Raw genomic sequence first — 110555 nt, 5'->3', positions numbered from 1 at the left:
TCAATTACGAAATTTTTATATTGGAAAATCATTTTGTAATATCAAAAATGTGACCAATTTTGCAATATTGCCAAATGAATTTTTAATGTAACAATTCCATTAGTAATATTACAAAATGTATAATATTTTATGAATATCTAATATTAAAAATATTATCTAATATCAAGTAAAGTTTCTCGATTTCAAAAAAAGTTTACAACCAATTACGAGTTACATCGGAGAAAGATAATTGTTTTTTTTCTACAAAAACTGTGTCGCCTTAATGTTAGAATTTTAACAAAGAGAATATATCTACTGAGACTTTTTACGTATTTATTTAACAGAGAAATAGTACGTATTTATTCCAGATGTCATGAAAACTTTACGTTAATACTATTTGTGCGAAAATCTTTTATATCACAATTAATCGTCGAGAGCTACTCTGGCATTTAGTAATTGAAAACTTTGATTTGCAATTGTATTGTGAACTGTTCAAATACGATGATGAAACCGGTTACCAAATCCTACTCGGTCGTGTACAAAAGATGATTTTTGTTGACCATGAAGACTGTTTGCTATCATTAAACTATGTCAGATCCATGTTGTGAAATGTGTAGTAGAATATGGACGAGCGCTACATCGTCACTTGTGATATATCATCAATTACGGTAGCCATATTGTAAAACATTTTTTCAGCTTTGTACACAGATGTTCATATTCAGCCATTTTTTTTGTTTACTCAGATGCATAAGAGTAATGTATGTTTTTCTTTTCCCTAACATAACGTCTTACTTTGTATCATACTTATCAGTTGTTATAATTGTGAAATGAGGAAATACAGATATTAATGAATGAATGTTCTAATTTTAAGAGAATGATTTTGTAATATTAAAAATTATTTTTTGATATAAGATATTGATTTTTGTCCACTTTGGCTTGTCATACGCTTTTATATCTATGGTTATCAATGTACATTAATTTACAATTTTTGTATGCATGTAATTTGAGATAGATTAACATTGTTTCTGTAACATTACTGTTCCTTATAACTATATGCAGGTCATGAAAGATGACAAAGATGAAGTTATTCCGAATGTACAGTTAGTACAAATCAAAACTTTAGGTTCTGGCCAGTATCTACAAACAGGTCTTGGAAAAGGTCGAATCGAGAACGTTTTTTTTTGTTTGTTGTTGTTTTTGTTTGTTTTTTATTTTATATCTTATCATATCTTTTTCAGTACAGATTCAACGATTGGTGCGTATCCAAGAAGAGGTCGGGTTCGTTACGATTTTCTCCGAGTGTGTCAAATTGACACACTGGCATTCAATGTAAATGTTCAATTCTAAAGCGACCACATAATATACACCTATATCATATATCAATCAAAGTTAACAAATAGAGCTTTTTTCGAAAATGTCGGTCGTAAACAAAATTTTGCTAATTCTATGATAAGGTTTTAATAAGGGCCAAAGTTCAAACTTACTTAATGGAAATTATGTTAAATCTTTGAACTATTTTGGCTTTCATTTTAACAAGAGATCAAATAGCTTAAAATTTCGTTTATTTTTGAAACACAGTACGATCCTCGCGATTTGAGAAATAAAATTGTCATTGCATCGTCATTTTTTGAGAAAAGGTGAAAATAACATGATCGATCTACAAAAGCCTTGATCAACGCTTCGTATCGTTGATATATTGTCCCGTTATGTGTATGTAAACACAGTTTATAGGGAAAACTTTAGTACCATACAAGAAATGGAAATAAAGACCAGAGATGCAATTGCAAGCAAACAATAGTTTCCATCGAAAGTTATGATTCGCCTATTCTTAACACTATCTACCTCCATACCAAGTTTCAGTCCATTACCTCCAGTGATGCTCTGTAAAAACTTTGGACAAAAATCATTTGAAGAAAAATTATAATAATAGCAATAGCAAATGTCGCCCTCGGCAACAGTTTATGTTCCAAATTTTATTACTGTGCAATTATTCCCATTCAACTATATTGACAGACCACTTTTGAAAGTTTTTAGCCAAATAAGTTTCCGAGATATTGCAATATCTGAGATCATAACCTTTCGCAATTCCATGAAAACGGCAGCCATTTTTTTCCAAAGTTCCGATTCACCTCTTCCCAATACCATCTACCTCTATACCGAGTTTCAATTAATTGCCTCTAAAAACTCCGGACAAAAATTATTGGAAAAAAAAATATAATAGTTAAAATTTACGTTTCCACGAAATATTTACAAGTCGCCCTCCGTTACCGGATCTATTTTTTGAGAGAAATATCATCAACTGAAGTAACGTGAAGAACTTCTCAATCGGATCAACTACTTTTGAGGAAAAGGAGACACTTTCAAGATTTTTTTTGACAGAAGAATTGAAATAATAATAGAAAGAAAAAGAAAAACAAACACAGTAAAGTCAAAAAGGCACCGTTACCTCGTGGTCGATGAAGTGTAGAAGTCGCCTCCCGTTTCCAGATTTATTTTGTGGAAAAAATATAATCCATTGAACTGCATATTATTAATTTGGATAGCGTAAAGAATTTGGATATCAAATTTCTTCAAAATCGCCATAAACAATGACTGGACAATGCTTCCTTTTGCATGCGCTATGGCATTGTTCAATTATCATAAAATATCATAAATAGAAACATTCATTTACACCCTTTAAAACAATGCGTAAATTCATATAGTTGAGTAAAAACCTTAATCTACGGATTAGAATGCAACTTATGCGGTCTGGTATATGTTGGTAAAACACAAGATCGATTAGACAATCGAATGTGCGGGAATAAATATCACTAAATTCCTTAAAGTTTATCAACATTTTAATCAACAGGATCATTCAATCCCCTCTATAAAAGTTCGAATTGTTGAAAAAATTATCCCATCCAACGAACAGTCTTGTCCTAAGTGAAAGCTATCGTCGGGAAAGACAGGAATATCGGTTATGCAGACTAAGTACTGCAATACTTTACTGGTATATGAGGTCTCCATGGATGGTTTTGTTCCTTTCATACAACAACCTCTTAGACTTCATCACATTCGAACCGAACGAAACTCTATTCTACACCTCTCATCTACTACCAACCTTTACATAACAATTTTGACACTCCTGTTCCTGAACCTACCTTATGAATTTATAGACTTATGGCCATATTTTGGGTATTGGTTTCCACAGCTCTTTAAACCAGTTTGTGTTAAAGGTAAGGACGATGAAAAACGACCATTTCTTCCACTACTGTTTATAAATAAAGGTATAGATGCAATTAATTTGACATCCTCCATCACAAATCGTCACGAACAAAATGTCCTCGTATTTCAAAGACAAATCAATACCGGCTATTTCTTATGCATATACTTCACCTACTGCATCCAAAATTTTCAATTCAAAAAGTCTATTGCAGGACTTCGATATCGAGGATTTCAAGACTAAACCATCTGACTGGTCTTGTAAACATTCTCCATTCAAATATCGTCCTTCCGGTCACGTCATTACACGAGATTTAAACTTCACCGGAAACGAATCTCCCCGTAAGGTTCTTCCTTAAGGTCTAAGTACCGTGAACTACGCTCTATAATTTGGAATTATAACTTTAAAATTCTTATGGTACCAAGAAGGACTAGGCAAGAAAATGGATAAAACGAAGACATTGATTTTATGTCAGAATGAATAAAGGCTGTAACGTCTTTAATTTTGAGACGTATGAAAGTTTTAAGTAGGTCAATTAGTGTCAATGCTTTATCAGTTATCAAAGACCCCGATGTAGCAAAAACATCGTCTACTATACATAACAAATATGAAGTCGTACCAGCAGACAATGCTCAAAACAAGATTGTTTTGTCTGCATAACGTATTAAATCCAATGCTGATCTTTCAGCACCTGCGTATGGAGTTTGCATATTAAAATACGTTTTGCTAGAACTTGCCGTACTTATGCTGAATTTTTGTATCGCAATAGACTTCTTACAATTAGGCTTCTAGAATAGGATATTGTTGCTACATGATTGAAGTCATGACTGGAGAAGTTTAGTGGTCGTCATTATCAACTCGTGGATGGTTACGGTGCATCCATCTGCACCATGAAAACTGATTTGTTCAACGTGTCATAGTTTTCCTTTTCTTTTTCGTCTGCTCTTGACTTGACTTTTTATGAGCAACTCGGCGGGTGCACCTGGTCCATGCTTCCAGTTTTTAGTTTTTTAGTGTCCCAGTTGCTCAATTACTTTTGTTACTATAAACTATGAACGGAGCGTCAGCGACATCCTATAAATGTAGAATGTAAGACCAGAACTATGTATGGTTAAGAGACTATTCTGACCGAAGTGACAAAACTATGTTGACAAGGAAGTATAGACGATGCGCAAGTGCGGAGAATCTGCTTATATTATCTTTATATTCATTTAAGTTTGTTTTTATTTAATACGCTCGCGAAGGGGCGTTAATGGTTCTTTTATCATCTAGGTTCTGTTACATCTATAATTAAGGCCATGCAAAAAGACACAAATGTCCGGTTTCAAGGCGACTTATACCTTCAGTTATGGCAGTTATAGTTTGCTATAAATGCGACTGAGAACCAAACCAGTCTCGGAAAATATTCGTTAGCTTCGATGATTAAATACATTTACCAATTGAATCAAAGCTTTTTCCAAGATAACGATTGCCAAAACAGTCGTCAGTATGGCGACAAGATGTAAACGAAAATGACGTAACTACCTTCAGTTCTTTAGTACATAAATTTGCGAAATGATAACGAAAAAAAAAAAAAAAGAACCGACAAAAAGTGTAATGAAACGAAATTACTGGAAACAAAAGGAATAAAAACGAAATAGAATATAAATAAAAAGAACAAATGGAATCAATATGAATTGTAAATATACCATAGATTTATTATACATCCTTAAACTCTAATCTACTCTTAAAAAAACTATATGTTATGCATCAAATATTCTATCTGGCTTGAATAAGCTATATGAGATTGTCTGTTAGTCTCCAAATGATACCCTTAGTGCAAAGATATTGCTAGATCTGATCTGATTGAATAGGTGAATGATTCGCCTTGCTGATTCATCTGCAGCAGATGCAGGGAATACAAATCTAATCATGTAGCATCAGACAGTGAAAAATAAGAAAGAGGTCCGTCAAGCAGAATCTCGTGCTATGGAAACCATGAAAACAAAGAATCGCCTTGTTCCGTATAAAATGTCTACAGACACTACCCAACTGAGTCGGTCGGTAATCATACTTATGATCAAATGTAGCCCCGTCAGCCCTTTTGTGCAGCCGTTTTGCCTCTTATGGAAGGAGCCTAGCTAATGGAAAAAGAACTACCCCTTCAACAAAGCAGGAACCTACGATAGTACATCAAACATCAAGTTGAAGTAGTCAGTCTATTGGAGAATTAAATGATTGCTCAGGTATATTTTCTGTTGGACACTGGGCTTTAATGCCCAGAGTTATAAATGGTGATTCCATACTTGATGACCTGGCCTCATAATAACCTGAGATGATGTTGTCCTCAAAGGCGCCGAACACACAGAGGAAGTGAAAATATGCATTTAATTTCTGGTGAAAGTAGTGTAATTTACATTCGTTATCTTCGCTAACAGCTGGTCAATTGCATTTCGCACTATACTTAAAGGAGATTATGTTATTGTGCAAATCATAAATATCGAAACCACTGTTACATGTTCATGAAAATTAAATTGAAACAAAATAATTTCCTTTCCTTAACTAATTAATACCGATTTATAATTAGGATATTTGAATATTTCTCTTTTATCATTCGTGCGGTCATAAGCTTGACAAGACGACATGTTTTGGTGATTAGATAAACAGGTTTGTAGAAATATTTCCGGAATATTCTTTGTTTACATATCACTTGCAGTACTTGTATCAGTACCAAACCGACTTGGTGACGTCAAGAGCCAATCGGAAATTTGCAAATGATCTTCCTTCAGATAGAAGAGTTCTGCAAGATGGCTATCCACATTCATTTTAAAGATTTTGAACTTTGCATAGCATTGAGCATTTGATAAAAGAAAATTTTGCATTAAAGGTTATTTATTTTTGTTTACGTGGGTATGATTTATCATAAGAGCCTAACTAAATGCAAAGGTAGTCTTTCCCTTTAATACACTTGTCGAAGTTAAATAATTGGGATAAATTGATGAAGCGATTTACGCTACTCGTTGGGCTTATTTACTGACCGGTTTTTCGGATCCATGTAACTCATATATGATACATTCAGTATGTGAAGGTATATAGATAGATCATTGGGCACACAATTATCACGCCAATCATACGAAATATTATATCAAAATATGGTTCAAATACGAACAATTTAATGGATTTGTGTATAGCCACTATGTGCCTAATTAGCTATGCTGGTTTCTTACGTTTCTATGAATTTGTTAGTTTAAAAGGGTCAATTATTCATTTTAACAATTCTCATATAATATTGATAAAAAAGAAAGCCAGACCGATGTTTATCATGACGGTAGAGATGTTATTTCTGGGGCAGAGTTGGATACTTCATGTGTTGCTATGCTAGAGAGGTATTTGGAGATGGTAGATATCACATATACATCTCAGGAATTTATCTTTAGCTCTTTATGGTTCAAAAATCAAAAAAGGACGTAGTATGATTGCCAATGAGATAGTCATCTACCAAATGCTAAGCAACGAACAATTAATCTTCTACAGGACACGGTCTTCAATGATGGGCAACTCCCATACCATAAAGCAAGCTGTAAAAGGCTCCAAAATAAATTTCATAAATATTCATAAAAGACGAAAATCAACATAAACTATGGACAAAACTCTTACGGATAACATTTTACATAACAAAAACAACAACAACCACTGGACTACATGTTCCTGGCTTGGGACAGGCACATACCGTATGTTGCGGAGTTAAACATGCTTGTGAGCGCCCAACTCTCCCTTTACCTTGGACAGTAGTGGGAAATACAACAATAAAACGAACTCTAAAAACAGTCGAATTCGGATTTAATTCTTGAGATCGATACAGAATACAAACATCTTAACGAATAGGACGAAGCAGATTGATCAACGAAAGTAATAATGACAAATTGGAAGGAGACAATAGAAGAAGAGTTGTAGAATTGGAGATTTGGAAAAAGATTCGACGACAATTTCAATATTAAAGCATAATCTTAACTATGAACTAAAAAAGAAAGGTGACAAAATTTACAACCATAAGAATATTGTCGGTGACTTGTATCATTTACACGAAAAGTTTAAAGGTTCTTTATTTACCATTACCATCAATTACTTGACCAAAAAATTAACAATGCAATAACCCAAAATTCAAATAATCCAGAAGGTTTGAAAATAGCTGAAAATTCTTTTGATTTTGCCTCATTTGTTTGGTGATCATTTTGGATGTGATACATTGTGTAATTACCAGCGGAACCCAGGAAACTATACAACTGTACATACAAGGGCCTACCCTATGGTAAAGATCTAGGTGTTGAAGCATTATTCGAAGATCTATCGTGTCTATTTGAGCAGTACGCTGACAAGTTGTCAAACTTAGGAAGCTCTAAAAATGTTAACCAATAAACTAGAGAGTAGCGGCAGCGTTAACACAGCAAAATGAAGGGACAAAATTGCAATTTTACAATATTTAATATGAAGAAGACAAGAAGACAAGATATAGAGTATGCGTTAGGTGGACTGCACCAAAATGAAAAAAACCATACTGAAATAAATCCGATACATAATGTATACCCGTAACAACTGTTCACCCAACCAAAACACGTAATAATAATAAATAGGCAAATAGTATTTGGGGAAAAACATGTACATACGGGTAGTGTTCCACAGTTTTTACCAATGGAACAACAAATAAGATCATCCGGGTTCATATTTTGCACACTAAACATTTCTACAGTTTCCTTATCGCCTAAATTGTGCATTGAATTCGCTATATTCTCTAATAACTCGACATTTGCGATATTAACAGCATTTAGCAAGACTATCTCGTAATAAGCGAGTGGTGACGCGACAAAAGACGCACAAAGATGTCATCAAAATTCCGGATCAATTGCAGGAAAAATAATGGATACCTATATATGCATTAGACATCAGACATAAAATAAAATCATTTCAGCAAAAAACTACTGTTTGACCCCTTTGTTCTATCTTTAGTAACAGTAGCCATGTTTTTCAACGGATCAAAATCCCTATATCAGTTTTATGCAAGATACTCCAAGGAACATTCATACCAAATTTGGTTCAAATTGGTCAAGTAATGGCAGAGAAGATTTTTGAAAGAAATAACATTAAAAAAAGTCAAAAATATCGAAAAGGGCTTAACAGATTATAATGAAAAATTGACTACAGATAGATCTTATTATTTTGAACACTATAACCATGTGAAAATTTTGCTGAACCAAACGATTTTTGAGATATATGCGAAAAACATCTGACTGATCCCTATGTTATATTTTTATTAACAGCGGCCATGTTTTTTCAACGGATCATAAATACCGAAATCAGTTGTATGCAGGATACCCAAGGAAACATTCATACCATGTGTGGTTCTAATTGGTCAAGTAGTGTCAGAGAAGAGTTTTGAATAAATGTTAACGAAAACGGACGACGACGACAATGGACGCCAAGTGATGGCAAAAGCTCACATGGCCTTTGACCAGGCCTAGGAGAGTTAAAAAAGCAACGATCGTGTGTCCATGTTACTTTTATTTTGAAGAAGTTTTAATTCGATACAAATACGTGTTGTTAAATAAACGAATATACATAAAATGTATACGTAAAATATAGCAATCAGAAATAGAATGGTTAGACATTGCTACATGTACTAATAAATCGCATTCTTCGTGAAAAAACAATGTTTCGCTGCCTTTTCGGTATTTTAATTCCCTTTTCCAATTATTTTCAATTCATTTTAAATTGAAGAAAACAACTGTGTCCAACAAACAATGGATGCCGAGGTATTTTTTTTTTGTGCCATATAAAACTATAATTTTACTGGCAATTTCTGAGGTCCATTCAGATAAAACTTCTTATAAGGTATTCTCAAAAGTTCAAAAGTGTATTCAGAGTAGGAAGAATAGTTACATTATTGTGTCAAATTATTATTTACCGTTACCAAAGATTCTTTGTAGACTTCTTTGTATTATTAAGTATTTATACATTTTGTATGAATTGCAACTGCCCTTGATCTTTATAAAGTATAACTATTTTACTTTTATTTTTATTGAATGATCCGCTTTAAAATATTAATTTCTACTATCAAGTCTCCGATACTATGATAAAGACTAATTCGGTAGTTATCCTTTCACTGCCACATCTGATGCGTAATATCTACATCTTTGAAAAAGGTTTCTCTTCATTTAGTGGTTGGTCTCCAAATAATATTTTAGTGAAGGCAACTTTGCTTTTGTCACCACTTTTCTCAATAAGAAACATAAGTTCAGTAACATTATCCGTAGTTTGCCACAATGAGACTGTTATCTCGTTGCCAACGAAAGTTTCTCCAATATATTCAATGGTAAAGTGTTCAACCGGATAGCGGGCAATGTCCCCAGTGAAATGCACAAGATTTTGTGTTGTCGAAGCAACGCATGCACAATCAATACATGACCTGATATACACGGATTGACTTGTGTGATTATTAGCATCATAGTCGCTGTAACGAATAATAGTTTTATATTCAAATTTTTTTTCATCAAAATGAAAATGTGGAATGGGTTGCTTTTGAAGTATAGAAGAAAAGTCCGGACACTCCATGAAGACTTTGATATATTCTTCAGAATGACTTACAGTTTTTCTCGTTTTTCTATCCAAGCCAACAAACTTAGTGTAGCGTTCTGCTAAAAGTTCATTTTTCCTTCCATCGTAAACCCGAGTGACTCTACAGAACGTAGTTTTTCCTGGTTTTCCTGCACTTGTTTTCACCTTAAGTTTAACATTTGAAAAGTCCCTGTACCTATAAAGAATTTTCTGGATGGTCATTATTTGCTTCAGAATGACGAATAAGACATTCGGAGCATAATCGTGTGTTTCTTCTTTTAGTATTGTTATTTCAGCAATGTCAAATAATGCAGACAGGTTCCACGGCGTTAAAACACCTATAATAAACAAATTAATGAATTTAATTTTTTTCACTGAAAAAGCTTTTTTGTCGAAAGTAGATATAAGGTACTTGATGGTTTGCATTCGTATTACCTGTCCCACATCGTGTCGAAAGTCATATGAAGAAGGTTAATTAGAGCAGTCAGATCAGTACAACAGATATTATTTCAGAGTTGATCTGCTCGAATATTGATAAAGGGATAGGTTGGTATACTTATGTTTTTAGTTTTTACCTCATAACCTAACCTTTCGTTTTCAGCCCCCAATCCCCGTCATGATAGTATTTCCCAATCACTAAAGAAATTCTCCATTCTTCATAGAATCCTTTCACGTTTTCTATGATTTGCAAGAACCAAGTGTTTTATAAACACCGGCTAGAAATCAAGAACGATATGTTGAATGCATCAAATGCACCAACGTATAACCTAAATCCAAATAAAAAGTTTTAGTCTTTGACACCTAAGCGTAGGGACTTACAATTCATTATTGACACAACTAGTGGTTAGGACACTATAATGCACAAAATTTGAAATTTGAAAGATAAAAAATCAGGTATCTGAAATCTGATGAAAAATGCAGGAAGGGATTTTCTTACGGAATCTTAAAAAAAAAATTAAATCGCATCAAAAGTTAAAAGTCGATATTTTAGGGTGTGATCCTTAATAACTCGAAAACAATAAGTCATTTTAAAGATATCTAATTGAAAGTATGCTGGCAGGTATTTTTGTGAGGAATTCAATAAAAAAATCAAAATAAGACAATTAGTACCAAAGTTGACCCCATAACACGAAAATCATCAAATATACGGATGCATTTCCTTACCAGAATAAAATAAGGAACACAATAACAAAAATAATCAAAATCCGGAAAAAAAAACAGACATTCTACATGGGTTTCAATAAGACACCTAAAAAAACTGACAATACAAGTAATGAAATCCACGGAAAAGAGAATAATGACAAGTAAGTAATATAACGACACAAAGACATAAAATAACACTTTTCGTCCCTGCGAAGAGACGCATAAAATTTGAGTTAGGGTTGCAAAGTGCCAATTTCAAATCAATCTGTAAAGTGCAACAACCGAATGTATAAAAACATTCATGAGGCTCACCGTGATACAACTGCAGCATTTAAAGCTATGTGGACTTGGGTCAAATGTTGACACAATATTCGTTGTTGACACAATTATGCATATTGGCTACTGTTCATTATGGACACAATACAGCACATAATTTGATATGTAAAAAAAATCGTCTTTAAGGGTGGTGTTCAGAATCTTTGCCTTCGATCCCTATAACTAAAAAAAACAGTAAGAGATGTTATTCTGATAAAAAAAAACAAACGCAGGGTAGTATTTTCATGAGAAATCCAATAGAAATAACTCAAAAATCACTTCGGCCCTTTATAACTTGAAACCGAAAAAGATACATAGAATATAATTGGAAATTACAGGCAGAGATTTTCACAAGGAAGCCTATGAAAAAATATTAATCAGACCAAAATAAAAAGATTGGTTTTTAGGGGCATGGCCTCCTTTCGCTTCTTGTTATTCAATTCGATTTGTAATAAACTTTTTCATTTGTCGGTTCTCTTTGAGCAAACCAAATTATTTTGTATAACTTGCTTTAGTACAATGACGTCATTAACGTCGATCGGTCCATATTCCGCAATTCAAATACTGTAAAACAAAATATCGTTTCGAGAAACGCGTTTTTATTATCTCGAAAAATGTAACAGCTGTCTGAACTCTTATTGAAAAAACGCAAGCATAGTTTTTTTCATTAGGAATCCAATAAAAAAATCGACATTGGACCAAATGATATTAAAGTTGCTTTTTATGGACGTGGCCAATATCATGTCCCTTTAACTCCAAAAGCTATCCCTAAAACAAAGGGACAATTGAATTATAAAAGTCATGTTAAACGTTTCAGTGCAGTATAAAGCGAAAGTTATTGGACACTAACAACACAAGAAGTCAGGCCTAGGGTGATGTCATTATACAACATATATAGTCCGTTACTGTTTCTGAATGCGGAATAAAAGTGATTTTGGTGAGTTTTTGAAATACATTATTTTTAAAGACTGCTTCTGCAATTTATATGAATACGTAAATACAGATTTCCAAATCCTCCCTGTTCAAATACCTGAAGCCCATGAATTCCTGGTTCCCCATCTTCCCTAATAGAAAGTGATAGTAAGTTTATCCCGTACGAATACTTTTTTACCTTTTCTATCGTCAAATTTGATGTCCCAGCCGAGGCATGTCGCTTCAAAGTTGAACCCATCCCTTTTATTGATAATAAATCTTGTCATTTCTATCAAGTATGAAAACTGAAACTGAAAAAAATTAGTGACATTACAAATATGACCAAGAAATACAAGTAATATTTCAACTTAATTGAAGTATAAAAGTAAATGCAGTGACAGCTTCATGAGGGGGTCTGGGGTTTGAATCTCTCCCTATTTTGTATGTCCTTTTCTTTGTTTCGTGCAATTTATGGCAAATAATCAGCAAATAACAGCCTGTAACTCCGATTTTTTTCCTGAAATCCTCATTTTCCAAAGTCTTTGGATCACCTCTGAAGTACTAATATGTTGTTAACTTGTGGTGATGTCAAGGTATTGTGTGTAATTTTTGTAAGAATCTGGCAAAATGGGAAAATTCAGAAACATGCATGGTGAAACCCTGTTGATCTGACAATATAATAATTTCACTCAAGGATGGGCGTTCTCTATTTTAAAGTACATCTCTGCATCACAGGAAATACTAAAAATAATCAATAGAATTTTAGAAGATCAGGTTGGGAGTTATCTGCCCTTGAAATTATAGTGCATTCAGTGAAATTATTAGGGTATGCTATAAAGGTCTGGAGGTGCTATATAGGGTAAACGATGAAGTGTTTAAACAAACACTTATAATGTATATACAAAAAGTATACTTTAATCTTAATATATAATATAATGTATTACAAAAACAAGTTTCACATGATACAAAACAAGATAATGCTTTGAGAAAACTATGAAAACGGAATTATTGTATCATGGAATGGATCTCGTCATCGTATTTTTATACAGGCTTGTTGTTTTTCGTTCAATTTGCAACTTTGCAATTAATAACAAAAAAATTTAAAAAGTATACATATCAAATAATTTGGACAATCAGTAAGTGATAGAACGAAATAATGAAATAACAAATTACCTTTGATATTGTCGATTTTAACTAGACATTTTAAACGTAGGCTTCTGGACTTCTGGAACAGTAAATAATACGACAGGATTAATGTTATCACTACAAACGTTTATGGTCGTCATTAACTCGTGAACCGTTCATTGTGTCTATATAATTTTCCTTTTCTCATTCGTCTATCCCGGACGTGACAATTGTTCAGCAACTCGACGGGTGTTTCTAGAAAAGCTGAAGACGTTTATCTACCGGAGTACGTGGTCAATACTCCCAGGTTTTAGTGAAGTTCGGGTTACTCATTTCCTTTTTTTGTACGTGTTATTCTGGTTATTTTATGTCCTTTATTGTTTGTGTTTTTTTTCGCTGTTTAGTCTTTATCATTAGAGTAGATTCTTTTTATTTCTGCTTGAATCTTCGTCCCTTAATTACTCTTTTAATTGTACTACAAATATAAACATACTAGTAGTCTTCATAATGTGATGTTTCAATTAATCATGATTATAAAACTATCACATGACCCTGATATAAAGTTGTGTTTAGTACTAAACGCAATGCCAATTTACATTTATTCTTTATTCGCACAAAACAACTTTATACCAAGCTATGTCATATAATCAATTAGTTAGAATTAGTTCTTAAAATTTTAAAATTAAATGAAACGAGCTTAGGGGACAAAAAAATGTGCTTTTGGTTTAGGCAGTTAACTGGAATATTGACAAACGTTCAAACTTTCAATCTGAAAACATAGTCACCTGTCGATAGGTGTCCAAGGTGGTTGAATCCTTTTTCGGTTTACCTTTTTGATATCAGCATATTTCCATGATTTCAATCAAAATTTATTTTGTCTAAACAAAAAAGTAGAATTACTGACAAAAATATATATTTCAACGTTTAATTATTTTGAATATCGAATAAATTCCTTCAGATTTGTTTATTGAGAATTACATCAGATGACTCAATTAAGGATCATCAGCAGCCAGCTATGAAAATTGTATGAACATCTTTACTCGATCCTTACGTTATTGAAGAGCAAAAAGCAATGTACACAGAGTGGAGGTTTTATCATTTTTAATATTCTGACTGAGCAGTATTAGTCACTTATTTGCATTAACCAAAAAATGACATTTTATTCACAAAATATGTTAGGTACTGGTTCATAAACGAACATTTTCTTTTCATTGCAGTGTCAGTGATATTCTTTTCTTACAGTATCTCATTTTCAGTTCCAGTGATATTTTTCGTTCCATTTGTTATTTATCAAATCAAAAGTCTGTCGCTTTGACATTTTTTTCAAAAGAAAATTGAGATATATAGTTGTCAGTAGCTAAATATATAAAAACAATAAGTTGAAGTCATTGTCAAATTATAATTATATGATCATATTTAGAACGTTAACAAAAAAAAAGAAACATCCAGTTAGTTAATTGATAGACAAATGTATTGTCTGATTGACAGTTTACACTAGTTGAAATAGATTTGTTCCAATTTCAATACAAATCTAGCTAGGCTAAAGAGTAATTCAAATACTTCTCTAGGTAGAAATCCGCCCAACATTATACAATGTGTCCTACTTAACTACCACAAAGCACCTTTGTGATTCTATTAGACACCCGCTTTTAATTTTGAATAGCTGTCAATTATGATGGTGGATGGTAAATTCAAAGGTAGATGGACATCATAATTGACAGCTGTTCATAATATCGGGCTAATAACCAGTTATTGTGGCTGATATCAATTTCCAACTTTCCGTATTATACTCAGGCAATTAAATGTGCCACCAATGACAATCATATGGTTTGCATTATATAATTATCATATGAATCGACCACCAAATTATCATTTATTTCAATTTACATATGATTACCGCATGATTATCATATGTTTTCAAACCAAAATTAACGTATGACTATCACATGTTGAATATCTGATGATTAACATATGATTACAAATTATTATCATATGAATGGAGCTACATATGAGTATCATATGTGGCACATTTAGCTGTATAAATGGGATAAAAATGTCCATATCACTACCAAATATGCAATTATACGATTAATTTTCTTTTCCTCGATATATTTGAGATTTTTCACTATACAATATGCAATACACGTACATGCCAGAAAATATTAGATTCATTTGTACCCAATCTGGAAATCATCGCGATATGACCTGTTTCTGATACACATATATTTGACATTTTCCGGCAAGTTACATGTATACGTATTTTATATAAATTTGATATAAGAACATCGACAGAACTGTTTTCGCTCGATCAAAAACTTCAATTTCTGTCTTTCAATAATCGTGATTCATATTGATGGAATGCAAACCATTTTAGCAAGTTTTCAAAGTGACGTAACACACCAAAACACGAAAACCTGGTTTGCGGTCTCATTGGGGAAAGGAAGAACAGTAAAAATTTTACTTTGAAACTGCATCTTAGTATCTACCTTTCGGTAAGAATTTAAATGAGTTGAAATAAATCATTAAAAAGTATCTAAGTACCTATACCGCTATAATAAATCAAATATTTGAATTTGAAGTACACTGCTGTCCATTGATCCAATCTGACAGTAAACCAGTCTGTTGGGTTGACGAGTTACTTCCCTTTGCTCAAAATTATAGAAAAAACAAAGTCAGGAATATGGAAAAGGTCTATTACATACCGCTTTAACCTCGCCGTCACGGTACTCTACACAAGTCCTCTGAGGGCTGAGATTAACTTATGAATGCAATGGAAACGTGTACACCATATTTCATCTGTTCAGCAAAATAATCTTGCTTACAACTGCTTCATCCTTTAGGAAAGAGAATTAAACGAGATATGAATGCGTAATTATAAATCTCCTGATATATAAAAAGATCAACGCCTACATTACACGAGTTATGTGTATATATTTACCTGTTCATTGAACCAGTAGACTGCTGAGCTGCTTATTACTTCCCTAGACCTAGATATCTATTTATAACAAACTGTATCGACATAAGTATGAGCGGCCGGTCATGTCGTAATTACGCTACCATTCCCACGTGACACGAACGGCCGCTAAATTCTCAGCCACATATATTTAAACTAGATGCAACTAAACACTTTGTTATATGGCAAGTCAAACTGGACAAAAATAGGTGTTTTCTAATATTAAAAAATGGGATTTCTAATGTTAAAAAGTGTTTTTAATGGGATTTCTAATGTTAAAAAAGTGTTTTAATGGGATTTCTAATGTTAAAAAGTGTTTTTAATGGGATTTCTAATGTTAAAAAAGTGTTTTAATGGGATTTCTAATGTTAAAAAAGTGTTTTAATGGGATTTCTAATGTTAAAAGTGTTTTTAATGGGATTTCTAATGTTAAAAAGTGTTTTTAATGGGATTTCTAATGTTAAAAAAGTGTTTTTAATGGGATTTCTAATGTTAAAAAGTGTTTTTAATGGGATTTCTAATGTTAAAAAAGTGTTTTAATGGGATTTCTAATGTTAAAAAAGTGTTTTAATGGGATTTCTAATGTTAAAAGTGTTTTTAATGGGATTTCTAATGTTAAAAGTGTTTTTAATAGGATTTCTAATGTTAAAAGGATTTTTTAATATAAGTAATTGATTTGATTTTCTAATATTGAAAAATGGATTTGTTTTATTGAATTACGAAATTTTAATATTGGAAAATCATTTTGTAATATCAAAAATGTGACCAATTTTGTAATATCAAAAATGTGACCAATTTTGTAATATTGCCAAATGAATTTTTAATGTAACAATTCAATTAGTAATATTACAAAATGTATGATATTTTATGAATATCTAATATTAAAAATGTTATCTAATATCAAGTAAAGTTTCTCGATTTCAAATCCACTTCCAGGTCAGACATGTGTGAGAGTTTAGAAAGTTTACAACCAATTACGAGTTACATCGAAGAAAGATAATTGTTTTTTTTTTTCTATAAAAACTGTGTCGCCTTAATGTTAGAATTTTAACTAAGAGAATATATCTACTGAGACTTTTTACGTATTTATTTAACAGAGAAATAGTACGTATTTATTCCAGATGTCATGAAAACTTTACGTTAATACTATTTGTGGGAAAATCTTTTATATCACAATTAATCGTCGAGAGCTACTCTGGCATTTAGTAATTGAAAACTTTGATTTGCAATTGTATTGTGAACTGTTCAAATACGATGATGAAACCGGTTACCAAATCCTACTCGGTCGTGTACAAAAGATGATTTTTGTTGACCATGAAGACTGTTTGCTATCATTAAACTATGTCAGATCCATGTTGTGAAATGTGTAGTAGAATATGGACGAGCGCTACATCGTCACTTGTGATATATCATCAATTACGGTAGCCATATTGTAAAACATTTTTTCAGCTTTGTACACAGATGTTCATATTCAGCCATTTTTTTTGTTTACTCAGATGCATAAGAGTAATGTATGTTTTTCTTTTCCCTAACATAACGTCTTACTTTGTATCATACTTATCAGTTGTTATAATTGTGAAATGAGGAAATACAGATATTAATGAATGAATGTTCTAATTTTAAGAGAATGATTTTGTAATATTAAAAATTATTTTTTGATATAAGATATTGATTTTTGTCCACTTTGGCTTGTCATACGCTTTTATATCTATGGTTATCAATGTACATTAATTTACAATTTTTGTATGCATGCAATTTGAGATAGATTAACATTGTTTCTGTAACATTACTGTTCCTTATAACTATATGCAGGTCATGAAAGATGACAAAGATGAAGTTATTACGAATGTACAGTTAGTACAAATCAAAACTTTAGGTTTTGGCCAGTATCTACAAACAGGTCTTGGAAAAGGTCGAATCGAGAACGTTTTTTTTTGTTTGTTGTTGTTTTTTTTTTTGTTTTTTATTTTATATCTTATCATATTTTTTTCAGTACAGATTCAACGATCGGTGCGTATCCAAGAAGAGGTCGGGTTCGTTACGATTTTCTCCGAGTGTGTCAAATTGACACACTGGCCTTCAATGTAAATGTTCAATTCTAAAGCGACCACATAATATACACCTATATCATATATCAATGAAAGTTAACAAATAGAGCTTTTTTTCGAAAATGTCGGTCGTAAACAAAATTTTGCTAATTCTATGATAAGATTTTAATAAGGGCCAAAGTTCAAACTTACTTAATGGAAATTATGTTAAATCTTTGAACTATTTTGGCTTTCATTTTAACAAGAGATCAAATAGCTTAAAATTTCTTTTATTTTTGAAACACAGTACGATCCTCGCGATTTGAGAAATAAAATTGTCATTGCATCGTCATTTTTTGAGAAAAGGTGAAAATAACATGATCGATCTACAAAAGCCTTGATGAGCGCTTCGTATCGTTGATATATTGTCCCGTTATGTGTATGTAGTACACAGTTTATAGGGAAAACTTTAGTACCATACAACAAATGGAAATAAAGACCAGAAATACAATTGCAAGCAAACAATAGTTTCCACCAAAAGTTCTGATTTGCCTATTCTTAACACTATCTACCTCCATACCAAGTTTCAGTCCATTACCTCCAGTGATGCTCTGTAAAAACTTTGGACAAAAATCATTTGAAGAAAAATTATAATAATAGCAATAGCAAATGTCGCCCTCGGCAACAGTTTATGTTCCAAATTTTATTACTGTGCAATTATTCCCATTCAACTATATTGACAGACCACTTTTGAAAGTTTTTAGCCAACTAAGTTTCCGAGATATTGCAATATCTGAGATCATAACCTTTCGCAATTCCATGAAAACGGCAGCCATTTTTTTTCCAAAGTTCCGATTCACCTCTTCCCAATACCATCTACCTCTATACCGAGTTTCAATTAATTACCTCTAAAAACTCCGGACAAAAATTATTGGAAGAAAAAATATAATAGTTAAAATTTACGTTTCCACGAAATATTTACAAGTCGCCCTCCGTTACCGGATCTATTTTTTGAGAGAAATATCATCAACTGAAGTAACGTGAAGAACTTCTCAATCGGATCAACTACTTTTGAGGAAAAGGAGACACTTTCAAGATTTTTTTTGACAGAAGAATTGAAATAATAATAGAAAGAAAAAGAAAAACAAACACAGTAAAGTCAAAAAGGCACCGTTACCTCGTGGTCGATGAAGTGTAGAAGTCGCCTCCCGTTTCCAGATTTATTTTGTGGAAAAAATATAATCCATTGAACTGCATATTATTAATTTGGATAGCGTAAAGAATTTGGATATCAAATTTCTTCAAAATCGCCATAAACAATGACTGGACAATGCTTCCTTTTGCATGCGCTATGGCATTGTTCAATTATCATAAAATATCATAAATAGAAACATTCATTTACACCCTTTAAAACAATGCGTAAATTCATATAGTTGAGTAAAAACCTTAATCTACGGATTAGAATGCAACTTATGCGGTCTGGTATATGTTGGTAAAACACAAGATCGATTAGACAATCGAATGTGCGGGAATAAATATCACTAAATTCCTTAAAGTTTATCAACATTTTAATCAACAGGATCATTCAATCCCCTCTATAAAAGTTCGAATTGTTGAAAAAATTATCCCATCCAACGAACAGTCTTGTCCTAAGTGAAAGCTATCGTCGGGAAAGACAGGAATATCGGTTATGCAGACTAAGTACTGCAATACTTTACTGGTATATGAGGTCTCCATGGATGGTTTTGTTCCTTTCATACAACAACCTCTTAGACTTCATCACATTCGAACCGAACGAAACTCTATTCTACACCTCTCATCTACTACCAACCTTTACATAACAATTTTGACACTCCTGTTCCTGAACCTACCTTATGAATTTATAGACTTATGGCCATATTTTGGGTATTGGTTTCCACAGCTCTTTAAACCAGTTTGTGTTAAAGGTAAGGACGATGAAAAACGACCATTTCTTCCACTACTGTTTATAAATAAAGGTATAGATGCAATTAATTTGACATCCTCCATCACAAATCGTCACGAACAAAATGTCCTCGTATTTCAAAGACAAATCATTACCGGCTATTTCTTATGCATATACTTCACCTACTGCATCCAAAATTTTCAATTCAAAAAGTCTATTGCAGGACTTCGATATCGAGGATTTCAAGACTAAACCATCTGACTGGTCTTGTAAACACTCTCCATTCAAATATCGTCCTTCCGGTCACGTCATTACACGAGATTTAAACTTCACCGGAAACGAATCTCCCCGTAAGGTTCTTCCTAAAGGTCTAAGTGCCGTGAACTACGCTCTATAATTTGGAATTATAACTTTAAAATTCTTATGGTACCAAGAAGGACTAGGCAAGAAAATGGATAAAACGAAGACATTGATTTTATGTCAGAATGAATAAAGGCTGTAACGTCTTTAATTTTGAGACGTATGAAAGTTTTAAGTAGGTCAATTAGTGTCAATGCTTTATCAGTTATCAAAGACCCCGATGTAGCAAAAACATCGTCTACTATACATAACAAATATGAAGTCGTACCAGCAGACAATACTCAAAACAAGATTGTTTTGTCTGCATAACGTATTAAATCCAATGCTGATCTTTCAGCACCTGCGTATGGAGTTTGCATATTAAAATACTTTTTGCTAGAACTTGCCGTACTTATGCTGAATTTTTGTATCGCAATAGACTTCTTACAATTAGGCTTCTAGAATAGGATATTGTTGCTACATGATTGAAGTCATCACTGCAGAAGTTTTGTGGTCGTCATTATCAACTCGTGGATGGTTACGGTGCATCCATCTGCACCATGAAAACTGATTTGTTCAACGTGTCATAGTTTTCCTTTTCTTTTTCGTCTGCTCTTGACTTGACTTTTTATGAGCAACTCAGCGGGTGCACCTGGTCCATGTTCCCAGTTTTTAGTTTTTTAGTGTCCCAGTTGCTCAATTACTTTTGTTACTATGAACTATGAACGGAGCGTCAGCGACATCCTATAAATGTAGAATGTAAGACCAGAACTATGTATGGTTAAGAGACTATTCTGACCAAAGTGACAAAACTATGTTGACAAGGAAGTATAGACGATGCGCAAGTGCGGAGAATCTGCTTATATTATCTTTATATTCATTTAAGTTTGTTTTTATTTAATACGCTCGCGAAGGGGCGTTAATGGTTCTTTTATCATCTAGGTTCTGTTACATCTATAATTAAGGCCATGCAAAAAGACACAAATGTCCGGTTTCAAGGCGACTTATACCTTCAGTTATGGCAGTTATAGTTTGCTATAAATGCGACTGAGAACCAAACCAGTCTCGGAAAATATTCGTTAGCTTCGATGATTAAATACATTTACCAATTGAATCAAAGCTTTTTCCAAGAAAAGGATTGCCAAAACAGTCTTCAGTATGGCGACAAGATGTAAATGAAAATGACGTAACTACCTTCAGTTCTTTAGTACATAAATTTGCGAAATGATAACAAACAAAAAAAAAAAAGAACCGACAAAAATGATACCCTTAGTGCAAAGATATTGCTAGATCTGATCTGATTGAATAGGTGAATGATTCGCCTTGCTGATTCATCTGCAGCAGGATGCAGGGAATACAAATCTAATCATATAGCATCAGACAGTGAAAAATAAGAAAGAGGTCCGTCAAGCAGAATCTCGTGCTATGGAAACCATGAAAACAAAGAATCGCCTTATTCCGTATAAAATGTCTATAGACACTACCCAACTGAGTCGGTCGGTAATCATACTTATGATCAAATGTACCCCCGTCAGCCCTTTTGTGCAGCCGTTTTGCCTCTTATGCAAGCAGCCTAGCCACTGGAAAAAGAACTACCCCTTCAACAAAGCAGGAACCTACGATAGTACATCAAACATCAAGTTGAAGTAGTCAGTCTATTGGAGAAATAAATGATTGCTCAGGTATATTTTTTGTTGGACACTGGGCTTTAATGCCCAGAGTTATAAATGGTGATTCCATACTTGATGACTTGGCCTCATAATAACCTGAGATGATGTTGTTCTCAAAGGCGTCGAACACACAGAGGAAGTGAAAATATGCATTTAATTTCTGGTGAAAGTAGTGTTATTTACATTCGTTATCTTCGCTAACGGCTGGTCAATTGCATTTCGCACTATACTTAAAGGAGACTATGTTATTGTGCAAATCATAAATATCGAAACCACTGTTACATGTTCATGAAAATTAAATTGAAACAAAATAATTTCCTTTCCTTAACTAATTAATACCGATTTATAATTAGGGTATTTGAATATTTCTCTTTTATCATTCGTGCGGTCGTAAGCTTGACAAGACGACATGTTTTGGTGATTAGATAAACAGGATTGTAGAAATATTTACGGAATATTCTTTGTTTACATATCACTTGCAGTACTTGTATCAGTACCAAACCGACTTGGTGACGTCACGAGACAATAGGAAGTTTGTAAATGATCTTCCTTCAGATAGAAGAGTTCTGCAAGATGGCTATCCACATTCATTTTAAAGATTTCGAACTTTGCATAGCATTGAGCATTTTATAAAAGCAAATTTTGCATTAAAGTTATTTATTTTTGTTTACGTGGGTATGATTTATCATAAGAGCCTAACTAAATGCAAAGATAGTCTTTCCCTTTAATACACTTGTCGAAATTAAATAATTGGGATAAATTGATGAAGCGATTTACGCTACTCGTTGGGCTTATTTACTGACCGGTTTTCGGATCCATGTAACTCATATATGATACATTCAGTATGTGAAGGTATATAGATAGATCATTGGACACACAATTATCACGCCAATCATACGAAATATTATATCAAAATATGGTTCAAATACGAACAATTTAATTGATTTGTGTATAGCCACTATGTGCCTAATTAGCTATGCTGGTTTCTTACGTTTCTATGAATTTGTTAGTTTAAAAGGGTCAATTATTCATTTTAACAATTCTCATATAACATTAATAAAAAAGAAAGCCAGACCGATGTTTATCATGACGGTAGAGATGTTATTTCTAGGGCAAGAGATGGATACTTCATTTGTTGCTATGCTAGAGAGGTATTTGGAGATGGTAGACATCACATAACAAAAACAACAACAACCACTGGACTACATGTTCCTGGCTTGGGACAGGCACATACCGTATGTTGCGGAGTTAAACATGCTTGTGAGCGCCCAACTCTCCCTTTACCTTGGACAGTAATGGGAAATACAACAATAAAACGAACTCTAAAAACAGTCGAATTCGGATTTAATTCTTGAGATCGATACAGAATACAAACATCTTAACGAATAGGACGAAGCAGATTGATCAACGAAAGTAATAATGACAAATTGGAAGGAGACAATAGTAGAAGAGTTGTAGAATTGGAGATTAGGAAAAAGATTCGAGGACAATTTCAATATTAAAGCATAATCTTAACTATGAACTAAAAAAGAAATGAGACAAAAATTACAACCATAAGAATATTTTCGGTGACTTGTATCATTTACACGAAAAGTTTAAGGGTTCTTTATTTACCATTACCATCAATTACTTGACCAAAAAATTAACAATGCAGTAACCCAAAATCCAAATAATCCAGAAGGTTTGAAAATAGCAATTCTTTTGATTGTGCCTCATCTGTTTGGTGATCATTTTGGATGTGATACATTGTGTAATTACCAGCGGAACCCAGGAAACTATACAACTGTACACACAAGGGCCTACCCTATGGTAAAGTTCTAGGTGTTGAAGCATTATTCGAAGATCTATCTTGTCTATTTGAGGAGTACGCTGACAAATTGTCAAACTTAGGAAGCTGTAAAAAAGTTAACCATTAAACTAGAGAGTAGCGGCAGCGGTAATACAGCAAAATGAAGGTACAAAATTGTAATTTTACAATATTTAATACGAAGAAGACAAGATATAGAGAATGCGTTAGGTGGACTGCACCAAAATGAAATAAACCATACTGAAATAAATCCGGTACATAATGTATACCCGTAACAACTGTTCACCCAAGCAAAACACGTAATAATAATAAATAGGCAAATAGTATTTGGGGAAGGACATGTACATACGGGTAGTGTTCCACAGTTTTTACCAATGGAACAACAAATAGGAACATCCGGGTTCATAGTTTGCACACTAAACATTTCTACAGTTTCCTTATCACCTAAATTGTGCATAGAATTCGTTATATTCTCTCATAACTCGACATTTGCGATATTAACAGCATTTAGCATGACTATCTCGTAATCCGCGAGTGGTGACGCGACAAAAGACGTTTCGCACAAAGATGTCATCAAAATTCCGGATCAATTGTACGACAAATAATGGATACCCATATATGCATTAGACATCAGACATAAAATAAAATCCTTTCAGCAATTGAAGAAAACTAAAACTAACGGTTTTAGAGATATATGAGATAAACTTCTGACAGAATCCTTTGTTCTTCTTTTAGTAAGAGTGGCCATGTTTTTCCTCCAAAAAATCCCCACATTTAATTTATGCAGTGTACCTTAAGGAACATTCATACCGGTTAGTTTTTATTAATCTTATAGTAACAGAGGAGAAGATTTTTGATACAGGCTAAAAACCACTAATTCCACTTCCCATAGGCTTCTATGCTAATTTCACAATATTCAATGGCTTCTCTGGACTTTACCTTAACTTTAACCTGCAGAGGACTATATATCAGCATGATTCTACATATGTCAGCTCACAATCCTCAGAATGGCATGTGGGGTTAGCAGACTTGCAGTGCAGTACTGGTCACCGGAAGTGAAGGGTCTATAAATAGCATGGGAAATCCCAGTGTTTTCACAAGATAGGGGTATATTTAAAAATCATTATGGAGATTAGGCTTCACATCACAAGTAGCAAAATGCACCTATAAAATGTACAGAAATGTTTTTCCTTTCAGAAACTGCTTAAATTTTTTGAATAAGATGAGAACTATTTTCACAGCACTATGAGGAACAGGGGTAATTTCTGCGTAGGACTATTTTTGCGTACGTTCCAAATGCTCATTGGTTGAATTGGTGGTCTGTAACCTATAAATAACATTAAAAATAGGGATAAACTGTCAAAAAGGGTAATACCTCCAACATGGCTTAACAGATTAAAACGAAAATTTGACCAGATATAGATCTCATCAAGCTGAACATTTTTATCCCATCTCAGAATTTGGCTTAACCTAATGGTTTTGGAGATTTTGCAAAAAACTACTGTTTGACCCCTTTGTTCTATCTTTAGTAACAGTGGTCATGTTTTTATTTAACGGATCAAAATCCCTATATCAGTTTTATGCAAGATACTCCAAGGAACATTCATACTAAATTTGGTTCAAATTGGTCAAGTAATGTCAGAGAAGATTTTTGAAAGAAACAACATTAAAAAAGCAAAAAATTTCGAAAAGGGGCTTAACAGATTAAAATGAAAAATTGACTACAGATAGATCTTATCATTTTGAACACTATAACCATGTCAGAATTTTGCTAAACCAAACGATTTCTGAGATATATGCGAAAAACATCTGACTGATCCCTATGTTATATTTTTAGTAACAGCGGCCATGTTTTTTCAACGGATCATAAATACCGAAATCAGTTGTATGCAGGATACCCAAGGAAACATTCATACCATGTGTGGTTCTAATTGGTCAAGTAGTGTCAGAGAAGAGTTTTGAATAAATGTTAACGAAAACGGACGACGACGACAATGGACGCCAAGTGATGGCAAAAGCTCACATGGCCTTTGACCAGGCCTAGGAGAGTTAAAAAAAGCAACGATCGTGTGTCCATGTTACTTTTATTTTGAAGAAGTTTTAATTTGATACAAATACGTGTTATTAAATAAACGAATATACAGAAAATATATACGTAAAATATAGCAATCAGAAATAGAATGGTTAGACATTGCTACATGTACTTATAAATCGCCTTCTTCGTGAAAAGAAAACATTGTTTCTCTGCCTTTTCGGTATTTTAATTCCTTTTTCCAACTATTTTCAATTCATTTGAAATTGAAGAAAACAACTGTGTCCAACAAACAATGGATGTTGAGTTTCTTTTTGTGCCATATAAAACTATAACTTTACTGGCAATTTCTGAGGTCCATTCAGATGAAACTTCTTATAAGGTATTCTCAAAAGTTCAAAAGTGTATTCAGAGTAGGAAGAATAGTTGCATTATTGTGTAAAATTATTATTTACCGTTACCAAAGATTCTCTGCCTTTTCGGTATTTTAATTCCCTTTTCCGACTATTTTCAATTCATTTGAAATTGAAGAAAACAGCTGTGTCCAACAAACAATGGATGCCATGACTATTATTAAGGATTTATACATTTTGTATTAATTGCAACTGCCCTTGATCTTTATAAAGTATTTTACTTTTTGGTACAGCATTTTTATTGAATGATCCGCTTAAAAATATTAATTTCTACTATCAAGTCTCCGATACTATGATAAAAACTAATTCGGTAGTTATCCTTTCACTGCCACATATGATGCGTAAGATCTACATCTTTGAAAAAGGTTTCTCTTCATTTAGTGGTTGGTCTCCAAATAATATTTTAGTGAAGGCAACTTTGCTTTTGTCACCACTTTTCTCAATAAGAAACATAAGTTCAGTAACATTATCCGTAGTTTGCCACAAGGAGACTGTTATCTCGTTGCCAACGAAAGTTTCTCCGATATATTCAATGGTAAAGTGTTCAACTGGATAGCGGGCAATATCCCCAGTGAAAAACACAAGGTTTTGTGTTGTCGAAGCAACGCATGCACAATCAATACATGACCTGATATACACGGATTGATTTGTGTGATTATTAGCATCACAGTCGCTGTAACGAATAATAGTTTTATATTCAAATTTTTTTTCATCAAAATGAAAATGTGGAATGGGTTGCTTTTGAAGTATAGAAGAAAAGTCCGGACACTCCATGCGGACTTTGATATATTCTTCAGAATGACTTACAGTTTGTCCCGTTATTCTATCCAAGCCAGCAAACTTAGTGTAGCGTTCTGCTAAAAGTTCATTTTTCCTTCCATCGTAAACTCGGGTGACTCTACAGAACGTAGTTTTTCCTGGTTTTCCTATACTAGTTTTCACCTTAAATTTTACATTTGAAAAGTCCCTGTACCTATAAAGAATTTTCTGGATGGTCATTATTTGCTTCAGAATGACGAGTAAGACATTCGGAGCATAATCGTGTGATTCTTCTTTTAGTATTGTTATTTCAGCAATGTCAAATAATGCAGACAGGTTCCACGGCGTTAAAACACCTATAATAAACAAATTAATGAATTTAACTTTTTTCACTGAAAAAGCTTTTTTGTCGAAAGTAGATATAAGGTACTTGATGGTTTGCATTCGTATTACCTGTCCCACATCGTGTCAAAAGTCATATGAAAAAGGTTCATTAGAGCAGTCAGATCAGTACAACAGATATTATTTCAGAGTTGATCTGCTCGAATATTGATAAAGGGATAGGTTGGTATACTTATGTTTTTAGTTTTTACCTCATAACCTAACCTTTCGTTTTCAGCCCCCAATCCCCGTCATGATAGTATTTCCCAATCACTAAAGAAATTCTCCATTCATCATAGATTCCTTTCACGTTTTCTATGATTTGCAAGAACCAAGTGTTTTATAAACACCGGCTGGAAATCAAGAACGATATGTTGAATCCATCAAATGCACCAACGTATAAACTAAATCAAAATAAAAAGTTTTGCGAAGCGCAGCACAAAACGACCGGCAGTGGTCTAACCCTGAACAGCTGAGGGCAAGTGGTGACACAATATTAGTCTTTGACACCTAAGCGTAGGGACTTACAATTCATTATTGGCACAACCAATGGTTTGGACACTATAATGCACAAAATTTGAAATTTGAAAGATAAAAAATCAGGTATCTGAAATCTGATGAAAAATTCAGGAAGGGATTTTCTTACGGAATCTTAAAAAAAATAAATCGCACCAAAAGTTGAAAATCGATATTTTAGGGTATGGCCCCTTTGATCCTTAATAACTCGAAAACAATAAGTCATTTTAAAGATATCTAATTGAAAGTATGCTGGCAGGTATTTTTGTGAGGAATTCAATAAAAAAATCAAAATAAGACAAATAGTACAAAAGTTGAATTTTCGGGCGTTGACAAAGTTGACCCCCATAACACGAAAATCATCAAATGTATGGATATATTCCCTTACCAGAATAAAATAAGGAACACAATAACAAAAATAATCAAAATCCGGAGAAAAACAAACATTCTAAATGGGTTTTAATAAGACTCCATAAAAAACTGACCATACAAGTAATGAAATCTACGGAAAAGAGAATAATGACAAGCAAGTAATATAACGACACAAAGACATAAAATAACACTTTTCTTCCCTGCGAACAGACGCATAAAATTTGAGTTAGGGTTGCAAAGTGCCAATTTCAAATCAATCTGCAAAGTGCAGCAACCGAATGAATAAAAACATTCACGAGGCTCACCGTGATACAACTGCAGCATTTAAAACTATGTGGACTTGGGTCAAATGTTGACACAATATTCGTTGTTGACACATGTAAGCATATTGGCTACTATTCATTATGAACACAATATAATGATATGTTAAAAATCTTCTCTACGGGTGGTGTTCAGAATCTTTGCCTTCGATCCCTATAACTAAAAAACAGTAAAAACTAACGCAGGTTGGTATTTTTATGAGAAATCCAAAAGAAATAACTCAAAAATCACTTTGGCCCTTTATAACTTGAAACCGAAAAAGATATATGGAATATAATTGAAAATTACAGGCAGAGATTTTCACAAGGAATCCTATGAAAAAGTATAAATCAGACCAAAATAAAAAGGTTGGTTTTTAGGGGCATGGCCTCCTTTCGCCTCTTGTTATTCAATTCGATTTGTAACAAACTTTTTCATTTGTCGGTTCTCTTTGAGCAAACCAAATTATTTTGTATAACTTGCTTTAGTACGATGACGTCATTAACGTCGATCGGTCCATATTCCGCACTTCAAATACTGTAAAACAAAATATCGTTTCGAGAAACGCGTTTTCATTATCTCGACAAATGTAACAGCTGTCTGAACTCTTATTGAAAAAACGCAAGCATAGTTTTTTTTCATTAGGAATCCAATAAAAAAAATCGACATTGGACCAAATGATATTAAAGTTGCTTTTTATGGACGTGGCCAATATCATGTCCCTTTAACTCCAAAAGCTATCCCTAAAACAAAGTGACAATTGAATTATAAAAGTCAGGTTAAAACAATAAACTTTCTCTTTAAACTCTAATTATAACACCAGGTTCCCTTTTCAGCCCCTAATTTTTAAAGGGAATGGGGCAGTAAGCTTTAAAAATGATAGATTCTTCTGCCATGTCCCTAGAAATAAAGTGTTTTCTTTTAAATCTTCAAAACGTTTCAGTGCAGTATAAAGCTGCTGGAAAGTTACTGGACACTAACAACGCAGAAGTCAGGCCTAGGGTGATGTCATTATACAACATATATAGTCCGTTACTGTTTCTGAATGTGGAATAAAAGTGATTTTGGTGAGTTTTTGAAATACATTATTTTTAAAGACTGCTTCTGCAATTTGTATGAATACGTGAATACAAATTTCCAAATCCTCTCTGTTCAAATACCTGAAGCCCATGAATTCCTGATTCCCCATCTCCCCTAATAGAAAGTGATAGTAAACTTATCCCGTACGAATACTTTTTACCTTTTCTATCGTCAAATTTGATGTCCCAGCCGAGGCATGTCGCTTCCAAGTTGAACCCATCCCTTTTATTGATATTAAATCTTGTCATGTCTATCTAGGATAAAAACTGAAACTGAACAAAATTAGTGAAATTACAAATATGATAAAGAAATACAAGTTATATTTCAACTTAATTGAAGTATAAAAGTAAATGCAGTGACAGCTTCATGAGGGGGTCTGGGGTTTGAATCTCTCCCTATTTTGTATGTCTTTTTCTTTGTTTCGTGCAATTTTTGGCAAATAATCAGCAAATAACAGCCTGTAACTTCGATTCTTTTTTCTGAAATCCTCATTTTTCACAATCCTTGGATCACCTCTGAAGTACTAATATATTGTTAACTTGTGGTGATGTCAATGTATTGTGTGTAATTTTTGTAAGAATCTGGCAAAATGGGAAAATTCAGAAACATGCATGGTGAAACCCAGTTGATCTGACAATATAATAATTTCACTCAAGGATGGGCGTTCTCTATTTTAAAATACATCTCTGCATCACAGGAAGTACTAAAAATAATCAATAGAATTTTAGAAGATCAGGTTGGGAGTTATCTGCCCTTGAAGTTTTAGTGCATTCAGTGAAATTATTAGGGTATGCTATAAAGGTCTGGAGGTGCTATATAGGGTAAACGATGAAGTGTTTAAACAAACACTTATAATTTATATACAAAAAGTATACTTTAATCTTAATATATGATATAATGTATTACAAAAACAAGTTTCACAGGATACAAAACAAGATAATGCTTTGAGAAAACTATAAAAACGGAATTATTGTATCATGGAATGGCCCTCGTCATCGTATTTTTATACAGGCTTGTTGTTTTAGTTCAATTTGCAACTTTGCAATTAATAAGAAAAAAAATTAAAAAGTATACATATCAAATAATTTGGAAAATCAGTAAGTGATAGAACGAAATAATGAAATAACAAATTACCTTTGATATTGTCGATTTTAACTAGACATCTTAAACGTAGGCTTCTGGACTTCTGGAACAGTATAAAATACAACAGGATTAATGTTATCACTACAAACGTTTTATGGTCGTCATGAACTCGAGAACCGATCATTGTGTCTATATAATTTTCCTTTTCTCATTCGTCTATCCCGGACGTGACAATTGTTCAGCAACTCGACCGGTGTTTCTAGAAAAGCTGAAGACGTTTATTTACCGGAGTACGTGGTCAATACTCCCAGTTTTTAGTGAAGTTCGGGTTACTCATTGTACGTGTTATTCTGGTTATTTTATGTCCTTTATTGTTTGTGTCTATTTTCGCTGTTTAGTCTTTATCATTAGAGTACATTCTTTTAATTTCCGCTTGAATCTGCGTCCCTTAATTACTCTTTTAATTGTACTACAAATATAAACATACTAGTAGTCTTCATAATGTGATGTTTCAATTAATCATGATTATAAAACTATCACATCACCCTGATATAAAGTTGTGTTTAGTACCAAACGCAATGCCAATTACATTTATTCTTTATTCGCACAAAATAACTTTATACCAAGCTATGTCATATAATCAATTAGTTAGAATTAGTTCTTAAAACTTTAAAATTAAATGAAACGAGGTTAGGGAACAAAAAAAATTGTGCTTTTGGTTTAGGCAGTTAACTGGAATATTGACAAATGTTCAAACTTTCAATCTGACATCATAGTCACCTGTCGGTAGGTTTCCAAGGTGGTTGAATCCTTTTTCGGTTTACCTTTTTGATATCAGCATATTTCCATGATTTCAATCAAAATGTTTTTTTGTTTATACAAAAAAGTAGAATTACTGACAAATATATATTTCAACGTTTAATTATTTTGAATATCGAATATATTCCTTCAGATCTGTTTATTGAGAATTACATCAGATGACTCAATTAAGGATCATCAGCAGCCAGCTATGAAATTTGTATGAACATCTTTACTCGATCCTTACGTTATTGAAGAGCAAAAAGTAATGTACACAGAGTGGAGGTTTTATCATTTTAAATATTATAACTGAGCAGTATTAGTCACTTATTTGCATTAACCAAAAAATGACATTTTATTCACAAAATATGTTAGGTACTGGTTCATAAACGAACATTTTTTTTCTTCAGTTCTAGAGATATTTTTCCTTCCATTTGTTATTTATCAAATCAAAAGTCTGTCCCTTTGACATTTTTTTCTTAAAAAATTGAGATATATAGTTGTCAGTAGCTAAAAATATAAACACAATAAGTTGAAGTCATTGTCAAATTAAAATTATACGATCATATTTAGAACGTTAATAAAAATTAAAAAAAAAAGAAACATCCGGTGAGTTATTTGATAGACAAATGTTTTGTCTGATTGACAGTTTACAGCTAGTTGAAATAGATCTGTTCCAATTTCAATACAGATCTAGCTAGGCTAAAAAGTAATTCAAATAGCTCTCTAGGTAGAAATCCGCCCTACATTATGCAATGTGTCCTACTTAACTACCACAAAGCACCTTTGTGATTCTGTTAGACACCCGCTTTTTAATTTTGAATAGCTGTCAATTATGATGGTGGATGGTAAATTCAAAGGTTATGGACATCATAATTGACAGCTGTTCATAATATCGATGATGTTGCCGATGACGACGGGCTAATAACCAGTTATTGTGGCTGATATCAATTTCCAACTTTCGGTATAATACTCAGGCAATTAAATGTGCCACCAATGACAATCATATGGTTTGCATTATATAATTATCATATGAATCGACCACCAAATTATCATTTATTTCAATTTACATATGATTACCGCATGATTATCATATGTTTTCAAACCAAAATTAACATATGACTATCACATGTTGAATATCTGATGATTAACATATGATTACAAATTATTATCATATGAGTGGAGCTACATATGAGTATCATATATGGCACATTTAGCTGTATAAATGGGACAAAAATGTCCATATCACTACCAAATATGCAATTATACGATTTATTTTCTTTTTCTTGATATATTTGAGATTTTTCACTATACAAAATACAATACACGTACATGCCAGAAAATATTAAATTCATTTGTACTCGATCTGGAAATCATGGCGATATGACCTGTTTTTGATACACATATATTTGACATTTTCCGGCAAGTTATATGTATACGTATTTTAAATAAATTTGATATAAGAACATCGATAGAACTGTTTTCGCTCGATCAAAAACTTCAATTTCTGTCTTTCAATAATCGTGATTCATATTGATGGAATGCAAACCATTTTAGCAAGTTTTCAAAGTGATGTAACACACCAACACACGAAAACCTGGTTTGCGGTCTCATTGGGGAAAGGAAGAACAGTAAAAATTTTACTTTCAAACTTCATCTTAGTATCTACCTTTCGGTAAGAATTTAAATGATTTCAAATAAATCATTAAAAAGTATTTAAGTACTTACACCGCTATAATAAATCAAATATTTGAATTTGAAGTCTACTGCTGGCCATTGATCCAATCTGACAGTAAACCAGTCTGTCGGGTTGACGAGTTACTTCCCTTTGCTCAAAATGAAATAAAAAACAAAGTCAGGAATACGGAAAAGGTCTATTACATACCGCTTTAACCTCGCCGGCACGGTACTCTACACAAGTCCTCTGAGGGCTGAGATTAACTTATGAATGCAATGGAAACGTGTACACCAAATTTTCATCTGTTCAGCAAAATAATCTTGCTTACAACTGCTTCATCCTTTAGGAAAGAGAATTAAACGAGATATGAATGCGTAATTATAAATCTCGTGATATATGCAAAGATCAACGCTTACATTACACGAGTTATGTGTATATATTTACCTGTTCATTGAACCAGTAGACTACTGAGCTGCTTATTACTTCCCTAGACCTAGACATCTATTTATAACAAACTGTATCGACATAAGTATTAGCGGCCGGTCATGTCGTAATTAAACACTAAACACTTTGTTATATGGCAACTCAAACTGGACAAAAATAGGTGTTTTCTAATATTAAAAAAGTGTTTTTAATGGAATTTCTAATGTTCAAAGGATTTTTTGATATTAGTAATTGATTTTCTAATATTGAAAAATGGAATTGTTTTATTAAATTACGAATTTTTAATATTGAAAAATCATTTTGTAATATCAAAAATGTGACCAATTTTGCGATATTGCAAAATGAATTTTTAATGTAACAATTCAATTAGTAATATTACAAAATGTATGATATTTTATGAATATGTAATATTAAAAATATTATCTAATATCAAGTAAAGTTTCTCGATTTCAAATCCACTTCCAGGTCAGACATGTGTGAGAGTTTAGAAAGTTTACAACCAATTACGAGTTACATCGAAGAAAGATAATTGTTTTTTTTTCTACAAAAACTGTGTATCCTTAATGTTAGAATTTTAACAAAGAGAATATTTCTACTATAACTTTTTACGTATTTATTTAACAGAGAAATAGTACGTATTTATTCTAGATGTCATGAAAATTTTACGTTCATACTATTTGTGCGAATTTCTTACAAAAAATCTTAAGTCTGTTTTTTTTTTATTTAAGTGTAAATGGAAAACCATCGTGAAAATGCTGTTGATAATCAGCAGTCGGACAACTGGAGAAAATGGAGCACTGCTGACGATAACTTTGTACGATTTAGAAACATTCGTAAAATAATTTCAGTGCCAACCTTTTGTAAACACGCAAACATTCGTCCTGAAATTGAACATTCTTTCCTTATCACTAACGTACTGACCATTATACCTAACACTACTAGGAACTATTGCAATTTGTGGAATGAAACTTTTTATGATATACTTGTGCATGCATGTTGCTGTTATTCTTACACAATTAATCCTCGAGAGCTACTGTGGGATTTAGTAATTGAAAACTTTGATTTGCAATTGTATTGTGAACTGTCCAAATACGATGATGAAACCGGTTACCAAATCCTACTCGGTCGTGTAGAGAAGATGACAATGAAGACTATTTGCTATCATTAAACTATGTCAGATCCATGTTGTGAAATGTGTAGTAGAATATAGACGAGCGCTACATCGTCACTTGTGATATATCTTCAATTACGGTAGCCATATTGTAAAACTTTTTTTCAGCTTTGTACACAGATGTTCATATTCAGCCAATTTTTTTTTGTTTACTCAGATGCACATGAGTAATGGATGTTTTTCTTTTCCCTAACATAACGTCTTATTCAGTTGTTATAATTGTGAAATGAGGAAATACAGATATGAATGAATGAATTTTCTAATTTTAAGAGAATGTTTTTGTAATATTAAAATTTATTTTCTGATATAAGATATTGATTTTTGTCCACTTTGGCTTGTCATACGCTTTTATATCTATGGTTATCAATGTACATTAATTTACAATTTTTGTATGCATGCAATTTGAGATAGATTTACATTGTTTCTGTAACATTGCTGTTCCTTATAACTATATGCAGGTCATGAAAGATGACAAAGATGAAGTTATTACGAATGTACAGTTAGTACAAATCAAAACCTTAGGTTGCTGTTGCATGCGCTAGGGCATTGTTCAATGTATCATAAAATATTATAAAAAGAAACATTCATTTACACCGTTAAAACAATGTGAAAATTCATATAATTGAGTAAGAACCTTAATCTACGGATTAGAATGGAATTTATGCGGTCTAGTATATGTCGGTAAAACACAAGATCGATTAGACAATCGAACGTGCGGGAATTGATATCACTAAATTCCTTAGTTTATCAACATTTTAATGAACAGGATCATCCAATCCCCTCTATAAAAGTTCGAATTGTTGAAAAAAACAATCCCATCCAACGAACAGTCTTGTCCTAAGTGAAAGCTATCGTGGGGAAAGACAGGAATATCGGTTACGCACACTAAGTACTGCAATACTTTACTGGTATATGAGGTCTCCATGGATGGTTTTGTTCCTTTCATACAACAACCTCTTAGACTTCATCACATTCGAACCGAACGAAACTCTATTCTACACCTCTCATCTACTACCAACCTTTACATAACAGATTTGACACTCCTGTTCCTGAACCTACCTCATGAATTTATAGACTTATGGCCATAGTTTGGGTATTGGTTTCCACAGCTCTTTAAACCAGTTTGTGTTAAAGGTAAGGACGATGAAAAACGACCATTTCTTCCATTACTGTTTATAAATAAAGGTATAGATGCAATTAATTTGACATCCTCCATCACAAATCGTCACAAAATTTCCTCGTATTTCAAAGACAAATCAATATCGGTTATTTCTTATGCATATACTTCACCTACTGCAACCAAAATTTCAATTCAAAAGGTCTATTGCAGGACTTCGATATCGAGGATTTCAAGACTAAACCATCTGACTGGTCTTGTAAACACTCTCCATTCAAATATCGTCCTTCCGGTCACGTCATTACGCGAGATTTAAACTTCACCGGAAACGAATCTCCCCGTAAGGTTCTTTCTTAAGGTCTAAGTACCATGAACTACGCTCTATAAATTGGAATTATAACTTTAAAATTCTTATGGCTACCAAGAAGGACTAGGCAATAAAATGGATAAAACAAGAACAAGAAGACATTAATTTTATGTCAGAATGAGTAAAGGCTGTAACGTCTTTAATTTTGAGGCGTATGAAAGTAGGTCGATTGGTGTCAATGCTTTATCATTTATCAAAGACCCCGATATAGCAAAAACATTTTCTACTATACATAACAAATATGAAGTCGTACCAGCAGACAATGCTCAAAACAAGATTGTTTTGTCTGCATAACGTATTATATCCAATGCTGATCATCAGAGGTAGAAAGTAGAAAATAATATCAGTAATAAAACGTATACTGCTACCACACTCCCCAAAGAGGAGATTGTGGGAAACCTAAAATCTGTGCTATCCTCTTAAGAGTAATCAAGAGAACCAAGGTTATAACGGTAATCAAAAGAATGTAATCCAGGGACAAAGACCAGACATGGAAAACAGACATACACAAAAAGAACATGTAGTAACTAAAATCATACATACAAAGTGACAAAAGCAAATGAGCAACTCGGACTCCACTAAAAACTGGGAGCATGGACCAGGTGCACAGGTAGGGTAAGAGTCCTATGCTTTTCTAGAAACATCCGCCGAGTTGCTCATAAAAAGTCAAGTCCGGGGTAGACGAAAGAGGAAAGGAAAACTATGACACGTTGAACAAATCAGTTTTCATGAAAGTCTCTCGTCCAAAGACAATGATTGTGATCTGCCGTTATGTACTGAATTCCTGAACTCCACAGGAATCCATATAAGCAATGCTACATAGCTAAATCTGCTAAAGGTACCACTCAACTTCTTTCAAACCTTTTAACTTCTATACTCACAGCTGTCAAAGAGGGTCTCCAGTCCTACTACGACAGTTGTTGCTATGGTAGTGGTATATTAATTCAATGTGGATCCTGAAAAGTTCTAAAGATCTTCTGGAAACCCTAAATGTAAAATAATTATTATAATACAATAGCATTAAAACCTATGATTTTTTTTCAACTCTTTATACTTCTATTCCCAATCTTCAGTTAAAATCCCGATTTAAAAACATTATACATCGATGTTACGAAAAAAAAAGACGGAACACCTATATACAAATATGTAGTTCTTGGTAAAGATTCTTCATAATAAAAAAACCGATTCCATGTGATCTTCCAAATATACCGAAGAAGTTGTCAAAATAATATCCACATATTTGTCCAGTGTGTTGGACGCGTTTTGCAACATACGGTCGTCATTCCATTGGGAAGAAATTGTGCTCCTCTACTTGCTGACCTACTCTTTCACTCTTATGAGGCTGACTTGATAGCTGATCTGATCCAAAAGAAGGAACGTCATTTAGCTAGATCTTTTAATCTCAGTTTCCGCTATAAAGATGATGTATCATCGTAAGAAAAATCTTAGTTTCTGGGATTTGATACATCTACCTAAAATAACTTGAGATAGAGGATACTACAGATACTATGAAGTCAGTCTCATATCTTGACCTACACTTTGCGGTCGAAGGTAAAAGAAAACTATTGACAACTTAACGACAAACGCGATGACTATTCATTCCGTTGTCAACTTTCCTTTAATCTCTGGCAAGATTCTTTCAGCACCCGCATATGGAGTTTGCATATTAAAACTCATACGTTCTGCTAGAACTTGCCGTACTTATGCTGAATTTTTGTATCGCGATAGACTTCTTACAATTAGGCTTATAGAATAGGATATTGTTGCTACATGATCGAAGTCATCACTGCAGAAGTTTTGTGGTCGTCATTATCAACTCGTGGATGGTTACGGTGCATCCATCTGCACCATGAAAACTGATTTGTTCAACGTGTCATAGTTTTCCTTTCCTTTTTCGTCTGCTTTTGACTTGACTTTTTATGAGCAACTCAGCGGGTGCACCTGGTCCATGCTCCCAGTTTTTAGTTGTGTCCTAGTTGCTAAATTACTTTTGTTACTATGAAATATGAACGGAGCGTCAGCGACATCCTGTAAATGTAGAATGTAAGACCGGAACTAGGTATGGTTAAGAGAATATTAAGACCAGAACTATGTATGGTTAAGAGAATATTCTGGCCGAAGTGACAAACTATGTTGACAAGGAAGATAGACGATAGCGCAAGTGCGGAGAATCTGCTTATATTATTTTTATATTCATTTAAGTTTGTATTTATTTAATACGCTCGCGAAGGGGCGTTAATGGTTCTTTTATCATGTAGGTTCTGTTACATGTATACTTAAGGCCATGCACAAAAGACACAAATGTCCGGTTTCAAGGCGACTTATACCTTCAGTTATGGCAGTTATAGTTTGCTGTAAATGCGACTGAGAACCAAACCAGGCTTGGAAAATATTCGTTACTTCGATGATTAAATACATGTACAAATTGAATCAAAGCTTTTTTTCCAAGATAATGATTGCCAAAAAAGTCTAAAGTATGGCGACAAGATGTAAACGAAAATGACGTAACCACCTTCAATTCTTTAGTACCTAAAGTTGCGAAATGATAACGAAAAAAAAAAAGAAACCGACAAAAAGTGAATTGAAACAAAATAACTGGAAACAAAAGGAATAAAAACGAAATAGAATATAAATAAAAAAAAAGAACAAATCGAAACAATATGAAATGAAAGGAAATTAAAATAAAAGATTTTTTAAAAAAATTATCGGGGGTTTAATGTGATAGAGGTGTCAATTCTCCCTTCCGTTACGCAGAGAACTTCCCATATCTTAATTTTGCTTCTCCTACACCACTAAGAGTAATTTAATTAAACTTTCATACAATCTTTCAGTTGGGAAAGTTGGATATTTTGCATTGCATGCACAAAACAAGATTATTTCATGTCCGAGATTAATGACCTATTCTTATTGCTTTAACATATGGTAATGTAGTATTCACTAATGCATATGTTAAAATGTCAAAAGTAACTCTTCAATGAAATAAACACTATAGATGCTGATGTATAGGACATTATCAATAAACTGACTGCTGTTGACAAGTGATCATTTTGTTTTCAACATTAATATTGTATATAAATGTAGCATCATTTGCTATTATATAACAGCATGACGTTTTCTAGACAAAACAAATGAGTGTTCAAATTTATTCTTTGGGCAATACCAATCTGTGTCCCCACTTGTACAATTAAACATTTTTTAATATAATAAACTGAATATGAACACATTGTGTTACGTCTTTATTGAATCTCCGCCATGTTATGTTGATTTCATCTCTCCACTATCATATCCTTGACATTTGTTTCACCATCGGGATAATTTCATTTTAAAGATGGCAATCATTTTTTCTTTAATTGTAAACTAGAAATCACCAATCAACCACCTTCTGTGAAGTTATACCTACATCTATGACAAACGTGTCTCTCCATGTAGTTGCAGGACTCCAAATTTTATTTTAACAAAGGCAACTTTGTTCTTCTGATCACATTTTTCAATAAGAAATATAAGTTCAGTAACATTATCCGTAGTTTGCCACAAGGAGACTGTTATCTCGTTGCCAACGAAAGTTTCTCCAATATATTCAATGGTAAAGTGTTCAACTGGATAGCGGGCAATATCCCCAGTGAAATACACAAGGTTTTGTGTTGTCGAAGCAACGCATGCACAATCAATACATGACCTGATATACACGGATTGATTTGTGTGATTAATAGCATCACAGTCGCTGTAACGAATAATAGTTTTATATTCAAATTTTTTTTTCATCAAAATGAAAATGTGGAATGGGTTGCTTTTGAAGTATAGAAGAAAAGTCCGGACACTCCATGCGGACTTTGATATATTCTTCAGAATGTCTTACAGTTTTCCTCGTTATTCTATCCATGACAGCAAACTTAGTGTAGCGTACTGCTAAAAGTTCATTTTTCCTTCCATCGTAAACTCGGGAGACTCTACAAAACGTAGTTTTCCCTGGCTTTCCTATACTAGTTTCCAACATAAATTTAACATTTGAAAAGTCCCTGTACTTATAAAGACTTTTCTGAGTATTAATTACTTGCTTCAGAGTGACGATAATGACATTTGGACCATAATCGAGCACATGCCCGTCTGTTTTCATTATTGTTACCTCAACCAAATAAAAAAAATAAAGACAGGTTCCACGGCGTTATTATACCTATAAAAACAAACAAATGACTGTAAATTCATTATTCTTTCTATGAAAAAAAAAAGGTTTTTGTCTAAAAGAAGATATAAGGTACTTAATGGTTTGTACGGCAGTCTCAACAACACCTGTCCTATATTCCCTTGACAGACATAAAATGAAGGTTATATGGCAGTCAGATCAGTAATATAGATCAACTTTCAGATTTGATCTGTTCGAATATTGATAAAAGGATAGGTTGGTAAACTTTGGTTTATATTTTTTTACGACATACCCCATCCTTTCATTACCAGCTCTCAATCCCCTTCCCCGATAGTTTTCCCAATCACTAAATAAATTCATACATTGCCTGTGATCGAGGTGATTTACTGTGCAGCAAAACCAACCGAACAATGAATTCTACATATAATTTTTATACAATGATAGCCTTTCATGTGTATCAACCACAAAGTAAAGAGCGGTATTTATTCCTGTTAAGCTAAATCCTTGAACCTCCGCTATATAGGTGACGTATTATTATTAAATAACACGTTTATGGGATTTGATACAACGCATCTAGGCTAAAAACCACTAATTCCACTTTCCATAGGCTTCTATGCTAATTTCACCATATTCAATGGCTTCTCTGGACTTTACCTTAACTTTAACCTACAGAGGACTATATATCAGCATGATTCTACATATGTCAGCTCACAATCCTCAGAATGGCATGTGGGGTTAGCAGACTTGCAGTGCAGTACTGGTCACCGGAAGTGAAGGGTCTATAAATAGCATGGGAAATCCCAGTGTTTTCACAAGATAGGGGTATATTTAAAAATCATTATGGAGATTAGGCTTCACATCACAAGAAGCAAAATGCACCTATAAAATGTACAGAAATGTTTTTCCTTTCAGAAACTGTTTAAATTTTTAAAATAAGATGAGAACTTTTTTCACAGCACTATGAGGAACAGGGGTAATTTCTGCGTAGGACTATTTTTGCGTACGTTCCAAATGCTCATTGGTTGAATTGGTGGTCTGTAACCTCTACACGAAATAACATGATATAAAGGATACTATAGACACTGTGAAGTCAGCCTTATATCTTGACCTACACTTAGAAATCGATGGTAAAGGATAACTCTGAACAACGTATTCGACAAACGCGATAACTTTTCATTCCGTATTGTCAACTTTCAAATAAATGTAATTTGGGTGGGCTTTTGACATACATGAATCATCTCCTGACTGCTTCTTAAATAAACAGATACTTGTATACAGATTTCCAAATCCTCTCCGTTCAAATGCTTGGAATCTTTTTCATAAAAAAGGAAAGTGTATAATTAGTCGTAAATTATGATGTCATGATATAGAATATTATAAATAAAATACATACATAAAATGAGGGATCCTCCCATTTTTGTTACAAAATTTAGAGATCTATCTCAAAATATTATGGAGTCACTGTATCATGTCTTCAATTGTTTTGCTGATTAGGCTACAAGTAGTGGACAGAGGAATGTTTAACTTCTATCCATGTAAAATTCAGACTCTATCAATGTTAGAAGTGACTCATAGTGTAGAAACCGAACTCTGCTGGAGTATTGATAAGGATCTAGGGTTAATGCAAGGGATGATATGGAACATGCAATGTCATAATTATTACAAAAAAATTGAACTCATACAAAATAGTCTATATTAAAGTTTATGTTTCCCAAAACGTGGGGCAAGTGACATCCCGTACAAATTATTACCTCGAAACCTAAAAATTTAGATGAGGCGCATTATTCCCGCTCGACCTAAAAACTAAATTTTACCGAAATCACAACATTTTGAAGTTTTGGCGGAAAAAGCAGTTACCATCGCAACAGCGACTTTCCCATGGTCTTAAAATCGGAAAATTTAGTTCAGCATGTCATTTTTACCCAAGAAACCAAAATTTCATGCAGATCGGACCACTTTTAAATTTTGGCAGGAAAATTCGTTGCCATGTCAAAATTTAAACTTAGCATGTCGTTTTCGCCCTAAATACAAAATTTTATCCAAATCGGAGCATTTTGACGTGGAAATTAGTTGCCATGGTAACAGTGACTTTTCGAATCTTCTTGAAATGTCAAAATTTAAACTGTCAAATTTGCGGAGCTGGACTTAGTGCAGGCGGTGTTGCCATAGATGGCACAGCGGTACGAGTTGGAGTACCGCGGCAATAATAAAAACTTTGCTAACAAACTTGATACGCGCAATCTTACGAAGATACGTACGTCTAAAACCAATAAAGCGAACTATAATTTTACCAAATATTAACGGTTCAATCTAAATCGCAAATGCATTACCTTTTCGTCGTAACATATGCACAGATCAACACCTACATTACACAAATTATTTCAGATAATACATATACTTGCCTTTTTTCATTTTAACCAGTTGACTTTTGTTTTGTTGATTTCAACTGTTTATAACTTACTTCAAGGACTTTTGATAACATTTGTATGTTTAATCTGCAATCTGATATTGACCGGCTTTCATTATTGTGAAAGCAAAATTAAACAAGAATTGGCTTTTTTGAAAATTTGGATGGCCCGCCACATCATATGGAAAATATATTTTTTTTCTTTTTTAATACCTATGTCACTACCTGCAAACCTGGACAATGGGCAGTGGTTGTAGGAGTCAAATGTGCAGATGATAATGAAAAAATGCTGAATGCTTTTGAGATAAATAAGTACCTTTGTGAACTGATTTTTAGGTGTTTTTAATTGTTTAATATATGTTTTACAGTGGCCGGATTTTAAAACGAGTGGCTTAAGATCACATCATAGTACTTAAACCCCGCCGCATTTTTTGTGCCTGCCCCAAGTCAGGAATTTCTGGCCTCTGTATTTCACCTTTATTTTTTTTTCATGTAACTTGATTATATAGGAGCAACAATTTCGCTGTATCTATGTACAATGATATTTTGGGGGCAGCTGCAGTCTGCCCTATGGTATGAGGATTTCCTCGTCGATCATTGAAGACCAACAGGTGGCTTTGGGCTGACATTATCATCCCGATGGGGTGTTGTCTCTTTGACATATACACCATACATATTCTAGTTATATAATAATTGTTTAGAAAATAGTTGTTGGCATAAAGATAAATGTGTTTGGTTGGACTTAACAAAAATGTATTTGGTTTGATAAATAGCAAAATACTTGAATGATGCAATATAGCCATCTTAAAGTTGAATTTTATGTTATTACTTGTGTAATATTTTAAGTTGTTGCTGTTGTTTGTCACCTGCTCCTAAAGAGATGTAAACCTCATTGATTTAGATTAAACAACTATTGTTGGTCATCTTAAAAAATGAAATCGAACGAAGTAAATGAACATTTATTCTAACACATTGAATTCTGACATACATGCATATTATAGTTTTATTTCCCTGAAATGTATACTATTTCCTAAGGGAAGCAAGACTAATGAAATAAAGTACTAGCGTGTGTAGACTCCTATAATTCTACATTGACTTCTTCATTAACAGTTGACTACATTACGTAATTTGATGTAATAAATGTGAACATGTACATTTTGAACATTACGTATGAAAAACCAGTTCTTTATATAAACACATTAAAAATGTTATAGTTTAGGGATCATTCTCTTGCTTCCTTTATTAAAACATTTCTCTAGCCCAAACTTGCATTCAACAAATGACACTTCCTGTTTTTCTCCACTTTTATAAAGGAGAAATTTAAAATTTCTAAAATCGTTTGTGTCTTGCCACATAGAAACGACTAATTCATCCCCAGCAAAGGTTTCTCCAAGGTACTCAACAATAAATTCGTATACTGGGTAGCAAGCCATATCTCCTTTGAAATGGAACAATTTGTTGCTGAAGGAAGCAATGGTTGCACAATCTATGCATGATTTCACATAAATTGAATTGTTGGTGTGTTGGTTTTGATCTAAATCACTATATCGTATTGTAGTCTTATACAGGAAAGTAGACACAGGCTGATCTGGGGTAGGCCTCTTTTGAAGCTCTTTTGACATATCAGCACAGTTTGAATACCTTTCTAAGTATAAACTATCTAGCTTCAAAGGTCGCCTATCTGCTAGGTCAATTTGAGAACACTTACTGTATCGTTCAAACAAACATTTTCCAGTTTGGGTTTCAAATACTTGCGAAACTCTGGGCATAGTACTTTTTCCGGGCTTTCCTGCCAGCATTTTTACAGAAATGCCAGGATTTGAACGAAAGTCAAATTTGTAAACATCGTCATTTATTTTCATATGAACCTTTACGAATACGAAAATCGAGTCCGAACTACGTAGTGTTTTAAAGTTCATAAAATCGGCTTTTTCTTCCATTGTACTTTCAATTGTGTCAAGAAACAGGCTCATGTTCCATACACTCCATGTATCTACAATAATAAAGTACAATAAGTCCACCAGCTGAGATTATGTGCATCAATAAGAGAGCATACATTTGATTTCAGTGGGGGGGGGGACTTGGATGAAAGTTTCCATCCAAAAATATAAGTCCTGCATTTTTAAAATTTTTTGCTCCCCTGGTTAAATTTTTACCTTTCGAGGGAAATAACTCTAACAAGGAGTTGTCCGACAGTTTTGACTAAAAGAAGACTTTGGTAGGATCTTTTATAGTTTTCAAGATATTGGCTCAAAACTGCCAAGAACATATTTTTGCCCTTCAAGGGCAATAGCTCTAACGAGGAGTCACTCGACAATTTTGATCCCCGCAAATTTTTGTCGGCCTGATCATGAAAATCATTTCATCAATTGACAGTATCATTCTCTCTATCATAGTTTTCAAGATATTGGTTGAAACTTTTTAAAAAAAGTCATTTTTCACCTTTTAAGGCCAATAACTCTTACAAGGAGTCTTCTGACAACTTTGATTCCTGGATACTTTTGTAGCCTTATAAGGATCATTTCATCAATTGAAAGAATTCTGCTAAAACTAACGGTTTTGGAGATACATGAGGACAAAATTAAGACTGACTTCCTTATTCTATTTTTAATAACAATCGCCATGTTTTTCCATGGATCAGAAATCCCTACATCAGCTCTATGAAAGAGTAATCAAGGGAACCAAGGTTATAGCGGTAATCAAAAGAATGCAATCCTGGGACAAAGACCAGACATGGAAAACAGACATATACAATAAAGTAACTAAAATCATACATACAAAGTAACAAAAGCAAATTAGCAAACTGGGGTTCACTAAAAACAGGGAGCATGGACAAGGTGCACCGGTAGGGTAAGCATCCTCTGCTTTTCTAGAAACACCCGCCGAGTTGCTCATAAAAAGTCAATTCCGGGGTAGACAAACGAGGAAAAAACTATGACCAGTTGAATACATCAGTTTTCATGGTGCAGATGGATACACCATAACGATCCACGAGTTCATGATGACGACCATACAACTTCTGTAGTGTTGACTTCAATCTTGTAGCAACATAATCCTGTTCCTGAAAAATATCCTAAGAAACATTTATTCTAAATTTAACTCCAACATGGCTTAGGTCTCACTGACCACTTCTAACGTTTCCATTACTTTACATGTAAAACAAGTAATTTTCAATGTTTCACTGTGAATTCCCAGGAGATACGATACCATAAAGTTGCATACCATTACAAAGCTTGGAAAATAAGGCTTTCAAAATCATTCCTTTAATGGTACGATATCCGTAGAAATTTTTCACAAAATTTACTTGAATAAAAAATACTGAAAATCAACATTTTTACCTTTTCTGCTAACTGACAGCATGGAGGCAAATTACTCACATATGTAAACAATATTCATACACTTTTGTAGTAAGTTACATATGATTTTAAAGTACACATTCTAAGCTTTATTTTGACTACTTTTAATCAGAACACACGTAAATAATGCACATACAATGTCTACGTTCAGTGTGTTTTTGGTACTACATAGGAGTGGCCATTTAACCCGGAAGTGGTTAGTGAGACCTTGACAGATCAAAAAGAAAACATGTTACAGCAGATAGACCTTATTCCGTTGAACACTTTAACCCCATATCAGAATTTGGCTAAACCTAACGGTTTTCGAGATATATGCATAAAACAACTGTCTGATCCCTATGTTTTTTATTTTTAGTAATTGTGGCCATGTTTTTGACGGATCGAAAACCCCCACATAAGTTCTATGCAGGATACCCAAAGGCACATTCATACCAGGTTTGGTTGCAATTGGTCAAGAAGTGTCAGAGAAGGATTTTGAAAGAAATAACATTAAAAATAGCAAAATCGTCAAAAAAGGGCAATAACATGTCTAATCAGATTAATACGAAAATTTTACCGAAAATAGATCTCACCATGTTGAACACTTTCACAAGTGTCAGAATTTGGCTAAAACTAACGGTTTTCGAGATATATGCGAAAACCCCTTTGTTCCATTTAGTAACGGCGGTCATTTTTTGACGGATTGAAAATCCCCACATCAGTTCTATGCAGAATACCCCAAGGAACATTCAAACCATGTTTGGTTCCAATTGGTCAAATAGTGTCAGAGGAGAAGAGTTTTGAAAAAAAATTGCTTTACGACGAACAACAAGATATCGTATTTATTTTATGTTATTTTCAATATGGCGTATGTTGCCTGTTTATTTCAGGAATTGTGCTTTTTTCAGATTTCATCCTAGCTCTTCCCACAAAAATCAAATAGTATCCTTAATATGACGTGAACTCTATTACCTAGTTAATATGACGAAGGTGAAACCTTTTAACGCTCCCGAAGAAACATTAATAAAAACAACTTAGTTTGATAATTTTTGTCCGCTCTGATTTGATGAGTTAAACATTTTATTCAATAAATTGAATAGGATTGGCAAGGCCTATATATATCCTCTCCATACAAGGCAACAAATACAACTTGCAGATAGAAGATATTCACATGACATGAAAACACATAAAAGAGTACATTGATTGATAATGATTATACTCGAGCACTTTTGTATTTAAATTAACATTTTACTCTAAAAAAATTGTAATAGTAATTCTCTGTGCAATTTAGATTATAATGCATAATGTTTCCATTATCTTCAAATTAAACTCTTTTTTTTATTTTTTTTTATTTTAGAATATTATCAATATACATTTTTTGTGGAGAAAGTTCAAAGATTGAAAATTATTAACTCGCTCTTGACAAAAGAGGTATTTTCTGCATATTTCATGTTTTCTAGACAGCATGCACCGATCTCTTCATTAAGGAAGATGGAATTGATTTGAAATGATTTTTAATATCTAGCAATAATTAAATTAAAGTGCATGATAAAAATATCATTTATAATGCTGATGAATAGATCAATTAGTTTTTTTTTTTTTATAAAAAAAAAATCAATATTTTATGAAAAATTAAATGTCTGTCAGCAATATAATGTTAAGGTCTAAGCAGACAGGCTGCATTGACCTCCTGTGGTGAGCATAGTAATTGCAAGATATCAAGAAATGATGATTATTTTCAATGTGGTCCCTACAGTGCGGACAGTTTTGGTTATCAGTCAAGAGATGAAGAAACAAATGTTGAATAAGACTGCTTGCTTCATTCCTCAATCTCTGATTTGATATATTATACTCATAACCTTCAAGTATGGTAAATTTTGTAATGATATATACTTGTCCTAAAGCATTATGCTAATTGTCATGGTCTGATATGTCTATTGGCCGAAATGTCTGGCATTCATAAGGAATTAATGGTTGTCATGGTCCAAAATGTCTTTTGGTCGAATCGTCCGGCGCTGATTAACATTATAGTTCTTAAATTTACGAAACGTCTTAAAAGATTTCTTTTATTGCATTTAGTTTCGCTTCATTCTGTCCCATTTTGTACAGTCAAATTATGTTTTTATAACGATTTGATTCATTTTATTTAATTGATTCGTTTCGATTTTTTCTTTCATCGATTATTTTCATGTCGTTTTGGTTCATTTTCGTTTCGCAATTTTTATGACCCGAGAATAATGGGTAATATTGATTACGTAATTTTCGTAAACATCTGGGCGCCATACTGCAGACTATAAGGCCAACCATATCTTGGAAAACTAATGATTCGATTTGTATTTAATTATCGAAACTAGCAAATATTTTCCGAGACTGGTTTAGTTCTTAATCGCACACATACAAGTATACGGAAATGAAGCTGTCATTATGCTGTTTTTCAGGTACTGAAAATGTCTCAGAATGTGACGATTCTATTCGCTACACTGCTCCATCGGATCAAATTGATACAGAGAAGATATGTAAACGTATAGAAGGGTCTGAAAAATTCCCGACGATGTTAGAACTGTCAAATTTGCGATGCAACTTTTTGGCCGTTCCCTCCGCGGGACTCGAACTCCTGTGACATATATGGCAACACCGCCTGCACTAAGTCCAGTGCCCTAGACCACTGGGCCAGCTAGGCTATATAAAAATTTAGCTTTCACTGGCCGGGTCATTCCTCCTCGTACGATTAATCTAAGGCTGTAACTTAGTACACGATGTATGGTAGTACGGGACAGTTCATTTAGATATTATTATGTAGGATAGAAGATCAAATTAATAATGCATGTCATAACAAATCAATATTATACAAACGTCTCAGAATGTGACGACTATTCGCTACACTGCTCCATCGGATCAAATTGATACAGGGAAGATATGTAAACGGATAGAAAGGTCTGAAAAATTCCCAACGATGTTAGAATTGTCAAATTTGCGATGCAAATTTTTGGTCGTTCCCTCGGCGGGACTCGAACTCGTACCGCTGTGACATCTATGGCAACACCAACTGCACAAAGTCCAGCGCCCTAGACCATGGGCCAGCTAGGCTATATAAAAATATAGCTTTCACTGCCGCCCTAGACCACCCGTCCAGCTAGGCTATATATATATTTGTTATTGCGCTAGTCACGGTAATTGGTTCGATTGTCGTGGTCCGAAATGTCTTTGGGTTTTTGGCAATCGCATGGAACTATGGGTAATGGTACTTTCGTGAACATTGGAGCGCCTTCTGTTGACTGTTTTGACAATCCATATCTTGGAAAAAATATTATGTTTTGAACTTAATCAAAAACGCTACTGAGACTGGTTCTGTTCTCAGTCACATTTTTTCGAAGTGTACGAAAATAAAGCTGCCATTATACTGTTTTTAAGTTCCTGAATTTACATGCACAAACCGGATATTGATGCCTTTTCTGCCCATAAGTATACATGACCCAGTTGATAATACAGCCATTTACGCTCCCTTCGGCAGCGTATTAATAAAGAAACAATAATTCTGAGAATTTTGCAAAACAATACATAGTCCCCTATGACAAACTGAGGAAATGACCTTGATTTTGAACAGACGAAGGGATATGGACAAAGACAAAAAAGATGTTCAAATTTATTTAACAGATGCAGATTTGCAAAATTTTATGCACGGACAATAGTCCAGATTAGGTTTCAAATTCCATACCGATCTAAATGAACAATTAAACATTTTTATTTTATTTTATTTTTTGTTATATTAACATACTGTCACATTCAGATAATGTTAATCGGTTTTCTTTGGAAAATACGCGTGAAAACTGAAATTTTGGTATAGCGCGTAAAACTGAAAGTTGGTAACTTCAGAAAAAAAATCAACAAAAAGGAAGGAAACGTAAACTTGATCTGTAACTCATGAAGGTAGACTCACATTCCAAAAAAAAGCTCAATATCTGCAAGCGTTTAGAAAAAAAAACGGAAAACTTAAAATTTCAGTATTTTTTTCAAAGTTCAAGGGCCATGACTCGGACAAAAATCAGCGGAGCGCAACAAAACTTATACTTGATCTGTAACTTATCAAGGTTGACTTACATACCAAAAGTCAGCTCAATATCTGTCAGCATTTAGAAAAAAAGTGCGGAAAACATAAATTATGGTAAATTCATAAAAATTCAAGGGCCATAACTCGGACAAAAATCTGCGGAGCGGAACAAAACATGCACTTGATATGCAACTCATAAAGGTAGACTAACATTACAAAAATCACCTCAATATCTGCAAGTATTTAAAAAAAAAAGAGCGGAAAACTTAAATTTCGGTTTATTTTTTTTTCAAAGTTCAAGGGCAATAACTCGGACAAAAATCAGCGAAACGGAACGGATCGTAAACTTGATCCGTAACTCATAAATGGTAGACTTACATACCAAAAAATCAGCTCAATATCTACAAGCGTTTAGTAAAAAAAAGTGAGGAAAACTTCATTTTTTTTTACTGACAGACAGACGGATGGACGGACGGAGTGCATATCTAAAGTACCCTTCGGTTAAAGGTTACAGACCACCAATTCAACCAATGAGCATTTGGAACGTACGCAAAAATAGTCCTACGCAGAAATTACCCCTGTTCCTCATAGTGCTGTGAAAAAAGTTCTCATCTTATTTAAAAAATTTAAACAGTTTCTGAAAGGAAAAACATTTCTGTACATTTTATAGGTGCATTTTGCTTCTTGTGATGTGAAGCCTAATCTCCATAATGATTTTTAAATATACCCCTGTCTTGTGAAAACACTGGGATTTCCCATGCTATTTATAGACCCTTCACTTCCGGTAACCAGTACTGCACTGCAAGTCTGCTAACCCCACATGCCATTCTGAGGATTGTGAGCTGACATATGTAGAATCATGCTGATATATAGTCCTCTGCAGGTTGAAGTTAAGGTAAAGTCCAGAGAAGCCATTGAATATTGTGAAATTAGCATAGAAGCCTATGGAAAGTGGAGTTAGTGGTTTTTAGCCTAAAGCCGGTAAGGGACTAAAAAGTAATGAAATCGTATAAGTTAATCCAATTTCATAGTATTTACACATGTTGGCTACATGTTTCATTAAGCTATCCACTTTGACAGATTCAAATCATTTTAATGGCTGAATTCCAAATAAACCCAATATACCTCTTTGGCAGAAAAATATGAAAATTTTACTCCATTAAAAAAACCCATAATACTATAGTTCCTACGTTACTTGACATCAAAATGTAAATTTTAAATAGAAGCACCTGTTTTTTTTTTCTATGGTGACTATATACAAATAAATCTCCTCTGTGGATCTATTTTAGGCTTCATTTTCTATATGATTGTGGCAGTTCAGTGCATGCGAAATCATGTTTTATGAAACACTTAAAAGAGATATGGACGGAGGCCCATGGCCAAGGTCGATGTCTCTTTTAAGTGTTCCATAAAACATGATATTACATGCATCAAGCTGACATAATTGTTTTACTACATATCTCTGTAAAAAATGTATATTTTGGTATACTTTTAATTTGGTCGAGTCAAGTAAAACCACTTTTTGTATGTATTTGTTATTGGAAATTTATAAGCAAATTTAAGCAAAATCCTAATATATATTTGACCAATTGTGAATGTTAAAAGCTGACGTCACCCGTGCAGCATGACTTACAATCAAAACGTTAAGCTAAAAATATCACAAGACATGGGTATACCAGAAATACATTGTTTAAATGGAAACTACAAAATACGACATGTAATAATATGCATAAGTTCGCTATCTAGTATGTGAAAAAAAATTGCAAGACATGGGTACAACTCATTAAGTATCCGCGAAGACCTAATCGGTAAATTGTCCTAATTTGTTTAAAGGGGCGGATTTAGTTCTGAGTATGGAGATATTTTAAAGTTTAAAAATATCGAATGGACCTTTGCGCATGTAATTGAAATCCAACGAAATATCACGTTTTTTTAAATGGTGTTTTTTTTCACAGAAAGATGCTCCATTCAAAATGAATGAATAGAAAGAAGTGTCTCTTTGGTATATCAACAAATAAATCGTTAAAAGTTTTATTAGATTTAAGAAGAAAGAGACTGGACATCTTTAACTATGCTCTTACCTCCTCTGTCATCAAAACTAGTATATAAACCACTGAGAGTGACATCTGCAGAAAAATTGTCAGCACTGTGTATAGTCAACGCGTTCATGCCTGGAAAGCAATAAAAAAAAAAAACGCCAACCTGAAACTTTGTCCACATATATATATAAATAGTATAATGATTCTACATAACTTTCAGAGTAAGGCTAAATGTTATACCCATCATCGGCTCATTCTTTGATGAAGTAAAAGAGCCGTTTGCATCGACTCGTTTACGGAGAAGTCATAGTTTGTATAATGAATGACTTTAAACAAGTTTCAGTCTTTCTTTATATATCATAATGATTCGCGAAATTATCTTTTGCCTGGTGGATCATGCACGTAGCATTTTCATATGATGAGAAAGCAGATTTGAACAACAAATGGTTCTGTAAACTTTTCAACTTTTGGCCGTCTCCTATAGAATTTCAAGCAGAAAACCATTGGGTACCATCGTCTTTTCCAGTGTATTTCTGATGAGAAAATTGGTGCGCCTTACAAACGGTGTGTCGTATATGTATTTTATTCATAAAACTTTGTTTGTTTTCTAGAACAGTCTGATATAAACAGCCGTTACTGTCATGCACCTATTGAGGAATGGTGAATTGCAAGTGTTTTCGCAGTGAAGAAAAACAATTAATTGTATTCGTTTCTTCTTCTATAATAGTAAGTAATAATGAATGATTATAGAATTGTATAATAATGTGGTAAAGATTCTGATTTAGGCAAAAAATGTTTGTTGTTTGATATCCAATAGAGATATGCCAGTTATTTAACACATGGAAATATAGAAATATTAATTGTTCCGAAAAGAAGTAAATAAGGTGTGCTATAATTGGTAACCAATCAATCATATCATACACTCAAAATACACACAGACTGGGAAGAAATTCTTGTTACAATAAAAAAGTATGAAAGTATCTTTTTCACTTTGCATCATGGTTTTAAAGTGAAAAAAATTACATTGTAAAAAATATTTTATAGTTGAAAGACAAAAAAGAAAAGGAAAAGCACATGTCTATGTACCAGCTTTCTCAACGACAACGGTTCTTGGGTTGGCCGGCAAGCTCTAATTTTTTTTTATTTGAATTTATTGGTTCGATACAGAATATTCCATAAAAAACACACACAGCTACACAAATCAAAAAGTTGTCCGTAATTTCGAAAAAAAAACTGTATCATTATCGGTCATCACTTATTTTATTAAGTACAAGTCTTCATACACATTAGACAGGAGGTGATTCATGCATATCAAAAACCCACCAATTTCCTGTTCAAAAACAGTTACTGACCACATAACAAATCTTAGTTTTTCATTTGGTTGTTGCGCTTCTGAGATAAACATTATATAGATTGTACATGAAATTGGCACTTTGCAAGAGTTGTCGTTCCTGATTTTGTTTGATTTGGTTGGTTTTAGTGGGCGATAAATGAATGATTTTCTTGAAAGTGCAGACCTGGATACAGAAATATTTATCATTATGTGAAAATATAGCATATGTGGACTGCACAGTTGGGTTTTTCTACACCATGAATCACTTTACCATGATTGGTAATGTCTGGATTTTATGTGGACTGGTACTTAAGTGGTCATTACTGTTTTGGGCATATTTGGTTTCTTTATGGCTTTACAAGGTCTGCATGTGACATACCTGTCAACCATGAAAAAAAAATAGGATTCAATGTTTAAAAACTTCCTGAAGTATACATGTATATTATTTAGTCTCAGTCAAACTCATAGCAATTTCAAACATATAATTAATCTAATATTTTCACCAATCTTGTAATATCAAAACTTAATTTTAAGCTAACCATAGTTCAAATTAAAGCTAGGCATACATGTAGTTCAGGCTGGGCATATATAATTCATTTTTGATGCATATACCGCCCCATGTACATTTACAGTTTCGTGAAATGAAAATAGTGAAATGCCTCTAAGATCGATTTCGACGTTGCAGGGAGGGGATCTAGAAAATCATAAAACGGGAGAAAGCTCGATCCAGAAATTTGAAAAAGGGGGATCTATAGTCTTTGGCCAAACCTAGCAAATAAACATAGAATCTCCTTATTGATCCACTACTGCATGTTACATAGACAAGACTATACAAGTGAGGGATACAGTCCAAGGCTCGGATAAGATATGTTAATAAAATCAACTACTGTCTGGGAGTTAAACTCAACATATGTCAATGCCCTAAAAAATATCCCGTGCCACGACCTGATACTAATTTATACAATATCTCAAGTTATAACATATTTACACAGATTCTTCTTTTACAATATTCACAAGGTCTACCTAAAGCTTTTAACTCAAGTCCTATCTGTATAAGTAAACCTATAGAGTACTTCTTTTGTATAAGTACAATGGCCTGTTTCTATCAAATATCTGTGCCAAATCTAACAAATCAACATAAATGTCCAACAAATGAAGTCAATCCAATCCTCGTTGAACCTCCTTTTTGATCCACCCACAGGGGCTTGCTTCTACTATCAAATTATAGTGTATAAATACTGGAGGAGCTGCATATTTGATACTGGAAGCAATCCCCTGTTACTGCCACTGCATGTCACTTAGACAAGACTTTAAAGTTTACAGTCCAAGGCTCGGTTAAGATATGTTGATAAAATTAACTTTTGCCTGGGAATTAAACTTAACCTCACTTAAATAACATAAGTCAGTATTGATGCCCTTTAAAATATCCCGTTCCATGATCCGATACTAATTCATACAGTATCACAATAAACACAGATTCTTACAACACAATTATACACACCTACCTTCCAGCTGAAGTACTATCTATAACCCTAGTAAGTACGGTGGCCTGTATCTAACAAAAATCTTTGTTATTCCGACGCAGTCGATAATGAGTTCGCTTTGACATCTCGTGACACCCATGACGCTGGATGCAAGTCTTTCCGGCCCCAAACCTGTCCGGCCCAAAGTCGTTCCGGCCCAAAGTCGTTCCGACCCAAGTCGTTCCGTCCCCAGTTTTTTATTGTATATTTATGTATCATTTGGAAACAGGACGATGTTGAATGATCATGACCACCAATACTGAAAGAACTGAATACAACAACAAAAAAGTTTCAATATATTTTACCAGCATTGGAAACTCCATGATTAATAAACAAGGCAAGATTTTTCATATTTATTATAATAGTTTAACAATACAGATAACAATTTAGCATCACAAAATGTCACAATTGTCATTAAATGACTATAACACACGTTCACATTTTCATTAAATAACTATCACACACTTTCACATTGTCATTAAATAACTATCACACATGTCACTCGTCGTCGCTGTCGGAATCAAATGGTTCTTCATCAGCTTCTGGTATTGGTATCTGTTTACAGCTCTTTCTACATAGCTTGGTTTGGCTAAGTTGAAGTCATCGTCTGCAATAACTTCCTGCATGGTGTCTTGCACAATGTCTGCTGCCGATCTGTAGGGGTGTTGTCTGGAATCCTGTATAGCCTGAAAAATATAATCTCTTCATTGCAAATCAAACAGGTTAAGCAAATACAACAAACACATACAACAATCATCAAAACATAACATGAACATCAGTATGAAAAACAGTATTTATAAAATAAAAGGTCTTTATGTGCTTTAAAATACCTGAGCTCTGACTTTAGTCTTCTTAACCAAACCAGGGTCACTGGGATGAAGATGAGGATTGGGTCCTGGAATAAACTGGTTACCACGTTGTACTACTGTAGCCTTGCACCAAAGACTAGTACTGCGTACACTACACCTCCAGTTGGTAGTACGGACACCTGCTTTCTGAAAAAATCAAAAAAATCATTTCATTTCAAACATTTTATTATAATAATCAAATAAATAAAATAACGATGGCATATTTATTATATGAATATTTGAATATTAATCTTAAAAAATACAAGGATATTATATGCATTACATATTTCAACTATAAATACATTCATTCTAATAAATATTAATTCTTGTGCAACTTAGTACATGTACTATTATTTCTAGTACATTTGATTTACTCGTTCATTGATATTTTGTTATAAAACATAAAAGCATACCTTCACAGTATAAGCGAACCCGTCGCTGCTTACTAGCTTCTTGGCCTGGCGTTTGGTACCCGTCTCTATCATCTCGTACATAACTTGCTGTTCTGGTACATCCTGGTCTGAAGGAACTGCATCTTCGATGGGATTTTTTTTTTGTCTTGAATATTTTCAATCAAAGCAGACAGTATTGTCATATTGTAGATATTGTTTTTTTTTAATAATCTACTCCTTGAACCAATTATTTACTTTATTGAATATGAAGCAAAGTTCAGTGGTCACACAATCTACCAAATAAAAGGTGAAAAAATGTGTTGCGGGTATCTTTTTTACAGATAGTATACTTTTTTTTTATATAGTTGATAAGTTTTCAGATAAGTACTCTTTTCACAAAATGTGCGAGAAATAAGGCAAATTTTATCTATAAAATCTATATGTAAACCGTGTGAAAATCACCAACATTTCTTGAAATCAAGTTTAGTGACAGGCTATTTCAGTTATACTAAAAATAACACAAGATTTCAATAAAAGTATTAGGTATCATCTACCTTAATGAAATCCTTCAATGCTATTGCAGGAATTTACACCCCTGTCCCAATTGCATGATTCTTTATCGTTTTAATCCATAAAGACAAGATTCAAAACATGACAATGCATACTCATTTTAAAACATACTAATGCATCATGCGAACAATCCTATATGACTATAACATCTACATTACATTTAAACTTGTACAAGTTGCACCGAGTAGCTCTTGATTTTACTAATTGGAAAGAGATGTTGCATATATTACGCAGCCTAAGCATAAAATTACACTGTCCACTCATGAAATCTTGATGTTTCACAAATTCTACTTCCAAAAGTTTGTTTTGCCTTGCTTCGCTCGACATTTCATTCTATTAAGGCCCCTTAACCTGTAATTCTCCCCCCCCCACAAACCACCTATCTAACATGTTGTTTCTCATGTGCCTGAAAATCTACAAATCCATTTGTCTGGAGCATAATCTAAGCACTTTATAATCTTTTACATTTCAAATACCCGATGTAATCTAAAAAAATGAACATGTTAGTCCAATTTTAAAAAAAAAGCTTCTTTGGATGGCGATAACTTTTCGATACAAGTACATTTTATAGAATCACCCATGTTCTTAATAGAATTTGCCAACAAGAATTATTCCATCAGAAGACAACATGCTTCCAGTTTTAATAATAAACCAACAATCAACAAAAACACGAGGAGAGAGATGGTTTGATAGAGCGGTCATCGTTTCATGAATGATATGGAACATTAAATAGGCGAATGCCTTCAAGAAAAAAAAAAACATTTAAATTTATATATTCAGACAAGCTCTCCATTTTGTTAAAATAGCAAACGCTAATTTTAAGTTCGCTGTATATATTCATATATATAAATATATCAAGTTTAATCTACACCCCAACTCTAGAATCGACACACGGTTGCAAATTTGTCATGCATATTTGGTCGTTCCCTCAGCGGGATCAGAACCCCTTCTCTTTTCTGACGTCTTTGGCAGCATCGCCTGCAATCAGTCCACTCGGCCAACTAGCCTATATAAAAGTAAGCGTTAGTTAACCTAGTGACGATGTCTCCTTAATTTTCAAATTTAAAAATTATTTTCATGAACTTCTAATTTGTATGCTTCATTTGTATGACTATTTCATAGTAGAGTATTTTTTAACGGTTTCTATTTTATTATTCATACATACTCATCGACACATATATTTTTTGTCTATTTATATGTACTTGCATTTTCCTAGTGATTTTACATATGCAAAATAATTGTAAAGCACTTAGAGCAATGCTTTCAGATAAGCACTATGAAAGCCCTGTAAATAATAAGATGCCATTTTTTAGGTGATGCACATGCCTTTAAAGTTATGTTAAACAAAAAAGCCAAACTTTACGTATTATAAATATTTTTAAAACCCAGAGAAGAACCATCGAGAAGTCTTTCTGTAAAGAGTTGCTTATGCTGGATTTTTGTTTAGTAGTAACATGGTTGTTTCTTATAAAGCCCTTTTAGAGTTCTTTTTAGGACTATTATCATTACTCTAATACATACAACATGTAAAATAGAGCTTCAAACATGTGGCAAAAACAAAATAAAATCAACTCCTTTATACATCTTATTATTCATTGAAAATCCCTCAAACTCGTATCATTCATTATATTATTCTGTATCCTACCAGACAAAGCTAGTGGGTATGAGAATATTCTTTGGCAACAAATTGTTTCATAATTCGGAAAGCTACTTAAAAATACTATAGGGTCAAGTCACTACCTTCAAAATCAGTCCAAGCCTTTCTTAGTGGTATAGCACCTCTTGGTATAAGTCTTAAAGAGAATTATGTATGTTTGTCTGACTTGTTTAACTCGTTTCCAAAACTGTTTGTCACAACATTCAACTTCAATCCAAGCCTACCATTTAATGTAGGTGTCCTCTGTTACAATTTAAGGAAATCTGTATGTCTAGACAAACTGGATAAAAATGTTTGTATATGACCCTTAATTCCTAAGAAGTCAAGTCACAACACCCAACACCAATCAAAGCCATCTTTTTTCTTGTATCATTTTCAAAGCAATTCACACATCTATTTTTTTTTAAATCATGTAGAAATAAAGAAACCATTTGTCCACAATAAGAGACATACACATATTATCATAAACATTGTGCACTTAAACATGTAATAAACACTAATTTGAAATATAGTGGTTACATATACTTTTTAGTTACAAATTTTAAAATATACTTTTTTTCACATTTGTGCATATTTCTTTCTAAAAATATCCAATATGAATACCTGTTGTATTTTTTATTGTAAATCATGAAAAATGGTTACATTAAATAAATTAAATGTTATCTTTAATGACCGTATAGATCTGAATTCAGAACATTAACATATTGAAAATACATTGCAGTATTTGTACACTAGATGTGCTCAAACATCCGCACACTAAATATTCATGTATAACATTACTAACAGAAATAAGAATTAACATTTCAGAAAGGCTCCTAAAAGTGTTTCCAATGCAGAAGATACTCCCAAAAAATCCAAATTTATGTGGAAAAATTGTACATATTCCACTTAATTGATTAAACGGATGAAATTATAATAGCAAGGGTACAAATGAAATGAGGAAAAATAAATATTAGAAATAAACACTAATTAGTGCAATCTGAACTTTTTAAAGAAATCAAAATTTGAAACTTTTTTTGGCTTAGCATTGTTAAATAATATCAGATTTACTTTTGCAATGACTAAACTACAATATTCAAAATAAGTTAAAAAAAAGAAAAAAATGAAAAATAACACAGTACATGTAATTCACAAATTTAGACTATGCCAAATACGTAAAAATACCCCAGAAATTTTGGAATTTAGACAAAAAACAGAATAAAATCAAGGCATTAAAGACTATATATAGAATATAGATAACAATAAAAGAATATAACATATTTAAAATCTTCACCAAAGAACAGAAGAAACACAACATAAGAATCACTGACTTTGTTCTTTATTAATGACTGGAAATTGTTTCTGTGTGAAATAAAGGGAAAAAGAGACATAACTTTACGTTATAGGACATATCTACTTCATTATGAATAAATTATTCATTATTTTTTTTCCAATGCTTCAGTAGTCATTAAGAATTAATACTAAAAACATGTACATGAATGTATATTTACTTCTGTAAAAATCTTGTAAAGAGACTTGTAAACAGATGTTTACTAATGATAACTAGTAGAAGAAAAACTTGTTAGTTCTACGTTTGGAGAATTGGAGAAGAACCAAGTTTTTTTCCCTAAGTTTCCATTTTTTTTCTGTCAATACAAGCTTCTATACACTAGTCCTGCTTCTTAAACAAAGATATAAATATAACAATGATGAAATATTCCATGTCCTGGTTATTTTGCAGCTTGTGGGATCTGTGGTAATCCATACTCATCAACTGGGACATTATCCTAAAGTAAAAATTCATGTTCAAATTAAATTCTTTAAAGTTTATACATGAAGGAATTGATTGTAAATCAGCATGCAGTAAAAAGTTAATGATTCATCATAGTTGGTTTATCATGGATAAACATGTACATTTCTTTTTGTACATGTGTCTAATGAGGTTGGAATAAATTGTTACAGGTCCTAATACCATGAATACAGAAAATTGAATGTCAATGATAAATATATAGGAGGGCTGGTCTTGTTCACCCTAAATGTAATTAAGCAGCAGTCTTTATAGCAATTAGATCAGAGTAAAAAACCTGCAGAATTCATTTTTGTTTCTTTTTTTCAGAAATAGTTAATGACTACAAAACAAGACTTAGTTTGTCATTTGATTTCAATACAAAAATTACACAGGCGTGGATTCAGGCAGGGACGCAACTGGCACTTAACACCCAGAAAATTGGCAACATATTTTTTTGTATGAAATCATGTTTTTCAATATTTTTATCTCAATAAATATTCTAGCCTTGCTTCTCTTGGCATTTAATTTTATTTGTATTCCCTAACCTAAAATCTTAATTCCTCCACTGTTATACAGATTGTATATAAAATTATCACTTTCCCAAGAGTTATTGTAGATAGGTTGATAGTAATAGATGAATGTATGTACATGTATGTTTTTTTTGGCAAAAACTCGGATCTGAATACAGAATGGCTATTGTTCCATACAAATATAGCATATATGTAGACTGAAAAAGCATTCTTAATTCAGTGGGTTTCATTACACCATGAATCACCTTTACCATTTGCAGTACCTGAATTTTATACGAGCTAGTACTTAAAATTAGATTGCTCACTGCTGAATATATGTGTTGCCATATCAATAAGTGGACCCCCTTTTACTAATCATTTACAGTTCCACTATATATACGTTGTAATAAAGCTGTTTTATAAGTGTCTCTTTTCCTATTGTGATCACCATACATGTACATATTTCAAAAACTGTCCTTTAATGGTCAAAGCAAGTGTATGCAGATATAGTACAAATAAAACGTGTGATTTCAATCTATAATTTCTACAATCAACTAATTTTAAAACTTTATTGTTGAAATTATAGATTGAAAAAAGTTTAAATATGCTTGTTTTATCATTTGCTTGCTTCCACCAAGACAAGAAATCACATTGAACTCTGAACAGAACACATAATAATCCAAAAACTTGTCTAAACTAGACAAGTTTAAGTCCCTGTATATCAATTTAAATGTATTTTGAACCTTGGTAAACCAAACACCTGCTTAAACAAAACCAATTTTAATTTGCAAAAGTGGTTCACCTTAGAGAGGTTTCACTTTAGATTATTTTACATAACAACCTAGAGATAAGTTATTATAAAGCCTCTAATTAGCATAACTTTGTTTTTCTATAAAACATACCCTAACACTTTCACTGCCTGGATCAGATGTGGGCACTGATGGCGTAGCCACTGCATCATCTAAATAGGATGAATCTTCAAGATCTAACTCATCTCCTAAAGCATCAAGTTCTGCAGCTAAATCATCTTCATCTAATTCTGGCATTCCGTAACTTCTACCCATTACCTCCTGTATCTCATTTGCTTGTTCTGATAAATCTTCCAATTCATCTTGTAAATTCTATAGGTACAGAACGAAATACAAAATCTTTAAATTGATGTTTTAGATTCTGTAGCATAAAGGTGTGGTACAAATACATCTTTAAAATTATAAACATAATTACCACTTAAAAAAGTTGCTTTTCAAATTGATGTGTTCTACATTCGATATCTTAACAACTTTTTTCCCTTTTTTCATAAAAATGATACAATTAATGATTAATAAAAGTACATGTATATAAATGACATGATGATTTAAATAATTATCCAATAAATTCAATAAATTAAATTCTGTGTTGGTTGACATCGTCCATTATCTGGAGAAAGAAACTTTTTTCACCAACTTTAAATAAACTGGCAATTCTAGCATTTGCCAAAATTTCGGTTTTTTCCGCTCAGCACAATTCCCTTCAAAAGTTCTATATGCCATGTGATTTGATATCAATCCTGTCCAAATAAAAATTAGAGCAACTTCCAAGAGCCTCTATTTTTTGTTTGATTGCACAATTAGAGAACTGAAGAGGCAGACATAAATCAACCATAAAAAGTTTATAAACTACTTAATTCTAACATGACAAAAAATGTAGACTTTATATACAATAAAGAGTTTGTTGCAAATATATTTGGAAGTATCATGCTTGCCGCTTCATAAAATGTATATTGCAATCCCAAGGTCACACAATACTGTATAGTTTAACTATTTTTTGTTAAAACTAATTATCATGCTGGCAATGGGTATTTACAATAAATCAAGGTTGAGAGGAAAACAAAGGCAAAAAATATTTTTAAAAAATGCATTAAAAAATTACAATAAAATTTTTAAACAACCAATGTCAGGTGCGTAGCTGATGCCAAATTGAAGTGTAGGCAAAATTACGGCAGGGGGTCTGGGGGCCGCTTAAGGCTCCCAGCAGGTCCAGGGGGGCAAAGACCCACCGCCTCCCCCCAAAGCTCCGCAGAGATAGCATTTTAGAGCATCATTTATGCCTCTCCTGGATGTATTTTATCTTAAAAAAAAAAAAAATGGCAAAATTAAGTGCAGGCAAAAGCTTTTTTGCCTAACGTCAGCTACGCGCCTGAATGTGTTGCCCCCATTGAAAAGTCACATTTTCAACAGTGCAATGTAAGGATTTAAAAAGCATTCACTTTTGGTTATTTGGGAACTAAAATACTGTGAGCAAGTTCAAAAAGAGGATATTATCCCCCTGTTCAATTTGGACTCCAAACATGATAAATTCTTGTTCTTCATTATTTCTGTTTGAAGCATAAAACAATGCTCAACTATCTTCAAGCAAAACTTCATACTGATATGATATCCAATCAGCCTATAAATCTCATCAAAATTTACTGCGTGTTTTGTTAGGGAGGATTCAGCTCAGTCAGTACACACAAACAGGTCGATTCTTTTGATTGATTGATTGTTGATGATTAACGCCCGAGCAGCAATATTCCAGCTATATCCAGGCAATGTTTATTCTTTTTATGGTGGACATTATGCTACTACATGTATGTGGTAAATGTACCTACTGGATAAGCCATCCAATATAAGCCATGTTTCTGAAGACCTAAAAGTATATGAATGAATACCTACCTCCACTTGATCTATATCTACATGCTTGTAAGCTTTTTTAAATTCTTTAACACCTGTTTTCATTGCATCTACCTAAAAAGCATAAAAAACTTATTCATGTTATTTACAAATATAAAATGTATCTTCATGCTATCAATTTGATACATGTGCAGTACTTATATGGTAATTGTAAAATGTGAATAACCAAAATATGATCTTGAGTGTCGAGATTTAACCGGAGGCTCCCAGGATATTCAACTGAAGGTTTCTTTCTATTTATTATAGTTTTCAAAATATTAGCTGAAAACTGCTAAAAACATTATGTTCCACCTTTCAAGGGCAATTACTCTAACAAGGAGTCGTTCTGCATCTTTCATCCAATGCAGACTTTTGTAGGCCTTATAAAGATCATTTCATCAATTAAAAACTATTAAAAAAATATCCTTTTCACCTTTCAAGGGCAATAACTCTAACAAAGAGTTGTTTGACCTTTGAAAGAATTTGGCAAAACCTACATGTAACAGTTCTGGAGATAAAAGAGAAACACTTCTTCCTATCCCTATGTTGTATTTTATATTCGTTAGTTCTATGCAGAATACCCAAAGAACATTCATACCAAATTTGGTTCTAATTGGTAAAGTAGTGTTAGAGGAGAAGATTTTTGAAAGAAATACATGTAACATTAAAAATAGCAAAAAAATGTCGAAAAAAGGACAATAGCTACAACATAAAAGATTAAGTAGCTGTCTTTGTAAGAATTGTGTAAAATCTGAAAAATGTGATACACCCCAAAAAGGCTACATATTTTTACTTTTGTAATTAAGTTGTTTTATGGGTCTATATTATGAAATGTGTCATCATTCATTCAAATCTGCCTGTTCTTAGGAGATAATCAACATTGAAAATCAAATAGATTCTATTGTATTTGAGTGTCATTTACAGAGTTATCTCACTTACTTTTGAATTCTACAGTGCATTCTATACAATTTTTATCTCCTATGAGCATGGGTTATATGAAAAACCAAATGTTAATTTCTGTTTACTAAAGCATTTTAAACAAAATATTAAAAATAAAAATATGTAGGCTTTCCAACCATGTATCACATTTTGCATAATTCTTAGCTGGAGTGCTACTTAAAAATAAAATTAACCAGATAGATCACATTATACTTAACACCTTTGCCAATGTCAGAATTAGGCTAAACCTAATGGTTTTAGAGATATATGTGAAAAACTTCTGTGTGACCCCTATATTCTACTTTAAGTAATGGTGGCCTGTTTTTTGATGAATCAAAAATCCCTACAAAAGTTCTATGCATAATACCCCAAGGAACATTTATACCAATATTGGTTCTTATTGATCCAGTAGTTTCAGTGGAGAAGAATAAAGAAAAATTGATAACAACATAGACGACAGAGGATGACGGACGCCAAGTGATGGCAATAGATCTAATGGCCTAATGCCAGGTGAGCTAAAAAGTGTGTAAGTTTTGCAAGAGTTAAATTTACAAGCCTTCTCAGCATAAGTAATGACTCCTTGGTTATTCACAATTACTAATTGACAACTGTGAACAGGGAAATTTTCACCCAGTCTTTTTTTTTCAGTTTTTTGCGATCAATCTGCTTTTGCAATTGTTCTTCAAATCATACTATTATGTTCTTCAAAGAAATTATTCACGACAGTATAATGTTCACATTACAGGTCTTTCTGTGAAAATAGTGACAATAAAACTGTAACAAAAATTTCATCATTTACAGTAAATTATTCATTCTATAGATTTCTCAATAATTTTTTATTTTTTCAAACGAAACTTAACTTTTGTGATTGGGGGATCCAAATTATCAGTGACATCATATAAAGTTAATGTAACAAGGAAAAGGTTACGTTTGGCAGAGTAAAGTCTGAGAGTGAAGTTTCAGAATTGTATTCACATGTACATGTATGTAAATTTTTATAGGTCTAGTGGTTTAAGTTACTCACTTCTGTAATTTACTTACAGTTGTTTTTGTGTCTTTGATATTCTGTATGTTATAATTCTGTTGCTCTAAGTTAAATGATTGTTGACTTAAATTCTCCCTCTGATTTTCATACCTTAAATTATTATTAAGAATTCATAATAAAAAACTTACTGTGATTTACATATACTACAATATCACAGTCCTCGAATTGAAACATAAAATGATATCAATTCTTCTGTTAAAAATCAACCTTATTCCTGCTAACTGCTAACCAGCCAATTCATTGCTTCATGCAGCAACTAGTCAATTAAATGTTGAATCATGGCTATTACATTTTGTTATATTTAAAAAAAAACAAAGCATTCTGATTTATTTTCTTCTCCAAAATTGTTTCTGAAAAATCATCAGGAATTGATCATTAGGTGTGCACTTTTCTGACATTAAATTCAGCTTTTATGTTCTTATGACATGCATTAGATTTTATGCTGTCTTTACATTTAGGTGTAATATTTTAAGTATAAATAGTATGTTGTACTCACATTTTTCTTTGTTTCAACACACGTAAAGCTTTCTGTTTAACTGTATTCTAAAAAGTAAATTACATATACTTTATGAAAAATACATGTTCTTTGAAATCACTTTCAAAGTTTCAATTCTCTTTCTGCACAAAATTTACTGAATATTCTCTTACTGACATTTTGTACAAATGTACATCTAAAATACACTGTATTCATATGCATACATTATTTCAAATTCATAAAGCAAGAAACACATTTGTCTGTAGATTCTTTCCATGTAGTGCAAAACACAAAACAACACATAGAAAAAAAAATAATGCAAAGACTTAAAAAAAATATTAGTTTATCAAAAAATTGCCTTACCTTTGCCGGTCCATCTCTCATTTTTTTCATTTGATCTTTATACTTTTTTAATTCTGCATCAAGTCTTGCAATCTTTTTGTCAATTGAATCACCTCGACTGTCAATCTAAATACACAAAAACATACAATCTTGCATCAATCAAAAAGATTAAAATTATACAAAAAAATTAAATGATGATTGTTGTTCAATTGAAAATTTCTTTCCATCTACATGTATAATGGTTTTCAAAAAATTTCTAAAAACTGCAAACTTATTTTTGTTTCAGTTCAATTGCAATAAATCTAATAAGGAATTATTTACAAGTTTGAACAATGGGAGACTGTAAGAATCAAGTTTGAACAAAGGGACTGGGAGACTGTAAGGATTGAGTTTGAACAAAGGGACTAGGAGACTGTAAGGATCGAGTTTGAACAAAGGGAGACTGTAAGGATCGAGTTTGAACAAAGGGACTAGGAGACTGTAAGGATAGAGTTTGAACAAAGGGAGACTGTAAGGATCAAGTTTGAACAAAGGGAGGCTGTAATGATCAAGTTTCAACAAAGGGAGGCTGTAAGGATCGATTTGAATGAAGAGAGGCTCTTAAGATCAAGTTTGAACAAAGGGAGACTGTAAGGATCAAGTTTGAACAAAATGAGGCTGTAAGGATAAGTTTGAACAAAGGAAGGCTCTAAGGATCAAGTTTGAACAAAGGGAGACTCTAAGGATCAAGTTTGAACAAAATGAGGCTCTAAGGATCAAGTTTGAACAAATGGGCACTGTAAGGATCACGTTTGAATAAAGGGACGTTGTAAGAATGGAGTCTGAACAAAGGGAAACTGTGAGGATCGAGTTTGAACAAAGGGATGCTGTAAGGATGGAGTCTTAACAAAGGGAGGCTGTAAGGATTGAGTATGAACAAAGGGAGACTGTAAGGATCAAGTCTGAATAAAGGGAGGCTGTAAGGATCGGGTTTGAACAAAGGGAGACTGTGAGGATTGAGATTGAACAAAGGGAGGCTGTAAGGATCAAGTTTGAGCAAAGGGAGCCTGTAAGGATTAAGTTTGAACAAAGGGAGACTGTAAGGATCAAGTTTGAACAAAAGGAGAATGTAAAGGTCATAAATTTAAAGTTTCTTTCTACCTACTGTATTCTGTGGCCATTTGTATTGACTCGTCAGCATAATCAACACTTTTATTTAAGTAGACAAAAAGTACATGTAACCAGTCTTCTGGCCACACAGTGTGTCACAGTACAGCCATAGCAAGAAATAGCTTTGGACACTAAATCCCAAAAGCATGAAACGAATAAATTAGAATTCAGGACTGTTTGCACTGAATTTGTTTCCCCTGAGTTTGATTTGCCCTATATTTTATGATTTCCAGGTACATTGTACATGTACATTTGCACATATGGTTTGGTAAAGTATCTTATCCACTTATTGACACTGTTAACAACCAAGGCAACAAGAAAGAGAAATAATTTTCATATTATTTATATTTTTTTAAAACTTTTTTTGTGGTTGCAAAATCTACAAATAAGTTGAAAGCATATTTATGGTAACCATAAATATCTATATATTGCCGAATACTGTAAGCAAGCTCTTACATTTACAAGTGTATTTTTTTTTATATGCATATTTAACTTTATTAATTTATAGCTTATACTCCATTCATATACAATGTACATTTGTATAACATTATGATGAAATTTTTATATAAAAATTTAAAGTCTACAAATGTACATTATACATGTATTTTTACTTAACTTTTGTCAACGTAGTAATTTTACTTAGTTAAAAACATATTTTAAGGATTCGAAGTAGACGAAAAATTTAAACATGTTTTTTTACTTATTATAATACTCCCTGCTATAATTCTTTATGCAGCATGCAATTGTGATGATCCTTTGATCTGTGTAAGCATTTTCAATCTATTTATTGTCTCCCAAGAATGAATGGACCCAAGGTGAACAGACTCAGGCAACAAGTTACTAGGGCAAACCGATGCAATACCATACAATCAGAGCAGGAGAGCTTGTGTCAATGGAAACCATTAAGCTTCTCTTCTGATGTTCGAAAAAGAACCAATTCGCAAAAGTTTAAAATATACTAATGGAGTAGTAGATCTTGCCAGCAAGCAATTTTCGCCAACCAATTTTTTTGTCCTTTCCTATGAAACAAGTTCATGTCCAAAATGGATTGTTGATATATTGCTCTAAATAATAAGCTATCAAACAACAATTTTCATTGAAGAATAAAATTTTGGTGAGCAGATTGGCAAGAAAAGACAACTTTCACATTCACATTTATTTCGAATCCGGCAGAAACTAGTTTACTGTTTTATATTGCTAGACAAGGAAAGGATATTGGGTTCAAAGTTATAAGAACAATAATAGTTATATGCAAATATGACTCCTAACATGAAAATATGGGAAACACTTCTATAATACATGTACATGTATAGCCTGACTGGATGCAATAATCACTGGACACTGTTTCAAATGATTTAAATTGTTTCTTCTCCTCTTTGGCTATTATGTTGCATAATTTGATAATGTTGCTAAATATAAAACCCTTGCTTGATTACTAATGTTTTCCTGTAAAAAAGGAGCTCATGCACATTTCATGAATGATGTAGAAGACAACTATTTTATTATGAAAAATGGCACCAACGAGTGTTTCTCTCGGGGAAAATCATAATGGTACAATGTAAGTACAATGCACAAATGTACATTCTGTTCTCTTTTGTTAAAGATGAAAGACATACAAGTATACCTCCTTATTCTTTTGATATACAAAAAGCTATTCTTGTCTACTAAATAAGCTCAAAATGACATGTTTTACAGCTCTGCATGGTTATCTCCATTCTAATCACTGGAAAAATAATGATTTTATTGGAAAATCCCCAAACCCTTGAAAATTTATCTAATTACATGTATATCATATTTATTAAAAAAAAATTGTTGCTCAAACACAAAAGATTACTCTTCGGTGATGTGGTGCTCTTTTTTATGGGAGGAATTTATAGCCCAATACAAGAAAAACAAAATACAAAATGTAGTTTCTTCCTCAATGATATCAGATTCTTACTGTTATGGCTGACTGACTTGTTTACATGGGGAAAATGTTATTTTTAAAGCATTTTAATGCTTGGCTGATACAAAATGTACCTGTAAACTGAGTAAGTTGTCAAGGGAGAATCAAATTATCTACTCTAATAGTCAAATAAGTAATTGTGATCATACTGACAGTTTTATGGTCCATGCAAAATTGCCGAAGGCGCACCAGGTCACCACAAGTGGGTTATGCCAATCATAAAAAAAAAAAAGAGATATACAGGACCTGAACAAAGTCTGCAGTTATAGGTATTTTTTATTGTATTGATCTATCTTGAATTTCACCCCAAATTTGAAGCTGATGAACTTCAATGATTTTAATATTTCAATGCAAAACTTGTTGATAATTGCATCTGGTAAGGCTATGTATCATTAGAATTCCTGGCAGTACTCGAACCAAGTTTCTGTTCCCTAGGCTCCCATTGAAATGTCGCCTGACCTATCAATGAAAATCTTTTCTGGAATGAAAGTGAATGCGAAAGTCAGGAAAGATCTACTCTCTGACCAGTATTCTTATTCACAAAGTAAACACTACAAATTTTTAGATTTCCGTAAATTTTGGACAAGTGTTAATACACTCCTAAGGAGCATAAATGGCTGTTTTGTCAACTGGGTCATGCATACTTATGGGCAGAAAAAGCATCAAGATCCGATTTGTGCATGTAAAATCAGGAGCTTATAATAAACTGTATAATGGCAGCTCCATTTTGGTATACTTGGTAAATACGTAAATGTGATTGAGGACCATACCAGTCTAGGAAACATAAACTAGCTTTGATGATTAAATACAAATTGATTCTGAGCTTTTTCAAAGATAGGGATGGTCAAATCATGGTACCCGAATGTTTATGAAAATGCCGTTATGAATCTGATAATCAATACCGGACTATTCGACTCAAAGACATTTCGGAGTCCTGGAGCATGACAACCCACAGTTCCTCACCAAAGCTGGACATTTCGGCCCATACATATTTCAGACCATGACAATAAGAAAATGAATAAAGACTATAAAAACCATATATATCATTTCACAGTTCACCACATTGCAATAATAACAGGGCTGACAGAAATTATGTAAGGACTTAGTGTTTGAATTCATGTTTTTTCAGGAGCATTTAAGGTCTCACCTTCCTCATATTAAAACGTACTCTACTATCTACCTGTCTTCTGCTGAGAGACTTCTTAGACTTAGGTCGGTACTACGAATCACCGGAATGCCCCGTAATCACCGAAATGCCCCTACAAATCACCGGAATGCCACCGAAATGCCCCTTATTTGGTTGTAAAACTATTAAAATTTTATAAATATTGATTCTATGAGATGTTATGAGGTATATCTACATAATAAAATTTTGATATTTTTACACGAAGATTTTTTATTGAAAGAAATAAATATTAGCATCAAAGAAAGATAACTCTCGCTTATTGAAACATGAATGTACTCTGCATAATAACCGATTACATACAGATAACGATGCAAGTTTTTATCTGTTTAATAAATTATTTGCAAATCAATTGTATAACAAATAATAATTTATTTATTTTTTGTAAAAAAGGACAATTGAAAAATTGCCCTTTTTTTAATCTTGCCGATCATAAGTTCTACCGCTCGTCGTTCAAGGGTCATTTACATAATTATACAAGCTAATTATAAATCAGATCTGAGAATTTAATAATTATCACCAAAATGCAATCTTAATTAGTTAATTTCTAATGAAGAGACAATAATTTTTGACACTAGTTTTTTTATGATCTTAAACTTGTATTTGATCTTCCGCTTCTCATCATTAAAAAATAAAAATGTATATAAGGTTAAATATATTTATGTTCTACAATCATACCACATTCTGATATTCAGTATGGCTGGGTTATACCCCTGCACTGAATGCAAAAATGAATGCGGTGAAGGCACCATACAATGTAATTTGTGCACCCGATGGTTGCATGTTCAATGTGTACCCATGTCCGATGTGCAGCTCAAGTCATGGTCGCAACCCATGCTGACCTTCCTCTGCCGCAAATGCTGCTTTGTGAATGGCGAGTTTGACCTGCAGAAATCCTTGCAAAGGTAAAATTTCATTTATATATTTTTTTTAAATCCGGGTTCATATATTTATTTATCAAGTCTATCATAATTAGTACCATACTGAATTTTTCCCCACGGAGAATTACACTGTACATAGCTTTAAAGCATAAAGTCTATTCAGTTTGTAAATTTAAAATGCTGAAGACATAAATGTAAAAAACGATTTATTTTCTTCTTTTGTGAATTGAATCGTTCAATCGTTAACTCCACCGAATACTTGAATTTTCCTCTAGGTAGTATTTCAGAAACGTAAATAAATTGAACAGCGTTTTCTTTCAGCTCGTCTACAAGGTTTTTGATGTTCTTTACTATGTCATTTGGTGAGGAATTATCACAAATGTCATTGCCACCAACTAAAATAATCACTATGTCAGGTTTGAAACACCGAATTAGTGATTCCTGAAAGATAATAGATGTCAACATTCTGTTTGCAATGGGGTGTTAATACCTACCGTAAGGAGAACATTACGCAACATTATGCAACAAATATATCTAGCAAAAGATGGCTTCATATAATTGAGCCATACGGTTAATATAATCATGTATACACAATGGCATAACATGTATATACATTGGTATTTAATTAATGTTACAATTTAGCAATTCTACATTTCCTGACATTATAATGGAAATAGAAACCTGAAAACGTTCTTTACTTTTTAAATATTTAATATTCATATGTTGAACTTAGAATAAGTATAATGGATTGTACCAGGCCTTCCTTTTAGAAATGATTTCAATTTTTCTTTTTCCATTCTTATGTGAGAACTTGTAGTACCGCGTTAAATACACGTATATGAACACATCGCTTCGATGATATTAATCTTTTTGTTTCTTTCAATTACAAATTCGTTCAAAGTGATTTTTGAGATTATCTGTTTAATACATTTCAATCGTTTTATTTTAGGCTCTTGGCGGTTTTAGACAGCAAACCCAGTGTAGTGAAAGCGGCTGCGACATCTGAATCCTTGTTACTTGAGACTTACGGTGTGAAACTTCCTGAACCGACCGAAATAAATAAAGCTCATTTAACAATCGACTCTGTGTCTGTTGACATTTTAAGGATGTATCATCCTGTTCTGCTTTCTAGTGTGTTCCCAGCAAAGACTGTAGGTGATGGTAACTGTATGTACAGATCTGTGTCAAAAGCTCTAACTGGGACTGAGTCCTTCCATGTACTGTTAAGGTTACTTTCGTCCATTGAGATCCTGACCCATCCACAGTTCTACGATACCGCTATAAATTGGAAATCGAAACCCCTCTTAGACCTTGTCAACATCCTGACAACTCTCATAGAGGCCCAATTTAAAGACATTAGGAAGGCAATCGTTGGCACAGGACAGTTTAGGCTTGCAAAGACCTACGAACACTTTGGGGTGACAAGGACTGTTTGGGTATCAAAAACGACAGAGGAGCGTGACAGACACTACAAGCGTTTAAGACAATTTATTCCCAAAGACAAAATGACTGTTACTTCTACGGACGGTAAAATGACTGTAGTTCAGCCCAGGTCACTAGGCAAAAAGATTGGTCAGCACAAACGAAAAATTAACGAGAGGACAAAGACATTCAAAAAAACGAAAACAAAGTAAATGTTCAGCTAAGTGAATGTTCAGCTGTTTGATATTAACAGTGCGTACGCCGTATCTTGTTGTTGAGATGCCCAGAAATGGGTAGGACTCCACTGTTACTATTAAACCTCTTCGCATGGACATCTAAATTATTTTTTTCAGTTTATTGGGAATAGGTTTTTTTCTGCCACACATCTTGTCATCGTGATTGTTTTTTCTTTTTGTTTGTTTGTATTATATTATATATTATATTATCGTCTTTATTATCAATCAGATGAATTTTAATCATGTTATGTGATTTAAAATAGTAGCTATATGTCATATGCCTGAGACGCTTCTTAAATAGTTGCTGAATGATTTTACATGCTTATTATCATTTATATTTTTATGATGTGTTAATCCTTACATTTTTTTAATAGTAGCTTCATATATTCTGTGTTTTGTAAGAATTTGCTATCTGCTTTGCTGACATATTATTGACTGTGTACCAATAAAAAAATATTATGAACTAATTTCAGCATTTAGTTATCAATTAAAGTCTATGAAGTATAAATCATATTGAGTTTCCACCTGATTACTGGTAATTACTAGAGATTGCGCAACATAGTCTTTATCTCCAATGCGAGTTATCGCTCTTTGAACTAATTGACGCTTCGAGAAACAACACTTTAAAATATTTAATTATGGTAGGAATTATGCATTTATGAAAATTTTAAGCATTAATCTTTATGAAATTCATCATGTAAAGTCATTTGAAGGGGCATTTCGGTGATTTCAATGGGCATTCCGGTGATTTGTAGGGGCATTTCGGTGATTACGGGGCATTCCGGTGATTCGTGTTACCCGACTTAGGTCACCTCAATGTAAAAACTTTTTTTACATTAACTAATTTAAGCTGTGCGCACAGGCGCTAGTTTCTGTCTATGTGGGGGAAATACTATCAAACTGGGGTCGACCATCGATAATCGACCCCTGTTTGATAGTATTTTCCCACATAGACAGAAACAACCGCCTGTGCCGGCTGTGGCTGTGCGCTATGAGTATGAACAGATGAAGGGATGAATTTTCTTTCAACGTGATTCCATTCTACACTTACATTTGAAATACAATCCGTGAGATTCGGTGGAGGTTGTTTATCTTTGCCTTTTCCAAACAATCTGTTCATTTTACCGGAAAGTGAAATAGAGATGTCTATAAAAGAAAAACGTATAAACTTTTTTAATATAATGGTTGTTTGTTTTCACCGGAAGTGTGACTGATTTTATAACTTCCGGATAGGATAATTTATTGCGTCTTTTTTCATAAACGAAAGTATATGATGCATACTATATCTTCTCTTTCAAATATGAATTAATTATATATAACATTGAATAATTACGATAACTATTATATTATGCAGATAAAAAAACAAATCTTCATGTAGCTAAAAGATTTTCACAATCTGTACAAGAAAGTATCCCCGATCATGTGATGGAGACAAAATGGAGATTGTCATGATTCACATCTTGCTGATTATGATAATTTAACTTTACCTTTATAATGTCCAATGATGCACAAATCTCGATGTTATTTCCCTCATACTATTTATAGTCTATAAATATAGCTGACTGCTTCTATATGGAATTTTTTGCGGAAATTAGACTAAAAAGTTCACCTGTTCCTCTGGGAATGTCAACAAACAACTTTAACACGACCACGAATGCATCGATACACGTTTTGCATTCAGTATTGTACACATATCAAACAAGATATTTCTTAAGTGAACTATTTTATGCACTTTCTCAGAATTAACATTAAAATGGAATCTAACAATACCACAGGAGGCAGTTTACCCTCTTTTCAGACTTTTTTGTTTGGACAAAACCGTGTTGTAGATACTGCAAATTTTAATGGCTTTGCACCATCAGGATTTGCAAACTCTGGAACTGAAAACCCTTATGACTATAAACCACAGGTTGCTGAATCCTATCAAACTGGAAATTCTGACAAGCAATCCTTGTATTACAAGGAATGTCTACCAAGTTTTTCAAATTTTGTTAATTATCCACCATTGACAAATGAAGAACCTTCACATCACTCTAAATCAGATTCTAATAATTATGAAACCTATCAAGGATCTACAAATTTCTACCAAGATAATTATTACAGTTCAAAACTAAATGAGATATCTCAAAAGGGTCATGATGGTTTTGGAAGTCATGTAAAATCAGAACCAGAAACTAATACATATTCCAGAGGCACTTGTCTTTTGGAAAATGCTAAAGAACACCATCAATATCCTGGGTATAATTCTCAGTATATGAACTGTATGCCTGCATCAAACATGTCTTCTATACCGAATTTACAGCATTACAATCAAACTAGTTCAATGCAACAGTATGACATGTTCACCAAGATAAAGTCTGAAAATATGTATGGCTCAAACAATGGTTTATACCAGGATCATAATCAGTCACATGGTTATATCGGACAGGATGACAGCAATTTTGCTGAAGTAGATTCTATTCTTTTGAAAAGAAAAAAAACCACAGACTCAAAGCGAGCCAAAAAGTTGAAAGGTGGAATTGATTGTAATTATGAACTTTGCAATATGTGGCATGAACTTGCTAATCCAATAGATGCTCCAAGTTCTGGTACTTATAACTCAGAAAAGTCTTTGTCATCCTTCAGTAGTGACTCAGAAAGTCAAACAGAACTTGTGAGCAAGCCAGAAGGTGACACTGAACATTTATCCAACGATACTCCCTTCAGTGCAGTTTCAGAGCAGAAATCCACATTGACAAAACCAGTGACGATTTTTAACTTTGTACTAGATGATTCTATACAGACAACATGTCGGCAATTTTTAGAGGCAGAGAGAAAGTTATGTCAACATTTAAAAATGATCAGTTTTGGAGAGCCAGTTTCACACATCTACAATCCTTTGGTGTATGCATTTGAAACACATCTGAAATTCCTAAAGACTTTTTGTACTTCCAACAAATCAGTTCTCTTCCTGGCCATGAATCCAGGGCCTTTTGGAATGTCTCAGAATGGGGTAATTATGAGCATATAGTAAAAATGAAAACCTCTCTTGGACAATGCTCATATTCATACTTGTACATATGAACATGTAGCTACACTAACACTACTGTCAACATGAATTTTATTTTTTTGTGCTTAAGATTATTTGAGTGGAGTACGTCCCAGCATCTCCACCCAACCAATGGGGTCACCGTTTCAAAATGTCAGTTTTACTTAAGTTTAGTTAAACATATCAGTAAAATACATTTATGTATTTATAGAATGAAAAAAATTTACCAAAGTTTTTACTATAATGGAGACAGTTAATAGAGTCACAGAGGGAAGAAAAAGTGACTTCAATGTGGAGAAGGGAGAAATTAAAATTCAGGTTGAAAGTAACATACATTATACAATATCACCTAGCCATGGCAAAACATGTAGGGCTAGAACTGTCCTACAAAAAATTGGAAAGAAGATAATTGTGCATGCACTTACCATCAAAGAATTTTAGACAATCATACAACTGTATAGCAAACAACTGTATTATGTAGTACTTAAACAAAGTAATCAACACCCTGATTTTCATTTATAGCCTTGTCCGTAAATATAAAGTATACATTGTACATATTTATTTGAAAACAGGAGTTTTTAACATGTACATGTATATATGTGTACTTATAACAAAGTCAAAAGAGACAACAAATTTTTGTCTGAATATTTTTAAAATAATTTTAGAAATTGACTTCTTTGTAGTAATATTTTTATGAGACGACGAAACAAAATTTTAATTTTAGTAAAATCAAACTATTTTTACAGATTTAAGTTCATTCAGTTTTGCTTTTTATTTTGTTTTCTGCTGCACATTTTTGGTTTTAACTGTCCCCACACCCTTTGGTGCTTGTGTCTACAGGTTAATTTGTACTGTGGTATTCCATTCTTGACATTACTTGTATGTACATGTAGCAGTTTATTACATTAATCTTAATACTATACATTTTTCTGTTCTTCTCCATTGTCAGGTACCTTTTGGTGAAGTGTCAGCTGTAAGAGACTGGTTCCAAATAAGAGGAGCAGTTCAGAAACCAGCAAGGGAACATCCTAAAAGATGTATAACTGGGTTGGATTGTCAAAGATCTGAGGTAGCCAATACAATATAGCTTATCAAAATTTTCAAAAATACATTGCCTGTGTCTGACAACTTGTGCAGCAACAAAAAAAAAGAATCATGTTGATAAAGGAAGTAGACCTAGGGTAAGGGACATGACTCATACAAATCATTGGAAAATTTGTATTCAACATTTTACATCAATCTCATGTAAGCATCAAAGTAACTTGGACTGATTTCATTCTGTTTCAAATGAAAGCTGGAAAGGCTTTGGTGAAATTGAATATGACACAAACATATCCCTGATTTCAAGAGTTATGCACCTTACCCTAGGTCTACCTCCTTAATTTTAGCTTCACTGCACTTAGGTAGGAAGTACATGTACAAGTATATAGGGTAAGCTTGTAAACACAACAGATTTTGAAATTCCTCTTGCAAAACTTCAAATGCATGTACATGTAGGAACATGTATTATTTTATACCAGGTTATTGGAAGCATATGACACCACAGGCAAACTTTAAGCCAAAGTGCAGACATGGCAGACTGTCTGTTAAAAAGAAAAAAATCAAGATGAAAGAAAACTAAAGACAGTAAAACAAACTTTGATGAACAATTTAGGTTCCACAGAGCCCATGACAAGTTTGTGTTAAAAAAAACTAAGTTATAAAGTAAAATGACTGTAGTAACTGAAGGAAGAATACATGTATAGCAGTGGGAAAATACATGTACAATGTAGATGAATTATGACTGAATTTGATTGAATATGATTTTTGCTACTAAACACTATGGAAATGACTATTCCTTATTAAAGTTTCAACAACACTTACAAGTATTTTAATGTAAAATGTGCATTTATTTTTTTAAGGTAAGTGGAAGCAGATTTTGGGGATTTTTTAGAAAGATATGTGGAACACCTGAAGTGTTTTTCCAGCATTGTTTTGTACATAACTTTTGTCCACTAGCTTTTATGTCACCTACTGGAAGGAATATAACTCCTCCAGAACTGAAAGCAGATCAGAGAAATGCATTAAACCATGCATGTGAAATGGCACTTACAGAGACATTACAAATTCTTCATGTCAAAATTATAGTCTGTGTTGGAAAATTTGTAGAATCGAGAGTTCAATCTCTGCTCAAAAGTCAGGGAAATAATGAAATCCGTGTGGAACGAATCACACATCCAAGTCCCATTAATCCGGCAGCTAATAAAGGCTGGGATGACATGGTCCATCAACAGCTGAAAGACATTGGGATAATGCCCTACTTCAACCGTAGTGAGTAGGAGCTTAAATCTCTAGACAGTTTGTAGGTCTGTTGTCATTGTAGCTTTAATTTATTGCTAATTGTTGTATTTTTAGACTTTTTATACAGGAAGTAATTCGTTTAATGTGGTAAATATAAAACTTGTTATTCTTTTTGGTAGATTGAATAGTTGGTAGGAATTAGTTGTGAATGAATAAGTACATGTGTAACTACAATATTGCTCAGGTTTTGGAACAATGATAAGAAAAGGTACATGTAATTTGTTTGATAATACATTTGTTTATGTATTTTAAACATGGTTTTTAAATCATTTGCACATTCAGAAATTGGTTCATTTCATTCTAGATAATGAATCTTAATCAGGGTAAAAAACTCACTCAAATTCTAGCCAGTCCTGAGTACAATTTTTCAATTAATTCTATATGGCTATATAAATTTTTGCTAAAATTGGCCAGTCCCGCCCAGAAATAGCCAGTCTCAGGCTGGCGGGCAGGCTACTATTTCTAACTCTGACTTAAAGATTAAATGTACATGTAGTCTTACTCTTTTGGAAGAGTTGACTATGGCTGTATATCTAAGGTTGAGAGATTCTGCTGTAGCTCCTGGTTTTGGCTAGCATTTAAAAAAGTACGCCAAAGTAACGAAGAGAAAATGTTTCAAGTAATTTAGATGGCTGAAGAATTGATATAAAGGTAGGGCAACATTGCATTCACTTTTTTAAAAGTTTTTCATCCCTATAAGGCTTTTCATTCACCAATATTAATATATTTAACCATGCTGGAATAAAGTAGTGAAAATAAAGGGATTTGTTTAAGGTATTCATTTGTACTTACAGGTACATGTAATTAAGAATTTTGTGTTCAACATACAAAACATGTGCAACACATATACCAGAATAAGAATTTGTTCTTGATTTTAAATATTTGGTTGCTTATAAAATTAAGTACATGTACAGTATAACAGTTCTGACAGGACATCACCTTGTCTAAACCTTCAATGGTTTATAACTAATAGGCTTTTAGTACCTATGTAGCTATCTTCACATACATCATAACTTCCCTTTCTTATTTACAAATGTATATAGCATACATTTTAAGTACATGTACACAATTTATGTACATGTATTAAATTTTAAAACTTTAGTGCTGTTTATAGTGCCAAATTATTTTTACTTACTTGAAAAATTCTAATTTTGCTTGGTTTTATCACCACTCAGTTTATTTTCTTTACTTGTAAGACCTTTGATTGGTTTATTTTTTTTTAATATTAGATATTAGTTACAATGTAATAGTGCTTACCTCCCTATGTCACTCTTTTTATTTGTGTAAAATAATACTAGAAGTATTGAAGATGTTTCAGGAAATATTTAAACTTGTATTGGAAGGAAAAGTACTCAACTTTTTAGCAGATGAAATGATGTAATGTTTATCTATCCATCATTCTTTGTTTAAGACACTTATGTGCATGCAAATTAGTGCTGTGTAAGATTATTCTTGACCACCTCAAGTTTTATTCCATTTTGGTGTTCGTCATCGTCCATCGTTGTTAACAATTTTTCAAAACTCTTCTCCTCTGAAACTACTTGACCAATTGGAACCAAACTTGATATGAATGTTCCTTGGGGTATCCTGCATAGAACTGATGTGGGGATATATAATCCGTTGAAAAACATGGCCGCCCTTACTAAAAATAGAACATAGGGGTCAGACAGTAGTTGTTTTCATATATATCCAAAACGGTTAGGTTTAGCCAAATTCTGATGTAGTTAAAGTGTTGAGCATGACGAGATCTATCTGTGGTCAAATTTTCATTTAATCTATTAAGCCATGTTGGAGTGATTGCCCATTTTCAATGTTTTTTTGCTATTTTTTATGTTATTTCTTTCAAAAATCTTCTCCTCTGACACTATTTTACCAATTGAAACAAAACTCAGTATAAGTGTTCCTTTGGGTATCCTGCACAGATCTGTGGTGGGTTTTTTTTGATCCGTCGAAAAACATGTCCACTGTTACTAAAAATAGAACATAGGGGTCAGACAGTAGTTTTTCGCATATATATCTCCAAAACTGTTAGGTTTTGCCAAATTCTTCCAATTGCTGAAATGATCCTTATTTTTAGGACTACAAAAGTCTTCAGGCATAAAATTTGTCAGACGCCTTCTTATAAGAGTTATTGCCCTTGACAGGGGAAAATGACAGGGGTTTTTTTGGTTTTTTTTAGTTTTCAGCCATTGTATTGAAAACTATGATAGATTTAGACTTTCATTTATTGAAATGATCCTTATTGATAAGTCCTATCAAAGTTTTCTTGAGTCAAAATTGTTAAACAACTTCTTGTTTAATTCATTGCCCTTGAAAGGCAAAATTCAACCAGTTGAGCAATTCAGGCTCCTGGGAGCCTCTTGTTTATACTTTTACTTTTTGTAAGTTAACTTAATAGTTAACATATGATTTGCAATTGATTTTATACTAGCTTCATATTGTATCTGTTAAATAGTTTGTTGTTTGTTATCATTCTCAAGATAAGGATATTACTTCTATCTTGATTTGATTCAGTGCTGTGGTGATGTCAGAAATATAGGTTTGTTTCTTAACCTAATGACCCACATTTTAATTTTTCATTTGTGATTACATTAAAACAGGTATGATGGTTTTTTTTTTCAATTGATACATTTTGCAGGGATTATGAGTTCAAATAATTTGCTAGATTCAAAAGAAAAATGATATATATGTAATGTGAATATATGTAAATTGAAATCAGCATATTGTTTTAAAAGAATAGAAAAATAATTAGAAAGGACAAATTTATTTTAATAATGTAATTGAAACAGTACCAAGTAAAAAATGATATAATAATTCAGTGCATGAGGAGAGTAGTAATCTGGGCACAACGACTTACATAGTGAACAAGATTCAGAGCAAACCGACTCACGCATTGAGTAAGGTTCTGGGCAAAATGACTTGGATTCCAGAGTTGCATATACAAAATGTGAAAGAATACCTCAGTTAAGTAAATAAAATCTTACCTTGCCTGGAAAATAGATAAAAGATCAAAGACTATTTTTTAATAATATTAATATTACTCATTTCTGGACAATGACTTCCTAATGAAGTTGGTATAGATACTCTATAGGTCTAGGGTAATGCATAAGTAAAGCTTACTACAACAGCTGATTCGCTTAAATTGGACTGTTTTTACCAAAACATGGAGACCTACCTACAAATTTTGAAAAGGTACATTCCAGAAACAAGGGCATTTTATAATTTTTGCCAAAATTTTTACAATAGTAACAAACTTTAAAAGAAGTTGCAACTCCTGGAAACCTCCAGGGTCCATCACTGCTACCTACATGTACTTGAAGTATTCGGGGATTAGAAACATGAAACAAATATATTTTGTTTGGTCTATGTTGCGAAGAGTCTGTTTTTGAGATAGTCATGTTTTATATAAATGTTTGATAGAGTTATGCTTAAAGATGAAATGTTTGTTTGTGGTTGATGTTACTTTTTTATCATAAATATATATTTATATTGATTTAAGCTGTCAATTAACATACATTGGTTACATCAGTTAATTGTTACTAATGTTATTTGTATAATTTTGTTGATAATTTGAAATATATTTATTTTTTGGATTATTTTTGACTTTTGCACTGGACTGTTTAATATATTACAAATGAACTTTTTCTTGGATTCAGGATATCTCTCATCTTATGTCTATGCACATGTCCATCCTATCATCGGGGGCAACCATTTGATTTAAAGGAGGGGGCTTTGAAGAATTTTAAAATTAAATATTCTGACTCAGACCTTTTTGAAAATATATAATTAGATCTCATAGATGTGAGAAAAATTATTTTGACCCTTTCAAATTACTCTGATGCAAACATTATGCTTTTATGGATTTATGAAATGAGTGATTTCCATCAGTGTTAATGAAAAATAAATTTTATATTTTAACCATTAACATTGTAAGAATGAATATTTTGATCTGAAGAAATATTTCAAACCCCTGACCTCAAAATCTAATGTTGTCCTTATGGGCACCTAGTTGATTATTATTATAATTGATATGTTTCTGGTATTGTGGACCATCAAGCCAATGGCATTTTGTCAAATTCTATCAAAATGGTTCATTCATTTGTACCATAATTGCAATTATCATTCCTTGAAGTAGATCTAGCAATGTTTTTTTTATGAATCAGTTAAATAAGAAGTTACCTCTATTATTGATGTGAGGCGAGAGAGATATCCTTGAAACTTGCTGTTTTTTTTGTTTGGAATTGTTTTTAGCTTTTATAGGGCATGGCAATTGTTTTTTATTTCTTTTTCGTATTCGGTACATGTATATGTTTGTGTTGGTAATTAAAAAAAAGTATGATGGTTTTATAGTGGTTTAAAATGTAATAAGTAATTTTGAACTATATCTTTTATTTATTAATTACTAATTATGACAGTGTAAACTAGCATTTTTTTTATACAAAAAGTGCTTCTCATTCATTATTGATAGTACAGAGAATTCATCTGCTGTACCCACTCCTCCTGAATATATACAGTTCAAATTTTACCAAAATCCAATGTTGTCTTATTCTGTCTTTTCTAAATATAATTATAAAAGGAAAAACTAATTAAATTACACAGAATGGAACAAATTAAAAGTGCCTCCCTCCTCCCAGTATGAGAAATATCAGATATTTGGTTTTGTACACCTGTCCTTTGATAGAAGTTTTATGGTTTATGGCTGTCCTTGCATTTGTCCACAGTTATACCTTCTCCTACAATGTAATTACTTGGAATTCTTTTCCTCTACACTGGAAGATCAGACCTGTAGCATTATTACTATACCATAATTCAAAATTATATTTTGATGGCATTTTAATTATTTTTGTTACTATGTTTGTTATCTTGAAAAAGCTCTCAATCATGTTTGAATATGTTTGGAGATTTTATTTTCAATCCATGGGACTTTTCAACATTAATTTAGGGTGATGCAGATGTGTGACTTGTCACAGGAATTTCCAGCTTAAGTGGGACATACTCGCTTTTGCATTTTGATAGAGATTATGTTGATTTTGTTGAAACTAAGAATATATGCTTTCGCAAAGCTGTATTATATTGGAAAGAAGTGCAGCTGTCTAATAGAAATAGGGAGAGTACATCAAATGCACATTTATTACTATCAATGGTATGCTGAAAATACTCTATAAATTGATGTAGAATTCCATCATTGACATTCTCAATCATTTAATCAAGGTTGGCATGTTGAAGAATAAAGTTCATTTTTTTTAATTTTTATATAGAAAATGTAGATTAAATTGGGATGGTTAGTCCAGATATGTACTTTAGATCTGATTTCTGTTTTTCATTGGTTAGAGTAGTTGTATAGTTTCTTAATTCTATTCTAGTCATATATTTTTAGTTTGCATTTGATAAAGCTAACATTTATTTTTTAATGCCAGTTGCATTTTAGAAATCCTAATAAGATGTGTTTTGTATACCATAGTTTTAGTACTGCCACAATGTCCAGATCTCAATTTATTTTCTCTTTTGATTAATTAATTAAAAAGGTATGTAGTTCGTTTGTTTCAGTTACAGTTAAACCTGTCTTTGTCAACACCTGTATTTTGCAATAACTTGTTTTAACAGATTGTGATTAAAACATCCTTCTGTACTACTGTTTATGTAAAATTAGCCTGTATGTAAAGACAGCCATATTTGACTATGATAATGCTCTCTCTTAAAATATTTCATTATATTCATGCATTTCTTAAGGTAGATCAACCCAATTTCACAGAACATTCTTTTCTGTCATCTTGCAAAATCCTACAGAAGCTTGTATTTTAAATGAGCAAATAGTGTTTGGAAAGATGCAAAAAATTGTCTTCAAATAATATAAGAAGTTTTTTTTGCATATACCTATATATAGAAATGTAATGAGAAATTTATTTTCTTTTAATATTACAAGAAAAGAAGTTCTTTGACCCCCAATTTTCTTTTCAAAATATGAAATAATGTCAAATAAGTGTTCATTAAACAAGTTTTTAAGAAATTTTATCTACTAGTTTTTAGCTCTCCTGGTTGTAGATGAGCTAAAATAAATCTATCTACTTAAATTATTAGGTATGATCTGTTTTAGGGACAAACTCAAGGTTATTGGTAATACACTTTGCAAATCAAACTGCCACCAATGTGAAAAACCCCTGCTAAACTTTGAATTGGTTTTATTAGGTTCATGTAAATTTATTAATTTTAAGCCTAATTGAAAAAATGTTGTAATATAATAATAATGTATGTCCTCGATTTTAATCCATGCAAATATACCTTCCTTGTAAAAAAAGACACAGACACATATTACTATAGATGTAAAAGATGAGATTTATATCTCTTGTAATACTCTATGTTTTTGTATAAGAGCTGTTCCATTCAAAGATATGAGGTACAGGGGAAGGCACTTTTTCTCCTGGGGAGCCCCCATAGAAGTTCTATTGATGTTTTGTATTAACTATATTTTCTCTGAAAAATAGACCCCCTTCCCTCAAATGTTTTATTGGAAAAGCCCCATGAAGAGTTACTGACATCTTCATTTATTTTTTGGTTTTTCTGTGATTTTTAAATTATTATGCAGATAATAAATACAGTTTTGAGTACTCAAAATTCAGTTTATTTTTATTCAGACTTGCGTAATACAAGTTTGAGTACTCACTTGGCTCTGATAAAAGGTTGAAATCCAATTTGCAGTTGTTAAAATCCAGTACAAATAATAATTTTACTGTGGCATTTTAAGACATTGATTTTTACTGAAGAAGATAGTCTCACTTTAATATTTGAGCTTGTAAAAGATACCTGTTACTGGTAAAGAACCAAAGTTTAAAAATAATCTTTCATCTTATTCTCTTTTTGCAGATATATTCTCATTACATACATCAGAAGTGTATAATGATTATGTTTTCTTAAATTTAATTTACACAAAATTCACATATCAAAAAGAATTCTAATGTTTTATATTAAAGCAAGTAGTTTTGAATGTGAAATTATTCCATTGAAAAGTCTCATAAATTTGATGCAGGTATCCAGGCTATTATTTGCTAATTTTGCCAAAATTTTACGCTAAATCTTAAAAAAATTTCAATAAAGATAGGGGTCAAACCAGTATTTTTCTCCCCCGATCTGCAACTGTAGTATTCACAAATGTGCATCTTGTGTTACTAATTATACTTGATATGCACAATATAACATTTTGTACAGCTTAGGATAATACAACATCCTGTATGACTTGGGTTGTATCAAACTGCAAAATATTTGTACATGTATTTTACAGATTTAAAAAAAATAAAGGCTAAATTCTTCCAGTAGATAAAAAGATATTCCAGGAAGCTTACACATGTATTATTTACTGCTGACAAAATAGGTTGCTGAATTTTAATTTGAGTTATCTGCTCTTGATTATAATTGTAGTTTATTTAAGGTTTTTGTTGTACCCATAACCAGATTCAGTTTTATTGTAATACTAATTTTTTATGTGCTCTTTTTCAAAGAAATACCTTTTAGAAAATAAACAGACTGAAAAATTGCATTCAGTGTCAATTCTTTAAGCCATTTTCAAATTCCGTTTTTAGCTCACCTGGCCAAAGACCATGTGAGTTATTTCCATCACATGTCGTCTTTTGTTGTCATCGTCCGTTAACAATTTTTCAAAAATCTTCTCCTCTGAAACTACAGAGCTGAATTATACGAAACTTCACACAGATGTTCCTTAGGGTATCTTTCCCAAAAGTTTTATTTACATTTTTTAGGTTTAGCCAAATTCAGACATGGGGAAAGTGTTCAGCATGATTAGATCTATCTGCGGTCAAATTTACGTTTCAATCTTTTAAGCCATGTTGGAGTTATTGCCCTTTTTTCGGGATTTTTTTGCTATTTTTAATGTCATTTCTTTCAAAAATCTTCTCTTGTGACACTACTTGACCAGTTAGAACCACTCAGTATGAATGTTCCTTGGAGTATCCTGATTAGAATTGATGTGGGGATTTTTGATCCGTCGAAAAACATTGCCACTGAAAATAAATCTAATGGGTCAGACAGTAGTCTTTCACATATATCCCCTAAACCATTTCTTTTAGCCAAAATTATGACACAAAGTTGAAGTGTTCAGCATGTTGTGATCTGTCGGTGGTCAAATTTTTGTTTTAATCTGTTTGGCCATGTTGGAGTTATTGCCCTTTTTTTGCTCTGTTTAATGTTATATCATCAAAAAAAATCTACTCCTCTGACACTACTTCAACAATTGGAACCAAACCTGTTATGAATGTTCCTTGAGTTATCCTGCATAGAACTGTAGTGGGTATTTTTGATCTGTCAAAAAACATGGCCGCCATTACTTAAAATAGAACATAGGAGTCAGACAATAGTTTTTTTCCCATATATCTCGAAAATTGTTAAGTTTAGCCAAATTTGGACATGGTAAAAGTGTTAAGCATGGTTCTATAGTCAAATTTATGTTTTAATCTGTTTAGACATGTTGGAGTTATTGCCTTTTTTCAACGTATTTGGATACTTGTAATGTTATTTCTTTCAAAAACCTTCTCCTCTGACACTACTTCACCAACTGAAGCCAAACTTTGTATGAATGTTCCTTGTGGTATCCTGCGTAAAACTGAAGTGGGGATTTTTGATCTGTCAAAGAATAATCAAGGGAACCAAGGTTATAGTGGTAATCAAAAGAATGTAATCCAGGGACAAAGACCAGACATGGAATACAGACATACAGAACAAAGAAAATAAAGTAACTAAAATCATACATACAAAGTAACAAAACATGAAAACATTGCAACTGTTACAAAAAAAAAATAGAACATAGGGGTCAGACAGTAGTTTTTTGCATATATCTCCAAAATCGTTAGGCTTAGCCAAATTCTTTCAATTGCTGAAATGATCCTTATTATAAGGCCTAGAAAAGTCTCCAGGGATTAAAGTTGTCAGATGACTCCTGGTAAGAAATATTGCCCTTGAAAGGTGAAAATTGACGGCTTTTTTATCTTGAAAACTATGATTGATAGAAAGAAACTTTCAATTGAAGAAATGATCCTTATAATAAATCCTACCAAAGTCTTATTGAGTCAAAATTGTTGGATAACTCCTTGTTGAATTAATTGCCCTGAAAAGGCAAAATTTAACCAGGTGAGCCATTCAGGCTCCTGGGAGCCTCTTGTTACCACCTACAAACATGTATAGGGAATCTTTATACAATCATAAATAGTTCTTTATTCATCCTAATAAGCCTTAGTCTTAAGTAATCTTGTGGATGCATACCAATCAACATTGATGATGTCGCAGTACAAAAACAATTTATGCAAATTAATCTAAATACATGTAACAGGAATGGATACGGTTAATATGTCAGAAACATTCTAATATGATGTGCTTCAAAGCTCTTTGGACCAGAGCCATGGAAAAAAAAATGATAAAAACATAACCAACATTTCGTGCAATGCATAGGCTTCATTTATTCAAAAACATGAAGAAACTAGTGCTTTTAAAATCAAAATCAATCATGGAAACTCAATTTTATCATTGTTTACCACCGGCTGGCCAGATATATCGGACTTTGTGCAGGCGGTCTTACAAAAAAAAAACTTTTTAAGTTTCTCAAACTTTCCATGTTAATGCTCTACATGATTTCTTTTAATGATGGAGACCAATTTTTAAGAAGAGGATTTGATAAAAACGTAGGTTAGCCTGATTTCAAGGAGACAAAGAGATGTATTTAAATATAATATTTTGTTATGTTTTATTATCACACACCATGACATCAACAATTTTATCAACCACAGCTGGATGAAGTAAACTTCTAGCAAATGTCTGAAAATCAAAGTTTCTACATACACTTCTATTATCCACCTTGCCCTTTTGCTCAGCATTACTAACAATTCTTTCCTCTCCCTGGATAGATTGTAATGTACTAGAAAGAATAGAATCACTATATTCTGTCATGCTGTGACAGAAATATTTCAAATAACTTTCAAGTGTCACCTGTTCTACAATACTGATCATCTGTTGAACATTGGAGGATTTTAATACTTTCAAAGCTTCATCAATGTCTGCCTCTGATTTAAGTTTGTCACTATTATATAGTGAAGTTGTATTCACTTTCTTCACACTTTCTAATGTTGAACTGTCTTCAAGGACTACATCACTGTTGCTACTTAATTTTCTATTGTTATCAGTTTTAATTCTTTTAAATGGTGTATGTTGGAAATTAGCATCTTTGAAAACATTTTCAGTGCTTTCATTTTGACTTAAGATGATATTGACATCCTTTCTGATGTGAGAAGCAAATTTTTCCAGCTTATTGATAGAGTCCTTCTGAAGTCCACATTGAATAACAGCTTGTTGAAGATATTCAACATTTGTCTCATGATCTTGAATTTCCTGAAAACATAATTAAACAGTAATAACAATCTTAATGAGAGGTAAACCAACAAAAAGTTGTTGTAAACAATACATGTATTTTATTTAAACAACATCATTTTAATGAGCAGTCTGTTCATTTTAAAGACAGTAACTGTTTCTTGAAACAGTCATTCAAAATACTTTCTAATACATTTGTACATTAAATGGCTATAACTCAAAAGATGAAGGAATAGTAATGGAAAGCACAACTTGTTTTCCACAATTTTTATATTGCTTAGTATTATCAAGTAAATACAAGTTTATCCAGGAATTTCCCAGTTATTTCATCATCCTAGGAAGAAGAGGAGTATTTGCCACTTTTTGTCAAATAAGCTGTGAACAAATTTAACTCTTTTGTGGTTCACATATATTTAATTAGTTAATGTGATTTTAACATTGTGAATTTTTTTACTTTATCATTGTTCTCAATATAAAGTAAACATTTCCTAATATCAGTACATGTATTTAGGAAGTGTATTCCGTGGTTAAAACAAACGCATACAAAAATGGCAAGGAACGAGACAAAAATTACCAGGGATGCCAAGCTTTCAAGGGACAACAGTGTGAGATTTGGCATTAGTTTTATATTTAACATCAAAATCTAAAAACAACAGATCAACTGAAAACACAATCTAGCCAGCTTCAAAATGTGCGAGTTTCACGTGGCATGTGAGAGAGTTGGCACTGTTGAATAATATCTGCAGTATACAAAAAACTTCTTTCAGTCATTGATTACCTAACACTATTGAACTATATAAATGCAATAAAAATTCTTTCAAAATCATTAGTTACCTCTCCAGGATTTACCCAGTTGCCAACAGCATCACTATCTACAGACATCAAACAACCAAATAACAGTCTGGTTACTGCTTCTGTTACCTGACTACTCTTATCCTCCTCCTATAATACATGTTAAAACTAGATTAAGCCTTCTGCTAATAATGATAATTCAGACATCTTGACATCAACATTATTAAGAACCTTAAAATATTGCCTGTGTCAACCTTTTTTTTATACACCTCCAATTCGCTATATAGGCAATAACAGTGCACTGACTTGACATAAAATCTATATACGGATAAGGCTTAGAACAGTGGGAAAATCTGAGACTGTGCTGAGCATTTTCATTAGTTCAAGCAGAATTCATTAATGTCATGTCAGTGCACTGTTATTGTTTTTTACTGCAAAATATTTTTGGAAGAAAACCTTTTCAAGCAAGAAAAGCAATGTTTTTTCATTCAAAGAAAACAATATCCTGGCAACTTCTAAATGTTTGTGACATCGTAACTGAAAGTTATATCCAGATCACGTGTAAATATACGGTCAATGCATTTTGACTGTTCAAATAGAATGGTTGCAGAAAATAGGATTGACAACCATATTAATAAATGTACCACGGCTATTTTCATGCGTTACAGTGATTATCCACCAATATCAATTGTAATTTATATCTTAGAACTAAGATTGAATCTCTGAAAGACAAAGTCAATTACCTTACTGATATCTACATTTCTAATTTACTTTCAGTTCTCTATATATTTCATTTCAGTTTTTGTTCTTTGATGTTTTTTTCTCTTGGTCTCTCTAATGTACTGTACGTGTAGTCTGCCTTTTTTCTCCTTCACAAGGCTTCACATCACTTATACATTTACCTTCAAATATTCGACGTAATGTACAAGTGGTTATATGACTGATCTACCTACCATCTGAACCCATGTATTAATACTTATAGCTGTATCCAGACATTCTACATGGTGCCACCAGTGTCTAGGAACAAAGAGAACATCTCCCGGCTCCAAGTCAATAACATATGGGTGACAACTCTGCAAAAAAAAAATCTTCTTAATTTAGTTATAGGACTCAACAAAATAATGATTGCAATGTCAGCTGAAAGTCTTTATAAATGTAAACAAAATGTACCTGAGTAAATGGAAAGGTCAAAAGGCTTGGAATTATAAAATGTTTCAGGTAAAATTCATCACTAATTTTCTTCTAGTGGTAGATAAAGGGAGGACTTTGGTTCTAAGAAGTAGCAAAGTAGCACAGATATATATATCAGTAATAATGTGTTTTGTGCAAAAAATTTACTATAGTAAACAGTGTAAGTGTTTAATCCTTCCTTTCTCTGTTGAAATAACATTTTTACCAATAGAGTCACATTTACTAAATTCAGTGGAAGATCAAAAAGGGGGGCTGGATTTTTATTGTTACTTTTGTGCAAAATTTGTGCTTTGAGTAATCAAGGGAACCAAGGTTATAGCGGTAATCAAAAGAATGTAATCCAGGGACAAAGACCAGACATGGAAACAGACATACACAACAAAGAACATAAAGTAACTAAAATCATATATACAAAGTAACAAAAGCAAATGAGCAACTCAGACTCCACTAAAATCTGGGAGCATGGACCAGGAGCACTGGTAGGGTAAGCGTCCTCTGCTTTTCTAGAAACACCCACCGAGTTGCTCATAAAAAGTCAAGACCAAGCAAGGTAAACAAATGAGGAAAGGAAAATTATGACCCGTTGAATAAATCAGTTTTCAAGGTGCAGATGGATACATCATAACGATCCACAAGTTCACGATGACGACCATAAAACTTCTGTAGTGATGACTTTAATCTTGTAGCAACATAATCCTGTTCCAGAAGCCTATTTGTTAAAGTTCTAGCGTGATACAAAAAGTCTGCATAGTTTCAGCAAACTCTGGCATAACGTATGAGTTGTGATAATCAGCAAATAATAGCCTAAAAGCCTTTTTTCTTTATCATGTTTATGGAGTCATACATTCCAACTCTCTGGATAGGAGCCTGCTTTGAAATGTGGTCAATTACAATTTTTCACATAGGGCCATAAGTAAATTGCTGTTCAGTGTTGGTTTTGTTGATCTCTTGCTTTTTTTCTTCTTGGAGTCAATTTATATGATAAGCTAATAAACAAGTACATAATTTATTCTAGCATAACCTATCAATCTGGTATAAACTGCTGGTCATGGTAACACACATCTTAAAAAATTACTTAAGTCTGAGAACATTTTTAAGTGTCAGTTTCTGTAAGAATCAGGCAGTGGGTGAAACATATTATGACAAAATCCACCATTTTGAAAGTTTAATTTGACTATTTGCACCATCAGAATCAAGGAAAAACGACAAGTTTTTCCATATGATGTTGGTACATTGAGTTATAATTTCATTAAAATGCACTGAAAATGAACATTTCAATGGCAGGTAACTCTGACAAAACTTTTTTCTGACATTCTATTGAAAAAATTCTGAGCAATTCCAGCAATGCAGAGATTAAATAATAGTTTTTCAAAACAGAGAAAGCATCCTTGAGTGAAATTATATTGTCAGATCAGTGGGGTTTTGGCACGCATGTTTCTGATTTTTTGCATTTTGCCTGATTCTTACAAATACCAACACTTAACTATTTGTTATCCTATAAAATCCAAAAACTTTAACTAGTTACATGTACTATGGAAGTTAAGAATATATTTAGATTAACATTTATGTATTTTTCAGGTTATATGGCCTCCAGGCCAAGTCTCCATTAAACTCGGGGCATTGATTTAGTTAAAGTTCTCCAAAGCATTTCAATAATAAAGATTGCAATCACTGAACAAATTTTGAGCTAATGAAGCTACCTGTCACCTCTCTTTCACCATAAAGCTGTGAGCAGCCCATGTTTGTTTCAGTCAACCTGTAGCTTATCTATCACTTCACTCATTAAATTGAGTCATATTCTAGTTGGATAATAGGGAATGACTCAATCGTATAGCTAAAAGAACACATATGCTACGGATAAACTGAATCACCCATGGGCAACTCTCAGTAAAATACATTACATGCATATACCTGAAACAAAGGGAAGTTGTGAAGATCTGGTCTTTTCACATCAACTCGACTAAAAACACTTGATTCTTCATATGGTATTCTGGTAGGGTATAAATAGCTGTTATCTGATGGAGGGAATAAAATCCATCTCTTCCTAAAATACATTATTCAAATCATTTGTATATGTCGTAATACATATATTGTATATATTATATGGTGTTAAAAATCAATTTCTTGTGTACTTTTCTTCGCGGTTTTCTGTCCACTGCGAAAATAAGTACACCGCCAAATTTGTACGTTTCCAGTATCTGTTTCATGAAATCAACAAAGAAAGATTGGAGTATATTGTTACAGAACTTTTAACCAAATTTCAAATGAAACATGACATCAGCATAATTGGAAGAAATTTATTAATCTATTGCACTGAAGTTTTCAGTTTTGATGGCGAAATAACTTTCACTTTTCTAATATTTCACTGGAATTTAGCTGTCATATTAACAAATCTATGCCCATAAAAAAATTTATTTTCAAACGCCACCATTTTTGTTTGAATAGTTATTGGAAGACAGATATCTAAAGACAAAATACTGCTAAGATAGGGAGTACAATCCCAATTTTCAGTAAGATGTCTGGAAATAAGAGGGTCAATTCACTTTGCTTCTGGTGTTGGTCTGAGGGCAAAGTGAGCAACACTAGGACCACTCTTTCTCCCAAATCACCCAGCAGCATGAGCCCTGTAATCAGCCTATTCTTGATTCACCACTCTCTATAGTAATATTAAGATTTTACATGTTTGTCAAAGCTTACATGTTGAAAATCGAAATTTTATTATCACTAGTGGGGGATGGGGGTGAACACATAAATAATTTGTAGTTCAAATATTTAAAAAGGGCCTTTCCCAAACCATTAATTGTTATTAAAGAACAATCCCAACTCACCTTCCATAAATCTGAGCAACCAAATTGAAGCCATATGTATCACAATGACAGTTTGTATAACATCCTGTACTTCCTATCCATATTGTACTGTCTCTTCCATCTCTGTCCTCTAAACCAAAAACACTCCAGTCTACTGCCTAAAATTTGTATGAAAAACAATAAAACTTATGATCATGGGAAGTGATGCCCCAGCCATCCTCTGATAATAAAAAAAGTTGAAACCTGGCTGTAGAATAAAAAGCTTCGTGGATTGCAGCATGATACAACTGCAGTGGTCCAACCCTGAACAGTTGGGGCAAGTGTAGACACAAAATTAGTTTTTGACAAACTTAAACATAGGGACTTGCAATTCATTATGGACACAACAACTGGTTTGAACACAATATAGCATAAAACTTGAAATTCAATTAAAAATGTTCAAAATCAGACCAAAAATAAAAAAGTCGATTTTTTGGGGTTTGTGTCTTTGACCCCTTATAACACAAAAGCTATTAGATATATCAGAAACCTCATTGAAAAACTCAGGCATGGACTTTCATAAGGAATCCAACAAAAAAAATTTGAAATCGAACTTAAAAAAAATGGAGCAAAAATAAATTGTCTGGACAATGGGAAAATACATGCTTCATACTCCCCTTTTTGGCCCCTTATTTGTGAAAAGTTCAAGTCTTTATCCCCCAAATCAATCCATGTTTGACCATTGTCGTATAGAATATTGTGGAACAATGTCATAGACATTCCTAAGCTTTTAATGAAGTTATAATGTTGAATTCCATGAAATGCTTGTATTAGGCCCTTTTTGGTCCCCAATTCTAAAAGGGTTGGGAATATCACCCCAAAAATCAATAGCAACCTTCCTTTTGTAATTTGTAACCCTGTTATATAACTTTACTCAAATCAACCGACTAATACTCAAGTTACACGACAAAAACCAAGTGACGACAACGATGACAGCACAATACCAATGAACAACCACAAATTGTTTGCGGTCATATTAAAATTCATACACAACTGTACATTCCATCATTCCAAAGTTACATGTACTTACCAATTTTTAAATCATTACAGTTATGGGTATTTATAATTTACAATAAAATTCAAAATATTAAAAAGACTTTTTTCATCAAAATAAGAAATCAAAGTATTTGGTCTGTATTCTATTATCTCTTAATCTGTGCCAAAATTACTTTCAAAAGCAGTTGTTTATTGCTAAACACATCCTTCATGTATTTGTAATCAATATAGCAAGACCATTCTGACTGTTTATACTGTGACAATGGATTATCTTCCTCAGCGATCCCATCCTTCCATTCCAAAAACTGACCAAGTGTTATCTCTTCATGATTACATTCAGTCTCCCAACAAACTAAAATAAAACAGAATTATATTTATCAATTAGTATAAAGAAGGTGAAAGAATCTTAATTTAAATTGGTTGGATAAAGTTCCTAATTCCATTTAGGAGATTTGCCTTTTACATTGCAGAGATTCATCAACCTACAGTGTAAGTGATGTTAAGCATCAATAATACAGTAAGATATATTCAACTTTCTTATAATAATGTGATAAGTACATGTACTATGCACCAGCATACAGAAAAATGAAACTGCACATTTGATACTCTTCAAATAATTATGTTCAGTCTTTTTTTCTAAAAACCTATTTAATTTTCTTAAGAGTTCTATAGATACACAAATATTACCCTTTTAATAGACTAAGTGTCAAAACTAGGTGATCAGTATTTCTTGGCGGTAGATTTTTGTATAGGCTATGTCTAAATATCATATATACATTGTATATATACATGTAAAACAAATCTATCCTAGTTTTTGTGTATTTCTTTGTATAAGTTTTACCAGCTTGAACAAAACATGCAAGTGTCTTCCAGTGCAAATATTTTGGTCATTTGTACTGACAGTACACTGTACATATACATTGTACATGTACATTGTATGGTTGTAGGCAAATATTACTTTGTATTTAATCAGACAGTAAACTAAAACTGTCTATACAAATCAGTGTTCTCCCTAGAAAACTCAAAAACATGTAGTATCCTGGTAAACTAGAAATTTGAATAACATCTTTTCCTTTGAAAATAAAGCATCAGATTTGTTCACATCAAATTAAAAAAAACATAACATTTCCAATATGCTAAAAGGTCCTAAGGAGAGCACTGCATACTGCCAATCCCAATAACTTTTTTAAGGTAACCCTACAGGCATTTACCTTTTCCATACCTTGGAGCTAGTTTACACTTTAGTGTACTGTTAGGCAATTCTTGCCCTAAATACTCCACAGTCCATTTGCGAGAAGGCCAATCATCTATCTTATTTTTGAAAACTAATGGTGGGCATCTTCCAAATGAAATGATTTCTTCAATCAGCTCTCCCATATCATGCACCAATGAACTTTAAATTCATGAATTCATAATGAAAGTTCCTATGAAAGAAGAGGTTATTTAAGTAAAGAACTCTGAGGCAAAAAAAAACCAAAAGATGCACTTTTCCTACTGCATCTTTGACAAAATAGGGTAAAAATGTAGGGACTATTTTTTTACTTTTTTTCCTGAAAAGATTGAGTTTATGGGAGAAACATTCCGACTTTAACAGTGCTTCTTGAAAAATGACCAAAATAAGTTTTGCAAATACTACAATTTTTATGTATTTTGAGCTGAAAAAAAAAATAGGGAGGGTAGTGTCATAGGAATGCACACCATTTTTTAATGTGGCTTGATCAAGCTAAATGCACACTATCCTAGTGGACTGAATTATTTAGTTGTGAGACAGCCTATTTAACATTCTTTTACTAATATGAAAAAAATTTTTTTCATTTGCACTTTTCTGTATTACAAGATAATACATGTATCAGATCAGTTAATTGTAGAAGACAAATGTAGGCTTTCTAATTACAGAATGATTCAGTATTTATATCATAGCTTCAAATGCACATACATGTATGTATACTGTGCTTTAACCTCTTTCTGATGTATGACTAGTTCCGATGTATTATTAATATCCCTTTTTGCACTGAACTGATTGCATGTGTTTGTGTCAGAGGTCAGAGGTTGCCACGACTGAAAATTACTGTTTCCATATAACAATAACACAAGTTTATTTGTCAGTATTCCAGGTAATTTTTAAGTTTTGACAGTTTAAGCTCAACATGGAATATTTCCAACTATTCCAAAGCTTCTGTATGCTATATTCTTTAATCCCTTTAGGAAATGTAGAAAATACACATAGAACCAATCAATCGATACTGATTTATTGTCTGCCATTTGCAAAAGCTTCCCAAACAACAATCACATAGCTGCCAACTTACACGATTCAATCATGTTTTCATGATTTTGACCATTTATCCCGCTAACATGATTTTTCAGATCAAATTTGACCTAAAACCTGATTTTGTCAAAATTACTTAAATAACTCAAATATCAAACCCTTAACTTTGTGTTTCAATTTCATTTCTTTGATTAGAAGAGTAAGAAATCAGACAAATGGTGTTAACTGCTGTCTAAACAGGTAAGGTATGTTTTTTAACAGGTAAATAATCTCCAAGGAGCACTCAACTAATCAGGATTTGACAATTAGAAAATGAATCCTGAATGGATCTACCACTATTTTATGAACATCCTATCATTTTCTAAAGATTAATTTTTACTCCACAATTAATTTGTCAATACTGTCATTTTAACAGGTCTAAAATTTGTAGAACAACATATGAAATTATCATTGTTTATACAAAGTGAGTAACCTCCCATGCAAGCTTCACATTTCCTGTAATTTCAATAGTGCATTATTTTTCCCAAAAATTTTGTTTGCAATAGTTAAAACGAAATACTATTTCTTTTAAATAGTGATGATTTTGGAAATTTGGTGGCAGTATTCTTGAACATTTGTTATATTTCCTCATATACTGCACCTCATGGTATGCATTTAACGAAAAGTGTGAGTAGCCCCAGTTTCCTACTACCTATACTAAAATGGCATGCAAATGCTTTTTAACCACCACTGGTATGCTGCAATGGAAGAGGAAGGTTCAGTGTGCTGTAAAACCTAGATTTAAACCACCATTTGGTACGAAGTGCCTGTACCAGGACTATTGTAGTACCGGCTGCTCTGGTGGTGTAATATCTATTTTGCCCGATTCATTTTCGACTTGACTTGATTATGGATCACATTAGTGTTCAGTAATTTTTTTGTTACCCTTCCTTACTTTCTCATGATATATCACAGCATCATTCTGTCACACAGCTAGACCAAGAAAGGGTTGTTTTCAGCCAGAAAACTGGTTGGACTGTAAATCTGAAGTTCAAAACTGAACACCAACTCCCCTTCAATTGACATTAATGGAGAGAAGAAAATATGTACTCAATGTACATGCATTTTAAAATAGTAGTAATGCATTTGTATTCCAAAAAAAAGTTTTTCTAATTTATTATTTTTTTGAATTAAAACTTGAGAATTTCAATAAGCTTTAATGCTATAGTGGTTGTCTACATTAACTACAGTAAAACCCATGCAGTTTGCAAAATATGTCCTGAAAATGTTGGTCAACACATTGTTCAGCATAAAAAAAAACCATGGGAATTTTCAAAAGTTGACAGGTATGCAATCACATGACCATAAAATGTTTTTATGACAGAAAAAAACTATGGTAAGGCTCATAAACAAGAAATGAACATTTTATGAGGATTTGACAAATCTAAATAACAAACATTTCTTCCCTCATCTGAAATACATTTACCTAAAACAACTCAATGGAAATGAGTTTTATATGCAATATTTAACAATAAAAAATTTCATATTATCATAATGAACAAAATATAGCTACTTTGGAATTTTAGTTATTTAGATATCTCCAAAACAAAGAAAAAATAATATGACCCTGATGCCTTAAAATGCTGAAAATTTTAGATTTTATTTATTTATTTATTTTTATTTTGTTTTGGTTGAGTTCATGAAAATTGTACAAATGTATATATGATTTAATTTTCACAGTTAAAACTTCCAAAACTTCTGTCTGACCGACCATATTTTTGTCTGACATTTCTTTGGGTCAGGTGGTATTTCTAATGACTGGTATTTACATTTCTTTCAGCTAAAAAAATTTCACCACTCAGAGTTGGGAGTGGGGATCATTGTGACCGGGAAATGTAATGAAACTGTCTGACAAGTAGGACAATTCGGTACATTGCAAACTCGGTACATTACAAACTCGGCCTACTATAAATAACCTACACACCAAGTTTGTTAACATGGAAATTAACATAAATATTTTTATATCATTTATTATTTTCATTTCAAAGATTTCGTGTTTAAAGTATTTAAGCATTTAGCATCTACTGGCAACCTGTTCAATAGTATTGCTGAAAATAGGCAAAAGATCTTTTTAATTAAATTATAGTGCTTAGGCGGATCAATGCTAAGAAATCTTAAATTTCTTGTATAACTTCAAACAAATATTTTTTTCTCAGTTTGAGGCAGAAATCATTCATAGGAGTGACGGTTTGTTTGTGTTGTTTATAGGGTGAAAGTTTTTTTTTGTTTGTTTGTTTGTTTTGTTGTTTTGTTTTTTTTTGTTTTGTTTTTTGTTTTTGTTTATTAGATTGTGCAATTAAAATCAAAAGCAGAACGTCAAATTAAATGGCAAACTACTATTAAATGTTTAAATTGAAATCAAGAGTGAGCATGTAGCCACCACGGTGTATAAAGAAACAGGTCCCATTCGATTTTCTGAAGAGGTATGTATATACGTATATACATGTATATGGAATAAAACTTAGTGCACGTTGTACAGAAACAAAAAGAAAACAAAACCGAAATTCTAAAAATAGTTTTTGGAGTAATTGAAAGAAATATACATATTTATATAATCAGTTTCTTTATTTCTATTTTAACAAGGGACTTGGACCTTGGTGAACTGATTTTAGATGTGTTTGATGGTGTGATATTTATTTTTCACAACGGCCAATCTTAAAAGGGGAGAGTTGTAATCACGCCCAAGTACTTTACCCCCCCCCCTTCCGCGCATTTTTTAATTGCGGTTGTCCCAAGTCGGGAATTTCTTGCCCAGGGGCAGATTCAGGCGGGGGCGTGGCAGGCATTCACTCCCCTAAAATTTGCACAGCATGGGTTGTCAGGGGTAGATTTAGGCCAATGGGTGGTCTTGAGCTGACATTTTTATCCCTGTAGGGTTGATCGATGCTTCTTCGACATATTCACCATATAATCCATGCATTCTCGTTATATGTATATTCAAACAGTATAAAACCCAAAAAATTCTTCTGTCGATAACGGTTTCTCTCCATTCTGTCTTAGCTGGGTTGTATACATGTACAAATAATTTAATTTGATTTATTTCAAGATTCTACATGTAGGTTATTTTCATAGACTAACTTGGTAATGTGACTTCATAATGGTTGATTTGTGCAGTCCGCGGTTCAAATAATTTTGAATTACATAAAGCTTTGATAAAGAAACAAATCTTATATTTGATTGGAATCGAATAGAAATTGTTTATTATTATTATTATTATTATTATTATTATTTTGCGAAGATATACTTGCATAACCAACTTTGGGACATTTTACGTTTCTTCATACACCACTTCACGGTTCATGAAGCATAAACTACCCCAAAGTTGGTTCTCAGTCCTTTTGACTAGATTCAATTTTTCGTCCCTCTCTTGGTTGGGCATAGCATTAAAAGCATTTAATAGCAGGCGAAGATGTCAGAGAATATACATAATAACTTAAATAGGGAAAGAAAATCATATCCTTGGTTTAAAAAAAAAAATCATGGTAAAAATTAAGAGCCTGCAAGTTGGTTATTTCGCCTTCTTGGTCCAACATTAAAACAATCCTTACTGTTAAAGAGAACAAATGTAGTTCTGTAGAAGTAAATAATAATATTTTACTATGCATATTCAAATTCAATTATCAGAATATTTACTAGACATGAAATAACATTTTCAAACAAAAAGGACTAGGAACTACGAGTTCAAAATAGTTGTCACACAAGCAGTAGAATGCAATTTACACAACGATACTTTTAGAAAGAAACTTACACAATTGCAGTTTTGTTTATATTACAATTGCAAGTTTGTATTTTTGTTCGCACTGACCTAATTATGCTAATCAATTTTGTACAACACTGTAAACTCCTTTATAGGGACTGCTGTTTTTTTTCGGTGGTATATGATAACCTACAGCTAATCTTCTACCCATTCAAGGCCCGCCATCGATCTTAGCTTCATCAACACCCTTTCATTGCTATTTACTTCCATTTAGTAATTTCGTCTTTTTTGGTGAGATTAAAAAGACTACATGTGATTTTTAGAGTGTGAGAACTGATACACCTTCGCTTGTATCATACCAAGACCTTAGCCTTTCTATAAATGGTACGAGGAGTTTAAGATCGAAATATTAAGATGAGGTGATAAGTATGACTTTGACTTCCCACAGTAAACCTCTCCTTTAATTATTATTGGCAAAACACAAAGTTTCCAGCCAATGGAGAATACAGTCTAATTAAAATTAGACCTTGCGTTTTTTTTATTTTTTATGTACGCAAGCGAAATAAATAAAAATCGAAGTGTCTAATTTTAATTAGACTGTGGAGAATACATTTTCCAGTTGATCTGTTACTGTGGTGCACGTGTATTTTACAGAGATTTTCTCAGTAGAACGAGCAAATAGGATGATAAGATAGGGTGGGATTTATTCAACCTTTCTCGCTATTATCAATACGGAAAACTAATGATCGCCATTACAAAGGCAATGGAACTGATTAGTCTGAAATTTCTATCTCACAGATCGAAGATACTTTCAAGTAAAATATCATGTCATACATGTATCAGATAGGATCAACTGATATCACTTCTGTGGGATTTCATACTACATGTAAGTTTGGGTTTTCTTGGTTTTTTTTTGTACGATGTTTTGTTTTACTTATCTCTAGTTTTTACATGTGATTCTATTTAATTCTGTTATTTACTTTGTGTAGGTAGATCGTCTCAATTTGTATTTTTCTTACACTCTTTGATAATGTATTTACATTCTGATTTCTTCGAATTTTTCTTATGGTTTAATATTCGATATTTTTGTTTCGCCGATATTTATCTATTGGTTCCATACACGCTTTTCTGGTCCATTTTTCAAAAGTGTTATCATTCTTGTTTTTGTTTCTTTTTCAACGCATATTTCCAATAGGCAATGATAAATAATGAGGAAATAAGGATTTAACCATTATTCTTCCTTTACCGTTTTGGATGTTACTAATAATACAAATGTACATATAAATTATATAATCATTGGTTGAACACCAGTGATTTAGGATCGATCGTGATGTTGATAAAGAGGAAACAATATTTGTTAAGTCTTCTAAAGATGTCAATTTTGAGGGAGCGCATTCTAAACCAAGTAACTATGTATGTTTTATGTCAGCAAAGCATTTAAAAACTGAAAACTCACAGTTTTGATATTTCCACTTCAAATTTCAGTGTTGAAAAATAAACAGGATTTTCCTCTTTAAAAATTACGAATTTCAACCAATATCTATTCCGCGGATCCTGCCAGCATTTTACGTTTAAAACATTTCCAGCAAAGCCTTCTTCTTTGTAATCGGATTCAAAGAAAACAACTGGGTAAGAATTGATGTCCCCACTGAAACCGACGAGTTTGTTTTCCGATACTGCAGACATTGCACAATCCAAGCAAATTTTAAGGTAGATGGCCACGTTCATGTGACAATTGCAACCGAGATCGCTGTACCTTATTTTCGTTTGAAGTGTAAAACAGTTTTCGGGGACAAGTGGCATTTCCGATTTTGTCAGCAGTTGTTTAGGAGCAACAGTATCTTTACATTTTTGAAATTTTCTGGTAAACCATTCAGGATGTTTTAACGGTTTCCGCTGCTGATTACTTCTTACAACTTTTATATATCTATCTACCAACAAAGCACCTGAAGTAAGATCTTCTAACTTTGTTCTTATTATTACAGACGAAGAACCTATTTTGTGTAAGGTTTTGGTTAGTTTGAATTTAATCTGATCTGGATATTTGGCCTGATATATCTTCGGATTTACATACATTATGTGCTTAACTCGAGATATGATTGAATCTTCCGTCATTAGACGTTTGTAATCCATAAACGAAGCTCCAGCAAAACTATATAAACCTGTGCCATCGATGAACATCAAAATATTCCATGGAGTCCAATGGCCTGAAATGAAGCTTTAAAATGGACAAGATTGCTGTTATGAGAAGCAAATAAATAAACCATACAACGAACAATAAGTGACTATATAAATATTATTATTTTACTTAACACAACACGTTCGATTGCTAAGTTCGATAGTATGGGAAATTTTGTGTTTTAAAGATACCGGTACATAAGTTTCATCATCATTATGTATCCTGTATGTGTTTTTTATTGATACAACGAAGAATACAAATTAGTACCGCCACGTTTGCATATTTTCTAAAAATGAGCCGAAGAAAAGGAAAATTCAGTAATGCTGCATGGCTTGATTTATAATTATTTCAACCGTTTCACTATCAATATAATAACTTTGAAAAAATCACAGGAACAAATTAATAAAATGACCATTAGTGCAATGTTGATTTAAGATAATATTGTATCGAATTATGGGAGGAGGTGTATCAACGTCTATCGATGCAGTTGATTGTATTATAAAGAAATGGATGCATCGTAATCATACCAGATCTGAAGTTATCAAAGCTATATAGAATGCCATAGGCAATAATGACACTTCGGTCAATTTCATCTTCAACCAATTCTTGAGCCATTTCTGAAAGAAAATAGTATCAATATATTGGATAAATAGAAATGAAACATTTTTATACGCAAAACTAATTACTAAATTGAAAAAAAAACAATTATTTTATAAACAACATGTGATCAAATTGAACATTATTATGTATCCACTCTACCAAAATGCAGCAACTGTCAATAATACAATATTGTTCAATGTGTGCTTCCTGGAACTACCATTCAAAAGCGAGTGTGAAAGTAAAAAAAAAATGACTATATGTACAGTAGGACGTCGTGCCGAAAGAAAATTATAAAAAAAAACACACACGTAGCCTGCACAGAAACATTTGATGCTAATACACTTACCGGCAAATTATAATGAAAGACAATGAGGGCCCTAATTTGAGTATAATTCTACATACCTTGACATGAAAAATAACATGTATACGTCCACTTACAGCGTAGTTGTAAAATTGCATCGACAATCTGAGCCTACTTTAATTGATAATTGATGAAGTTTTCCTTTTATTTTGTAGTTACTAGTACGACTATATTTTTTTTCTAGTCTTTAGTGTTACTTAATACAGTTAAATGAAAACAGTTCACTTCAGGACAACATAACTTTCCTTATCATTAAAATTAGAAAGAAGCCATGCTGATTCTTTATCGATTTAAATTTTAACCTATTATACTGTGCCCCTAACTTTATCACGGTCAATATACTATAGATCTGTATTACTTTAACCTTGAGTGTAGAAAGGTTAACCATAAACATGATAAAAACACCCAATGTTCAACTGTAGTGAAATCAGTCTAAGCTAAACCCTAAAATACTGTAGGAAAAATCATTTACTTTCCATGTACACATTACTTAAATTCAGAAAACATGTAAGTCGAGCACAAGATATCATTTACAACTATATAGAGGAAATGATATCTAAAACAGTAGATTTTTATATTCTTCACACAACCATCCCGTGATCCATGATTTTACACCGTGGCTGGTTTGTTCATTTTGTTTTCGCATGTTTATACTTAGCACATTGACTTCATTATATGCTTATAAGTTTGGTAGACTTCTCTAAACTATTTTTTAGGGGCTGGTCGGAGCTTAATGTTCTGTACTTCAGATAAAAGGCTATATTGTGTCTACTTTTTGTTTTTTTCATTCGTATATATGATGACTGATTGTATCATTTATATTTAGAATCCCATATCTTTACTTAAAGTTTGATATATAACACTATTGCTACCATTGATTTCCTTATTGTTGTTGTTCTGTTTGGGGTGGGTGGGTTTTATTTATTCGAGGGCGATATACTTAAATTACAAAATATCATAACGAGAATAGCTATGGTGAATATGTCAAACTGACAACAACCCTACCGGGATGAAAAACGTCAGTTCAAGGCCACCCATATGTCTTCAATGAATGACCAGAAATCCTTCACACCACAGGCCAGACTGCAGTTGGCCCAACACAATATTATGCTCAGATACAGCGAAATAACTGCCCCCCATATACTATAGCAACATAAAAGTAAACTGAACGTGAAAAAATGAAACAATACATACAGAGGTAAGAAATTTCTGACTTGAGACAGCCGCAACAAACGTGGCGGGGTTAAAGTACTTTGGCGTGATCACACGCTTCCCTTTTAAACCTGGTCACTATGGAAAAAAAATATTACACTACTAAACACATCTAAAATCAGTTCAAAAAGGTCAGAGTATCTTGTTAAAACATAAATAAAGAAACTGATTTTACGTTACTACAAAATGCACAGAAAAAGGGCAACTAGCGGTTTACTGGCAAACAAGCTCCAGACCAGTTAAACCTACAAAAAGTTATGCCATCACGGTATGTAATATTAATCCCAATTCTTCCCATGCGGGGTTGAGAACCACGATACATCATAATTTAAGTTGTACAAAAAGGACACAAATAGTGACGAATGCTTTAAAATATAGTGTGTTAGTTTCTATGTAAAGACCCTAATAGCGAATCAATGTTAATACCAACAAATTTGACAACGACATAACTATATTCCATACGAATCAGCCTATTCAACGGTTCATTGGGTGAGTATTGAGCATTCTGTGCTTTGTGAAGAATATTACTTTTAAATATAAGGTGGGAGATACCAGCATATATATATCATTTACTGTGATAATGAGTTTCTTGTATCGGTTGAACAATTTTGTGAATGTTTTAACTAGCTCGCGGATCGTGATATCGAAAACCTTGATGCAGTAATGCTAGTAAATTGAACCTTTTGTGATATGTAAACACCATATGATGGCACCATCTAAAAAAACATCACTTTTTTCGTAAATTTTAGTATTGAATTTACCATTATTGATATAAATACTAAGATCAATAAACGGATATTGTATACATTGTTTTCTCATTAAATTATATAGTTAGATTAAAGTATAAATTTCTTTGTTTATGCATTATAAGTCTTTGTTTAAACCCTATATCATCTACCCTATATCACACCCCTAGACCTATATCATCTACCCTATATCACACCCCTAGCCCTATATCACATACCCTATATCACACCTCTAGACCTATATCTCATACCCTATATCACACCCCTAGACCTATATCTCATACCCTATATCACACCCCTAGCCCTATATCATCTACCCTATATCACACCCCTAGCCCTATATCTCATACCCTATATCACACCCCTAGACCTATATCATCTACCCTATATCACACCTCTAGACCTATATCTCATACCCTATATCACACCCCTAGACCTATATCTCATACCCTATATCACATCTCTAGACCTATATCTCATACCCTATATCACACCTCTAGACCTATATCTCATACCCTATATCACCCCCCTAGACCTATATCACATACACTATATCACACCCCTAGCCCTATATCACATACCCTATATCACACCTCTAGACCTATATCTCATACACTATATCACACCCCTAGACCTATATCGCATATCTTATATCGCACTCCTTCACAGACTATACTTGAAGTATGGTTAAAATATATGAAATAATGAATAATGAATGATGTATGTATTTGTTAGGATCATGGCCATTCAATGATGTAGTGTCCTGTATCTGCAGTTTTTAAATCTGTAATAATATTCACAAAGTTTGTGATTATGATAGCTATGTAGTAACCGTTGGCCTTTGTTTGGCTTAATAAATTGCAAATAAAAAAAAAAGAAGAAATAGAGGACAATTAAATCTAAGGTGGACACTTTACAGATGTCAATTTGGAGGCTTTGATGTTTCCAGTAGGACACGTCTGGCATTTTGTACACTACACCATGTTGCTGTTATAAAGATGTTTGGCGCATCATTGACTTTTGCATTCTTGATATTAACATTTTAATATGTCTTCCTTATTGATTTGTATTATAACCTACTAAATTATACTTCTAAATTCAACACGGTCATTTCATTATCTTTACCTTTAACTTAAGTACAGAAAGGTTAAACGTAAACTTAATAAAACAGCAAATGTTCTACTTTCTCACCGGATTACTTTAAACTTTAGTAAAATAGGATTAAAAAGGTACGTAAATATAAACAGCAAATGTTCTACTTTCTCATCACCTGTCAGTATGAAGAAATCTAAAGGTCTAGTCTGAAACGGTGGCACACAAAACATTTAAATAACACAATAACAATAAAATTGAAAAAAAGATAGCATTTTCCTTATATTATCCATTACACCCTTCATTTCGTGCATTATAAAGCTGAGACATCATTGTTTCTAGCAGATAATTTGACTGTCTTTGTGGATATAAACCATTAAAATCTCCCAAAAATCTTTCGTAAGGGGTCGACAATTAGATTCGTAGGAGGGGGCAGATTTTGAAAATAAATAATCTGTCTCTGATTGTGTAGGAAATGTATAATTTGGCCTCATCATACCAGAAAATAAATAAATTAATAGTCTGACTTGGCAAATTGCTAGAAAATAGATATTCTGACATTGCCTAGTAATTTGAAAATAAATATCCTGATATTGGCTAGTTAATAACACTATAACAAGGAAGTTGAAAAAGATAGCTCTTTCCGTATATCCGTTACACCCTTCATTTCACGCGTTCTAAAGCTAGGATATCGTGGCTTCGAGCAGATAATTTGACTGTCCTCTTAGATATAAACCACTAAAATCCCCCAAAATCTTTTTCGTAACACAGTGTTAACCAGTCAATTGCACGATATGACCGTCAGCTGACTGTTCCTATACCTGGTTTAATTGCCGGTTTCGTGTTAACATATATAGTCAATATTGTTAGAACCGGTTTGCACTTATATGTGGTATTTGTAGGCGAGTACCGATCAAGTGATTTCGAGGTTTTTAATGCACCTACCTAACACACGGCTATATCATATATCATTGGAAAGGTCTTTAATCGTTGTTTCATAAAATAAACCATAATTTAAAATTATATCTAAATTCTTTTTTAATCAATTTAAATCTTAAGATTTATTCATTTTTAAATTTTTCTTCTAGAAATTCTTTAGAATTTAGGAAAAAATGCATTACTTTGTGAAAAACAAAATTTTTGGGGGTTTTCATATTAAACGACAGGCAATTTTTCTTGCCTTATAAACATAAACAAAAATTATGTTTTCGTCACAAGAACATATTCATCTATTTTTGTAAACCTAAGATCGTGGTTGACTCGCCCCTTTATTGTTTGAAATGCTGTTTTTTTAAAGCGCAAACCGCGGGAAAAGGTTTTAAAGCGTTAACTTACAATCGAAGACGCTTATCTATTATATGCAACGAAAAGTTGCGGATATTTGATGTTTTGGTCCCTTCAAGTATCTGTCCGTACGTCCGTACCTGTGTCCTTGCGAATTACTTTAAGAAATCCCTTAGTCCGTCATGTACTACAATAGGCGAGCGCCAATTTGGAAAAAAGGCCTTCCGTTAAGGTTTTTAATGCTCCTACCTAACACATGGCTAATTTTGGTATGGATTGAAAGAAAAGTAATCATAGCTTAAGATGTGATTGGTCGTAAAAGTTTCCCGTGGTCACGTTTCTTAAAAATCTCGCGAGAACAAAGATATGTTGAAAACCTTGTAATTATACAGTGAGATTTATTTCAATATATTTTTAAACTTTTGATGCTGAATTATTTCTTTTCTTAATAGAAAGATAAAACATTGTCTTAAAAAGGAGAAAATCATGATAAAAACAATATTAAACTATAAATAATATAATGCAACGACATTATTGTCGACCCCCCTTAACAGCACAAAAACATTATATAACTTTAGATTTCTTATCAAAATAACCTATTTGAACTTTCAGGAACGGTGATGTATATAGAATGTTACTTATTGAATTTGATCCATTATATGCCAATCACTCAAACTAAATTAGGCATCACAAAAGTTATTACAAGACTCATTTACATTCACAATTACAATTACATTCTTTTGATTTCCGCCAGAATTTTGGTTCCCTTGATTACTCTTCAATCTCAATCGAGTTTTTCATTACCATTGAAAGTGTAAAAAAAAACTTACTCGAACGAAAACTACTTTTTTGGGTACATGTCCAAACCAATTGACTATATCTAATACCTTACACAATTGGTCGTTTTGCATTTTATGCAAAAAGATCGGAAATTCCATCGTATTCATTTGAATTTCAAAATACAGCATAACTTTGACATGATACAGAATCGACAAAAAATCATATAAGAACATTTCCGTGTACCATTCACGTGATTTATAAAATCTATAAGTGTAGAGTTGTTAATTTTTTAAAAAACACAAAGGCGTTATCTATGCCACAAGACGTTATGGCGGACGCACGGACAGACGGACGGACGCTACAACTTAGGGTCCCTCACGGACGGCGTAAAGCATCAAAGCGTTTACATAGTCCCCCGACATAGACATACCCGTGAATGTGGGTCATGGTGTATTCGGGGAAATTAGATGTCATGTGACCAGGTTCACTCATTAAATTCATTAAAAACATCACACGTGATTTAATGTCGATCTGTGACCTTGTGATCCAATTTGTGATAAAGTTGAATAGGGTCCATATTTCTTCACTTTTTGCTGGAGGAAAAACTTGGGGTCCAACGTTAAATAGGACCCTCCTTTTACATATCTTTTATGAGTTTATGATCCATACACCTACGCGTATATCATGCGTATGAATTTTTTGACGTTTTGTTGCAAAAACACATGGCATTGAGGACTCTGTTAAGTAGTTCCATTAGCTGCCCATTACTGTAACGTGAAATCTCGGGGACTCTATATTATACATATAGAGATTATGTACACGTAAAAGTACAGTGTACATGTAAGTACACTCCAAAGGAGCTCCAACGATTTTTTGTTTTGCTATATATACAAGTCAGACTGCGTGTACTGACAACTCTTTATATGATTTTTAATTTAACCATTTTCTGTTTATGACTTCGTGCCAATAAAGTAAAATTTGTATATGTACATGAAAAATGCAATTTGGACTCATATTTAAATATTGCACACGTAAAAATAACGAAGTTTTGTTAAATTGCGAAGAAGATTTACAGGATTTAATGAAATAGAGATTCTTAAGAAAAATTAATGACAGTGTTGTGAAGTGCTGAAAATACATACAGGTTATTTTGGTTCTGAAACCAAATAATTATACTGCATGACAGTGCATCTGGATATATTGTATACAACTGCAAAACAAGTACTGTGGTATACAGTTTTTGTTCAAGGAAACATTTTTCAGGCTAAAAATGTATATAACTATTTAGAAGTTGATGAAATTGTTTGATGCAAGATTAAGTTGAAATATTGATTTTGAAGTGTTAGCTTGTGAGCCAATATGGATGCATATT

General features: G+C 32.7%; 7 protein-coding genes and 1 long non-coding RNA gene across 22 annotated transcripts; 2 read left to right on the top strand and 6 right to left on the bottom strand.

The window, feature by feature from the left end:
- Positions 1-8701: 8701 nt before the first annotated feature.
- LOC148611844 (uncharacterized) lies at positions 8702-16341 on the bottom strand. 5 transcript variants are annotated; one of them, XM_088592774.1, is made up of 7 exons: positions 16203-16341; positions 15967-16098; positions 14050-14142; positions 13313-13364; positions 12339-12450; positions 11225-11410; positions 8702-10107 (listed from the first exon to the last, which is right to left on the bottom strand). In XM_088592774.1, exons 6-7 carry the CDS (start codon positions 11241-11243, stop codon positions 9341-9343), a joined length of 786 nt encoding a protein of 261 aa, XP_088448900.1. In that variant the 5' UTR covers positions 11244-11410; positions 12339-12450; positions 13313-13364; positions 14050-14142; positions 15967-16098; positions 16203-16341; the 3' UTR covers positions 8702-9340. The 5 variants fall into 5 exon arrangements, with proteins under 5 accessions (XP_088448900.1, XP_088448895.1, XP_088448899.1 ...); XM_088592769.1 differs by lacking the exon at positions 11225-11410; XM_088592773.1 differs by lacking the exon at positions 11225-11410 and having other exon boundaries at positions 14094-14142.
- Positions 16342-26051: 9710 nt separating this feature from the next.
- On the bottom strand, positions 26052-33989 carry LOC148611843 (uncharacterized). Of its 8 annotated transcripts, none has more exons than XM_088592762.1 (5): positions 33841-33989; positions 33604-33736; positions 30972-31023; positions 29998-30109; positions 26052-27544 (listed from the first exon to the last, which is right to left on the bottom strand). In XM_088592762.1, the coding sequence occupies exons 4-5, from the start codon at positions 30083-30085 to the stop codon at positions 26778-26780; spliced, it is 855 nt and encodes a 284-aa protein (XP_088448888.1). In that variant the 5' UTR covers positions 30086-30109; positions 30972-31023; positions 33604-33736; positions 33841-33989; the 3' UTR covers positions 26052-26777. The 8 variants fall into 8 exon arrangements, with proteins under 8 accessions (XP_088448888.1, XP_088448893.1, XP_088448891.1 ...); XM_088592767.1 differs by lacking the exon at positions 33604-33736 and adding an exon at positions 33447-33549 and having other exon boundaries at positions 30972-31020; positions 33841-33952; XM_088592765.1 differs by lacking the exon at positions 33604-33736 and adding an exon at positions 33447-33549 and having other exon boundaries at positions 33841-33945.
- Positions 33990-43986: 9997 nt separating this feature from the next.
- On the bottom strand, positions 43987-55462 carry LOC148611842 (uncharacterized). Of its 2 annotated transcripts, none has more exons than XM_088592756.1 (3): positions 55304-55462; positions 52508-52597; positions 43987-45036 (listed from the first exon to the last, which is right to left on the bottom strand). In XM_088592756.1, the coding sequence occupies exons 2-3, from the start codon at positions 52593-52595 to the stop codon at positions 44252-44254; spliced, it is 873 nt and encodes a 290-aa protein (XP_088448882.1). In that variant the 5' UTR covers positions 52596-52597; positions 55304-55462; the 3' UTR covers positions 43987-44251. The 2 variants fall into 2 exon arrangements, with proteins under 2 accessions (XP_088448882.1, XP_088448883.1); XM_088592757.1 differs by having other exon boundaries at positions 55300-55457.
- On the top strand, positions 48624-61107 carry LOC148611840 (uncharacterized). Its single transcript, XR_015924237.1, has 3 exons — positions 48624-48816; positions 53077-53191; positions 60884-61107. It is a non-coding gene; the product is annotated as an uncharacterized LOC148611840 (long non-coding RNA).
- LOC148611841 (uncharacterized) lies at positions 55716-59248 on the bottom strand. The gene is made up of 3 exons (XM_088592760.1): positions 56583-59248; positions 56152-56316; positions 55716-56007 (listed from the first exon to the last, which is right to left on the bottom strand). Exons 1-3 carry the CDS (start codon positions 56661-56663, stop codon positions 55789-55791), a joined length of 465 nt encoding a protein of 154 aa, XP_088448886.1. The 5' UTR covers positions 56664-59248; the 3' UTR covers positions 55716-55788.
- On the bottom strand, positions 59389-74581 carry LOC148611839 (charged multivesicular body protein 5-like). The gene is made up of 7 exons (XM_088592759.1): positions 74421-74581; positions 66575-66679; positions 66233-66279; positions 65733-65826; positions 63756-63827; positions 61968-62186; positions 59389-60554 (listed from the first exon to the last, which is right to left on the bottom strand). Exons 1-7 carry the CDS (start codon positions 74487-74489, stop codon positions 60498-60500), a joined length of 663 nt encoding a protein of 220 aa, XP_088448885.1. The 5' UTR covers positions 74490-74581; the 3' UTR covers positions 59389-60497.
- Positions 74582-74703: 122 nt separating this feature from the next.
- Positions 74704-86268, top strand: LOC148611838 (uncharacterized). The gene is made up of 3 exons (XM_088592752.1): positions 74704-76361; positions 77347-77466; positions 78299-86268. The coding sequence occupies exons 1-3, from the start codon at positions 75096-75098 to the stop codon at positions 78713-78715; spliced, it is 1803 nt and encodes a 600-aa protein (XP_088448878.1). The 5' UTR covers positions 74704-75095; the 3' UTR covers positions 78716-86268.
- Positions 86269-88457: 2189 nt separating this feature from the next.
- Positions 88458-99083, bottom strand: LOC148611837 (HSPB1-associated protein 1 homolog). Of its 3 annotated transcripts, none has more exons than XM_088592753.1 (8): positions 99002-99083; positions 96139-96351; positions 95101-95279; positions 93914-94050; positions 92997-93129; positions 90848-90967; positions 89937-90044; positions 88458-89123 (listed from the first exon to the last, which is right to left on the bottom strand). In XM_088592753.1, exons 2-8 carry the CDS (start codon positions 96302-96304, stop codon positions 88476-88478), a joined length of 1491 nt encoding a protein of 496 aa, XP_088448879.1. In that variant the 5' UTR covers positions 96305-96351; positions 99002-99083; the 3' UTR covers positions 88458-88475. The 3 variants fall into 3 exon arrangements, with proteins under 3 accessions (XP_088448879.1, XP_088448880.1, XP_088448881.1); XM_088592754.1 differs by having other exon boundaries at positions 98944-99055; XM_088592755.1 differs by lacking the exon at positions 99002-99083 and adding an exon at positions 98128-98740.
- Between the last annotated feature and the right edge of the window lie 11472 nt (positions 99084-110555).

Source organism: Perna viridis, chromosome 7 (genome assembly GCF_037379345.1).
Source record: "Perna viridis isolate PV_CMFRI_1.1 ecotype Kerala chromosome 7, ASM3737934v1, whole genome shotgun sequence".
In the NCBI taxonomy this organism is placed as follows: domain Eukaryota; kingdom Metazoa; phylum Mollusca; class Bivalvia; order Mytilida; family Mytilidae; genus Perna; species Perna viridis.
This window is presented reverse-complemented; position numbering and strand designations above follow the sequence as displayed.

Bases quoted from the DNA above. Each gene is read 5' to 3' on its own strand.
- LOC148611844 (XM_088592769.1), bottom strand. From the start codon at position 12,426: ATGACAAGATTTATTATCAATAAAAGGGATGGGTTCAACTTTGAAGCG. The intron at 10,108-12,338 runs GTAAAAAAGTAT...TGTTTATTATAG, and splicing joins CAAATTTGACGATAGAAAAG to GTGTTTTAACGCCGTGGAAC.
- LOC148611843 (XM_088592762.1), bottom strand. From the start codon at position 30,085: ATGACAAGATTTAATATCAATAAAAGGGATGGGTTCAACTTGGAAGCG. The intron at 27,545-29,997 runs GTAAAAAGTATT...TGTTTATTATAG, and splicing joins CAAATTTGACGATAGAAAAG to GTGTTTTAACGCCGTGGAAC.
- LOC148611842 (XM_088592756.1), bottom strand. From the start codon at position 52,595: ATGAACGCGTTGACTATACACAGTGCTGACAATTTTTCTGCAGATGTC. The intron at 45,037-52,507 runs GTAAGAGCATAG...TTATTATTGTAG, and splicing joins TAGTTTTGATGACAGAGGAG to ATACATGGAGTGTATGGAAC.
- LOC148611841 (XM_088592760.1), bottom strand. From the start codon at position 56,663: ATGTACGAGATGATAGAGACGGGTACCAAACGCCAGGCCAAGAAGCTA. The intron at 56,317-56,582 runs GTATGCTTTTAT...TGATTTTTTCAG, and splicing joins GGTTCGCTTATACTGTGAAG to AAAGCAGGTGTCCGTACTAC. The intron at 56,008-56,151 runs GTATTTTAAAGC...TATATTTTTCAG, and splicing joins AGACTAAAGTCAGAGCTCAG to GCTATACAGGATTCCAGACA.
- LOC148611839 (XM_088592759.1), bottom strand. From the start codon at position 74,489: ATGAACAGATTGTTTGGAAAAGGCAAAGATAAACAACCTCCACCGAAT. The intron at 66,680-74,420 runs GTAAGTGTAGAA...TTGTGTATTTAG, and splicing joins TCACGGATTGTATTTCAAAT to ATTGACAGTCGAGGTGATTC. The intron at 62,187-63,755 runs GTAGGTATTCAT...CTGTACCTATAG, and splicing joins TAGATATAGATCAAGTGGAG to AATTTACAAGATGAATTGGA.
- LOC148611838 (XM_088592752.1), top strand. From the start codon at position 75,096: ATGCACTTTCTCAGAATTAACATTAAAATGGAATCTAACAATACCACA. The intron at 76,362-77,346 runs GTAATTATGAGC...CTCCATTGTCAG, and splicing joins TTGGAATGTCTCAGAATGGG to GTACCTTTTGGTGAAGTGTC. The intron at 77,467-78,298 runs GTAGCCAATACA...TATTTTTTTAAG, and splicing joins TGGATTGTCAAAGATCTGAG to GTAAGTGGAAGCAGATTTTG.
- LOC148611837 (XM_088592753.1), bottom strand. From the start codon at position 96,304: ATGGGAGAGCTGATTGAAGAAATCATTTCATTTGGAAGATGCCCACCA. The intron at 93,130-93,913 runs GTGAGTTGGGAT...AATGTATTTTAG, and splicing joins GTTGCTCAGATTTATGGAAG to GAAGAGATGGATTTTATTCC. The intron at 89,124-89,936 runs GTAACTAATGAT...TTATGTTTTCAG, and splicing joins ACTGGGTAAATCCTGGAGAG to GAAATTCAAGATCATGAGAC.